The 144179-nt window shown below is 42.0% G+C and overlaps 1 protein-coding gene, 12 non-coding genes and 1 pseudogene across 13 annotated transcripts; 6 read left to right on the top strand and 8 right to left on the bottom strand.

Annotated features, from left to right (window-relative positions):
- Window positions 1-8348: 8348 nt before the first annotated feature.
- On the top strand, window positions 8349-8420 carry TRNAA-CGC (transfer RNA alanine (anticodon CGC)). Its single transcript has one exon. It is a non-coding gene; the product is annotated as a tRNA-Ala (tRNA).
- Window positions 8421-11474: 3054 nt separating this feature from the next.
- Window positions 11475-11547, bottom strand: TRNAK-UUU (transfer RNA lysine (anticodon UUU)). Its single transcript has one exon. It is a non-coding gene; the product is annotated as a tRNA-Lys (tRNA).
- A 5107-nt stretch (window positions 11548-16654) lies between these two features.
- On the bottom strand, window positions 16655-16788 carry LOC142437926 (small nucleolar RNA SNORA84). Its single transcript, XR_012782425.1, has one exon. It is a non-coding gene; the product is annotated as a small nucleolar RNA SNORA84 (small nucleolar RNA).
- Window positions 16789-27682: 10894 nt separating this feature from the next.
- TRNAT-AGU (transfer RNA threonine (anticodon AGU)) lies at window positions 27683-27756 on the top strand. The gene has a single exon. It is a non-coding gene; the product is annotated as a tRNA-Thr (tRNA).
- A 2794-nt stretch (window positions 27757-30550) lies between these two features.
- On the bottom strand, window positions 30551-30624 carry TRNAT-AGU (transfer RNA threonine (anticodon AGU)). Its single transcript has one exon. It is a non-coding gene; the product is annotated as a tRNA-Thr (tRNA).
- Window positions 30625-47015: 16391 nt separating this feature from the next.
- TRNAK-UUU (transfer RNA lysine (anticodon UUU)) lies at window positions 47016-47088 on the bottom strand. Its single transcript has one exon. It is a non-coding gene; the product is annotated as a tRNA-Lys (tRNA).
- Window positions 47089-47781: 693 nt separating this feature from the next.
- On the bottom strand, window positions 47782-47886 carry LOC142438284 (U6 spliceosomal RNA). The gene has a single exon (XR_012782689.1). It is a non-coding gene; the product is annotated as a U6 spliceosomal RNA (small nuclear RNA).
- Window positions 47887-50769: 2883 nt separating this feature from the next.
- LOC142437514 (ADP-ribosylation factor-like protein 2-binding protein pseudogene) lies at window positions 50770-51435 on the bottom strand (annotated as a pseudogene).
- A 12730-nt stretch (window positions 51436-64165) lies between these two features.
- Window positions 64166-64309, bottom strand: LOC142437857 (small nucleolar RNA SNORA48). The gene has a single exon (XR_012782365.1). It is a non-coding gene; the product is annotated as a small nucleolar RNA SNORA48 (small nucleolar RNA).
- An 8878-nt stretch (window positions 64310-73187) lies between these two features.
- LOC142441111 (histone H2B type 1-K-like) lies at window positions 73188-100727 on the bottom strand. The gene is made up of 3 exons (XM_075543197.1): window positions 100697-100727; window positions 100469-100595; window positions 73188-73494 (listed from the first exon to the last, which is right to left on the bottom strand). Exons 1-3 carry the CDS (start codon window positions 100725-100727, stop codon window positions 73188-73190), a joined length of 465 nt encoding a protein of 154 aa, XP_075399312.1.
- TRNAA-CGC (transfer RNA alanine (anticodon CGC)) lies at window positions 88586-88657 on the top strand. Its single transcript has one exon. It is a non-coding gene; the product is annotated as a tRNA-Ala (tRNA).
- Window positions 100207-100278, top strand: TRNAA-AGC (transfer RNA alanine (anticodon AGC)). The gene has a single exon. It is a non-coding gene; the product is annotated as a tRNA-Ala (tRNA).
- A 13966-nt stretch (window positions 100728-114693) lies between the features above and the next one.
- On the top strand, window positions 114694-114767 carry TRNAT-CGU (transfer RNA threonine (anticodon CGU)). The gene has a single exon. It is a non-coding gene; the product is annotated as a tRNA-Thr (tRNA).
- A 25719-nt stretch (window positions 114768-140486) lies between these two features.
- TRNAA-UGC (transfer RNA alanine (anticodon UGC)) lies at window positions 140487-140558 on the top strand. The gene has a single exon. It is a non-coding gene; the product is annotated as a tRNA-Ala (tRNA).
- The last annotated feature ends 3621 nt before the right edge of the window (window positions 140559-144179 follow it).

Here is a 144179-nt window from a genome sequence, read left to right as displayed (position 1 = left end):
TCATTGTTTGCCTGCCCTCACCCTCAGGCCTCTGGATGCACCCCAGGCTCTGCATGTGTCCCTGTTCCCCGTTTCACATTTCCAGCTCTAGCCCTCCTTCGAAAACGGTGTCCACAAAGAATTTCAGGAAAAAGCAACTGATGAGAAACAAAGGCTTCAAGGCTCCATCCATTTTCAATAACTGACTTTTCTCCCCAGATGGGTGTGGAGCAAGTTCCAAGGACTCAGCAAAGCTACCAGACTGCCTTTTCTTTGAGAACCCACTCCACAATGGAACAACCATCTAAGATCTAGATATTTCCAAGAATAAAGGCACTGAAACCTGGAATTTGTCAGAAAAGCACCCTCAATGAAATGGAAAATGAGATAGGATTGGAGGGACCAGGAAAGGGCAGAAGTCCTGTCCGTTCTCACCTTAAACTTCTAGAACATCTCCTTGAGAAAGGAGTTGCAGGTGTTTGTGTTGAGTGGCTTGCTGAGAAAGGAAAATTCCTTAGGGCATAAATTTCAGACCTGATGGGCTGAGGCATGTCTTTGGCCCAGAGGGTCTAGACCATTGAGAACTCTCCCAAATGCCCACCATATCTTTACTTTCAGTGGCACTTTGGAGTTTGGAAAGCATCTTTCTCTTGGTGTCTTACTTCGGCTTTCTATTTTCACACGCCCTCCCGTCCCCCACACTGCCTCCCTTAGGAAGTGTGGGTCTTCTTAGTGGTGATATGCGTGTTCCTCTTGTTTCTGGAGAGCCCCAATACACCAAATGACTCCCCCTTTCTCGTCCCTCTTTACTCCAGGCTGATGCACTCAGGCTATAGTTCCCAGGCGTTGAAATAGATCAGTTCTCAGGCAACCAGTTCTCTGATGAAATTAGTTGTGATACGAGCAGGGAGAACGTGATTAAAGCCTTCTGTAAATGAAGGGAAAGGAGATACTGCATTGGAATAATAATGAAGAGCCCGGAGTGCTCTACCACTAAGCTATTTTGTCATTAGGTGCCATCGAGTCTGTTCCGACCCATTCAGATAAGAACAGAATGAAACAGTGCCCAGTCCGGTGCCAGCCTCATAATTGCTATGTTTGAGTTCCAGCTGGAGGTACTGTGTGATCCATTTTATCGAGGGTCTTCTGCTTTTTCGCTGTCCCTCTACCAAGAATGACGTCCTTCACCAGGGGTTGGTCTCTCCTGACAACATGTCAGAAGAGGAAGTCATGCCATCCTTACTTCTAAGGAGCATTCTGGTTGGACTTCTTCTAAGACAGATTTATTTCTTCCTCTTCTTTTTATGTTGGCAGTCCGTGGTGCCTTCAATTGCAACCAATAAATCCTATACACACATACTTTAGTAATTTCTTCTCTAACTGATGACCACTCTGGCTTCTGGAAAACTCTAGACTAGATATTTTTTTAATTTAGCAGTTCAGTTAGCAGCCCCATAGGGCAGGGTAGAGCTACACCTGTGGATTTCTTACCCTGTAAATCTTCACCTGAGCAGAAGGTCTTCTCTGTCTCTACTGTAGCCATAGTGGATTCAAACCATGGATCACATACTTGGAAATTTAACGCATACTCTACTTGCCTGTGGGCCGGTTAGCTCAGTTGGTTAGAACACAGTGCTAATATACATTCCCAGCTCATATATTTCATATGCGTGTATATATATATACATTCCCAGCATATATATGCCAGAGACCTCTTTGAAGATGTCTGCTTAGAGCTAATTATAACTAGAGGTTGAAATTCTGTAACCATCTCTGAACCTAAAGTTTGACATTCCTGTGGGTAGGTGAAGAGGATGCATTAAGACTAGAAGATAAGGAGGTTATGGCTGCTCTTTGTGGGAAACAACGAAAGTAGCTGGCTCAAAGACGACATTTTCTCTTCTGATTCAATTGGTTATTTTTATGGACTGAAAGCTTCTTTATAACCCACCATTTTCCAGTTTCTTACAATGTCAGCAATACCTACCTTTATGACATAGTAAATTTTTTTCAAGAGAAATAAAAACACATGTTCGCAAGAGAGCTTGTGAATGCATGTTTATAAAACTTTTTACTGAAAATAATGAAAAGTGACTCATATGTCCACCAACAGAATTGATTAGCAAACATTGAAATTCGGATATAGATGCAATGTTGGCAAACCTCTAAAACATCAAAAAAAGATTTTTAGTAAAAGAAGCTATTTTCCATTATTAAACTGTAATAAATAAAGTTACATTGTTTGTCTTCTAAGAGCTGCACAGTTTTTCCCTTAAATATGTACCTATTAACGGCAGCAGTTGACCTATTTCAAAAATTGGGAATTCTGTTCACTTGGGATTCTTACTACCACCTGAGATTTAAAGGTTGACTTGTTGTATGTTTAAAGGGTATTATAGCAGTGAGGTAGTTAATACAACATTTTTTCTTTTGAAAATAAAAGCAGCAAGCATAAAAGCAATATAGTTTCTTTACTCATTCTTCCCCTTCCACATGCTTGTTTCTACATCTCTGCTTTAAATATATGTGTATTCATTTATAAATATATGTGAATATATATACATGTATAAAACCTAAGCCCGATGAGGGCAGAGCTCATGAATATCGTGTTTGCCATCACATTGTCAGTTACATGCTTAATCGATAGTAGTCAATCCATATCTCCACTGAATAAATACACAGACAAAACAAATATTCATTGGACACATAAGAGGCCTCAGCTTCAGTGACCATCAAATTATGAAGATAAAAAGTAAGAACAATGATGTTTCAAACTTGATATTGGAGAGATTGGTGCAGTGTTGATCTGAGAAAGGATTGTAGAGAAGAAAAAGCTAAAGAGAGGAGAAAGTTCCATGCTGGGACTTCTCACAGAAGTGGTTTATTTATTTTTATTCTTTGAAATGGCTAAGAGAAGAAGAAAGAGCCATCTAACTCAGGAGCAACAAAGCCCACATGGAAGAAGCACACCAGCCTGTGTTACCACCAGGTGTCGAAGGGATCAGGTATCAGGCATCAAAGAATAAAAAATCATATCATTGTGAATGAGGGGGATTGCAGAGTGGAGACTCAAAGCCCATCTGTAGGCAATTGGACACCCCCTTGCTGAAGGGTTGTGTGGAGAAGATGAGCCAGCCAGGGTGTAGGGTAGCAATGATGAAACTTATAACTTTCCTCCAGTTCTTAAATGCTTCTTCCCCCTACTATCATGATCCCAATTCTACCTTACAAACCTGGCTAGACCAGAGGATGTACATAGGCACAGATAGGAACTGGAAACACAGGGAATCCAGGACAGATGACCCCTTCAGGACCAGTGGTGAGAGTGGTTATACCTGGAGGGTAGAGGGAAAGTGGAATAGAAAGGGGAACCGATTACAAGAATCTACATATAACCTCCTTCCTGCAGGATGGACAACAGAAATGTGGGTGAAGGGAGACATCAACAGTATAAGACATAACAAAATTATAATAATTTATGAATTATGAAGGGTTCATGAGGGAGGGGGAGAGGGGATGGAGGGGGAAAATGAGGAGCTGATATTAAGGGCTCAAGTAGAAAGCAAATGTTTTGAGAATCATGATGACAACAAATGTGCTTGACACAATGGATGGATGTATGGATTGTGATAAGAATTGTACGAGCCCCTAATAAAATGATTTAAAAAGAAGAAGAAGAAGAAGAAGAAGATAGAAAAACAGGCATTTGGATTGCGGGAAGATCTCAGAGAGGGTTGACAGGACTCACGGGACCCTTGGAGAAGAAACAGTCATTTGGTTTAGGATTCAGTTAATGTCCTACAGCATAGTCACAAGAAAGGATCCCATTTAAAGATGATAGTAATGATGAAAGGAACAGAAGAGACTGTCTACTGACAGAAGAGGGGATGAGGGCTGGTTTCCAAAGAACTACAACAACATATTTCCTATTGTATTACAAAAAGAAACAAACATGAACTAGAAGACAGGGGTGGGTCTCAGTGGGCCTCAGTGGCAGGGTACATGCTTTGCATGTATAAAGCTGTGGGTTCTACCCCTGGCAGCTCCAGGGGTGATTTTACCTTTTCGTCTCAAACAATGTCTGATGAAACCCAACTCACTGTCACTGAGTGGATTCTGATTCATAGCGACCCCAGAGAATGAAGTAAAATAGCCCCTGTGAGTTTCTGATATTGCAACTCTTTATGGGAGTAGAAAGCCTCCTCTTTCTCCCATGCAAATAACTTAAGTAGCACGGATCGGGTCTCCTAATTTTCCACCTTTGTTATTTCTCTTCCCTTTCATCTCTTTGCTCATGGAACGTCAGCATGATTGCTGAGTTACCAGAAGGAAGAAATTAAAGAAGAAAAGAACAATTCTAACATCTCCAAATGCCATCAAACTAACCAACTTTGTAACAGAGACAACCAGTTTTCAATATCACTAATAAAAAGAAGAAGAAGACCAACAAACAAATGACATTGCTGTGTTTTTGTATGTTTTTCTTTATAAAAATTCGGGGCTGGTAAATATACAGAGGGAGGGTGTAATTGGATTAATAGTTTCTTCCAATTTTGACAGGAGAAGTTGGGAAGAAATGGGGAACTAATAATAATGAGCACAGGAAAGAAGAAAATGTCCAAAATTATTTTTGGTGATGATTGCTCAACTCTTTGCTATGTATGTATGTGACATGTATGATATGTGAATAATACATATATGTGTCAATAATACCGTTTAAAAATTTTTAAACTTAAAGCAAAAGAAAAGGAAACAACATGGAAGATCCCGATGTACATCTTTCTTTAGCCATAGTGATATATCCAGAAGACAGTCTTCACTAAAATGTAGAGTGGTGTGAGGTTGTAAAACAGAAGTGCTATGTGCTGACGGACTGGTGCATGGCTGCGCTTTCTGCAGTAGATAGCCTTGAGGCGTCTACAAGCGTTGCTTTTTCTTCTCTTGGGATAAATACTCCCTCTTAGAAACTGCCTTGTGAGAAACACAACTGACTATACTACTACCGTGCTATGTTGTTGTTGTTTTCAGGTTCCTTAAGTCTGTTTGGTCCCACAGTGACCCTAAGGGAGAGAAAACAAAAGGTGGCCAACTCACTCAGTTATGAGGAAGCGCTGACAATTGTGATGGAAAGAGAAAGCCTAAGAAATACATAGAGAGGCAGTGGTCCCATAAACGGAGCCTTCTTAAACCTCTGAGCCCAACCAGGTAACTAGCTGAATGAGGAGCAATAAACAATCTAGCTTCCATCTAAGGAGCAGATGAAATGCCCAATCAGCCCCTGCCCAAATTTCTGAACCAGAGAGTTATGGGAAAATGAAAAGGGTAGGCTTTAGAAGCCATTAGATTTTGAAATTGTTTGATATAGAGCATTAGATAACTAAAACAACCCAGATAAGCCAAGGAGAAAGAAAGGCAAAACAAAGCAATCATCTTACCTGAAAATGACAACTGCAGTCTTTTCTCATTTTATCATGATGACACGTTTTAGTCCAGTTGTGGGAACGTTGGTCTTCCTTGCATTCACTTGTAACCATACTGAAGCTATAATCCTTGCTCATCAGCAAGTGCTTCACGTCCTCCTCCTTTCAGCAAGCAAGGTTGGGTCATCTGCATTCTGCAGGTTGTTAATAAGCCTTCCTCCAACTCCAATGCCACACTCTCCTTCTTGTAATCCAGATTCTCTGAAGATTTGCTCAGCATAGAGATTGAACAAGTATGGTGAGAGGATACAGCCATGAGCCACACCTTTCCTGATTTTAAAGCACACAGTATTCCTTTGCACAACCGCCTCTTGATCCATGTACTGGTTCCACATGAGCACCCTGAAGGGTTTTGGGAATGCCATTCTCCTCGAGGCTTTGCACAGTTTATTATGGTCCACACAGTCGCATGTCTTTGCACCATTATACTTACACAGTCATGCTTTCTTCTTACTTGGATCTACAATCAATGCTCATGGAAGCAGCAGTCTAAAGATCCAAAGACATATTGCACTAGGGAAATCTGCTGCACAAAATCTCTTGAGAGTATCAAAGAGCAAGGATGTTACTTTGAGTACTAAGGTGATCGTGACCCAAGCCATGGTACTCCCTTCGCATCCTGTGCATGTGAAAGTTCAACGTTGAATAAGGAAGATCCTAAAAGAATCGATGCATTTGGATTGTGGAGCTGAAGAAAAATATGGAGAGTGCCATGGACTGCTGAAGGAACAAACAGATCTGTACTGGAAGAAGTACGACCAGAGTGCGCCTTAGAGGCAAGGACGGCAACACTTCACCATACATACTTTGGACGTGTTGTCAGGAGAGACCAGTCCCTGGAGAAGGACATCATGCTTGGTAAAATAGAGGAGCGGTGAAAAAGAGGAAGGCCCTGAAGCAGATGGATTGACACAGTGGCTGCAACAATGGGCTCAGACATAGGAACAATTATGAAGATGACGCAGGGTCATGCGATGTTGCCTTCGGTGTGCATTGGGTGGCACAGGGTCGAAACCAACCCAGTGACACCCAACAACACCTGAAAATGGGGAGAGCAGGAAATGGGACTGGTGTTGCTATGAGTCAGAATCAACCTGATGGTAATGAGTTGTGAAGACGCTTTTGGTCCATAATAATAACCAATTGAATCAGAAGAGAAAATGTCGTCTTTGAGCCAGCTAATTTCTTTGTTTCCCACAAAGAGCAGCCATAACCTCCTTATCTTCCAGTCTTAATGCATCCTCTTCTCCTACCCACAGGAAAGTCAAACTTTAGGTTCAGAGATGGTTACAGAATTTCAACCTCTAGTTATAATTAGCTCTAAGCAGACATCTTCAAAGAGGTCTCTGGTATATATATGCTGGGAATGTGTGTGTGAGCGTGTGTATGAGTACCGTGTTCTAACCAACTGAGCTAACCGGCCCACAGGCAAGTAGAGTATGCGTTAAATTTCCAAGTATAAGATCAATGGTTTGAACCCACTATGGCTACAGTAGAGACAGGGAATACCTTCTGCTCAGGTGAATATTTACAGCGTAAGAAATCCACAGGGGTAGCTCTACCCTGCCCTATGGGGCTGCTAACTGAACTGCTAAATTAAAAAAATATCTAGTCTAGAGTTTTCCAGAAGCCAGAGTGGTCATCAGTTAGAGAAGAAATTACTAAAGTATGGGTGTGTAGGATTTATTGGTTGTAATTGAAGGCACCACGGACTGCCAACATAAAAAGAAGAGGAAGAAATAAATCTGTCTTAGAAGAAGTACAACCAGAATGCTACTTAGAAGTAAGGATGGCACGACTTCATCTTCTGACATGTTGTCAGGAGAGACCAACCCCTGGTGAAGGACGTCATTCTTGGTAGAGGGACAGCGAAAAAGCAGAAGACCCTGGACAAAGTGGATTGACACAGTACCTCCAATCCTATCTCATTTTCCATTTCACTGAGGGTGCTTTTCTGACAAATTCCAGGTTTCAGTGCCTTTATTCTTGGAAATATCTAGATCTTAGATGGTTGTTCCATTGTGGAGTGGGTTCTCAAAGAAAAGGCAGTCTGGTAGTTTTGCTGAGTCCTTGGACCTTGCTCCACACCCATCTGGGGAGAAAAGTCAGTTATTGAAAATGGATGGAGCCTTGAAGCCTTTGTTTCTCATCAGTTGCTTTTTCCTGAAATTCTTTGTGGACACCGTTTTCGAAGGAGGGCTAGAGCTGGAAATGTGAAACGGGGAACAGGGACACATGCAGAGCCTGGGGTACATCCAGAGGCCTGAGGGTCAGGGCAGGCAAACAATGAATGAAGTTGAGAGGTATCCTTTGCAATAAAAGCAGCGGGTGCCTGTGGCCTGAGGAGCACTTCTTTTAGGAGCGTAGGGCTGTAGAGTCGTGCTATCAGAATCTGTGGTTTTCCTGGGGTTTGTCCAGGTGGCGTCAAATAACTTTGGGTAGTTAGCTGGTGAGTGGGCATTTGCGCAGAGCAAGGGGAATGGGAAAGTTTCAGGAAGGCAAATGATGTAATTGGGAATGCAATCTGCTTACCCTTGTCCTCCAAAAAGAATGTCCCTTTGGAAGGGGGAGTGGGGAGGGAGGGAGAGGGCAAAAACAGAAAACTAGCTGATTCCCGGAACCCAAGTGGAAGGCGAATTTTGAGAATGATGAGGGCAACGAATGTATAAGGGTGCTTTACTCAATGGATGTATGTATGGATTGTGATAAGAGTTGTATGAGCCCCAATAAAAAGACTTATTACATTAAAAAAAGAAGAATGTGACTTAGAAACGCTCTTAAAAATGGGATTTCATTTAGGGGACTTTGTCTCCAAGCAGCAGAACTTGATGCTAAAGAGCAGAATCTGTATTTTATAAATGAGTCCCTAAGGACATGCGTTTTCCACATGGGGGTGTAGCTCAGTGGTAGAGCGCGTGCTTCGCATGTACGAAGTCCTGGGTTCAATCCCCAGCACCTCCAACTTTTTCGCAAGCATTGTCTCCGGGTGACTATGAATATCTATATTTACATGTATAGAATCGCCAATTTCACACTCTCCCCTAAACCCAACTTCAAAGTGGAGCAGAATCGCAGCATCTCTCAACCTCAGTTCCTCCTCTGAGATCTTTAAGTGAATTCATGAGGTAACGTTCTTTTGTCGTTTGTCAGTTTGTCTGGCTGTGTCTTGTGCGCTTTTCGGATATTGAAAAGTATCCCAACGGTATTTCGGATATCATCAGAGGTTCAGCGGGCCTTCCGGACTATGAAGGAAAGCCTGGCGCCCAACTGCCCCAAATTAGCACAGGCAAACCTTATGGATCAGGACAGAACGTTGTCCTGCTCACTTGCTGTGGACACACCGGAAGTCAATCGCCAGAGGCAGCCTCAAGGAGATGCATGGACAATGTTCACCCAGCAGTGAACTCACCGCCCTTGCGACCGTGAAGGTGAGGCCGATCAGGACAGGTTTCTTCGATTGGCCAGAGGCCATGGTGGATCAGAGCCACTCAACCGCAGCCAAATCAAGCCAACATTTGACCTTGCTCTGGGAAGGGACATGAAGCCAAAGGGGTGGGGGACTAGGAATAGTTGTATACATGGCTCGTATTTCCAAAAGGAAGCACTTGTTAATGAGCCAGGACAAGCTATAGTCTACCGTTGTTCTTCACTTTGTTTTGCAAGCAAGTGCTGGGTTGGGGAATATAACAGCATCAATTCCAGTCTCCCCCAATCCCCACCCCACAAAGACTTTGCATGCTACTTCGTGTATGAGAAAAGGTTTCAGATATGAAGTTTAAATTTAAAAGGCAATTTCCATCCTTAGGAGAACCGGAAGTATCATCATTTAATTCCCAGAAACGCAATAGAACAGAGATGGATCACAGACTAGCTTCCCCTTGAACACAGAGACCTCCAGTGTACTAGAGATTCTCAGTAGTTGCTCACTCGTTGTTTTCAGAATGGCATTTCATTTACAGAGATTTTTTTTACCCTTTGGGGATCTCTTTGTGTTTTAACATGTAGGTACATCCTTATTGATCACAGTGTACTGGTGTCAGAATTTTACCAGTTCTAGTCAAGTATAACAAGCTCATTCTTGTTCTCACGTTTGCTCTCGGACCCTCCCTAGTTTATAATGTAATTGTTTTAACTACCTTGCACACCTTTAGAACCACATGAGGGAGCGTTGCACGTTTCACTTCCAACCTCGAGTGTAATTTCGGAAAGTCAAGAGGAGAAGGAAAGCTCATTGTAATCATTCACTTGCTTTATTTCGGGTAGTTCTGCTGATGGCGAATTCTCCTCTGAGAACATATTGATCCACCCCGCCTTTTGTCGTAGATTGACAATACTTTTCAATTCCTATAAAATGTACACTTGTAAAGTAAAAGAGTTTCAATAATTGTACAGTTATCTGAACCTCTTTCTGTACTCAAGGAAAAGAGATCGCATCCCTTCTAGTTCTGCACAGACTCACTCTCCCTAAATCTTGACCTTATCTTTCTTTCTACATTTAGCCTCCTACTTTTTAAAAAATAATTTTATTGGGGGCTTGTACAATTCTTATCACAATCCATACATGCATCCATTGTGCCAAGCACATATGTACATTTGTTGCCATCACCATTCTCAAAACATTTGCTTTCTACTTGAGCACTTAATATTGGCTGCTCATTTTCCTCCTCCCTCCCCACTGCCCCTTACCTCATGAACCCTTCATCATTCATAAATTATGATTGTTTTGTCATATGTTACACTGTCTGATGTCTCCCCCCGCCCTCTTCTCTGCTGTCCCTCCCCCAAGGAGGAGGCTATACATAGATTCTTGTAATTAGTTCCTCCTTTCTACCCCACCTTCCCACCACCCTCCAGGCATCACCACTCTCACCAATGGTCCTGAAGGAGTCATCTGTCCTGGATTCCCTGTGTTTCCAGTTGCTATCTGTACCAATGTACATCCTCTGGTCTAGCCAGATTTGTAAGGTAGAATTGTGATCATGATAGTGGGTAGGAAGCATTTAAGAACTAGAAGAAAGTTATGTTTCATCGTTGCTACCCTACACCCTGACTGGCTCATCTCCTCCCCACAACCCTTCAGTAAGGGGGTGTCCAGATGGCCACCGATGTGCTTTGAGTCTCCACTCTGTACTCACCCACATTTACAATGATACGGTTTTTTGTTCCTTGATGTCTGATAACTGGTCCCTTCTACAGCTCGTGGTCACACAGGCTGGTGTACTTCTTCCATGTGGGCTTTTATGCTTCTCAGCAAGATGGCCACTTGTTTATCTTCAAGCCTTTAAGACACCAGATGCAATATCTTTTGATAGCTGGGCACCGTCAGCTTTCTTCACCACATTTGCTTATGCACACATTTTTCTTCAGCAATCGTGTCAGGAAGATGTGCATCCTGGAATGCCAATTTAATAGAACAACGTGTTCTTGCATTGAGGAAGTGCTTAAGTGGAGCTGGCCTCCTACTTTCGATCCTTCAGGTTGTCCCGGGGCTCTGCGCACCGAGGCTCAGTGGGTGCGAGCTGGGCTGCGAACTGCAAGGTCAGCAGTCCTCGGGAGAAAGACTGGGCTTGTTACTCCAGCAAAAAGGCACAGTCTCTGAAACTCGCTCTGAGTCTGCATCATGAGCGTTATGTGTGTGAAATACCAGGTGGGTTATTTCCTGTTTCTCTAAATGCCCACTCATAGTGACCCAAAGGACAGGGTAGACCTGCCTAGGGTGTGACAAAATAAACAAGACAAAGTGTTGTCGACTTAGCTCCAATCCTTTACAACTCAGGCTGACCGCACGGGTGCGCAGTGCAAGTGCGTCAAAGGGTCTCCAAAGCGCTCAACATTTGGGAGCAGATTAATTCCCAGCATTGTCTCCCCAGGGACCTCTGAGTGGGCTCAAACTGCCAATGGCTGGGCCTTTAATGGAATGATTAAATGCAAGGAAACCAAACTCACTGCTTCTGAGTCAAAACTAACCCTCAAGAGTATGCTCTGAGTCAAAGAACTAGAATAAAACCATGAGGTCGCCTGCACAGGGACTTGAACCCTGGACCCTCAGATTAAAAGTCTGATGCTCTACCGACTGAGCTACCCAGGCTCCATGTGATGGGTGTTCTGAATAAGTAATATAGGTTTCATATAGTTCAAGTGGCTTTATGTTTCGTGTGTTCATTCCCAGGTAGTTTCCTTTGCATTCTTTTTCTTGTCTAGAACACTGTTTGACAGAAATATTATAGTCGCTAGGGTAATCTGCTGTCCTCCTTTGTCTTCTCTCTTTAAAGCAGTGGTTCTCAACTTTCCTAATGCGGAGACCCTTTCATACAGTTCCTCATGTTGTATTGAAGCATTTGAGAACTAAAGGAAAGTTCTATGTTTCATCATTGCTACCCTGCACCCTGACTGGTTCGTCTCTTTCCCACGACCCTTTTGTAAGGGGGTGTCTAGTTGCCTACAAATGGGCTTTGGGTCTCCAAGTCTTCAGTAACCCTCATTTACAATTATATGATGTTTTGTTCTTTGATGCCTGACACCTGGTCCCTTCTATACCTCATGGTCACTCAGGCTGAGGCTGGTGTACTTCTTCCATGTGGGCTTTGTTGCTTCTGAGCTAGATGGTTGCTTTTTTACCTGCAAGCCTTTAAGACCCCAGATGCTGTATCTTTTGAGAGCCGGGCACCATCAGCCTTCTTCACCACATTTGCTTATGCACACATTTGTCTTCAGAAATCATGTCAGGAAGGTGTGCAGCATGGAATGCCAGTTTTAATAGAACGAAGTATTCTTGCATTGAATAAGTACTTGAGTGGAGTTCCAACATCCATCTGCTGCCTTAATACTAAACCTATAAATATATGCACATAGATCTATTTCCCCACCATTCTATACAAATATATTTACATATGTGCATGCCTGTATTTAGACCTCTATAAATACTCATTGCCTCCTAGTTCTTTCCTCTATTTCCTTTTACTTTCTTCTTGCCCCAATAAGATGCTCAGCCTTCATTCGGGTTTCAGTAACTTCTCTCAGTTACATTGCCCTGGCTGAATCCCTACCAGGCCTTTCACACCCTCCTTGCCACTAATTTTGGATCACTTGTTGCTCCCTTGTACCTGGGTTGGTCAACACCACCTCCTTTCCTGGGTCTCCCCCTCTCCCATGTCCCCCCGGAACCACAGGTCCCGTTGTTTTCTCCTCCAGACTGTTCATCCAGCCTATCTTATCTCGATAGATCTGCAGAGATAATAGTATGCACCAAAACACAAGACATAGCAGGGGAAAGCGACAAAAGAGAACACAACGATGACAGCAAAAAAAGAAAACCAATGACCCAGAAAAAATTAATTAATTAAAAAAGGGAAATAATTTTTAAAATTTTTAAAGAAAGAAAAACCTTGAAAGAGATCAAGATTTGATTTTGGACCTCTCGGTGTGTGTCCTCTAGCCGAGTCTGAGTGGGTGCCATCGCACACCTTAGTGTTGTCCCCGTAGGGCCATGAGTTAGCGAGTCTCATAGTGGGATCAGCCATCTGGTCCACTCTGTGCATTGGCTGTTCAGAGCGGGCATGTCGTCCTCCAAGCCTGGTGGTCCTGCATGTGCTCCACTCTCTTTCCTCCCCCTTCATTTTCTCCCGTGTGTTCTGATCAGACTCATCTCTCTCCCCAAGCTGCAGCTTCAGTGCCACCCTCTGAAGTAAATTCTTCTGGGAGGAGGCAAAGTAGCTGATATCTGGCCAAGCCCTCAGGCCCCTCTACTGGCTCCCCTCTCCAAGCAGCTTGATCTGGGTTTAACTAGACCTTGATATAAAGTACTACTAGGGTGGTAGCCAGTGTCTCTAGTGAATTATTAGTCTATATGGTGACTGGTGCAGACTGGATTTCAAGTGGACTTATGAATCACTGACATGGATGGATTATTTTCTTAATTTCTGTTTGCCTTCAGCTATGTCTCAAAACATATTTCATGGATTTTTGTCAGAAGAGCCGGTCTTTCTTTACATGGTATTAATTCACAGCTGAGGGATAAACTTACATTATCTGAAGGATTTGCCATTTTATTCAGAAGACAGAACACGCCCATGACTAATATATTTTATTCACAAAATCCCTTAACATATCATGTATAAATCTGAACCAGCTATATGCTGAAGAAAAGTAAAAGCAAACTGAGCAGTGCTTTGTAAGGAGTTTTGTAGGAGAAAACGTGTTGGAATATCATTTGGTATATAGGAATGTAATCGCACACTCTGTATCCTGGAACGTATGCACGGCTAGAACCTCCATACATATTGTCATGCCAAACCCTGCCAGACACTTCCTGTAACTTGTGGCTGTTTTTAGCAGATTATGTTACATCAGACACATGACATGAACGCCAAAGTATATCATGAGTGCCAAACTGCTGAAAACACGACAAGCTGTCACTCAACCTTACCTATCACAGCAGGAAAGGAGGTCACAGGAAGGAAGGGTGTAAAGCTAAGAGTTTTTAGCTGTGTTTAAACGAATAGTGTAACTGGTAGAATGTAATATTTGTGAAGGATCACCATTCTCATCAGATATTTTATACCATATACCAATTTAATCAAACTTGCTAATTGTACAATTCAAATGTTCTACACCCTACTTGCTTCTATGTTCAGATCTAGAATTATGAGAATGTGACTGAAAATCATTTGCGATGGGGTTTAAACCCACCAGCTGGTCCTCAAAAGGAAAATGAGACGTCTGCCTCTGTGAGATTTATTGGAAACCCTGTATAGGGTTACTACAAGTAGGAACAAACTTGACAACAGTGAGTTTTTATGGGCAAATGTGGATTATACAATAGTAGGTGTTACAAAATTTGGGTAATAATTTGTAAAAAAAAAAAAAAAAGGAGAGTGAATTCTAAATGTTACTGGAGAGTTATAAAACCAGAGCTTAAGAGTTCTTTAAAAATACAAAATAATTAAACAGCTTTGGAGTAGGGAATGCCATTTTAATTGTGATCCAAAATACAAAATTCTATAGACAAAAATAGTAATAAATTTTACCTCAAGAAAACTTTTGAAATAGGGATGAAAGCATAGTTAATATTTCTTCAGTATATTTACCTTCCCCCCACTTTCTAAGTGTACTACAGTAAACACTTATTATTGAATAATCCAAGAAATAAAGGAAAATAAAAACTCCAACATGACAAAATACCAAAAGGAAAGCCCAAACAAATTTCAGAATGGGAAAATGATGATGCACTGACCTCCACCATTTGCCTGTCAGTTATTCACACTGTGGTCGCTTGCATGTGGCTGTGACACTGGACGCTACTTTTCCTGTATTTCAAATACCAGCAAGGTCACCCAACGTAAATAGTCTTCAGCGGAGCTTCCAGACTAAGGCAGACTATGAATAGAGACTATGCTGTCAACATCGAAGGAACTGGCCACTGAAAAACTTAGGAACAGCAGCAGCACCCTGTGCGGGTTCTGGACATTGCCAGACGGAGTGCTGGAACATGAACTCCTCAGGCTGGAAGCTACTTCAACTCTGACGGAGGAAGGGCCGCCTTGTCAAAGCCGAGCTGACCATCAGGACTTGATGGAGGAAAGCTTTCAGGAGCGACATTTGCCAATGGGCATGACTCAAAATGAGAGACACTAAGCTTCAAGTCTCTATCAATTGGAATTTGGAATGTTAGATGTATGGATCTAGAAAAGTAGGAACTCATTAAAAATTAAATGAACATATGAATATCCTAGGCATTAGTGACTGAAACGGACTTGTCATCTTGTATTTGTCATCTTGAGGCAGACAAGCATGTGGTGCACTGTGCTGGGAATGGCACATTAAACAGAAGTGGTTTCACCTTTATAGTCAAAGAGGACATTTCAAGGTCTATCTTGAAGTACAATGCTGTCTGTGAAAGGGTTTGATCTATACACATACATGAAAGTCCAGTTAACAAAACTATTGTTCAAAATTGTGCACCAACCACAAAAGCTAGCAATGAAGAAGTGGAAAAATTCTACTAACTTCTTCTAACTGAAATTAGCCAAACATGCAACCAAGATGCATGCATAATTATTGGTGATTAGGATGCAAAAGTTGGAAACAAAGAAGAACAGTAGTTGAAAAATATGACCTTGGTGAATGAAAAGATTGAATTCTTCAAGAGCAACAACTTGTTCCTTTCAAATACCATTTCAACAACATAAACAACTATTCCACACATGGACTTCTCCAGATGGGAAAGTCAGAAATCAAACTGAATACAACTGTGGGAAGAAACTCTGGGAAAGTTCAGTATCCACGGCCAAAATGAAACCAGGGACTGACTGTGGAATATGCCATCAATTGCTCATATGTAAATTCAAGATGAAGCTGAAGAAAATTAAAACAAGTTCATGAGAGCCAAAATAGGACCTTGTATATTTTGAGAACATCTCAAGAATAGATTTGACACATTGAACACTGGCAGAAGACTTGAGCTGTGGCAGGACATCAGGAACATCAAACATGAAGAAAGCATTCAAAAGACCAGAAAGAAAAACCAATCTGGATATCAGAAGAGCCTCTGAAATTTGCTCTTGATCACAGAATAGCTAAAGCAAATGAAAGAAATGATGAAGTGCAAACGCTGAATAGAAAATTTCAATAGGCAGCTGGGAAGACAAAGTAAAATATTATAATGAAACGTGCAAAGACATAGAGTTAGAAACCCAGAAAGAAATTAGGCACTCAGCATATCTTTAAAATAAAGTAGCTCTGACTAGTTTTGTTAAAGAAAATATTGCAGGTTTTATTTTTCACCAGTCTTTTCTGGTATGCTTCTAACAGGATCAGAACCACGTGGATCAATAATGGTCAGTGCATCTAGCTGAGAAGCAGCAAAGCCCACATGGAAGAAGCACACATGGGATCAGGCATCAGGCCTCAAAGACCCAGAAAAAAATCATACCAATGTGAATGGGGGTGGGAGGCACGGAGTGGACAACCAGAGCTGACCTGTAGACAATTGGACATCCCCTTATAGAAAGGTCACACGGAAGAGATGAGCCAGTCAACATGCAGTATAGCACCAATGAAACACACAACTTTCTTTCAGTTTTTTAATGCCCCCAACCCATTCCCCTATTTTGCCAAAAATAAGACAGTGTCTTATATTTATTCTTGCTCCCAAAGATGCGCTAGGTCTTATTTTCAGGGAATGTCTTTTTTCCCCCCCATGTACCAGTGACCAGGCTATGGAGGCTGCTGAAAAGGAACAGCCCCCATGCATACATCACAGTATTGCTCTGGCCCATTGCCATCGACTGGAAAGCTGTAGTAGAACAACAGCACCCAGCAACCACAGGGCATTGGGATGTCTTATTTTTACATGAAGAAGAATATGGTACACATTTATTGTTTATTTTTTATTAAAAGAGGCCTCACACTTCCTGTCTGCTCTCGCTGCACTGGGGACAACAATGAGCTGCGCGGCACTGCCCACTACTACAGTCCAGAGTACAGAGTTATAGTAGCTTCGGGGGGGCTTATTTTCAGGGAGGTCTTATTTTGGGGGTGCTTATATTTCAGGGAGAGGCAAAATTGTAAGTAGGTCTTATTTTTGGGGGATGTCTTACTTTAGGGGAAATAGCGTATCATGACCTCAATTTTACCTTACAAATCTGGCTAGACGAGAACCTGTACACTGCTACAGATAAGAGCCCACAACACAGGGAATCCAGGACAAATAAATGCCTCTTGAGCAATAATGAGAATAGAGATACCAGGAGGATAAGGGGAAAGTGGGGGGATAAAGAAGGAATCGCTCACAAGAATCGACATATAACCCACTTCCAGGGGGATGAACAACAGAAAAAGTGGGTGAAAGGAGACATTGTTAAGATATGAAAATAAAAATATATAATTTATTGAGGGTTCATGAGGGATGGAGGGGAAAAATGAAGAGCTGATATCAAGGGCTAAAGTAGAAAGAAAATGCTTTGAAAATGATGATGGCAACATATGTACAAATGTGCTTGACACAATGGATGAATGTATGGATTGTGATAAGAGGTGTAAGAGCCCCTAATAAAGGTATTTAATAGAAAAGTAAAAAAATGATGGCCAGTGTGCATATTCAGTAGTAAGTTCCACAAGTGGTGTCCAAATTGATCTTATGGCTACTGTAGTAAGGGACACCAGTTTTGGCCAACACGGGGTAGTACTCTATTGCAGATTTCATCAAGACCAGGCAGTGGTTGGCAAGGATGGCCACTTTCCCTTTGCCTTGTTGGATCATCTTCTTAGTCTGCTCTAACCCACCAGTATTGTCCACTTGATGTAATGCGTTGGGACCTAGAGTTGATAGACTTGAGCAAAGTTTTAATCTTTTTAGCAGCCACCATCATGCGGTCTTATGGGTGTGACAGTCCCCAGCCAAAAGCAACTGCCAAGATAGTCAACATACCTTAAAGCGGAGGAACCAAGAACAAATTCAAGCCTCAAGTTGCCATACTGAATGATTCTATGGGCAGGAAACAGCAAAAGAAGATGGAAAAATGCTCAACGCTACTGTCTCAAATGAACTAGTTGACATTGAACCATGTCAAGGGGTACAGATGAAGAACACCAATTGAAATGCTTCAACTAGTTGATGCTGCTCTGCAAGTACTCCTTCACCCAGCCCAGGACATTTGGAAGACATTTCCCTGGCCAACTGACTGGAAAAGATCCATACTTGTACCCATTCCAAAAAAAGGTGGCCCAACAAAGCATGGAAAGTATTGAAAAATATTATAAGTATCACATGCACACACTTTTGCTGAAGATCATCAGCGATGGTTGCAGTAGTACATGGTCAGGGAGCTGCCAGTGATTTAAGCCAGATTCCGAAGAGAAAGTGAAACAAGAGATACCATTGTTGGCATCAGCTCGACCTTGGCTGAAAGCAGAGAAGGCCAGAAAGGATCACAGGTTCCACTGTGAGGAGAAGGTGGAGCAGACCGAAGCATTGGTATTTTCAATTCCCTCCTATGCTGTGGAAGTTGGATATGGAATAAGGAAAAGCAGAGAAGAACTGATGCACTTGAATTTTGGTGTTGGAAAAGAATAGTGGACATTGAAATTACTGCTTCAAATGTATCAGGAATTGTTATTGATTTTTGTTGATTATTTTTTAAATAATTAAATCATGTCATTGGGGGCTTATACAACTCTTATCACAATCCACACATACATCCATTGTGTCAAGCACTTTTGTACATTTGTTTCCCTCATCATTCTCAAAAGATTTGCTTGAGCCCTTGGTATCAGCTCCTTATATTTTCTCCTCCCTCCATGCTACCCCCATGAACCCTTGATAATTTATATTATTATTATTTTATGCAGATAGAAAAGTCACATGTCATTTACTTGAATAGTTGGACCATCTCATAAACAGCTGCACAATCATCACCACAATCAGTTCCACAACATTTTCTTCCTTCCTGCACCCGCTTCTACCAGCTCCCCATCCCCCTCCAACTTCTCGCACCCAGCACACTGCCAATAAGACATTAATCCAGTTACTATCTCTACAGATCCACCCAGCCTGGATTTCATATAGCAGAAACCACACATATGCACCAAAAAAAGAGACAATACAATAAACAAAGAAAACAAACAAACAAACCAGAGGAAAACCTCGACCAAAAAGAAAGCAGGAAACATCAAAAACCAGAAAAATTTAAAATGGGTCAAAATGGAAATCAAATGGCAAGGTGTTCTATTTTAACCTACTGACTTTACCATAATGGAATTTACAGTGTTATCTCTCTCTGGTAACAGGGCCATTCACATCCTTAACTAGGATCACAGGGCCTTAATCCATGTGAAGATCCAGCAAATGGATTTGGGGCACCCACTGTCACTCAGAGCCTTCTGCAAACCAGGTGTCCACAATTTAAGCCAGATATCATTTCCTCCTTTAGACTTGGAGTATATTATTTACAATCATTGGATCCAATAGGCCAGTGTGCTTCTCCCATGTAGATTTACTTGATGCCTCACGTAGGTGTTCGGTTGCTTGTTTTCAGATAAGCTGTTAAAACCCCAGACACTATTTTTTTTTAACAATTGGGCACTATCTACTTTCTTCACCACACTTTGCTTTAGCACCCATATCATCAGTTCTGTCTTTGTGAGGGTGAACTTTGAACAGGGCCATGTCACAAGGACTAATTGTTCTTAGATGGGGCGTGGGGTTAATAATTAACTGTGAGCCTATTTTGAACTTGTGGGATACAATTTGATCTCTTCAAGGCTTGTCAGTATTTTCAGTTTATTTATTTATTTTAAGGAAGAACCAGAACAAACCAGCAATATTGGTTCCATTACTGGCACAGCACCAGTCTAAGCATTAAAAGCTTTCTCCAATCTGTTTATAGAAAGTATGACCTATTCCAAATCGTGTGTGAGCTACAGAAATTGTTCTCCATCTCCCTTTCTTGTTCTGTGATATTGCATCCATTTTTGCACAAACACTGAGCTGCTTAGTTCAAACTCCAGCCCTAGTCATCTGTGAAAAACTTCTCAATGGAGGGAACTCCCACCACTCCTTTGCTTTGTAAAATAGGATTGATGAAGAAGTATCTCTTCAACATGTTGCATGTCTCTGATTTGATCATGAGTTTGGCATCAGATTTACTGTAGTTCACCTTGAGGGAGTGGATGCCAACCCACGATTACCTGGATGCCTCCTGCCGACACTCATTGCTCATCACTCCATCTGGGATTGTTCTCGGCTCCTTATGCTTCACTGTTGTCTGCCACATTTGCTATTAGGTTAGTCAAACAGTTTTATAATAAAGCACAAAACTATTATCCATTTAAATAAAGTGATATTCCCCCAAGAGCAGGAAGGGTGGTGAATTAAAGAAAGATATCCAGGTCCTAAATCTTGGAGCCTGTTGATGTTAGTTTATTTATCAAACAGGATTTGTAGGTGTAATTAAGTTAAAGATCTTAAAATGGGACTCGAATATAAGCGCAGATGTGAGGATGGCCCAGGAGGAGATGGTGTCTTGTTCTGTTGCACACAGGGTAGCTGTGAGTGGGAACCAGCCCACCAGCACCTAACAGCAACAACAAGAGGAGATTTTCCTGGTTCATCAGAATGAGTCCCAAATGCAATTACAGGAGTCCTTAAGAGAGAGGAGGCAGGAAATCCATGACACAGAAAAAGGCAATAGGACCAGTGCAACAAAATATTACACCTCTGACTTTGAAGGTGCAGAAAGGGCCAAAGAAGCAAAACAAACAAACAAACAAAAAAAACCCGCCAGAAGTACAGCACTATCTGAGGGTCATTGAGTCAATTCCACCCTATAGCAACCCTATAGGACAGACTGTAAACCTTTACTGCAGACACCTGACTTTCCTCCTAGGGAATGGGCTGGCTTTTCCTCCTTGAAAAATATTACATGAATTCGTTACTCTCAGGTTCCAGTTGGCAGCAAAGAATCAAGAAGAAATGCACAATAGGGTGAATGCTACCCTTTGACAAACCCCCAAGACCCAGAGAGCCTCTCTAAAGTCCACACTGAGAGTCCTCAAAACAATCAGAGCTCCCCATTGGGGCTGGACTGATAAGGGGAGATATGTGGGCAGGAATTGGCCATCTAAACCCCCTCTCACTCAAGAGTGCCTAAGGTAAGGATCGGTGGCATAGGCTGCTTAGTGTCTATCCAATATCCATCGTCCCTTTCTTTTTAAAAGAATCCCAATATTTTTCTTAGAGGAGAATGCGCCCATTTAAATGACTACATTTCTCATGTTCCTTTGACCCTTTCAAGACATAATTACTTTCTGCTTTAAATATCTTGTTGATATTGTGTGTTTTCAGGAATGTAAGCTGTTTGAAAAGAAATAGACAAAATGTTTTTGGGTGAGCATAGAATGTTGTACAACTAGTGGGATACATATGTCTCGAAGAGGGACCAACAGAAACCATTAGAAGGGAGGATTTGAACCACAACATTGTGGTTAACAGTTCAACACTTAACTTACTACACCACCAGGGCTCCTTTTAGAAACTTTTATTTTATGTTTTTTAAAAAAGGAAAATGTTACCTCAGAGCCTCCAGAGGGAGCTTGGACCTGAAAGCACTTTATACCCATTCAGTGGAATTAATTTCTGACTTCTGATCTTCAGAATGGTAGGAGATTAATGGAGTGTTATTTCAAGCCACCAAGTTTGTGGCACAGCAGTCACAGGAAACTAAAACAGAAGTGCAGAGGGCATGGACAGGCACTGATGGAATAAGGATGGTAGACTAAATAAAAGCTCCAAACTCATCTTCATCTCCAAAATGCATGACACAAAGAAGAGATAAAGTGCAGGAATCCCCAACTTTTTGAAAGTTCACTTTATGTCTCTTTGCTATTACAAAACACCTTCGTTAAGACCTGTTTTGTTAACCAAAGAACACTTGAGGGGATTTCACAGAGGCAAAATAAGCCTTCAGCATTTGCTTTGCAGCAGGCTGACAATACTTATGTGACCTGAGGGACAAATACTGGCCACATACATGCTTTTTTTAACCTCTGAGAGTTAGTGGGACACTACCCCACTTTTGATGTATGCTACCTTCTGATGGGGTCCTGTGTGATTGCATGAATCTGAAGAAATGGATCTCATCCCAAACTAATTCCAGCACCAAAGATCTCCTCCCTCTGAAGCCACCCCTCCCCCTTTTGGGGATATATGTGTCTCACTAATTGCACACAAATCAAGGTTACCTAAAGAGTTTTTTTCACTTCATTCAAAATAGCTAGCATTCCTGAAAATACACGGCTTCAACAGAACATTTAAAACAATACCACTTAATTTTGCCCCCTATGTCAAACCTGTAATCTATATATTTAATTCAATGTATATATTTAATTCAATATACATATATGTATTTAATTAAAAGATCATTTTGTTGGGGACTCCTTTGTTTGTTTTTTGGGAACTCATACAATTCTTGTTACAATCCACGCATCAATTTCATCAGACATGTTTGTACGTATGATGCCTTCATTCTTTTCTAGGCATTTCGTTTCCATTGGGCCCTTGGTATCAGCTCCTCTTTTTCCTTCCCTCCCTCGCCACCCTCATACATCCTTCAAAGATTATAAATTGTTATTTTCATATCTTACACCAAATGCTGCCTCCCTTCCCCCATTTTGTCTGTTGTTCCTCCCCCTGGAGAGGGGTGTATGTCATTGTGATCCCTTCTCCATTCCCCTTTTCTGCACCCGACCCCCCCACCCTCTACCCTTCTGATATCGCTATTCCCACTCCTCTTCCTGGATTCCATGTGTCGTGATCCCCCACCTCTTATCTAAACCTGTGTACATGTTCCAGTCTAGTCTGTACTGGGAAGCAGACCTGGGGTCATGATAGTGAGGAGTGAGGAAGCCACAGGAACCAGAGGAAAATAGTGTGTTTCATTGATGCTTTACTGCACCCTGGTTGACTCATTCCTTTCCTCTGGTCCTTCTCTGGGGGGATTGTTTCATTGTCTACAGATGGGCTTTGGGTATCTGCTCCAGCCCCACCTCGTTCTCAACGATATGTTTGTTTGTTTGTTTTTGTGTCTTCTGATGCTTATTACCCGGTCCGATGGCTTCTCTATGATCACACCAGCAGCGTGCTCTTCCATGTGCGCCAGATGCTGTATCTTTTTATAGCCAGGCACCATCCACCTTTTCCCCCACATTTGCTTATGCACCCGTTTTTGTCTTCAGCGATTGTGTCCAGAGGGTGAGCATCTCAGAATGCAAATTTGTTAGAACAAAGTAGTCTTGTATTGAGTGAGGATACAACTGAGTCTTGAAAAGAGCTAAGGAGACAGCACATATCCCTAGCAACAAGAGTAGCATCAGCAATTATCTTCTCTCAGGATGACACTGCACATACAGAGTTCTACTTCACCTCAGCTGTGAGTTTATCATATTCTTGCTTTTACTATGTGTTCAGTGTTGTTATAGTATATGGATATGTATAATTGGGGTTTCTAGGAATGGTGTTAAAATCTAATAGAATTAATGGTCATTGCTTCTTCAATTGACTTGCAGAGGGTTCCATAATAATGCTCTGCTATCAGGTAGTGGGGTAAACTTGTATTTGAAATAATGATGTTAAAGAGGCTGGAAATGCTTTAAAGTGTCATTTGAGGCCTCAGTTCTGAGGAATTTCTGGAGGGTAAAAGATAGATTAAATCCACGGACCTAGAAATAGCAAAGGCAACACTATTCTTTCACTCAGGTGAAAGAGTTCCTACTCCTGTGAGCAGCTCACCCAGAACTATGTTTTCTTCTTATATTTAAAAAATGTACCCTGAGGTGTTTCAAGCTCGAGTTGATTTAGAGTTGTTGTTGTTTTTTGAATGCCCAAAAGTACTTTGTGTGGAAGCCAAGGAATGACCGAGTGCATCGAATTCTTTTCACCTCTGTGGTATTTCTTGAAGTCATGACTTTGTACATTGCAATAGGCTGTCTGTAAACAGGTGCCTTGTACAAATGATCTTCTCATTAATAACTCATTTTTACAAGACAAGCAATCTTTGAATTGGGAGAGTGGGAACTGACTGCGAATATGTAGACCATCAAAAGCTCTCCCAGTTTACCTGTTTTAGGATGCCAGGACACCTCTAAAAGAAATTTTCCTCATTGGAGGCCTTGAGAGTCATTAGAAGCCATTGCCCATGCAGGGCTCACTCAGTCTGTCACTGAGAGGGAGCAGGGGTCACAGCTCTCTATGAATCCACCTGTTTCAGATCAGTAATCTGTGGATTTGTTTCTCTTTTCATTGATCTCCTTCTTTGACAACTGAATATTTAATATTAATTCATAACGTCTGTAAGAGCTTGACTCCTCCCCACCTGACTGCTTCACTACAAGTTGTAGAAATACCATCAAAAGAGAAGAGACTGCTGACACCAAAGAAGCATGTCTCAGTGTGATCCAAGGATTGCAAATTTTAAAAATCCTAGAACAGAGGAGGGAAATGTAGATTATGTAGGAAAGCGAAGGTCCAAAATCCACTTGCAAAGAGCTCCTTGGAATATCCTCAGACCATTGACTAGGGATGTGGAAAACCCTGCCCACAGGCAGAGTACATCAGAAAAAGAATTGTTGCAGATACAGTTATAATAAAATTTAATATCTAGTTATTTGTTCCCCCTTCAAACCCCTTCTTAGTTTGTTCTTTTCAATTTTTCTGCTTTATTTTGGATTGGGAAAAAAACAAACAAAACAGGGAACCAATGTAAATGAACAAGTTGTATAGAAATAGTTAAATGAAAACTTAAATGTCTGTATATACTTCTGCTGAGAATACAATAAAACGTTTTTATATAAAAAGCAGAGAGAATAGGCTATCCGTGTATTAGTGGCGTGTTTTCAGCAATCAGAAGATGCTGAGAGTTTCTTTAAATTGGGTTGGCTCTGGCTGAGGCATGTAGGGAGGAGTCAACATCACTGGGGGGAAAAATAAGCTACTAATCAGGGATACAAAGGGCAGTATTGTGAGAGAAGCTCAGGAAATTTAGTCCCGGTGTAATTAATCCACATTCACTTCCAGGAAAGGAAGACAGTCCTGGAATCCCTACAAAAGGAAGCTAGTAGCTGGATTCAACTAAATGGCAGTGGATTAGTGTCCGGGGAAGAGTTGAATCTTCGAAGTTTGTGCTTTGCATTCAAAGCAAAGAATGAGAACACTTAAAGAATGGAAAGACTATTACTTACCTATTTCTGAACAACACACCGGAGCAAACCTTCATAGTTTAAAACAATCACCATGCCCTATCTTTAAATTTCTGGGTATAATTCTTTTATGAAGAGCCCAGGAAGGTTATTGCCCTCTTGCAGATAGTGTCAAACATAACCAATCTTGACAGGGATGTCTGGGTAGAAACCTTTTGAGCAAACGTAGGAATAGTTTAGTGTATTGTTGGAAGTAACTGAGGACATTTTCTTTATTTATCTATTTATTTTACAGTTTTATTGGCACAAAATTCATATAACATATTGATCTATCATTCAATCCTATCAAGAACAATTGTACAATATTTACCACAATCAATTTTAGACCATTTTCTCCCCCACCCCGAAAAAAAAACCAAACCTAGTGATTAATCACGTTTAAAATGGATTGTGCAATCACATTCTGTTCTAGAGCTCCCTCCCCCTCCTGCCTTCAGTGTTTACTCCTGAGATCTCCTCCCTCTCCCCACTTTCCCTTACGTAACCCTAGGTCCTTTATAGGTCCTGGCATCAGTTATCATCTGTGTGCATCCACTCCTTCTGGGATTCACACACAGGTAAACCAAAAGAAGCAGTAAAGAACAAAAATGAAATAATGTGGTAAGGATAAAAGGACAGTCATCTAATGACAAAAAAACAAACACCGAGTAAGAATGAAACTACCACCATCAATATTTTAAAAGCCAGCGAAGAAACAGTTGCATTGGAACAAGCAACAGATCTGTGCACCTAGAACAACATCAGGTCTGATCTAGACTAGAGGCAAGTCCACTGACCAAGTGTCATGTTTGACCAGCAGCATCAGGATTACAACGATCTGTGCTTGACAGTAAGGCGGTTCCAAACCTTTGCCTCTGACCAGAGGGACCCACAGTGGCTTAACCTGAGTAGAGAGCCTAAAGATGAGTTTTTGGTTCCCACTGTCCTCCAAAGCCTTCCACAATTGGGTGTTCAAAATTTTAGCTCTGATACTTTCCACTGATAATTTTGCTATAGTCATCTTTGCATCACAAAAACTGGTGTGCTTCATCCATGTGGACTTCGTTGACTCCTCGCTTAGATCGCTGCTTGTTGAACTAAATACAAGTTTGTAAGACCCCAGACAGTATACCTTTTGATAGCCAGGCACCGTTTGCTCTCTTCACCACAATTTGCTGTTGCACCCTTATATTCAGTGATCTTTCATGAAGGTGTGTGTTGAGCAGGGCCATGTTATCAGAATTAACTCTTCTTGGATTAGAGTTAAAGTTATGTAAGAGCCCAGAATCCATCTGTTTGTCCATGGAATATGCAGGTTTACGTTGGTGGTCATCTTATGACAAACTAAACCCCCATCTGACCAGCTACACCAGCACCAGCAACAAACCAACCAGGAAATAAACAACCAAAGAGGGGAAAAGAAAAAAAAAGATGAAGCCAGAAAGACAAAAACCCATATAAACAAAAAAGAACAACATTGTCCATCAACCCTCGAAGGTATAAGACAATTGTACTGATGCCATCAATGGTCCCATAGACACTGACAGCGTGAGGAGTCTACGCCAGTCCAGATCCACCTTGAGCGGCTGCCCATGAGCTGTTGTCCTACACAGTTCCATGTCCTGTCCTATTGAGCTCTGTTTACTCTAAGTATGGGTCTTGCTGCCACAAGAAACTTCCTGCATCAGTTCTTCAAGTGCAAATCCCTACCCAATAGATCAAAACCTGTCATGCCATTGGAGGTGGGCATCAATTCTGGGTCACTTACTATTGGACACCACCCACGTCAAGGGTTCTCTCAACATTCATTGATGTCCAGGGCAGCCACTTTCTGCTCCCTCTCCCATCAGAGTACCCCAGTCCTCAGTCCAAGGGTGCAGGCTGCTTCATTCTGCCTGGCCTCTATGTTAAGTCCTTCTGGTGTAGCACCTGCATTGTGCCATAGGGCCTGTATGGTCAGAGTAAGACACTTTAGAAAACATAGCAAGCATTTACATCTTTTGTGTGAATGACTAGAGGCACTGGGTCAAACAGGTAGACAACACTTCACGTCCGTACAGACTCAACAACACTCTTCATCAGAGGGGCAGAGGAGTTTAAAACCACCAGTCTAGCAGCCTACGGCCAAACCTATGTCACCAAGACTCCTCCCTAACAATAGCAGAGGCACTCAAGCCTAGACCTGGGAGGGGGATTTGGTTTGTTCTTCAGGCATTGTGTCTGCCTCATGACATCTTACTGGAATCAGAACAATCAGGTTTTCTGCAGCCTGGAGACTTTAAGCCCAAAGCAAGTTATGCAGAGCAAAAAGGAAAAAGATGACAGGTGAATGAATGTTTGTCCGAAATGCTTGATAATTGTCTGGGTGACTCAGAGCCTGGTGAAAGTGTAACAGAAGAGCAAGTACAATTCTTGTCTTGAAACAGATTCTGAAATACTGTAGACAGACACAAGGATGCTCGAATAGAGATAAACCAAAGCAACTTCTAGTTCAGGGCTTTGTGGCTTAGTTGGTGAAAGCACCTGTCTAGTAAACAGGAGATCCTGGGTTCAAGTCCCAGCAAAGCCTTCCTTTACTTACCTCATTGAGCAAGCAAATGCTTGCTTAAAATCAAACCTGTACAGATTTAGCTTTTACTTCTTTCCACCAAAGCCCTTTGCCCTTGGAGCAGCAGTCACGAAATCAGATTAAATATCACCTTCTCAAATCTTCATGAAGAAGTCACCGGAAGACTTAAGTTGCGCCTAAGTCACGCTTTTTCCAATGTCCTCATATGTATGCGAAAGTTAGACCATGAATCAAGAACACTGAAGCAGCATTCATTCATTTGAATCATGGTGCTGCGGAAGACAATTGACTATATTCTGCGTAAGGAACGCACTCGCCCTCTGGAGCTGTTGGGTAGTGTCGGGCCGCGAACCGCAAGGTTGACGCTGGCGGTTCATGCTCACCAGCTGCTCCTGGAGATCAAGAAGAGGCTGTCTGCCCAGTCAACATCGACAGCTTTGAAAACCACGCACGCTGTGGGTCAGAATCGACTCGGTGGCAGTGGGATGTGCACAGAACACAAGCAAATCGGTCTTGGAAGGACAGCCAGATTCCTGAGAAGCAAGGGTGACAAGGTGCATCTCATGAGCTTTGGACATGTTATCAGGAAGCACCGGGTCAGAAGGATCCCAGCGTAAGCATTGCCTATTGAACCACACTTCCTTATGGATTGGAGCCCCTGACTTAATCCAATTCCTGGCAATGTGGGATGAATAGGCTGAGGAGAGACAGGAGAAAGCATGGCAGAGGGCCATTCCTGGAGGCGAACAGAGATCAGCAAAATTGCTAAAAGGAGCGTGGAATGAGGAGCTACCTCAGTCTCACTGGGTGGGGCCAAGACAGTTCAGGTTTCAAAGAGTTACAGCTTCTCCAGCTCAGTTCTGGTGTGTGGACTGCCATTCAATGGGACTAGGAGGGTGCTGTCCAAGAGAAACAAACCTAAGTGTGTTTGTTAAGTCCATCCATTGGTGGTATGTCTGCTACAGCTACACTAAGTCACTAAGACAGTTGTCATGATGCAAATACTACAAGCAGGCTGCTTTAAAAACCAATTCTTTTTTTAAAAAATCATTTTATTGGGCGCTCGTAAAACTCTTATTACAATTCATACATACATCCATTGTGCCAAACACATTTGTACATTTGTTGCCATCATCATTCTGAAAATATTTGCTTTCTGCTTGAGCCCTTGGTATCAGCTCCTCATTTCCCCTCCCTCCCCGCTCCCCCTCCCTCATGAACCCTTGATGATTTGTAAATTATTATTATTATTTTGTCATACATTACCCACTCCTTTCACCCAATTTTCTGCTGTCCATCCCCCAGGGAGGAGGTTATATGTAGATCCTTGTAATTGATTCCCCCTTTCCACACTACCCTCTCTCCACCCTCCCAGTATCACCACTGAAAACCAATTCTTAAAAAAATAAAATAAAAACAAAAGGTATTTTCTCACAGGTTTGGAAGTTAAACAACTGGATTCACGTCATGGCTTTAGGTTCCAGAAGTTTTTAGTTGCTGCTTGCATTCTCTGGCATCTGCCTTCCTCCACATGAGTGTCCGTATCTATTTTTCTCATTTTTATAACTTGAGAGTTATGTGTTTTAGGACCCACTCTTTTATTGAATAAGTATAACAAAACCTTATTTCTTTTTTAAAAAATCCTTATTTCTAAAGAAGATGCTATAAGGGGCCAGGACTTGAAACGTATTTTGAAGGGTAGCAATTCTATCCATAACAGAGACTCAAATTGAATTACCAGGTGAAAGGTGTCTAGATATCTAATATGATATCCTACACTGTGTATGTTTACCAGCAAATAAGATGTTATAGGAAAAAATTGTGTAATTGAAGATATAAACTAAAAATTAAAAACAAAATGGTATTTTCTCACAATTTTTTTAGTCCTGTTCTTTCTCTTCTCTACTTTAAGGACTTTAATTATGCTTCCTTTAAGGTCCAGGATTCACTGATACTTTATTCTTATTACCAAAAATAACAAAACACCCGAACCAAAACCAACACGTTTTCTGTTTCACTTTGGAAAACTTTTTTGGTTATGTCTGGGCGGCTTCAGGAATGGCCCTCTGCCATGCTTTCTCCTGTCTCTCCTCAGTCTATCCATCCCACATTGCCAGGAATTGGATTAAGTCAGGGGCTCCAATCCATAAGGAAGGGTGGTTCAATAGGCAATGCTTACGCTGGGATCCTTCTGACCCGGTGCTTCCTGATAACATGTCCAAAGCTCATGACATGCACCTTGTCACCCTTGCTTCTCAGGAATCTGGCTGTCCTTCCAAGACCGATTTGCTTGTGTTCTGGCCCACATCCCACTGCTACCGAGTCGATTCAGACCCAGAGCGTGCGTGGTTTTCAAAGCTGTCGATGTTGACTGGGCAGACAGCCTCTTCTTGATCTCCAGTAGCCACAGGTGAGCATGAACCACCAGCGTCAACCTTGGGGTTCGCGGCCCAACACTACCCAACAGCTCCAGCAGGGGGAGTGCGTTCCTTACGCAGAATATAGTCAATAGCCTTCCGCAGCACCATGATTCAAATACATGAATGCTGCTTCAGTGTTCTTGATTCATGGTCTAACTTTCGCATACATATGAGGACATTGGAAAAAGCGTGACTTAGGCGCAACTTAAGTCTTCCGGTGACTTCTTCATGAAGATTTGAGAAGGTGATATTTAATCTGATTTCGTGACTGCTGCTCCAAGGGCAAAGGGCTTTGGTGGAAAGAAGTAAAAGCTAAATCTGTACAGGTTTGATTTTAAGCAAGCATTTGCTTGCTCAATGAGGTAAGTAAAGGAAGGCTTTGCTGGGACTTGAACCCAGGATCTCCTGTTTACTAGACAGGTGCTTTCACCAACTAAGCCACAAAGCCCTGAACTAGAAGTTGCTTTGGTTTATCTCTATTCGAGCATCCTTGTGTCTGTCTACAGTATTTCAGAATCTGTTTCAAGACAAGAATTGTACTTGCTCTTCTGTTACACTTTCACCAGGCTCTGAGTCACCCAGACAATTATCAAGCATTTCGGACAAACATTCATTCACCTGTCATCTTTTTCCTTTTTGCTCTGCATAACTTGCTTTGGGCTTAAAGTCTCCAGGCTGCAGAAAACCTGATTGTTCTGATTCCAGTAAGATGTCATGAGGCAGACACAATGCCTGAAGAACAAACCAAATCCCCCTCCCAGGTCTAGGCTTGAGTGCCTCTGCTATTGTTAGGGAGGAGTCTTGGTGACATAGGTTTGGCCGTAGGCTGCTAGACTGGTGGTTTTAAACTCCTCTGCCCCTCTGATGAAGAGTGTTGTTGAGTCTGTACGGACGTGAAGTGTTGTCTACCTGATTGACCCAGTGCCTCTAGTCATTCACACAAAAGATGTAAATGTTTGCTATGTTTTCTAAAGTGTCTTACTCTGACCATACAGGCCCATGGCACAATGCAGATGCTACACCAGAAGGACTTAACATAGAGGCCAGGCAGAATGAAGCAGCCTGCACCCTTGGACTGAGGACTGGGGTACTCTGATGGGAGAGGGAGCAGAAAGTGGCTGCCCTGGACATCAATGAATGTTGAGAGAACCCTTGACGTGGGTGGTGTCCAATAGTAAGTGACCCAGAATTGATGCCCACCTCGCAATGGCATGACAGTTTTTGATCTATTGGGTAGGGATTTGCACTTGAAGAACTGATGCAGGAAGTTTCTTGTGGCAGCAAGACCCATACTTAGAGTAAACAGAGCTCAATAGGACAGGACATGGAACTGTGTAGGACAACAGCTCATGGGCAGCCGCTCAAGGTGGATCTGGACTGGCGTAGACTCCTCACGCTGTCAGTGTCTATGGGACCATTGATGGCATCAGTGCAATTGTCTTATACCTTCGAGGGTTGATGGACAATGTTGTTCTTTTTTGTTTATATGGGTTTTTGTCTTTCTGGCTTCATCTTTTTTTTTCTTTTCCCCTCTTTGTTTGTTTATTTCCTGGTTGGTTTGTTGCTGGTGCTGGTGTAGCTGGTCAGATGGGGGTTGAGTTTGTCATAAGATGACCACCAACGTAAACCTGCATATTCCATGGACAAACAGATGGATTCTGGGCTCTTACATAACTTTAACTCTAATCCAAGAAGAGTTAATTCTGATAACATGGCCCTGCTCAACACACACCTTCATGAAAGATCACTGAATACAAGGGTGCAACAGCAGAGTGTGGTGAAGAGAGCAAACGGTGCCTGGCTATCAAAAGGTATACTGTCTGGGGTCTTACAAACTTGTATTTAGTTCAACAAGCAGCGATCTAAGCGAGGAGTCAACGAAGTCCACATGGATGAAGCACACCAGTTTTTGTGATGCAAAGATGACTATAGCAAAATTATCAGAGGAAAGTATCAGAGCTAAAATTGTGAACACCCAATTTGTAGAAGGCTGTAGAGGACAGTGGGAACCCAAAACCCATCTGTAGGCCCTCTACTCAGGTTAAGCCACTGTGGGTCCCTCTGGTCAGAGACAAAGGTTTGGAACAGCCTTACTGTCAAGCACAGATTATTGTAATCCTGATGCTGCTGGATCAAACAAGACACTTGGTCAGTGGACTTGCCTCTAGTCTAGATCAGACCTGATGTTGTTCTAGGTGCACAGATCTGTTGCTTGTTCCAATGCATTTGTTTCTTCCCTGGCTTTTAAAATATTGATGCTGGTAGTTTCATTCTTACTCGGTGTTTGCATTTTTATCATTAGATAACTGTTCTTTTGTCCTTACCACATTATTTAATTTTTGTTCTTTACTGCTTCTTCTGGGTTTACCAGTGTGTGAATCCCAGAAGGAGTGGATGCACACAGATGATAACTGATGCCAGGACCTATAAAGGACCTAGGGTTACGTAAGGGAAAGTGGGGAGAGGGAGGAGATCTCAGGAGTAAACACTGAAGGCAGGAGGGGGAGGGAGCTCTAGAACAGAATGTGATTGCACAATCCATTTTAAACATGATTAATCACTAGGTTTGTTTTTTTGGGTGGTGGGGAGAAAATGGTCTAAAATTGATTGTGGTAAATATTGTACAATTGTTCTCGATATGATTGAATGTTAGATCAATATGTTATATTAATTTTATGCCAATAAAACTGTAAAATAAATAGATAAATAAAGAAAACGTCCCCAGTTACTTCCAACAATACACTAAACTATTCCTATGTTTGCCCAAAAGGTTTCTACCCAGATAACCCTGTCAAGATTGGTCATGTTTGACACTACCTGCTAGAGGGCAATAACCTTACTGGGCTCTTCATAAAAGAATTATACCCAGAAATTTAAAGATAGGTCATGGTGGTTGTTTTAAACTATGAAGGTTTGCTCCAGTGTGTTGTTCAGAAATAGGTAAGTAATAGTCTTTTCATTCTTTAAGTGTTCTCACTCTTTGCTTTGAATGCAAAGCACAAACTTCGAAGATTCAATCCTTCCACCTGGACACTGATCCACTGCCATTTAGTTGAATCCAGCTACTAGCTTCCTTTTGTAGGGATTCCAGGACTGTCTTCCTTTCCTGGAAGTGAATGTGGATTAATAACACCGGGACTAAATTTCCTGAGCATCTCTCACAATACTGCCCTTTGTATCCCTGATTAGTAGCTTATTTTTCCCCCCAGTGATGTTGACTCCTCCCTACATGCCTCAGCCAGAGCCAACCTGATTTAAAGAAACTCTCAGCATCTTCAGAATGCTGAAAACATGCCACTAATACAGGGATAGCCTACTCGCTCTGCTTTTTAAATATAAATGTTTTATTGTATTTTCAGCAGAATATATACATTTCATTTATATGGGTTTTCATTTAACTATTTCTATGTAACTTGTTGTATTACATTGGTTAACTGGTTTGTTTGGGTGTTTTTCCCAATCCAAAATAAAGCAGAAAAATTGAAAAGAACAAACTAAGAAGGGGTTAAAAGGGGAAACAAATAAGTAGATGTTAAATTTTATTATAACTGTATCTGCAACAATTCTTTTTCTGATGTACTCTGCCTGTGGGCAGGGTTTTCCACATCCCTAGTCAATGGTCTAAGGATATTCCAAGGTGCTCTCTGCAAGTGGATTTTGGACCTTTGCTTTCCTACATAACCTACATTTCCCTACTCTGCTCTAGGAGTTTTAAAATTTGCAATCCTTGGATCACACAGAGACATGCTTCTTTGTTGTTAGCAGTCTCTTCTCTTTCAATGGTATTTCTAAGGCTTGTAGTGAAACAGTCAGGTTGGGAGGAGCCAAGATCTTACAGTCTTTGTGAATTGGTATTAAATATTCAGTTATGAAAGAAAGAGACCGATGAAAAGCTAAAGAATAATAATAATGACTTGGACATTTTCCTTTAGACTTGTTTCCCTCTGCTGTGTCTGTGTCAGTAGACTGCTCTTGCATACTCTTCCACCGTGATCCACAGATTCCTGATCTGAAACAGGTGGATTCATAGAGAGCTATGACCCCTGCTCCCTCTCAGTGACAGACTGAGTGAGCCCTGCATGGGCTATGACTTCTAATGACTCACAAGGCCTCCAATGAGGAAAATTGCTTTTAGAAGTATTGTGGTATGCTGAAACAGCTAAATCAGGAGAACTTTTGGTCACCTAAATATTCCCAGTCAGTTCCCAGCCTTCCCTTTCAAAGATCGACTGTCTTGTAAAAATAAGTTATTAAGGAGAAGATCATTTGTACAAGTCACCTGATCACAGATAGCCTGTTGCAATCTCTGAAGTCATGACTTCAAGCAATGCCACAGAGGTGAAAATAATGCAATGCTCTTGGTCAAACCTCGGCTTCCATACAAAATACTTTGGGGCATTCAAAAAACAACAACTTTAAATCAACTCATGCTTGAAATACATCAGGGTACGTTTTTTAACTATAAGAAGAAAACATAGTTCTGGATGAGCTGCTCACAGGGGTAGGAACTCTTTCACCTGAGTGAAAGAATAGTGTTGCCTTTGCTATTTCTTGGTCAGTGAATTTAATCTACCTTTTACTCTCCAGAAATTCCTCATAACTGAGGCCCCAAATGACACTTTAAAGCATTTCCCAGCTCTTTTACTTCATTATTTCAAATACAAGTTTACCCCACTACGTGATAGCAGAGCATTCTTATGGAACCCTCTCTAAGTCAATTGAAGAAGCAATGACCACTAATTCATATTAGATTTTAAAAGCAAGCCTAGAAACCGCAATTATACATACCAATATACTATAATAACCCTGAACACATAGTAAAAGCAAGAATATGATAAACTCACAGCTGAGGTGAAGTAGAACTGTGTATGTGGAATGTCATCCCTAGAGAAGGTAATTGCTGATGCTACTCTTGTTGCTAGGGGTGTGTGCTGTCTCCTTAGCTCTTTCAAGACTCAGTTGTATCCTCCCGGGATACAAGAGTACTTTGTTCTAACAAATTTGCATTCTGAGATGCTCACCCTCTGGACACAATCGCTGAAGACACAACGGGTGCATAAGCAACTGTGGTGAAAAAGGTGGGTGGTGCCTGGCTTTAAAAAGATACAGTATCTGGCGCACATGGAAGAGCACGCTGCTGGTGTGATCATAGAGAAGCCATCGGACCGGGTAATAAGCATCAGAAGACACAAAAACAAACAAAGAAAAACATACTGTTGAGAAAGAGGCAAGGCTGGAGCAGATACCCAAAGCCCGTCTGTAGACAATGGAACAATCCCCCCACAGAGGGGCCACAGGGAATGGATGAGTCTACCAGGGTTCAGTAAAGCATCAAGGAACACACTATATTCCTCTAGTTTCTTGAGGCTTCCTCACCCCTCACTGTCATGACCCCGGTGCTGCTTTCCAGCACGGACAAGACTGGAACATACACACAAGTATAGATAAGAGATGGGGCTTACAACAAATGGAATCCAAGAACAGGAGTGGGAATAGCAATATCAGAAAGGTAGAGGGTGGGTCTTGGGGAGGAAAAGAGAAAGGGGGAACTGGTCACAATGATAGACACAGAACCGCACACCCCTCTCCAGGCGGAAGAACAAAAGACAACATGGCGGAAGGGAGACAGCATTTGGTATAATATATGAAAATAATCATTTATAATCTTTCAAGGGTGTATGAGGGTGGCGAGGGAGGGAGGGAAGAAAGAGGAGCTGATACCAAGGGCACAATAGAAATAAATGTCTAGATAAGAATGAAGGCAGTATATGTACAAACATGCCTGATGCAATTGAAGTATGGATTGTAACAAGAGTTGTAAGAGCCCCCACAAAACAATCAAACAAAAGAGTCCCCAATAAAATGATCTTTTATTTTATATATATATTACAGGTTTGACATAGGGGGAAAAACTAAGTGATATTGTGTTTTAAATTTTCTGTTGAAGCAGTGTGTTTTCAGGAATGGTAGCTATTTTGAATTAAGTGAAAGAAAACTTTTTAGGTAACCTAGATTTGTGTGCAATTAGTGAGACACATATGTCCCCAAAGGGGGGAGGGGTGGGTTCAAAGGGAGATCTTTGGTGCTGGAATTAGTTCGGGATGAGGTCCATTTCTTCAGATTCATGCAATCACAGCCCCCCATCAGATGGTAGCATATATTAAAAGTGGGATAGTGTCCCACTAACTCTCAGAGGTAAAAAACAAAACAAAAACATGCATGTGGGCACTATATGTCCCTCAGGTCACATAAGTATTGTCAGCCTGTTGCAAAGCAAATGCTGAAGACTAATTTTGCTTTGGGGAAATCCCCTCAAGTGTCTTTTAGTTAGCAAAAACAGGTCTTAATGAAGCTGCTTTGTAATAGCAAAGAGACATAAAGTGAACTTACAACAAGTTTGCGATTCCTGTGCTGATATTGTGGGGGGAGGCCAGACGCTCACAGGCATCCTCCCTGAGGGTGATCAGTTGCCAAACTGCAGTGGTCCCCACTCCCTGCTGTTAAAGACAATGGACGCCTGCAGACATCTATTCGGTTCCAGTAGGTGGGGTTTACACCCTCATGGTTCCTATGGAGATCTAGGGAATGGGTCAAAGTTAAGCCGCCATCCTAAACCTAGGATCTGCCCATCTTGTCACATGTATAACGCCAACCCCTCCCCTTCCTATTGCGTGTATGTCCCTAGACCACTCCCCTCTCATTACTGTATTAACTATAGGACAGGCCCTTCCAGTGATATATGGCCTCACCTGTAATTAAGGGGCTTGCATGTCCCCAGAGAATATAAAAGGCCTGGTTAGCATTAAATTTATCTCTTTCTCTCCCTCCACGTGGACCACCAAGTGGGACTGAGGTGAGCATGCTACTATGAAATGTGTCTGACTCCATTTATTTCAATACTTCTCTTCTATCTCTCATGCTCTCTATAACTTTACTATGATCTTTACTTATTATCGCTGTGCAATTGCACCTACTGGACCCGTAATGATGTGTCAGGGGCTGGCTTCCCCTGACATGATATCCTGTACCTTTATCTCTTCTTTGTGTCATGCATTTTGGAGATGAAGATGAGTTTGGAGCTTTAGTCTACCATCCTTACTCCGTCAGTGCCTGTCCATGCCCTCTGCACTTCTGTTTCAGTTTCCTGTGACTGCTGTACCACAAACTTGGTGACTTGAAATAACACTCCATTAATCTCCTACAATTCTGAAGATCAGAAGTCAGAAATTAATTCCACTGGATGGATATAAAGTGCTTGCAGGTCCAAGCTCCCTCTGGAGGCTACAAGATGAAATTTTCCTTTAAAAAAAAAGTTTCTACAAGGAGCCCTGGTGGTGTGGTAAGTTAAGGGTTGAAATGTTAACCACAATGTTGTGGTTCAAATCCACCCTTCAAGAGACTTCTGTTGGTCTCACTTAGAGACATATTATCCCACTAGTTGTACAACATTCTATGTTACCTCAAAAATATTTTTCCATTTCTTTTGGAACAGTTTCTGTTCCTGAAAACACAACATCAACAAGAAATTTAAAGCAGAAAGTAATTCTGTCTTGAAAGGGTCAAAGGAACATGAGGAATGTGGTCATTTAAATGGGCACATTCTTCTCTAAGAAAATATTGGGATTCTTTTAAAAAGAAAGGGACGATGGATATTGGATAGACACTAAGCAGCCTATGCCACCGATCCTTACCTTAGGCACTCTTGAGTGAGAGGGGGTTTAGATGGCCAATTCCTGCCCACGTATCTCCCCTTATCAGTCCAACCCCAATGGGGAGCTCTGACTGTTTTGAGGACTCTCAGTGTGGGCTTTAGAGAGGCCCTCTGGGTCTTGGGGGCTTGTCAAAGAGTAGCATTCACCCTATTGTGTATTTCTTCTTGGTTCTTTGCTGCCTGCTGGAACCTGAGAGTAACGAATTCATGTAATATTTATCAAGGAGGAAAAGCCAGCCCATTCCCCAGGAGGAAGGTCAGGTGTCTGCAGTAAAGGTTTACAGTCTGTCCTGTAGGGTTGCTACAGGGTGGAATTGACTCAATGACCCTCAGCTAGAGCTGTATTTCTAGCATTTTTGCTTGTTTGCCCTTTTCTGCATCTTCAAAGTCAGAGGTGTAATATTGTGTTGCACTGGTCCTATTGTCTTTTTCCGTGTCATGGATTCCCTGCCTCCTCTCTCTTAAGGACCCCTGTAATTGCATTTGGGACTCATTCTGATGAACCAGGAAAATCTCCTCTTGTTGTTGCTGTTAGGTGCCGGTGGGCCGGTTCCCGGTTCCCACTCACAAGACACCATCTCCTCTTGGGCCATCCTCACATCTGCGCTTATATTCGAGTCCCATTTTAAGATCTTTAATTGAATTACACCTACAAATCCCGTTTGATAAATAAACTAACATTGACAGGCTCCAAGATTTAGGACCTGGATATCTTTATTTAATTCACCACCCTTACTGCTCTTGGGGGAATATCACTTTATTTAAATGTATAATAGTTTTGGTGCTTTATTATAAAACTGTTTAGCTAACCTAATAGAAAAGTTTGGAGACAACGATGAAGTATAAGGAACAGAGAACAATGCCAGACGGAGTGATGAGCAATGAGTGCCGGCAGGATCACGGATGGTGGTGAGGCATCCAGGCAATCGTGGATTGGCATCCACTCCATCAAGGTGAACTAGCTCATCCTCACAAAGACAGAACTGATGATATGGGTGCGAAAGCAAAGTGTGGTGAAGAAAGGAGAAGGTGCCCAACTGTCAAAAAGAATAGTGTCTGAGGTTTTAACAGCTTGTCTGAAAACAAGCAACCAACCACCTACGTGAGGCATCAAGTCAATCTACATGGGAGAAGCACACTGGCCTATGTGATCCAACGATTGTAAATAATATTATCCAAGTCTAAGGGAGGAAATGATATCAGAACTTAAATTGTGGACACCTGGTTTGCAGAAGGCTCTGAATGGCAGTGGGTGCCCCAAATCCATTTGCTGGATCCTCACATGGATTAAGGCCCTGTGATCCTAGTTGAGGGTGTGAATGGCCCTGTTATCAGACAGAGATAACAGTGTAAAGTGCATTATGGTAGAACTAGGTAAGATAAAATGGAACACCTTACCATTTGATCTCCCTTTTGACCCATTTTAAAGTTGTCTTATCCAAAAAAAAAAAAAAAGTGAAAGGCAAATACACATAGATTGAGCTTCCAGTGAATCTCCTCTGGCCAGGGACTGGTGTTGTGCATAACCTTGCTATCCTGCAGAGTGCAATGAAAAGTGGATTGTTGCAGATCCAATTAAGTAAAAAATATAACACCTTATCCTTTTCTCTCCCTTTTGGCCAATTTAAAATTTATTCTGGTTTTTTTTTTTTTGGCATTTCCTGCTTTCTTTTTGATTGTTTATTGTATTTTCTCCATTGTGTGTGTATATGTGTGTTTTCCGCTATATGAAATCCAGGCTGGGTGGATCTGTAGAGATAGTAACTGGATTAATGTCTTATTGGCAGTGTGCTGGGTGCGAGAAGTTGGAGGGGGATGGGGAGCTGGTAGAAGCGGGTGCAGGAAGGAAGAAAATGTTGTGGAACTGATTGTGGTGATGATTGTGCAGCTGTTTATGAGATGGTCCAACTATTCAAGTAAATGACATGTGACTTTTCTATCTGCATAAAATAATAATAATATAAATTATCAAGGGTTCATGGAGGAGGGATAGCAGGGAGGGAGGAGAAAATATAAGGAGCTGATACCAAGGGCTCAAGCAAATCTTTTGAGAATGATGAGGGAAACAAATGTACAAAAGTGCTTGACACAATGGATGTATGTGTGGATTGTGATAAGAGTTGTATAAGCCCCCAATGACATGATTTAATTATTTAAAAAATAATCAACAAAAATCAATAACAATTCCTGATACATTTGAAGCAGTAATTTCAATGTCCACTATTCTTTTCCAACACCAAAATTCAAGTGCATCAGTTCTCTGCTTTTCCTTATTCCATATCCAACTTCCACAGCATAGGAGGGAATTGAAAATACCAATGCTTCGGTCTGCTCCACCTTCTCCTCACAGTGGAACATGTGATCCTTTCTGGCATTCTCTGCTTTCAGCCAAGGTCGAGCTGATGCCAACAATGGTATCTTTTATTTCACTTTCTCTTCGGAATCTGGCTTAAATCACTGGCAGCTCCCTGACCATGTACTACTGCAACCATCGCTGATGATCTTCAGCAAAAGTGTGTGCATGTGATACATATACTATTGTTCAATACTTTCCATGCTTTGTTGGGCCACCTTTTTTTGGAATGGGTACAAGTATGGATATTTTCCAGTCAGTTGGCCAGGGAAATGTCTTCCAAATGTCCTGGCTTGGGTGAAGGAGTGCTTGCAGAGCAGCATCAACTAGTTGAAGCATTTCAATTGGTGTTCTTCATCTGTACCCCTTGACGTGGTTCAATGTCAACTAGTTCATTTGAGACAGTAGCGTTGAGCATTTTTCCATCTTCTTTTGCTGTTTCTTGCCTCATTCACTATCTTGCCCATAGAATCATTCAGTATGGCAACTTGAGGCTTGAATTTGTTCTTGGTTCCTCCACGTTAAGATATGTTGACTATCTTGACAGTTGCCTTTGGCTGGGACTGTCACACCCATAAGACCGCATGATGGTGGCTGCTAAAAAGAATAAAACTGCTCAAGTCTATCAACTCTAGGTCCCAACGCATTACATCAAGTGGACAATACAGGTGGGTTAGAGCAGACTCAGAAGATGATCCAACAAGGCGAAGGGAAAGTGGCCATCCTTGCCAACCACTGCCTGGTCTTGAGGAAATCTGCAATAGAGTACTACCCCGTGTTGGCCAAACCGGTGTCCCTTACTACAGTAGCCATAAGATCAATTTGGATACCACTTGTGGAACTTACTACTGAATATGCACACTGGTTATCATTTTTTGACTTTTCTATTAAATACCTTTATTGGGGGCTCTTACACCTCTTATCACAATCCATACATTCATCCATTGTGTCAAGCACATTTGCACATATGTTGCCATCATCATTTTCAAAGCATTTTCTTTCTACTTGAGCCCTTGATATCAGCTCCTCATTTTTTCCCTCCATCCCTCATGAACCCTCAATAAATTATATATTGTTATTTTCATATCTTATCAATGTCTCCTTTCACCTACTTTTCTGTTGTTCATCCCCCTGGAAGTGGGTTATATGTCGATCCTTGTGAGCAATTTCACCTTTATCACCCCACTTTCCTCTTGCCCTTGATAACTCTATTCTCATTTTTGCTCCTGAGACATTTATTTGTCCTGCATTCCCTTTGTTGTGAACGCTTATCTGTAGCAGTGTACATATTCTGGTCTAGCCAGATTTGTAAGGTAGAATTGAGGTCATGATATGCTGTTTCCCCAAAGCTAAGACATCCCCCGAAAATAAGACCTACTTACAGTTTTGCCTCTCGCTGGTATATAAGGCATCACCCCAAAATAAGACCTCCACGAAAATAAGGCTCCTCAAAGCAACCATGACTCTGGACTCTGGACTGTAGCAGAGGGCACCGCCCCGCAGCTCACTGTTGACCCACGGCGCAGCTGGAGCAGACAGGAAGTGTGAGGCCTCTTTTAATAAAACAATAAACAATAAATGTGTACCATATTCTTCTTCATGTAAAAATAAGACATCCCTTGAAAATAAGACCTAGCACGTCTTTGGGAGCAACAATTAATATAGAACACTGTCTTATTTTTGGGGAAACAAGGTAATGGGTCGGGTGGGTGACGAAGGAGGCATTATAGAACTGAAAGACAGGTGTGTGTTTCCTTGGTGCTATACTGCATGTTGACTGGTTCGTCTCTTCCGTGTGACCCTTCTATAAGGCGATGTCCAACTGTCTACAGGTCAGCTCTGGTTCTCCACTCTGTGCCTCCCACCCCATTCACATTGGTATGATTTTGTTCTGGGTCTTTGAGGCCTGATGCCTGATCCCATGTGTGCTTCTTCCATGTGGGCTTTGCTGCTTCTCAGCTAGATGCACTGACCATTATTGATCCAGGTGGTTCTGAACAGAGTGGTGAAAAATAAAACCTGCGATATTTTCTTTAACAAAACTAGTCAGAGCTACTTTATTTTAAAGATATGCTGAGTGCCTAATTTCTTTCTGGGTTTCTAACTCTAGGTCTTTGCACATTTCATTATAATATTTTACTTTGTCTTCCCAGCTGCCTATTGAAATTTTCTATTCAGCGTTTGGACTTCATCATTTCTTTCATTTGCTTTAGCTATTCTGTGATCAAGAGCAAATTTCAGAGGCTCTTCTGATATCTAGATTGGTTTTCCGTTCTGGTCTTTTGAATGCCTTTTTGCTTTCTTCATGTTTGATGTTCTTGATGTCCTGCCACAGCTCAAGTCTTCTGCCAGTGTTCAATGTGCCAAATCTATTCTTGAGATGTTCTCAAAATATGCAAGGTCCTACTTTGACTGTCATGAACTTGTTTTAATTTTCTTCAACTTCATCTTGAATTTATATATGAGCAATTTATGGTCTGTTCCACAGTCAGTCCCTGGTTTCATTTTGTGGATATTGAACTTTCCCACAGTTTCTTCCCACAGTTGTATTCAATTTGATTTCTGACTTTCCCATCTGGAGAAGTCCATGTGTGGAATAATTGTTTATGTTGTTGAAATGGTACTTGAGAGGAACAAGTTGTTGATCTTGAAGAATTCAATCTTTTCATTCACCAAGGTCATATTTTTCAACTACTGTTCTTCTTTGTTTCCAACTTTTGCATCCTAATCATCAATAATTACGCATGCATCTTGGTTGCATGTTTGGTTAATTTCAGCTAGAAGAAGTTAGTAGAATTTTTCCACTTCTTCATTGCTAGCTTTTGTGGTTGGTGCACAATTTTGAACAATAGTTTTGTTAACTGGACTTTCATGTATGTGTATAGATCATACCCTTTCACAGACAGCATTGTACTTCAAGATAGACCTTGAAATGTCCTCTTTGACTATAAAGGTGAAACCACTTCTGTTTAATGTGCCATTCCCAGCACAGTGCACCACATGCTTGTCTGCCTCAAGATGACAAATACAAGATGACAAGTCCGTTTCAGTCACTAATGCCTAGGATATTCACATGTTCATTTAATTTTTAATGAGTTCCTGTTTTCCTAGATCCATACATCTAACATTCCAAATTCCAATTGATAGAGACTTGAAGCTTAGTGTCTCTCATTTTGAGTCATGCCCATTGGCAAATGTCGCTCCTGAAAGTTTCCTCCATCAAGTCCTGATGGTCAGCTCAGCTTTGAGAAGGCGGCCCTTCCTCCGTCAGAGTTGAAGTAGCTTCCAGCCTGAGGAGTTCATGTTCCAGCACTCTGTCTGGCAATGTCCAGAACCTGCACAGGGTGCTGCTGCTGTTCCTAAGTTTTTCAGTGGCCAGTTCGTTCGATGTTGACACCATAGTCCCTATTCATAGTCTGCCTTAGTCTGGAAGCTCCGCTGAAGCCTGTTTACCTTGGGTGACCTTGCTGGTATTTGAAATACAGGAAAAGTAGCGTCCAGTGTCACAGCCACATGCAAGCGACCACAGTGTGAATAACTGACAGGCAAATGGTGGAGGTCAGTGCATCATCATTTTCCATTCTGAAATTTGTTTGGGCTTTCCTTTTGGTATTTTGTCATGTTGGAGTTCTTATTTTCCTTTATTTCTTGGATTATTCAATAATAAGTGCTTACTGCAGCACACTTAGAAGGGGGGGGAAGGTAAATATACTGAAGAAATATTAACTATGCTTACACCCCTATTTCAAAAGTTTTCTTGAGGTCAAATTTATTACTATTTTTGTCTATAGAATTTTGTATTTTGGATCATAATTAAAGTGGCATTCCCTACCCCAAAGTCGTTTAAAATTATTTAATTTATTTTTTTTACATTTTATTAGGGGCTCATACAACTCTTATCACAATCCATACATATACATACATCAATTGTATAAAGCACATCTGTACATTCTTTGGCCTAATCACTCTCAAAGCGTTTGCTCTCCACTTAAGCCCTTTGCATCAGGTCCTCTTTTTGTCCCCCCATCCCTCCCCACTACCCCCCTCCCTCATGAGCCGTTGATAATTTATAGATTGTTATTTTGTCATATCTTGCCTTATCTGGTCTCTCCCTTCCCCCCCTTCTCTGCCGTCCCTCTCCCAGGGAGGAGGTTACATGTGGATCCTTGTAATGTGTTCCCCCTTTCCAACCCACTCACCCTCCACTCTCCCAGCATCGCCCCTCACACCCTTGGTCCTGTAGGTATCATCCTCCCTGAATTCCCTGTGCCTCCAGCTCCTATATGCACCAGTGTACAACCTCTGCCCTATCCAGTCCTGCAAGGTAGAATTCAGATCATGGTAGTTGGGGGGAGGAAGCATCCAGGATCTGGGGGAAAGCTGTGTTCTTCATCAGTACTACCTCGCACCCTGACTGACCCATCTCCTCTCCTATACCCCTCTGTGAGGGGGTGTCCAGTGGCCGACAAATGGGCCTTGGGTCTCCACTCTGCACTTCCCCCTTCATTCACTATGGTATACACACACACACATACACACACACATATATATTTTTTTGCATGATGTCTTTTACCTGGTCCCTTTAGCACCTCATGATCGCACAGGCTGGTGTGCTTCTTCCATGTGGGCTTTGTTGCTTCTGAGCTAGATGGTTGCTTGTTAAGACCCCAGACACTATCTCTTTTGATAGCCGGGCACCATCAGCTTTCTTTGCCACATTTGCTTATGCACCCGTTTGTCTTCAGCGATCATATCATGGAGGTGTGCAGCCAATGATATGATTTTTGTTCTTTGATGCCTGATAACTGATCCCTTCAGGAAGAACTCTTAAGCTCTGGTTTTATAACTCTCCAGTATCATTTAGAATTCAGTCTACAGTGTTTTTTACAAATGATTACCCAAATTTTGTAACACCTATTATGGTATAGTCCATATTTGCCCATAAAAACTCACTATCAAGTTCATTGCAACTCGTAGTAACCCTATACAGGGTTTCCAATAAATCTCACAGAGGCAGATGCCTCATTTTTCTTTTGAGGACCAGATGGTGGGTTTAAACCCCATAGCAAATGATTTTCAGTCACATTCTCATAATTCTAGATCTGAATATAGAAGCAAATAGGGTGTAGAACATTTGAATTGCACAATTAGCAAGTTTGATTAAATGGATATATGGTATAAAATATCTGATGAGAATGGTGATCCTTCACAAATATTACATTCTACCAGTTACACTATTCGTTTAAACACAGCTAAAAACTCTTAGCTTTACACCCTTCCTTCCTGTGACCTCCTTTCCTGCTGTGATAGGTAAGGTTGAGTGACAGCTTGTTGTGTTTTCAGCAGTTTGGCACTCATGATATACTTTGGCGTTCATGTCATGTGTCTGATGTAACATAATCTGCTAAAAGCAGCCACAAGTTGCAAGGGAGTATCCCCCAGGGTTTGGCATGACAATTTGTATGGAGGTTCTAGCCGTGCATACGTTCCAGGATACAGAGTGTGCGATTACGTTCCTATATACCCAAATGATATTCTAACACGTTTTCCTATCCAAAACTCCTTACAAAGCACTGCTCAGTTTGTTTTTACTTTTCTTCAGCGTATAGCTGGTGCAGATATATACATGATATGTTAAGGGATTTTGTGAATAAAATGTATTAGGCATGGGCATGTTCTGTCTTCTGAATAAAATGGCAAATCCTTCAGATAATGTAAGAGTTTATCCCTCAGCTGTGAATTAATACCATGTAAAGAAAGACCGGCTCTTCTGACAAAAATCCATGAAATATGTTTTGAGGCATAGCTGAAGGCAAACAGAAATAAAAAATTTTTAAAATCCATCCATGTCAGTGATTCATAAGTCCACTTGAAATCGAGTCTGCACCAGTCACCATATAGACTAATAATTCACTAGAAACACTGGCTACCACCCTAGTAGTACTTTACCTCAAGGTCTAGTTAAACCCAGATCATGCTAATGCGTTTTCCGCACTTTCTACACATTCCATTAATGAGTTCTTAACTTCCAATCACAAAGGACCTCGTCCAACTCGCACTGTTTACTCTTCCTCTTCAACTGAACTAACAACAACAACAACATTAGCAACCAGGGGATCTCTGCAAAATTCCGGTCTCAGAAATCACTGTGCTTGCCAGCTTCTTTCATGAGACATCACCTTGAATTAGTAGGGTACGCTATGGCCCTCGGGTTCAAATCCCAATTCCTTTCCCAATCAAGGCTGTCCAACTCACACACAGCAAAAATAAGTGTGTCCACAAGCAGAAGAGCGCTCTTTTCCTGTACCTTGGTGAAAGATATCTCCAAGGATCTCATGGACAGGAGAAAGGACACTGGCTTTATTATTATTATTACGGTGTATTTTAAAACATCTTTATTTAAATACCCTATACCAAAAAGCTTACTGCCATGGGGTTGAATCTCACAGTGACCTTATAAGAAAAGTTGGTATGGGTTTCTGAGAACTTAATCCTGTTCCCCCCCCCACATGCCCTCCTCCCCATCAAGTCTTATTGGCCCATAATTTACCTATTATACAACTCAAAATAGTTCAAGCATATCAAGAAGAATGGTACAATCATTACAACATCAATTTTAGAACTGGCTTTATTTTTTAAAAACTCCATCCCTTTTGTGCGTTTCAAGCAAAACCGGGAACTCATCATACCAAATCTATGCCTTCGTGTTCTACCACAAATGCCAAGTGTGGTTTTTGGATGAAGGAGTACAAAGCAAAGAAAAGGCAGGCATTTCCGCCCGAACAGGGACTTGAACCCTGGACCCTCAGATTAAAAGTCTGATGCTCTACCGACTGAGCTATCCGGGCTCATGCATTTCTTGTCCAATGTGTTTCAGGCTGTCAAACAAAGATACATTGTTAATTTTACTTTTGTATTTCAAGGTAGCATAAAAGTATTAAAAACAAACAAATAGTCGCGTGCACATAGAATTTACATGGTCAAACTAATAACAGCCGATAAGTGTTTTTTCTTCCCCAATAAAATGACCGCCCACTGAACTCTTTTGCTGGGATTGGGACAAATGCCTTCCCCAATGTGGCTCTTTTCCTAAGTCCTCAGTACCATCCTCTATCCAGTCCCATTACCATAGACTCACAAACCCATAGCGCCAGCAGGGCTCCTTGGGAGGAGGTGGGGGCAGGGGAGTCAACTGGAGGCTTTTCTCCGGCCTGGGCTAAGGGGAGCTTCCAAGGGCCCTCTCGCTTTCTCTTCTCTCTGCGTTTATCTTGTGTCCTGCTCTTCAGTGAGATGCTAACGACAAGCAATGCGAAGGTGTGGGCGCAGGCTTCTTGCTTTCCGCTGGCTGCCCATTTCTTTTCTTTCTCTTCCTTATTGTCTTCCTTTTGGCAAGCCCCAGCGAGTAGAAATGGAAGAACACTAAAAGGGATCGGCTTTATTTTTCATACAACAAGAATTTAGCTAAGTCGGCCGGTGTAAAGAAAGGGGAAGTGCCAGGGATTGAACCAGTAACCTCGTACATGCAAAGCATGCACTATACCACTAATCTACACCACTTTGCAAACAACTATGGTATCCTTGTTGAGGGGTCATGCTAATTTTACCTGTGTCGTTTCAATGTTATTATCTGTCTTCCTGAAGCAAGCTCAGCCTTTTCTCTTATTTTTAATTATTTTATCTGCTATTATCTGTTTACCTGTGTATCTATGTTAGTATCTATGTTTCTAATTATGTGTATTACTCTCTGTATATCTTTTTATTCAATCAAATTTATTGATTTATTTTCTTCCCCCTCTTTTCCCTCCTCCCTCCTCATCCTAGCGGATCTGCTTCTTTGGGAATGAAAGGCATTTTCCTTCTTTGGGAATGAATAGTGGTCTCATACAATATTGGTCTTTATGAAACTGATAGGTTTTGCTCAGCATAATATTTTGCAAATCTGTCCAAGTCATAAGGTGCTGGACAGTCTCGTTAGCATTCTTTAAGCGTGCATAGTATTCTATTGTATGTACGTGTTTATCCAGGCCTCCCCGGCAGGCATTTTGGCTGTTTCCATTTCTAAATATTGTGAATAGTGTAAAGATAAAAATGGGTGACCATGTATCTATTTGTCTTTTGTTTGTTTGTTTCTTTTTTTTAAGGTTATATTTGAGTAGAGATTGCTGGGTCATATGCTATTTCTATTCCTATTTCCTTGAGAAAGCACCAAACCACTTTCCACACAGTTGCTTAAGTTCCAATCTCTCCACACCCTCTCTAGCTTATTTTCTCTGTGTGTGTGTGTCTGTCTGACCTTTGCGATCACTGCCAGAATGAAGTAGAATCTCATCATTGTTTCCATTTCTTCTAAGGCTTGTGATTGGAGGACTTTTTCCATATATTTGTTTACTGTCCATTCATGTCTCCTGCTCATTTAAAAGCTAGACTTTCCATCTTTTTCTTAATTGGGGTGGTTCAGCTTTTTATAAATTTTAGCCCTTTATCATATGTATACCATTGCCATTTTTTTTTGCCCAGTCTGTGGTCTCTCCTTACATTAAAAAATAAATAAAGCCTTTGATGCACATGAATGTTTTAATTTTAGAAGGTCTCAGTCCACTATCCTGTCTTCTGCTGTTGCTTGATGTTTTTAACACCGGAGAAGGCAAGCAAAATTGGCACCCAGGTGTGACTTTTCTTGCCTTAGACATTTAGAAATGTCACTTAAGAAAATGAGCAAAGGAGGGTGTTTGTTGTCAGATGGCTTGCTCCAGGAAGGAAACACCATTTGGGCCTAAGTTGGAGTCCTTTCAAGGGAGGACCTAGGACTTTAATTTTAAAAAATTATTTTACTTTCTTTTTATTTTTTTACATTTTATTAGGGGCTCATACAACTGTTATCACAATCCATACATATACATACATCAATTGTATAAAGCACATCCATACATTCTTTGCCCTAATCATTCTCAAAGCATTTGCTCTCCACTTAAGCCCTTTGCATCAGGTCCCCCTTTTTTTCCCCCTCCCTCCCCGCTCCCCTCTCCCTCATGAGCCCTTGATAATTTATAGATTGTTATTTTGTCATATTTTGCCCTATCCGGAGTCTCCCTTCCCCCCCTTCTCTGCTGTCCCTCTCCCAGGGAGAAGGTCACATGTGGATCCTTGTAATCAGTTCCCCCTTTCCAACCCACTCACCCTCCACTCTCCCAGTATCGCTCCTCACACCCCTGGTCCTGAAGGTATTGGAGGACCCAGGACTTTTAGACAGTCCAGGGACCTCCCAACTGCCACACATTTACTTTCACTGAAATGAATGATTTTCTTAGCTTTTGTGGGGAAAGTAATTTTTTAAGAATAATTTTATTAAGATGCTTTTTACATAAGTAAACCAGGCATTGCAAAGAAAAGCTTATAAAGAAAATTTAATGCAACCAAATGTATATTTCATTCAAAGGTCAGGTGATAAATCATGACTATCTATGACAGATGTTGTTTTTTTCAGTGTCTTAAGTTTTATACCTGATGGGGAGATGCAGGGATTGACAAATGGCTAAAGGGTGTGGAGCTTCTTTTTTCTTTTCTTTTGAGAAATCTGAACAGATTCTTTTTATTTAAAAAAGAAAACCACAACCCCCTCCACCCCCACCCCCCCAAGTACACATTAGCTATGGAATTATGTTAGCTTAGAGGTGTGACGTACACGTTTTCTGGTCAGGAAAGTTACGGCAAGCAGGTGACTAACCCAGGCACCCGTCCCCGTGAGAGCTGCGCCAGCCCGTGCTCCGGAGGGCGAATCCGCGAACACCATTCGGGTAAGAGATCTTGACAGAAAGCAGGTTTCAGATTATAATTCTTTCCCAAAGCCCCCCCCACCCACCCACCCACAGACAGCCTTACACAGACAGCCTTACACGGACCTGCACAAACACACTGACATGCACACAAGACAGCCCTACACAAACACCCGACTGACGGGCTACAGGAGGACGCCTTTAGTCCTTGGGGCCTGGGAGACCAGGTGCCCCACGGAGAAAGGAGGCCTGCATTCAGTGCACGAAGGACTAACAAGCAGATAGCGTATAATACTTTGATCTTTACGTGGGTAATCAGGGATTCCCCAAGATTAGAGCCACGGGTTGAGCCTGAGTATTCATCTATAAAAATAGTTTTTCAAAAATAATGCTTAGGAGGTGTGGAAGCCATGGGAGCACAGCAGGCCGAGCCGAACGCGCTGATGCAAGGAGCAGGAACAAACAGCAGCCCGGGCTGGGGGCCATCTTCACCAGTGGCTGCTGGACCTGCGCCGAGGCCAGGTCCGTGCCCAGGACCTTCAGAAGCTCTGAGTAGGCGCCTACGGGGACACTCCCCGTCACAATCCCAGGCAGCGAGGCTGCAGGGCAGGGGACCCAAGGGTGAGCTGTGAGGGTGGGGTCCTGCAAAGCTGGCTGGGGCAGAGTGGGCTCTGATGGCGGCTAGTGGCCCGGCTGACACCCCCCTACATGCCCTGTCCCCTTCCCTGTGGGGATGCTGGGCGTCGCTTGCTCTGGAGACAGCCTGCTCAGTCAGGGTGGGGTATTAGGACCACAGAAGACAAGGTATTTCACCAGAGGGGTCCTGCCACGTTCTTTTGGACCCACTAATACACAACATCACTGGTGATCAGCAGGAGAGGCGAGGTCTTCCCAGGGCGTCCTGTCACCGGCCACCTCTCCCGGTCTGGTGGGCCTTAGTGCCGCACGTTGTTCTGGAAGCTGGCAGGGAGCAGGACTTGCACAACGACGTCACCACCAAACCACTGCTCAGGTCCAGTCCCCGGCCTTCTTTCTCCGCTCTGTAGTCCAGAAACACTCCTTTAAAAGCCAGGAAGTCCGTGAAGGTGAGCAGCATGCGGACTATGTCACCAGCCACTTCATCCTTACGGCGCTGTAAGGTGGTGGTCAAGGCCGCCACGCTGAACCCAGGAATCCGCTCCAGCAGCTACTCCTCGATGTACTTTTCTACCAAGGAAATATATTCATTAAAGACAGGCGTGTTCTCCTCCGTGTCATCAAACTCCTGGCAGTACTTGTCCATGAAGCTTCTCTGCAGCAACTGAAACCCCTTGTCCATGATAATGTCCTCCAAATATCCGACCACAGCATCGAACTCTGCATCGGACGCTGAGGAGATGGACAGCGCGAAGCTCTCTTCTTCTACGGCGTCCATCGCCGCCGCCGCATCCACCACCAGCCCGTGGGCCTCCCACTCCGCCCGCGGCCCAGGCCCAGCCTCCCATCCGCTCCTCTCTGCTCCACGGGCATCGAGGGCACGACGGCCTTCCCCGAGGAGGCTTCGCCCCCACGGCCTCAAGCTCCTCTGGCTGCAGCCCAGCAGCTAAGCGGGCAGCGCCTTCAGGGTGTGGAGTTTCTTTCTGAGTCTTGATCTTTGACTAGCTCCTTTCCCATCAAAGACCGTCCTTTACCCTGATTGTTCTTCTGGTCTTCGGACTTATGCATATTGAGACTGGTTACATAACTCCATGATAAAGCACCACCTAAGCATATATGATAAAAGATTCTGACTCACAGACACCCTATAGGGCAGAGTAGAACTGCCCCTCTGGTTGTTTTTTTTAATTTTATGTTTAAATCATTTTATTGGGGGCTCTTATAGTCCTCATAATATTCCATACATCAATTGTATCAAGCATATTTGTACATATGTTGCCATCATCATTTTCTAAACATTTACTTTCTCTTTGAGTCCTTGGGACTATAATTCTTTTTTTTTAATTTAATAAATCTTTGTATTGGGGCTCATATAACTCTTATCACAATCCATACATACATCCATTGAGTAAAGCACCCTTATACATTCGTTGCACTCATCATTCTCAAAATTCGCCTTCCACTTGGGTTCCTGGAATCAGCTCGTTTTCCTCCCCCGCCTCCCTCGCGGCTCCCTCCTTCCCCCTGCACCCTTAATAGTTTATAAATAGTTATTTTATCTTATCTTACACTCCCCTGCGTCTCCCCTCACCCACCTCCCCATTGCCCATCTCCCAGAGAGGAGGTTACACATAGATCTCCAAGATCGGTTCTCCCTTTCTACACCCCCTTCCCTCCTGGTGTCGCCACTCCCACCGCTGGTCCTGAGGGGTTCATCCGTCCTAGATTCCCCGTGTCTCCAGATCCCTACTGCACCGCTGGGCATCCTCTGGTTTAACGGGGTCCGCAAGGTGGAATTGGGATCATGATACTTGGGAGGGGAGGAAGGTTCAAGAACTAGAGGAAGGGATTGAGTTTCATTGTTGCTACACTGAACCCTGAGTGACTCATCTCCTCCCCACTACCCCTCTGCAAGGGATGTCCAGCTGTCTACAGATGGGCATTGGGTCCCCATCACGCACTCCCCCTCATTCACAGTGATGTGATTCCCTCCACCTTTGTTGTTTGAGACCTGGTCCCCTCTGCCCTTCACAATCACACATGTTGGTGGGCTGCTTCCATGTGAGCTTTGTTGCTTCTGGGCTAGATGACCGCTTGTTTACTTTCAAGTCTTTAAGTCCCTGGACGCTATATCTCTCAGTAGCCGGGCACCATCACCCTTCTTCACCACACTTGTTTATGCACACATTCATCTTCAGCGTTTATGTATGGAAAGTGATCACATAATGATGGTTTTTGTTCCTTGGTGTCTGCTACCTGATCCCTTCAACACCTTGTATTCGCTTAGGCTTGTGCGCTTTGCTTCTTCTCTGTGGGGCCCCTCTGGGTTTCTGAGGCTGTAACTCTTTAGAGGAGCAGAAAACCTGGTGGTTTTGAATTGCAACTGCAGCTCAATTCTTAATCCTGGACACCACCAGAGCTCCTCATGGGTAGGTTAGCTTAGTTGGACCTCCATACAGCTTGGTGGATAAACTATAAAATGTTATTTTCTATTTCTACCAAGCATGTCTCCTGTGGACACTGTCTCACATCCAATTACATACTTTCAATCACTATCGCTGGATCAAAAAACAGTCTAATAGCTTATTTGGTCCTTAAACTCGATATAGCAAGTAGGACACTAAGACACTCAAACTCATTGCCATCAAGTCAATGTCCAATTTCAACTCATGTGACCCTATAGGACAGGGTTGAACAGCCCTGTGAATTTCCAAGACTAATTCCTTCTGAGAGGAGAAAGCCTTGTTTCCCCTTACCCCCAAACCTCAGAACAGCTAGTGCGTTCAAACTACTGAAATTGAGGTTTACTATTGTTTCCTGTTTCTTCAAGGACTCATCCAAGCCTCTCACTACCCACCCATTTAGAAAGTTTTTTGATAACTTCCCGCCTCCCCTCACCTGTGCATATAAAAAATAAGTACTTTATCCAAGAGATGGCCTTTAAAAGGGATCCATTTCTCTCTACAGCCTTGAAACCAGAAGAACTAGATGATGCCTCATTTAAACTACAGGAGAATGCATGTGTGATAGTTACATAATCTGTTGTCAATTTGAGACTATTAAGAGTGAAGAGGTGGAGTTTAGCCTGTCAATCAGGTCACAACTTGACCTCATTTGGAGGTGCCACAGAGATAAGCAGCTCACCAGAGGTGAGACACACACTCACTCCCTGTGAGACATTACTGAGGAAATGCCTGATGGAGCTACGCTGACCCATGCCAGTGCTGAGATGCTTCTATCGCCACTGGATCCACAAGACTTCCCACCCACTGGCCTGTGACCTTTCTGCATTCGGCATCATTTCCTGTGTTTTGTGAGTCTGAAGAAGAATTTAGAAATTGCTATCAGGCATAAGGGCTGATATCGGACTTATAGACTTGATTTGGACTGGGCCAGGTGTTTTCTCAATATTCAATTGCTCTTGTATATAAAGCTCTTTCATATACATATGAGTGTCTATGAATTTGTTTCTCTACTCTATCCAGACTAATACTGTGGGGGTAACCAGCCCCTCACAAGTATATCACAGGTCCGGTAGGTAGGTGCAATCGTACGGTTATGACATATAAAGATTATAGTAAAGTCATAGAGAATAAGAGAGGTAAATGAGAAGGTAAAATAAAGAAGTCAGACACATTTCATAGTAGCATGCTCACCTCCTCGATGACCATGATCTCAACAGCCAGGTCTGCGCACAGTGCAGGCAGAGAGGGCAGGCGAGTCTCTTTCTTTATTTCTGGCCAAGGTCCATATATACTTAGGGGTGTGATTGCAGGTAACCACATATGTCACAGGAAGGGATGTACAATAGGCATAAGCCTAACTGTAAGGGAATGGGCTAGGGGTATTCACATAATAGGAAGGGGAGGGACTACGGGTACACATGTGACAAGATGGGCAGATCCTAGACTCAGTATGGCAGCCTAAGCTTGGTCAACCCTGAGTGAGCTTGACTTCCCTCAGCTCTCCTTCAGGTAAACAATCTACTATCCTTGTCAGAAGGGAGTGGGTCCTACTTAGGGTGGGACAGACTATACAGTCTGATTGCTCTAGATGACTGACAACCCCCAGGGAGAGTAACCTCTGACCTGCTTGCAATGACCTCCAAATGTACAGTCCTTTGCCATGTGTAGCAAACAGCATCTTGGGTTTGGCATATATTTGGAGGAGACAACTTGAGAGAAATTATTAGCTAACTAGCATATGGACTAGGGCATCCATTGCACATGCTCAGAGGTTTGAGTTTCCAGCCAGAAAGGGATGGCACACGTAGGTGGGTGCTACACCTGGACTGGCCCATCTAAGCCAGGTGAATTCAATGCAGCCAATGGGGTCAACCAAGATCGTTGATCATGCCTCCCAGTGGAGGACCTGAAAAGCCAGAATCCAGAGCCTTGCAGCCCTTCTGTTTCTCAAGCTGCTCCTCGGGGGTCATGCAGTGATCTCCTCTGGTCTCAGGACTCCATGTGTGGGGCTGAAGTGCCCCGAGGTGCCTGTGTAAACCTGAAGCTTCTTTTACCTTTCATAAAACTCACTTGGATCACGATCAGGCTTCGGACTGAATTCTCTCTCAGGAGAAGCCAATGGCCAAGGTATATCTCTCTCACGGGAGAGATCTAACGAAATCCCACATAATACAGCATGATAGAACTTTGCAAGTCAGAAATGACTCAATGACAGTGAGCTGAATTACTTCTTTATTGCAAATACCTTTCGTGATAGGTTTATTGTGCCAACTAGGTCAATAGGAACATGTTGGTGGAGTTTAATCAGGTCGCAGATTGATTGGAGAATGGCCAAAATAAATAAAGACAGCCGGCTTCCCATCTCCCTCTTCCTCCCTCGTGATCAGACCAGAGTGGTGCTGCTTGAGCTAGTGTGCACTACCTGCGGGCAAAGCCACATGGATCATGTCACTAGAGTTTGAGGCTCCTTCAAGACCTGCTTCACCACTTGAGGCTGGAGGATCCTGCTGCCTTGTATTACTTGAGTTCAAGATCCCATCTAGACCTGCTTCCCTGCGCTCCTGAGCTAATGACTGTTGCTGACCTACCCTTCTGTCTGCTGACTGCTGGGCCATCTCTGCCTGTCTTGCCTAAAGGAAGACTCTGCTGTCTGATTTCTTGACCTTTAACTAGCAGCTCACATGAATTGAAGTGAAAATGAGTTGAATGGAGCCCTGTGTACTGCTGTGTGGACTAATTAGCTATTACATTAGTCTCGCTGTATAAACATATATATTATATGTATACATATATTATATCTATGTAATCCTAAGTGTCCTGGTTTTGTTTCTCCACAAAACCCTGTCTCACACATATTTTTGCAACAACAGTGACTACACAAGTGGATCCTTCCAGATGAAACACATGGGAATAAAATTGGCTACATCTGAGAAATGTAGTTAGAAATTGTAGAAAGACACCATGAGGAAACTCAATATCATCAGCCGAAACAAGGTCAGGCACCAACTATGGAACAGATCATTCATTGATTGCTCACATGAAAACTCAAGAAGAAGAATATAAAACAAGTACATGCCACCTAAATTTAGAGACCATTTCAACAACTGATTTGAGGCATTGAACACTAATAACCAAAGACCAGACACACTGTCCGGTGACATCAAGAACATATTACATGAAGAAAGCAAAAGGTCATTAAAAAAGTCAGAAAAGACCAAAATGGATGTCAGGAGAGAATCTTCAACTTGCCCTTAACTGTAGCGTAGCTAACATGACTGGAAGAAATCTTCAAAGGACAGGCCAAGAAAAGAATGTGATTGCAATGAATGAAATGTTGTAAAGATCTGGAGTTAACAAAAAGGGACAAATGCATTTATGTCAAGCTGAAGGAACTGGAGAAAAGTTTCACGACTTGAGTTATAATTATAAAAGATTCTATGGGCAAAATATTGAACAATTCAGGAAGTATCAAAAGAAGATGGAAGGAATACAGTCAATATTCACAATGAAGGGGGTTTACTAGTTAACAGGTTACCACAAAGTCAGGTTTATGAAGCAGTAAGGATGTAGTCCCTAGTTCACAGCAATACCTCTCCTCAGACAGCAGCCTCTCTACAACCTTCAGCCTCTCAGCCATGTGGACCTTTGGTTTTAGTTCCTTGGGCCGGGAAGCCAGCCCACTACTCTGCCTTTCAGTGTCATATTTTTGGACATTGCTCCTCTGTTCTGTCTAATGGCCCCCTTATTTCAGCCTCCTGTGCCGCCACCACTTCACATCTTGAACACCCTCTATTTCAAATGGTCCCAGGCTTTCTCTGTGTGTCTGAGATGATTCTTATACACAGAAGAATGGTTTTAAGATTTGACTTTTTAAAAAGTTTTATTTATTTTTAATTTTTTATTAATAATTTTATTGGGGGCTCTTACAAATCTTATAACAATTCATCATATATATATATTGCCATCAACATTTCCAAAACATTTTCTTTCTCCTTCAGCCTTTGGTATCAGCGTCTCCTTTTTTCCCCTCCCTCCCCCAACTTTTGTCCTTTTGCAGACCTTACCACCAATGAAATACAATCTATGACTTGGTTCATACCTTCTGCTAGGGACTTCATCCCACTGAATCCTGTTCCCATAAGGGCAACAAAAAAATATCCTTCCAAAATGAAATTATGGCCACAGGCGTAGAGTCCAGATTTATAACACATCACGTAAGGAATTTCAGCTAGAAGAACCATATCGATGGACTACATCTCAATCATGTGTGGGGGAAAGGCCAGTCCCCAACAACTAATTGCAGGTTCAATAGGCGCAATTGAACAGTTGAGATATATAAAGATTATAATAAAGTCATAGAGAGCATGAGAGATAGAAGAGAGACTGAAATAATGGAGTTAGATACATTTCATGGTAGCGTGCTCACCTCAGCCCCACTTGGTGGTCCACGTGGAGATGGGAGACCTGAGCAAAGATAATAGAGGAAGCAGCTTGATCCAAGCCCTGCCCAGCAGAGCTCAGAAGGCAAAGACTGCCTAACCCAGCAAAAGAATCTTTGATTGGCAGCAATCACAGGTATCCCCCAATGTCACAGCAGACCAGACCTAACCAAACTTGCAAAAGCCCAGGCTCTGTCCTCACTGCAGTAAGTTTAATTAACCAAGTAAAGGCTCAGAAGCCCTCACAACAGTTTGCTGATTCTTAAGAGTGGTAATTGGGGTCTGCTCCCTAAAAGAACAATAGGACGTTTATTAGGAAAGTCCAACCTAAATTTTCAAAGTGTTCAGGTTGTTGCTGGAATTATTGATCAGGATTATGAAGGAGAAGTTGAGGCAGTGATAAAATCTGATATACCATGGTATATAAAGAAGATCATTTAAGCAAATTTTTGCTTTCTTGCATTTCCAAAGTAAAATTTTATACCTATCAGGAAAGAGTACTTAAGAAGTCTGACCACCCTATATTAAATCAAGGGGTCTTTTGGAATGCTGTTATGGAAAACCACAGCACCTTCACATGGAATTAGAAATTGAAGGAAAAAAATCTCTAGATATGGGATTATTTACTTCGGGCATTCACAAGGGCCTAAGACCTGCCCATTAACTTCCTCTAAATCCAGTTTGCAGGGTATGAGAGAAATTAACCAGATCAGAGTATCACAAGATTGCAAAATTCTACAGTGCAAGAAGCCGGATGGGGTAACACAGCTTAATTGAGCCTGTAACCTTATTGGTAGACTTAGATAAAAAATGTCTGGTAAGTTACTTCAAAACAGTCGAACAAATTTGTTAAGAATTTTTTCAGTCTTTCAAATCATCCTGAGTGTGGTAAGAAGTTCTCATAATTGGTAAACTCTCTCAATTCTCTGAGAGCTGGGAGCCAATATTTGCATAACAATTAACTCTGTCTAGTTATGCTAGTTTAAAACCTAACAAGTTAATTGAGCTTGCCAGTGGTGCTTTAACATTTGCATTGTTAAAACAGATGGGGGAGAAGAGTAATCTTTGGTTTTTTTTTTTTGAGAAGAGGAATCTTATGTGTGACAAATTTCATTTTGTCATTTTAACCAAAAAAATTGTCTCATTACTAAAAACTTGTAATAAAGTGAGGGCAGAAAAACATATTTTCACTTCTACAGAGAAAGCTGATCCTAAGGAGTCCCAAGAAGATGGGAATTGCGTTTGGGATCCAGGTCCATTTGTCACCTGGAGAAAGGGCTATGCAGTTATGTTTTTGAAGAATAAAGCTGATGGACTCCCCTCAGAAGGACACAATCACGTTTGGAGAAAGATGAGCGACAAGAAAGAAATGAAGAAGCCATTCAAGCTTCCATGATTCTTTTTCCAGGTTGCTGATGTCCCAAAGGGAGGGACTATTCGTTTATGTTTTCACAGGCAAAGGAGATAGGTGGAGTTCTCTTCAGCCAGCAAGGCCCAGAAGAAAGGAGGGAAGCTCATGCTGTGCTCCCAGAGTTGAGGGAACATCCAGACATCCTGAGAGTGAAGACAAAAATTTTAATTTCACTCTGGGTTTTGAAACTCTGCTTTTATGTGTGGGCACCGGCCCTAGCTGTTTAGCCATTCACTCTCAGGCAGGGAATAACTGACTGGTCTTTAACAAAACCAGCTGTGGCTTCTATGTGATAATGGGTGAAGCATTTGCAGAATATGACAACTCCTCTACTGTGGAGGGGAGAGGAGATATGGAAACCTGTAAAATTATGAGTTACCGGCATGTCATAGCTGACAGATTCAAATGGCTCAAATGTCAGGGACCACATGGCAGGTGTTAAGAAATGACCACTGTAACGATTATTGTTTGGGGCCCCCACAGCAAATTTCTAACTAATTGCTCAGAGGAATCCATTATCAACTCATGTGATTATATCAGTACTTGTGAGTGGAAAAAGACCCCTGATGGCATTGCCACTACCAGGTCAAGGTTAATGGCCTGGCATGAAGGAGGGCTTGCACCTGCCTGCCCCAGGTTAATGAAGTCTGCGATGGGACCTGAACAGTGGGACCTGTGGAAGTTATCACTTGCCACTAAACCTTTAACAGGCTCCACAAGAAGCTTTACTGGCACCAATAATTCCGGCTATGCTTTTCACAAGAATGAGACTCGCTACATAGTCTCGTGTGTAAAGCTGCCTTATGTGCTGTAGGAAACATCATCTTAAATGAGACTGCTCGCAGTGCCACTTGCCATTATTGTAAATTGTTCACTTGCATTAACCACGCTCTGCTTATAAATCTTTCAAAACAGAGCATCCTCATCCTAAAGAGCAGGATGGGGCTGTGGATCCTGGTGGAGATGAAACGCAGATGGGAGAGCAGTCCAGAAGCTTCCTTCATGATGCAAGTGATGTCGGAGATGCTGAGGAGACCTCGCCGATTCGTGGGAATGCTGGTCGCAGCTATAATTGGACTCACAGCCATTGCCACCACTGCTGCCATCGCTGGGGGAGCTCTACAAGAGTCCATCAAAACTGAACATTTAGTGCAGAAGTGGCAAGTGGACTCACATCAGCTCTGGGCCACTCAGGCAAAGGTGGACGATGAACTGCGGGGGAGGGAAGTAGCGGAGCTGCAGCAGACTGTCCAGTGGTTGAGAGATCAGATCATGGAATTGCAACATCAATTAATGTTAAAATGTGATTGGAATGTTACTGATTTTTGTATAACCCCTTACCCTATAATAAGACATTGCATGATTGGGACTTGATTAGGAAACATTTGCAAGGGCTTAAGGGAAACATTTCATTAGATGCTGATCAGCTTAAGACGGATATTTTCTACACATTCATGGACAAGCTTGAGACGTCTCCTGGCTCTGATAAGACATGGCATGGAAGGGTTGGATCCTCAAGCTTGGGCTCAAAGCATTTCACATTTCACAAGTTCCAGTCTGACTGTGTTGTTCATCATCATAATTTTGATACTTGCAGTCTCGTGTCGCTTCTATAGGAAGCTAAGAGATATGAAGAGAGACCATGTTGTCTCCGTGACACTATTAAATCTTAAACGTAATGCAGAAGGGGGAAGTGTGGGAAACTAACACTGAGGGAAATAGAACTGGGACTTACTCCCTGACTGATACAGAGGGAATCTGGAAGACTAGTATTCCATGGCAGGAAGACCCCCACTCTGGGGTTGGAGATATAGTTCAAGTACATTTTCCTGTGGTAATCTATTATTTCCACAGTTTCTCTCCTTAAAGTTGTGCTGCTGTAAAGTAAGCAAATGGTTGATTCTATCTCCGTATAGAAGCAGACATTCCTATTGGTTCTATTTCTTCCCGCCGCGGCAACCAGTCCCTCTCTAACCTTCCTCCAGTAGCAGATGGGCATAGGGGGAGTTTATCCTCCATGCATGAATTCAAAATGTTTGCTACAAGTCCGAATTTTTGACAATATTGGTTTGATCATGAAGTTTTGCCTTGACAGCTTTCAATGTGTAGAAAATAACCAGGTCGCCTATGTGGCTCTTTTGAATACTCGTTCACTATTTCCATTACATGTCTGCCAATCCCCACACCGGAACCTCACTTCACACAATTTTCCAATTCACTGTACATTCCGGTGGGGCCGTACAATTGTCACACGGGATTTAACTCAAAAGAGTTCTTTCCTATTGCCACACGATGGGCGCCATATGTGAGGTCAGACCAGCCCCTAACACATCATCACAGGGCCAGTAGGTGCAATTTGTACAGTGATAATAAGTAAAGATTATAGTAAAGTCATAGAGATCATGAGAGATAGAAGAGAGATTGAAATAATGGAGTCAGACACATTTCATGGTAGCATGCTCACCTCAGCCTCACTTGGTGGTCCATGTGGGGGGAGAGAGAGAGACAGAGAGATACTTTTATTGCTAACCAAGGCTTTTATATTCTCTGGGGACATGCAAACCCCCTAATTATAGGTGAAGGTATACGTCACAGGAAAGGTTTGTGCTATAGCTAATACAGTAATAGAAGGAGGTGATCTAAGGGTATCCACGCAATAGGAAGGGGAGGTATTGGGGATACATGTGACAAGATGGGCAGACCCTAGATTCATATGGCAGCCTAAGTTCGGATGTCATTGAGCAGGTTTGACCTGTTCTCTGGCTCACTATAGAAACCATTATCAGTAGGGTGTAAACCCCACCTCCAGGGACCAGACTAATGAATGGTCACAAGCCTTTAGGGAGAAGTAGCCCATTGTCCTTAACAGCAGGGAGTGGGCTCCACCTGTGGTGGGCCCAGACAGTAGTCTGGCAACTGACTGCCTTCAAGGAGGTAACTTGACAATCATTTACCAGTAGTTTCAAGCAATTTCCTAACTAACATATATTTAGGGGAGACAGCTTGGGAGAAATCTCTCTGTTTCCCACAATCACGGACTGCCAAAAGAACAAATAAATCTGTCTTGGAAGAAGTGCAGCCAGAATACACAGAATACTCCAGGATGACAAGTCGGCCTTTCAGGTACTTTGGACATGTTATCAGGAAAAGGAGGACATCATCTGTGAAGGTCTGAAAAAAAGGGAAAGACCTTTAATGAGATGGCTTGACCCAGTGACTGCCACAATGGGTTCAACTGTAACAATTGTGAGGATGGTGTGGTGTTGGTTCTGCTGAACATAGTCATGATGAGTTGTAATTGGCTTGATGGCACCTAACAACAGCATTCATTTAACTGGTACACAACATTACTTTTACCATTAAACAACAGATTTTGAAGTCAAGTAATAAACATTCTACCAAGTATTTGGGGATGGGGTATTAAACTAATTTACTGTAGCAAGGAAGCCTGGCCCTCAAGAGGAGATAGTTGGAGGACTTCAATTTGCAAAAGAAAGCTATGTTAAAAATTGGAAACATTGAGGAAAAAAATTTTTTAAGTCCTACATTCTAGAAAGCGGGTCTTTTTGAAAGGGGAGCAAAATTGCGGTTGGTCCATGTGACCTTTCTTTCCTATGTAAAAGGCATAAGATTTCTTGGCATTACTATGATGATGTTTTAAGAAAATGTAGGTTTGGAAAATACCAGTTACGGAAGGAGTATAACTGAAAACACCTGAATCTAGTTATGACCATTTCTGGTCGACATCACTGTGTTCGTCCGGGATGACTAGAGAAACAAATCCAGAGACATTCATATGTGTATAAGAAAGAATTTTATATAAAGAGTAATTGTACATTAAGAAAACATCCCAGCCCAGTCAAGATCAAGTCCATAAGTCTGATATTTGCCCATATATCTGATACCAATCTATAAAGTCCTCATTAGACTCATGAAACACATGCAATGATGCTGAATGCAGGAAGATCACAGGCCAGTGGGTGGGAAGTCTTGTGGATCCAGTGGCAGTGAAAGTATTTCTGTGCTGGCTGGGGGAGGTGGGGGGGCCCACATGTCTCCTCCAGCTCAAGGGTACTAGCTTAGCTCCATTTGTCTTGTTAGCTGCAATGTCTCCCAGGGAGTGAGGTTTTGTTTCACCTCAAGAGATCTATTTATCTCCTTAGCACCTCCAAATGAGGTCATCAAGCTGCCATCTGATTGACAGGTTAAACTCCACCCATTTGCTCTTAATACTCTCAAACTGAACAGATTATATAACTACCACAAATCAGTATATGCTTAATTTTCATATAAGAGATACTAAATTTAGTAGCTTAAAGAACACACTCACTCCACACCCCCACCCCTATGGGTTGGTTGGCAGCTTTGGACTTCAAATATTCTCCATCTGTGGTTTAGGCTGATAAAGCACCTTTTACTGAAATATTGTACATTGTTATTTCAGAGGGACAAATAGCTATATAGAACCATGAACATGACTTTCAAGTTTCCAGTGGAACAGCATCAATCAAGGCACTCACATTTGGGAGGCCAAAAACTATTATATGATCAGACTTAACTTCAAGGGGGCAGAGTATGAAGAAAATAGGAGACGTACTTGCTAGCATTTATTTATGAACTCAGAAATACTTAGCACTTTTGTGATCACTTACTAACATGTAAAGGATGGTGAGAAACCTGAGTCATTTGACACACCATGTTTCCAGTTGAGGTTAAAAAATATCAACAGTGTTTGAGAATGATGGTGGCAACAAATGTACAAATGTGCTTGACACAATGGATGTATATATGGATTGTGATAAGAGTTGCATGAGTCCCCAATAAAATGATTTTTTAAATCAACAATGTTCTGCTTTATTGTTTCAGGACTCATTATAAATAAATATCCTCTTTTTTTAAAGTTTCCATCAACATTATTATCTCTATTTTGAAAAGTCATTTTAACAATTTAATTGGCATATAATTTACAGATCATACAGTTCAATAGTTTAATCATATTAAGAAAAAGTGGGCAATGATTAGCACAATCAACTTCAGAGCATTTTATTCTTTCTTGTATTCATTTTTAAAAGTCATTTTATTGGACACTTGTATAACTCCTATCACAATCCATCCATCCATCCACGTGTCAAGCACATTTGTACACTTGTTGCCATCATCATTTTCAAAATATTTTCTTTTCTTTTCTTTTCTTTTCTTTTAAATGTGCCCTAGACATGAAACAGCTCTGGCCACGATCTAGGCATCAAGCTAGGATGAACAAAGGGCTGCCAGTCTGCTCTGCCCCTGACTGATATAAGAGCACCACCTCTAATCAGGTGTCTCTTTGCCCATAGCCAGGGGATCAAAATATTTTCTTTCTACTTGAATCCTTGGTATCAGCTCCTCTTCATTTTCCCCCTCCCTCCCTTATGAACCTTTGATAATTTATAGATTATTATTATTTTTTCATGTCCTACACTTTCTGTTGTCCACCCCACTGGGAGGGGGTTATATGTACATCATTGGGATAGAATCTCCCTTTCTCCCCCACATTACCCTTACCCTCCTAGTATTGCTACTTTTAATATCAGTCCTGAGGGGGTTATCTGACTTGGCTTCCCTGTGTTTCCAGCTCTTATCTGTACCCATGTACATGCTCTGGTCTAGTCTGATAGATAAGGTAGAATTGGGGCCATGATAGTGGGGGGGGGCCTTGTATTCATTGTTTTTAGCTCCCCATTTTGCCCTAACCTCCTGTGTTAAGACAAGATTCTCTAAAGAAACAAAATTAGGACACTTATGATTTTGTGTATATATATATAGCTAGATATAGATGATATTGATATAGTTATAGCTATATATACAGTACAAAGGGATATAGCAGCTAACTAGTCTACACAGCAGTACAGAGGGCTCAGTTCAACTCACTTCCATGGAACAGCTAATATACTGGAAGTCCTTCAATTCATGAGGGCTGTTGGGTCCAAGGCCAAGGAAACAGAGAGCTTTGTCTTCCTTAGGGCAATGCAGGCAGTCCAGCCACAGGCAGCAAGGCAGGTCACCAACAATCAGAAACTCAGGAACTTAGTGAAGCAGGCTGGATGGGATATTGAACCATCCCATCTTGCAATGCCAGATGACAGGCTCCGACCGCCTCAAGCTCAAGCAACGTATACATCAGCAGCGTGGCAAAGCTCTAGCAACATGATCCATGGGTTGTCAAAGCTGCACTACTACAGGTAGTGTAGCTCACCCAGTTGAGGCAGAAAACAAGCTAAAGCAGCATCATGCTGGTCTGATCACCAGAGAGCAAGAGAATGTGTCTCTTGGAGGGAGGGAATACTGGAGTTCCAAGAATCCTCAGGAAAAGGCCATGCCCACACAAGGGGGCCACACTGAAAATCTAAAGGTATAACTGGGGTGGTGGGGTGGGAGCAAGAAGAGCAACATGGTCTCGTAGAAGGCGCCCCCTCAGTCACAAATTCTGAGGACTAAAAGGGTATAAGTGGTGTTAGGTAAGCGGGTCCCAGGATATGGAACCCAGAAAGAAAAGGTGATTGGACTTATGCATTATAACAGGGCCTGCTCACTATTTAACTGAGGAGCTTATCTCTCCAGACCAAGGTTGTGCAGCTCCTTCCCCAGTGCCCCAGGAAGCAATTTATCTTCCCAGGCCCCTTTGTATAATCCCAGTTCCAGCACTCCAGGGAAAAGGTTGGCAAACAACAAAGGCACTCCCTACGGATCACATCCTGACTCAAGGTCCTGCAGCTGCAAGCAAAAAGCAATCTCCCTTCCTGTTGTCAATGTATACCTCCCTGGCTCAAGCCCTATATATCTCCCCCCCCCCCACCTCATCAACAAGCTGCAATTTCCCTGACCTAACTCATTGGGTCTCAGAGTCTGCCCAGGAGCTCAAGATGCTCCTGTCCCTTTCTCTGCTCTCCCTTCCCTCCCAGGAGCTCTTTCCCTGCCCTAATAAAGCTGCTCTTAACTTCACATTCTTTGTCTCAATTCTATCTCCATTCTGTGTCTCAGTGTTGTCCTCTCAGCCCAAGGAGGACCTCCAAAGAACAGTTATCTATGGGGATGCTCCAGAGGCTCTTCCGCTTGACTGGGGAGCACATGTGGCAGGCTCGGAGTATCTGCTCCTGTTCTCCCACCAGCACGCTCACCTTAGGTAGGGCACATCCTCACATTTCCCATGTTTCGGAGTTTTAATCTCCCTATATTGGTTGAGATGAAACAAAATTCTTAGAAAAGAGCAGGTTTAATCATATGGTCTTTAGTCTCTATTGACAATGACCCTGTCACATGTATATCAGGAATCCCAGGTGGCACATATGGTTAAGTCCTTGACAAAAGGTTGATAGTTTGGACCCACCCAAAGTCACCTTAGCACTAGTTGTATAGTGGTGGTTATGTATTCAGCTGTGTGCAGTTCAAAATCACCAGCAACTCCTTAGGAGAAAGACTGGGCTTGGTTTGTCGGAATTAAAAAAGAAGTAAACTGAAGAAGTTAACAACCTAGCTTAACTGGTTAGACCAGTGTCCCAATTCAAAGATGAGCTGTTTTAACTTTAATTCAGACAATTAAACTTATTGCCACCAAGTCAATTCTGATTCATGTAGACTGTACAAGACAGGAGAGAATTGCCCTTTTGGGTTCATGAGGCTTTCAATCTTTGTAGGAATAGAGTGCCTCAGATTTCTTCTGCACAGCAACTGGTGGGTTCAAACCACTGAACTCATTTACAGTGAGCAGCTCAGTGCATATCCCACTATGCATCTTGTTTCCAGATGTTTAGTCAAAGTACAGAGATACTTCTTAAAAACGTACAAAAGATATTAATATATATTATAACTTAAAGTCCCCTCTAATATGTGGGGATGACAGATTTAAGACTCCATCATTGTAAAAACTGACAGTAAAGAAAAGAGTAAAACAGCAATGGTGCATTAAGGGGACTGCAATGAGTGTGCATGAAAAGTTTAAAAAAAGAGAAAAATATTCAACATTGAGGGGGAAAAAGCAAGAGAGTAAGATTACAAGAAGGGAACGGGGACAGATCTTACATCGATCTGTTCAAACAGTAAGAAAACTTACGATTTCAGGCATCTGGAGATCTTTTAATAAGCCTCAGAATGGAATTCCAATGATAGTGCATATTAAGTAGTAGAATTTGTTTGGGCCTGGTCTGGACCGGGCAGCCCCTACCTCCTCTCTGGCTCCTCAAGAAAATGAAACCTCAGAGCCTCTAGGGAGGATGGATGACCTATTGAACTATGCGACTCCTGCCCCAACACCTCAAAGAGCTTATCTCTCCAGGCCTGGTTAGTGTAGCCTCTTCCCCAGCACCCCAGGAAGTAATTTATCTTCCCTGGCTGGTTTGTATAGCCCCTTTCCCAGCACTCAGGGAGAGCAGGTTTGCAAACCATGAGATGACTTCCCATGGGTGGGGCCCCATCCTGACTCAAGGCCCTGCAGCTGCAAGCAATAAAAATTCTCTCTTCCTTCTGTCAACTTATACTGCCTTACCTTGAGCCCTATAGATCTCCCACCACCTCACCAACAAGCTGCGATTTCCCTGATCTAACTTCTTGGGTCTTGGAACGGCTCCCTTCCCTCCTAGGAGTTCTTTCCCTGCCTCAATAAAATCTTTCTCAACTTCACATTCCTGGCTGAATTCTATCTCTGTTACACGTCTCTGCCTCCAACCTCTCAGAATTATATATGTATAATTATACATTATATATAATATATAAATTATATAATTATATATATGCTCAGAATTATATATATACTTCCTAGGATCTATCTGTCTATCTATCTATCTATCTATTTATATTTACACATACTCCTCAGAAGTACAGACCCATCTGTCCTGAAGCTTAAAAGCACCATGTGTAAATAAGAGTAATAGAAACCGCCTTTTCCTTAAAAAAGGAAAGAAACAGCCTTTTCCATAATAGTTGTAACATTGACTTTTGCTGGTCTCATCTAACATACTTAGTCCATGTATGATTTATGTACTGTGTTTGGCAATACCTTTTTGGAAATATAGCCTGTATTTGTTGGCTCCGTGACAATGTAGGGAGTTGAAGTTACTGGTATGATCTGACAATATCAGAATGCCCCAGGGCATGGCTCCTGACTGGGACTCCCAGCACAGTGATCTCCATTAAGGACACATTCAGGCAAGCCCCTGAGGGAGGGAGACTGCTCCTCCCTAACCTCACTGGAGGTGGGTGGAGGTAATCTACTTTCTAATACACTCTGCCTGAGGGCAAGACTATTACCTTCCCTGGTCAAAGGTCACAAGGAATTCAATGAAAGTTTAATCCACATGGGGAATGCTGCAAGTGGATTTGGGGCTTTCACGTTCACCCATATCCTTCTACAAATGAGGTGTTCAGTACGTAAGCTCCAATACAGAAGGAACAAACTTGTCTTGGAAGAACTGGTTAGACATTATCTCATGGACTTTGGAAGAGTTAGCAGGAGGGACTAGCCCCTGGAGAAGGACATCATGCTAAGTTAAGTAGAGGGTCAGCAGAAAGAGGAACACCTGTAAGAGAGTCACTGACCCAATGGCTCCAACAATGGGCTCCGACATAGGGGTAGTTGTGAGGATGACCCAGGCCCTGGGCCCAGGCCCAGGCCCGGGCAGTTGTTCTGCTATACAGAGGGTTGTTATGAGTTGGAACCACCTTGATGTCCCGTGATGTTAACAACATGCCTTACAACAGAAATCCTTCAGGGACACACCAACTTTTACACTCAAGCCCTAGCCACTGATTAATGGGGTTTGCATCCACCCAGCAGTGCTGTGGAAAAAGGGCCAGGAGAGCTAGCTGCTTCAGTAAAGACTACAGCCCAGAAAACCCTAATGAGCAGTTCTGTTCGGTGATACTTTGGGTGGCCATGAGTTGAAACTGGTAATGACAGCAATGTTACAAAATGTTAAGATTTAGGAAAATGAACCCTTGGTTTTCTGTGGATTATTGGAAGCCTTCCTTTCATTTCCTACTCAAAAGGAAGCTCTCTAATGACTTAAAATCACCTCTCTAATTTTATTTAAAGAGCACAAAGGGATAATAACTTGGAACGTTTGAATCACAAACTTGAGAATTCCAGATAGCAATTAAAGAGGCACATGCTGAGGATTCTGTTTTCTTGGCTACTGTTAGGGAGTAGATTTAGGGATAGGGAGGTGTCCTTCCCATGCCTGCAAAGGCCTCCATAGGGGAGGTGGTAAATAAACCAGTTGACCATTAGACACCTATGAAGACCTCAAATTGAGCATGCTCCTACTCAAGCCCCTGAGCCAGGTGACACCAGCGTGGTCCAAACTAGGCCCAGGGGCAATGATCTCACCCAGGTGGGCTCAACCCAGCCAATGGGGTCAACCAATACCATCAACCACCAAACCCAGCCACAGGCTTAAAATATCCTAATTGTGGAAAAGCCGCTCTCTCTTACCAGGCTCCTACCGGCAGGGAAGGGTGAGGGTCTCCCTCCCGGAAGTAGGTGCACATGTGCCTGCTCTAGGCCTACTTGAGGCCCATAGCCTCTTGGCCCACACACTCTTGGTGTCTAGGCTTCTGGGACTTCTGGCCTTCCAGGATCTCCCACCCCCACGTCTACCCCCAGTGCTGCCCCCGTGGGTGTTCTCATCCATATGGTTGCTTGTGTCCAGTTGTGAATTCCAGCACAGCTTCTGTACAGCTTAGCACACTTCCTGTGCTAACCTGAAATTTCTCTGGTCCTTCATAAAAACCCACTTGGATCACAAAATGGGCTTCGGCGTGAATTCTTTCATTGCGTGAAGCCAAGAACTGAGGTATGACCCACCCAAGAAACCTTATGGTTACTTTCTTGTCTTGGGCCTCCCATTATGGCTAATGCTTGACTGAAGTCAAAAGTTACTCTATCTTGGGTGTCCGTATCATCTTTGATATAGGAATGCTATGTTGCCAAGCCAACAACTATTTGGACTCCTACTGAGTAGACAAAAAAAAAAAAAAAGACTAGAGAGAAAGAAGGAGGCTCTGATCTTTAGAACCACAAACCTCACAGTATTCACACACACAACACCCACCCCCGTGAATGCCCCCAAAGCCCTCAGAAAGAAGAAAACACCCCGCTGTTTCCTGACTCTGGCACTATGGGTTAGTCAGTCAGTGGGCTGCCAACCACCAGCCTGGTGCTTAAACCCACAAGCTGTTTCACGGGAATAAGATGAGGTGGTTTGCTCCCATAAAAAATTCATAATCTCAAAATCCCTATAGGGTCAATATGAGTCAGAACTGACTCGATGGCATTGGATATGGTATTCTCAAAGGCCAGAGACTATCAGAATCTTCAAACAAACGCAAAAAGTCCAAAACACCATTAAGGAACCAATTTCCTAACTCATAACTCAATGATTTGCTCATAAAGCCGTAACTCAAAATTCCATTATCACTACTACCACTGGGTACACAATCACAAGTCTAAACAGAATCTAAATCAGAACCAGAACAAGAAACGAACTTGGGCAAGGCTGAGATAGAGGTAGCATTGTTTTAGGGTCGACAGGAGACCCCTGTCTCAAATATCATTTAAGGAGAACATGTATTCAGTCTTAAACAAGAAACGACAAGAAGACAGAGAATCATCATCCAGAGGAGGAAGACCATTTGCACAATGTGATGGCATCCAAGGACTTTCAGAAAACAAAGCAAGCTGTCACAAAAGCATGGTTGGCAGCAGATCGACACATCACAGATGTGACTACAGAAGGGACCATGAGTGGGACGTGCACTTTGTGTTAGAAGAGCTTACAGGATTGATTCGGGGGCCTACAACCAAGGCAGTCAGGATGTGACCCATAATCCCGCAGGCCTAGCACACGCAGTCTGCAGGACTCTAGCTCTTCTGGACAGCCTAGCTCAGTGACAGTGTGGTCAGAAAGAATTCAATGAAGGCTGAATGTATGGAGATACTGTGGCTTCCAAGATAGTCTCTGGAGGCAAAGTGATTACGTATTGGGATGATAACCTCAACGTCAGCAGTTTGAAACCACCAGTCCCTTTGAGGGGGAAAGACTGAAGCTTCCAGCATCTGTGAAGCGTCTCAGAACCTCACCCAGCTGCAGTGTTTGGTTTTCTAAATGTAGACTTTGGCAGAAATATAAGCTCTAATACAGCATGCAAGAGCCAAATAATACAATCACCACAGAAAAGGAACCGCGGGCTGATGAGCAGAAAATGCAAATGAACCAAGGCTGAACCAGGTTCTCCTTCAAGCTTCATGCTTTTTCATATGGTCGACAATGCCTTATCTTAAGTCAGTTACAAGTGGTTGAAAGTTCCTCATTAACTGGCTGTTTACTAGTACTGACGGGGACGAGAACCAGCTACAGAATGATTCCATCCAAAGGGCAAAAACAGAATATATTTGAAAAAGAGGGGACAGTGGGACGAGGGAAAATACACACGCAACCTGGGACCAATGTGTCTCATTTGCACATCTTGGAGTAAACTTTGCTTAGTGGTCAGTCCACATAGGACTACCAGTCTTGTACCAGATCCAACTAGTAGCATAGAAAGAAAAAAATTTAGGTGAAGAATTTGGGTAACTTTAAGAACGTGGCTAAAAAACATGCCTGTAAGCTTTCTCTTATGGCAACACCATCTCAGTTAGGTCAAAGCCACACCATCTCTCATCAGAACTTCTCAGGTTACTTCTAGGTAGATAGCCAATGCTTACAATGGAAACTTTAACAACCAACCCCCTGCCATCAAGTAAGTTCAGACTCAAAGTAACTGGATGAGACAGAGTAGGGTCCTTTTGGCTTTCTGAAGTAGTAAAGTTTTATGGGGCAGAGAAAAACTTCCTCTTTTCCCCCGCTGAATGCTGAATAGCTGGTAGTTTCAAAGTGCTTAAAGTTAGTAACCCAGCTGGTAATCCATGCCTTCAAAACCACCACTTTAAGATCCATCCTGTGGACTTTAAAAAGTCATTTCCTAGGCTAATTTTATCTTGATTCATGACAATCTCTTCCCCATTTAGTAGAAATTTTATTTCCTGCACCTTGCAATGTCTAAACAGAGAAAGTCAAAGTAAACTTCACTTGTAACTGTTGGCATTTGGTTCCAAATTTGGTTAAAAAACTGACAGACAAGCCACATGGAGCTACACTGATAGCAGCCAGAGCCCTGGAGTTGGAGATGCCACGTGGAGACCTGCATGAAATGCTTCCACAAGACTTTTCATCCACTGGCATGTGATCTTCCTGCTTTCAGCATCATTGCACATGCTGCGTGAGTCTGTAGAAGAATTTATAGACTAATATCAGAAATATGGGCTAATATCAGACTTATAGGCTAATATCAAACTTATAGACTTAGTCTGGACTGGGCTGGGATGTTTTCTTAATATCCAATTACTCTTGGATATTCAACTCTCTCTTACACACACACACACACACACACACACACACACACACACACACACACACAACCTTGACAAGGAAAAGAACTTCTACTCTTTCATCTCAAAATGCCTTCCCAGAGCCAAGAACGTGAGGAAAGTGCTTAGTAGAAGGTGGAATTTTCCAGGACACAAGTCAGCCTGCAGTTCTTTGGAAATGGAAGATTCTCTCGTGGGTTGTCTGATTTTGCTCAAGTTTATAGTTGTTTCTCTACTCAACCCATGGCTTTGATTCCTTTGCCATCTAGTCTCCTGTGGAGGTTTGTCAGGTTGCTGGAACATGTTCTTTAAAAGGATACGATTTCTCAATTGTGTCTAGCAATCTTTTCCACACGCTTGGGGAACAGCTATTGTCTCAACGTGTGTTAAGCTTCTGACTAGAGACCATGCTTCGATAAGGCTTTTAAAGTAACACAATGTACAACACCAAAAGTAGGGTAATACATAAGTTGGTGCGAACAAATGAAGTCTAAAATGTAGCAGCGCTTCACAAGAAACGGTAAAACAACCAGGATGTTGAAACCTGTAGTACTCAATCGCCAAAGGACTAGGATACTTACTAATGCTTTGTATCCAGAAGCACGGCGTTTTCCAGTTAAGTGTGAAGCGTAACAGAACTTTGCAGTTTAGCATTTTCTCATTAAAGATGCCCAACAAAACCCAGCAAAGAAAAAGGAAAACTGATCCCAGCTCTTTTTGTGGATAAGTATGTGGCTCTTAAAAGAGCCTTTGGGGTGAGGTGGTAAGACGCTTACTTGGCACATTTACTTGGCGCTGGTGTACTTGGTGATGGACTTGGTACTCGGAGCTTGCTCCCCGGGCAGCAGCAGGCGCACGGCAGTCTGGATCTCTGGAGACGTGATGGTCGAGCACCTGTTGTAATGTCCCAGGCAGGACGCCTCGCGGGTGATGCGCTTGAAGATGTTGTTGAACGAGTTCATGATGCCCATGACCTTGGACGAGATGCCGGTGTCGGGGTGGACCTGCTTCAGCACCTTGTACACGTACACCGAGTAGCTCTCCTTGCGGCTGCGCTCCCGCTTCTTGCTGTCCTCTTGGAGCCCTTCTTGGCTGGCTCAGGCATGGTGAAAACTGGAAACACCAGGAAAGCAGGGCGAGTAGGACACACTTCTGTTATTTATAGGTCCCTGATGCTAATGAGGGAGCTTTTTATAACAGAGCTTAGTTCATTGGAAGACCAACAGTGGAGCTGTCAACTAGGAGCAGTTATGCAAATGAAGTACTGAAATGCACTTTTGGATTGGCTGGCTGCTACTAGCTAATCAGATTTTATTTCTCAGTAAATGCCTATAAGAGCGGGCATCCATCTGGGGACTTAAAGGCTTGAAAGCAAACAAGCGGCCATCTAGCCCAGAAGCAACAAAGCCCACACGGAAGCAACACGCCAACATAGGTGATCATGAAGGGCAGAGGAGACCAGGTCTCAAACAACAAAGGCGGGGTGGTGGTGAGAATCACATCACCGTGAATGAGGGGGAGTGCGTGATGGGGACCCAATGCCCATCTGTAGACAGCTGGACATCCCTTCCAGAAGGGTAGTGGGGAGGAGATGAGTCACTAAGGGTTCAGTGTAGCAACAATGAAACTCAAAACCTTCCTCTAGTTCCTGAACGCTTCCTCCCCTCCCAATTATCATGACCCCATTTCTACCTTGTGGACCTGGTTATACCACAGGTTGTACAGCGGTGCAGTAGGGATCTGGAAACACAGGGAATCTAGGACAGACGAACCCCTCAACACCCGCGGTAGGAGTGGCGACATCAGAATGGAAGGGGGTGTAGAAAGGGAGAACCGATCTTGGGGATCTATGTGTAACCTCCTCTCTGGGAGATGGGCAATGGGAAGGTGGGTGAGGGGAGACGCCGGAGAGTGTAAGATAAGATATAATAATTATTTATAAACTATCAAGGGACCAGGGGGAAGGGGGGAGCAGAGAGGGACAGGGAGAGGGGAAAAAAGGGAAACCGAGCTGATTCCAGGAACCCAAGTGGAAGGTGAATTTTGAGAATGATGAGTGCAACGAATGTATAAGGGTGCTTTGCTCAATTGATGTATGTACGGATTGTGATAAGAGTTGTATGAGCCCCAATAAAAAGATTTTTTAATTTAATAAAAAGAGGGGAAGCAAAAAAAAAAAAGAAACAAAATCACTAAATTGTATTTGTAGAAACTAAAAAAAAAAAGCGGGCATCCTTTTCTTTTCTTTTAATTTAATCATTTTATCTGGGGCACAATCCACACATCCATCCATTGTGTCAAGCATATTTGTTCATTTGTTGCCATCATCATTCTCAAAACATTTGCTTTCTACTTGAACCCTTGATATCAGCTCCTCCTTTTTCCCCTTCCTCCTTGCTCCCCCAACCCTCATGAACCGTTGATAATTTATAAATTATTATTATTTTGTCATATCTTACACTGTCTGATGTCTCCCTTCACCCACTTTTCTGTTGCCCACCCCCAGGGAGGAGGTTATATGTAGATCCTTGTCATTGGTTCCCCCTTTCCACCCCACACTCCCTCCACCTTGCTGCTATCACCACTCTCACCACTGATCCTGAAGGGTTCATCTGTCTTGTATTCCCTGTGTTTCCAGTTCCTATCTGTACCAGTGTACATCTGTACATCTGTACCAGTGTACATCCTCTGGTCTAGCCAAATTTGTAAGGTAGAATTGGGATCATGATAGTGGTGGGTGGAAGGAAGCATTTAGGAACTAGAGGAAAGTTGTATGTTTCATCGTTGCTACACTGCACCCTGACTGGCTCATCTCCTCCCTGAGACCCTTCTGTGAGGGTGTGTCCAGTTGCCTACAGATGGGCTTTGGGTCCCCACTCCACACTCCCCTTTATTCACAATGATAAAAGCTGCAATCTTTAAAGAGGCAGCTTTTTACTCTCTCTCCCTTGAAGCAGCTGGTAAGTTGGAACCACTGCACTTAACTTACTGCCCTATTCTACAAGTTTGGAAATTGGAAAACTACTGACTATAAACCAACTGGCTCATCTCCTCCACGAGACACTTCTCTAAGGGGATGTCCAGTTACCTACAGATGGGTCTTGGGTCCCCAATTGGTAATCCTCTTCATTTACAATGATTTGATTTTTTGTTCTTTGAAGCCTGATGCCTGATCCCTTCTACATCTTGTGATCACCCAGGCTGGTGAGCTTCTTACATGTAGGCTTTGTTGCTTCTGAGCTAGATGGCCACTTGTTTACCTTCACACCTTTAAGAGTGCAGATGCTACATCTTTTGATAGCCGGGCACCATCAGCTTTCTTCACCACATTTGCTTTGCCTTCAACTATCGTGTAGGGAAGGTGAGCAACATGGAATGCCAGTTTAATAGAACAAAGTGTTCTTGCATTGAGGGAGTACTTGAGTGGAGGCCCAATGTCCATCTGCTACCTTAATACTAAACCTATAAATATATGCACATAGATCTATTTCCTCATCCTCATATATAAATATATTTACATATGTACATGCCTTTTATTCAGACCTCTATAAATCCCCTTTGCCTCCTAGTTCTCTCTATTTCCTTTGACTTTCTTCTTGTCCCACTATCATTCTCAGCCTTCATTTAGATTTCAGTAATTTCTCTCGGTTACATTACCCTTGATCACACCTACACCCTCCTCATCACCGATTTTGATCACTTGTTCCCTTGTCCCTGGGTTTGTTAACATCATTTCCTTTCCCCCCACCTCCCCCTCTCCCATGTCTCTCCGGAACCTTTGGTCCCATTGTTGTTTTCTCATCCAGATAGTTTATCCAGCCTATCTTATCTAGATAGACCTGCGGAAATGATAACACGCACAAAAACAAAACAGAGCAAAACAAAGCACTGAAAGAAAACAAAACAACAACAAACCAATGGCATGAAAACAAAAACAGAAAGGACTGCAGATTGTTCAAGGGCTGATTTTTGACCTTTAGGAGTGTTTTCTGGTCAAGTTTGATGGAGTGTCACGCCCTGGTCCCAAAGTCTATTTTTGGTACTTCCTCTAGACTTCCTTGCTCTGCTCCCCTTGCTTTTCTGTTGCACACTCTTAGTGTTTTGCATTCATGTGTTGAGGTCAGATCAGGTGTAATTCCCACACTGTGTCTTCAGTGTTGTTCCCTGTATGGCTATGGGTCAGTGAGGGATGTCATGTCTCCTAGCAGGGCCGGCCATATGGTCTTCTCTGTGGACTGGCTGTTCATCCTCAAGGCTTGGTGGCCCAAGATGTGCTCCACTCTCTGTTCCTGCCCCTTCATTTGCTCTCGTGTGCTCTTATCAGACATGTCCCTCTCCCTGAACTGCAGCTTCAGTGCTGTCCTCTGAAATAAATTCTTCTGGGGGCAAGAGCAGCTGTTCACATTGTTTGGATTGGGGCTGACCCCTCAGACCTCTCTACTGGTTTCTTCATGCCAGCATGTTGCGTTCACATCTTGGATCACTGGGTTGATGTCTGGTCCCTCTTTCCCTATGGAGATATAAACAATACCCTCCCCTTGGGTAGGTTAGTGCCCTGTGCCCCCAATACCCATTTCTTTCTTTTTTCCTTCCCCTCCCCCTCCTTTTTAGTTGGCTGCCATATGTATCCCTGGATTTGGTCTGGCCCCTGCCATACTACCTGGAGTTCACCCAAGGAATGTTTGTATACAGTAGCTTTTTCCCTATGCCCCATTTGCTTTTTTTTTTTTTTAGCTTACCTCAGTGAACTCATGTTGTACTTGTCTTTTTGTGCTTGGCTTACTCCTCCAGTTCTTACCATGCGACAATGTGTTTCCTACATTTATCACTGGTTTTTAACGATGCATAATATTCCACTGTATGTATGTGTGACGGTGTTTTAAATCCATTCGTCTGTTGATAGAAATTTGGGTTGTTTCTTGAAATTGTGAACTTTGCCATGATGAACATTGGAGCACAGATGTGCTCCAGCTGTGGTTTGGATCTTGCCTCTTCTGGGTAGATTTCCAGTAGGGGGATTGCTGAGTCATATAGTATTTCGATTTCATCTGTTTTAGATATCACCAGCTCGATTTCCATAGTGACTGTACATACCTACAGGTCCACCAGCAGTGGATGAGACTTCCTGTCCCTTCACAGCCCCTCCAACACTATCTTTGAGGGTGTTAGGTGCTATCTCATTGTTGTTTTAATTTGCATTTCTCTTATGGCTAAAGATTGGAAACATTTTCTCATATGTATATTGACCATTCAAATTTCTGCCCCTGTGAAACTTCTGTTCATGTCTTTTGCCCACCTCCTCAATGGGCAATTAGAATTTTTTCTTTTTGGAAGCTAGCAGAGTATGGTAGATTTTAGTAATAAGACCTTTGTCTGATGTGTCATTGCTAAAGATGTTTTCCCAATCCGTGGGCTCTCTTATTACTCTCTTAGTGAATTCTTTTGATGTACACAGATGTCTTATCTTCAGTATATCCCACTTGTCAATATGTGCCTCCTCTGTGTTTGTGTCCTTCTCTATTTCTGATTGCCTATGTATTCCCTGTGCCAAAGTTCTCAGGTTGGTCTCAATTCCCTCATCGATGGCCCTAAGAGTTTGGGGTTTTACCTCGAGGTCTGTGATCCACCTTGAGTTTATTCTTGTGCATGGAGTGAGATAAGGTTCTTGCTTCAATTTTCTGCAGGTAGATATCCATATTTTCCAGCACCACTTGTTGAAGAGGGCATCTGCTTCCCATTGGATATATTTTGGGCCCTTATCAAAGATAAGTTGTGTGTGCGCAAATAATTTTATTTCTGGATTTTCAGGTTTTTTCATTGGTCTGAGTATCTGTCATTATACAAATATCATGTGGTTTTGACAACTGTGGCTGTATAATATGTGCTAAAGTCAGGTAAAAAGCAAGCCCTCCCACTGTGTCCTTCTTCTTGAAGAGTTCTCTGCTGATACTGGTTTTTTTCCCTCTCCATATGAAGTTGGTAATAAATATTTCCATTTCTTTGAAGAAAGATGAGGGTAATTGTATTGGGATTGCATTAAACTTATATAGTGCCTTAGTTAGAACTGACACCTTTAGTATATTGAGTCTTCTAATACACGAACATGGGATATTCTTCCATTTGTTGAAGTCACTATTGGTTTCTTGTAACAGTGTTCTGTAGTTTCCCTCATGTAGATCTTTTGTTCTTTTAGTCAGGTATATTCCTATATATTTTAATTTGTGCTTGGCTATTGTGAAGGCTACCACCTTTCTGACCTCCTCTTCTGTGGTCTTATCTGATGTGTATAGCAGTCCGATGGACTTCTGTTTGTTGATCTTATATCCTGCCACTCTGCCAAACTCCTCTGTGGCTTCCAGTACTCACCTTTTGGAGCTTTTGGGATTTTCCATATATGAAATCATATAATCTGTAAATAATGATAGTTTCACCTCTTCCTTCCCCAGGTAAATACCTTTGATGTCTTTTCTTTGCCTTATGATGTTAGCTAATACCTCCAGCATGATGTTAAGTATGAGTGGGGACAAGGGGCATCCTTGTCTGATGCTCCTTTTCAGTGGGATTGTGTTAGTCTTTTCTCCATTGATTACCACGTTAGCTGTTGGTTTTCATATATAGCTTGTATTGGCTTGAGGAAATTTTCTTCCATTCCTATCTTCTTGAGTGTCTTAACAGGAGTCGGTGTTGGATGTTGTCGAATGCTTTTTCCCTATCTATCGATATTATCCTGTTGTTCCTATAGTTTTTCATGTCAATGTGGTGAATGATACTAATGGTCTTTTGTATGTTGAACCATCCCTGCATCCCTGGTATGAATCCCACTTGGTCATGGTGAATTATTTGTTTTATATATTTTTGTATTCTATTGGCCAGTATTTTGTTAAGAATTTTTGCATTGATGTTCATTAGGGATATTGGTCTGTAGTTCTCGATAATTGTGGGATCCTTGCCCTTTAAAAAAACCCAACATTTTATTAGGGCCTCATACAACTCTTATCACAATCCATACACATACATACATCAATTGTATAAAGCACATCTGTACATTCTTTGCCCAAATCATTTTCAAAGCAGTTGCTCTCCACTTAAGCCCTTTGCATCAGGTCCCCTTTTTTTCCCCTCCCTCCCCGCATGAGCCCTTGATAATTTAAAGATTAGTATTTTGTCATATCTTTCCCTATCCGGCATCTCCCTTCACCCCCTTTTCTGTTGTCCACCCCCCAGGGAGGAGGTCACATGTAGATCCTTGTAATCGGTTCCCCCTTTCCAACCCACTCACCCTTTACTCTCCCAGCATCGCCCCTCACACCCCTGGTCCTGAAGGTATCATCCACCCTGGATTCCCTATTCCTCCAGCTCCTATATGCACCAGTGTACAACCTCTACTCTATCCAGACTTCCTTTCCCGGTTTTTGGTATCAGACTTATATTAGCTTCAAAGAGGGGGTTCGGGAGTTTTCTGCCTTTTTCTATGTTCTGGAAGATTTTGTGTAGGATTGATGTCAGTACTTCCCCGAATGCTTGGTAGAATTATCCCGTGAAGCCGTCTGGTCCAGGGGATATTTTTGCTGGTAATCCCTTGATAACCTTGTCTATTTCTTCTATTGCTATGGGTCTGTTGAGATTCTTGATGTCCATTAGGGATAGTCTATGTAGGGATTGTTTTTCCAAGAATTTGTCCATGTCTCCCAAGTTGTTGAATTCATTGCAGTACAATCTTTGTAGTACTATGTAATTATCCTTTTGATTTCCTTAGGGTCTGTTGTAATGTCCCCTCTTTCATCCCTTATTCTTGCTATTGAAATTCGTTACTCCCTTTCTGTGGTTAGCTTTGCCAGTGGTCCATCAATTATGTTTATCCTTTCAAAGAACCAACTTTTAGCAGCATTATTTTTTCTCACAGTTTTCTTATTTTCCCTCTCCCGAATCTCAACCCTGATTTTTATTATTTCTTTTCTTTTGATTTTAGTAGGATTGTTGTAAATTTTGTGTCAGCATTTCAATCATGAGTCTCTCGCCCTTTTTCAGGTGTGCATGTATTGCAATGAAACCTCCTCTGGTAAATGCCTTTGCTATGTCCCATAAGTTTTATGTTATGTTCTCCTTCTCACTGCTTTCTAGAAATTTCCTAATTTCATCTCTGATCTGAGCCAGTATGCACTCCTTTTACAATAGAGCGTTATTCATCCTCCAATTGTACACTCTTGTTATCTTCATCTTCCTTTTGTTGATTCCCAGCCTTATGGCACAGTGGTCAAAGAGAGAAGTCTGTATGATATCAATGTGCTTAAGTTTATGCAGATTGACCTTATGCCCCAGCATGTGGTCTATCTTTGAATATGTGCTATGTGGGCTTGAAAATAATGTGAATTTCTTTTTATTTGGATGAAAAGTTCTGTAAATATATATCAGGTCAAATTGTCTAATTGTGGTGTTTAGTTCTTTAACCTCCTTGTTGAGTTTCCTCCCCTGTGATCTATCTTTCTCAGAGAGTGGTGTATTGAAGTCACCCACTATAATTGTTGAGGCTGTGACTTCTTTTTTCATCTTTTGGAGTGTTTGGTTGATGTATTCAGTGGGTCTCTCATTCATATAAAATGCTTAGTCATTCTTTGTCTACTATTCCCTTGAGCATTATATAGTGTCCCTCCTTATCTCTTTATGTTTTGCATTTTGAGGTCAATTTTATTCAAGATTAGGATTGCAGCCCCTGCTTTTTTTGACTTGCTGTTTCCTTGGTATGCCTTTATTCCGTCTTTGATTCTCAGCCTATTTTTTTCTGTAGTCTTGAGATTTGTTTCCTGTAGGCAGCAGATTGATGGCATGTGTTTTCTAAGCCAGTCTGCTAGCCTCAGTCTTTTAATGCCTAAGTTCAGTCTATTGATATTCAGGGTTATTATCTCCATCTTCAGACTTTATGATGTCTTCTTATACCTTTTGTGTTGGGTGTTTGTCTACCTCCCTTTCTTATCAGTGTGTTATGCATGTGTCTGTGGATCATTCTTGGCTTCTTTCCCCCATTAAGCCAATGTAATTTGGGGTCTGTTTTCTCTTTGTTGCCCTCTGGATGGGGTTGTTCTATGTGGCAATCTCTTACTTATGCTTGTTGAGTGCTGTTCTTCTGCCCTTAGTGGGTTGGCAAGGATTTTTGTAGGGCTTGGTTTCATCTAACATCGTCTTTGAGTTTTTTCTTGTTTGGGAAGACTTACTTCTCCATATATCTTGATCAATAATTTAGCTGGATAGAGTATTCTTGAGTTTGTGTTATTTTCCTTCAATATTGGAACATGTTATTCCACTCTCTCCTCTTCTTCATAGTGTCTGCTGATAGGTGTGAGCATATTCTTATTTGGAAACCCTTCTATGTGATTGCTTATTTTTCCCTAGTTGGTCTCATGATTTTCTCCTTTTCTTTAAAGTTGGATATTTTAACTATTATGTGCTTTTGTGACTTAGTCTTGGGATTCATTCTGGCTGGTGTTATTGTAGCCTCCTGAATGGTTGCCTGGTTTTCATTCACTAAGCTGAGGAAGTTTTTCTCCAAGAATTCTCTCACTATTGTTGCAGATGACGTCTTTGCTGTGTCTTCTTCCGGTAATCCAATTATTCTGATGTTCCCTTTTATAGCATCAGACATTGCTCTTAAGTTTTCTTCAGCTTCTCTGATGATCTTATTACATTTTTGTTCATGTTTGTTAACGTCTGTTTGGCTGTCCTCCAAACCATTGGTGTGATTCTCTGCTCCCTTCTGTCAATTCTCAAGGGTCTATGAGTCTGCTACTGATTTTTGTTATCTCCTCCCTACACTCTTGTATTTCCCTTTGGAGTTTGGACTTTATCTTCTCGATCATTCCATCCTTTTCTGTATTATTTCCTTCATATCCTGTATGACTCCAAACAGCATTCTGAAAATTTCTTTCTGTGGCAGCTCAATGACTGCTTCTTCTATGCACATCGCTAGATCAGGATATCTTCTGTCATTGTCTTTTGTTTCTCCTGTTTCTCGTTGAGGTTGCTGGTGTTGATTGCTGTTTGTGTTGTGTTGTTTTAGAGGACCCATGTGCCATTTTCCAGGGAGTCGAAGAGCACTGACTCTCTCTGGGAGACTCTTAGGAATGCTTCTTCTAACTGCCTGAAGCTAATTTCACTATGGAATTAGCCTACCCCTTACCCTCTTGTGGTTTCACTCTCAAGGGGAGTGCCCCAGAAGGCTGGTGGGTTGCCCGCTTTAGTGTAGAACACCACGAATGCTTGGTGGAATTGCCCTGGTCAGGTACATCACTGCAGAGGTTCAGCAGAGGTTTCTGCAGCAGCTAGGAACGTTGGCAAGTGTTGGTCGAGTTGCCTTAGGCTGTGTGAGGCACTATGGTAGCCAGGAGGAAGGTCCCTCCATCGTGTGGGCCCACAGAGGACAAACAGGAGGTCCCCTAGCTACACAGATAGGAATTCCCAGGGGGAAGAAGTTGTGCAGAATATCCCCTGGTAGGGAGGGCTTTACTCCACCTCGGGCTATGCTGCACAGGGTGGTGCTCACCTAACTGGGTGTGGTGCAGGTGTAAATGTCCTAGACTAAGGGAAGTGGTCTGAAGGTCAGCAGTGGCATGTGAGAGAACAAAGAAGAGACAAAGAGGGGGAAAAATTAAGCCTGCTGAGACCGTGGGGGGATAGAGAGAAGAGAGGGTAACAGAAGTAACAACATAGCTTGAGCCCCGATCCCTGCCCCAAGGCATGGCAAGCGGTGGCTGTGTTGAGATAAAGCCCCTGGGCCTGCTCCAAATGTCAAACCCTGTGAGAGCTTAAGTTCAGTAACCATTTTCATCAATGGTAACTGTGGTCTTCTCCCAACCATTTCTGAACTTCAACAAGTTTGTTGAAGGTTGATGTTCTTCATTTGTCAAGGATGATGTTCTTCCCACTCTGGGCTCATTTTTGATGTCTTATTAATCTTCTTTAAAATACTTGATTCACTTAAAACCTCGTTTTATGTAGCCCAACATTCCTATAAACTTGCTGCAAAGCTTCAACGATTTGGGAAGATGTTCATGTGATTTTGTTTGGCTTTTTCATTTGTTTGAAATGAACTTGTATGTCAGTAAAGACTCCAAGTCCACTTCAGTTTTACTTCTCCACCTATCTCAGACATACAGACCACTATTTAGAACCCAGGGTAAAGAACCTGGTGCTATAATGATTTCCATAGCGGTGTATAATTCTGTTCCACCAGGAATGTATAATTATTTCAATCTCTCCACAACCTCTCCAGAACTTATTGTTTTCTTAAAAAAAAAAAATGAAAACTGCTGAAAGTGCTGGGTTGAGTTGGTATCTCATTATTGTTTTAAGTTATATTTCTCTTAGTGCTAATTACCTCTAACATTTCTTCATATAATTGTCACATACCTGGATGTTATCTTTAGTAAATTATTTATTCGTGTCTTGTGTCCACTTTTTCATTGATTTATTTGTAAGTTTCTTGTTAAGATGTTGTGTTGCAAGTGCAAGGAGTTGGAAGCAACTCAAATTTCCATCAACAGACGAGTTGATCAAAAAACTGTGGTACATACATACAATGGAGTGCTACGCATCCCTAAAAAGCAGCAATGAACACTGCGTGTGAAGAACTGGAGGAAATTATACTAAGTGAAGTAAGCCAAACACAAATGAGCAAGTACAATATGAGTCCACTGAGGTAAGTTTAAAAAAAAAAACAGGATATAGGGGGAAATCTACTATAGACATACATCCCTAGGGTGAGGTCCAGCAACTATGGCAGGGGCCAACCCAATCCAGGGATACACATGGCAGTCAACTAAATAAGAGGGGGAAAGAAAGAGGGGGAAAGACATGGGGAGGGGGTGAGCAGGGCACTAACCCACCCTAGGGGAGGGTATTGTTTATTATCTCCATAGGAGAAGGAGAGAGAGACCAGGCTTCAACCTGATGCACCAAGACATGAATATAACATACCAGCATGGACAGGGAACCAATCGTACTCCCTCAACACAAGAACAGTTTGTTCTAATAATCCAGTATTCTGTGATGCTTATCTTCCCGACAGGATTGCTGAAAACAAAATGGGTGCATAAGTAAATGTAAAGAAAGCTGATGGTACCCAGGTATCAAAAGATAGAGCATCTGGGGTCTTAAAGGCTTAAAGATAAACAAGCGGCCATCTAGCTGAGAAGCAACAAAGCCCACGTGGAAGAAGCACAACAGCCTGTGTGATCACAAGGTGTCAATGGGATCAGGTATTAGGCATCTAAGATCCAGAACAAAATCATACCTAATGTGAATGGGGAAGGTGGGCATGGACTGGAGACCCAATGCCCATCTGTAGACAATTGGACATCCCCTCACAGAGAAGTCACAGGGAAGAGCTCAGCCAGTCAAGGTACAGTATAACACTGATGAGACACATAATTTTCCTCTAGTTCTTGGGTGTTTCTTTTACCCCACTTTCATGATCTCAAGTCTACCTCACAAATCAGATTAGACCAGAACACACACACTGCTACACATAAGAGCCGAAACACAGGGAATCCAGGATAGATAAACTCCTCAGGGCCAACAATGAGAATAGAGAGAGCAGGAGGGTTAGGAGAGGGTGCAGGGAGAAGGGGAATCGATCACAAGGATCAACCTATCCCTCCCCTCTCAGGTGGATGAACAATGGAAAAGTGAGTGAGGGGTGACAGAGGACGATGTAAGATATGAAAATAATAATCTATAACTTATCAAGGGTTTGTGAAGAAGGGTGGCAGGGAAGGGAGGGGGAAGAAATGGGGAGCTGTTATCAGGGGCTCAAGTGGGAAGAGAATGCTTTGAAAATGATGATGGTGGCATATGTGCAAATGTGCTTGACACACTGGATGAGTGTATGGATTGTGATAAGAGATGTAAGAGTCCCCAATAAAAGTATTTAAAAAAAAAGAAAAAGAAAAGGATGTTGTGTTGTTGTTACGTCACTTTGAGCCTGTTCGGATCCATAGTGACCCTATGCACAACAGAACAAAACACTGCCTGGCTCTACACCATCCTCACAATTATTCCTATGCTTGAGCTCATTGTTGGAGCCATTGTGTCCATCCATTTCCCTGAGGCCCTTCCTCTCTTTTCACTGCTGTCCCTGCACTGCTGTTGTACTTTCCTATAGATTTTTGGAAATTAGCCCTTTATCTGATGTATCATCACTAAATACCCCCCAATCTTTTAACTCTTTTGATGAAGTTGTTTGATGTGCTTAAGTATCATATTTTTAAAAAGTCCTATCCTTCATTTTGTGTTTAATCATGCGGGTGGTTTCATTATGTTTGATAGTGTGTTTATGCCTTCTAACAGGGTCCCTTATGTTCATCCCTATTTTTTTCATTGATGGACTTTATGGTTGTGTGGTTTATATTCAGGTCATTGATCCATCTCCACTTGAGTTTTGTTAAAATTTCTGTACTTAGCCCTCACCTCAAAATCACCCCCCTCAAGTATACATTTCTTCATTTTAAAAAAAGAAGAAGTAAGATCTCAAACTAATCAACTATCGCCGAAGAAGTTGCTTCTAAACGGTAAAACAAAGCAAAAAAGAAAGAAATTCTGCAGAGGTGGGGACCATGTACTAGCCCAGGCTCCTTGGGGCATCTTTAGGAGATTGTAATGCTCTTTTGTTCCTGCCATCTATAGCTGCTTTCCTCAAAGAAACCTGCGTCAGCACCGTCTTTAAGAAGGGAGAATGCAGATGTAGGATGAACGAGGGATGATCCAAATCTATAAGCCCGGCAACACCAAGACCGCACTATTGCAATAGCAACAAAGCTAAAAACAACCCCAATGGTCATCTACAGAAGACCAACTGAACAACCTGTGGTTGGCACATGATGGAAAACTACACGTTGCCAAAAAAATAGGGATGGATCCTCCGAAACACCCCATAGCCCAGATGGACCAGGTGGGCATTAAACAGAGTGGAATGTCAGTCACAAAACAAAACAAAAAAAACCAAACAGGAATTATATGAGATCACTGTTATAAAAAGTTAGGGAAATGTTTTCACACACCAAAGAAAACATTTTCTGGTGATTACCATGATAGGATGTGAATTATTGACTGAAGGGTACACATATATTAGCTTGGGTAAGGGGCAGGTGATATACAATAAGAAGGACATAAGACAAAAATGATGACTATAAAGGAAGTCGCTGGGGGTGATCAAAGAGTTAAGGCAACAGAGGGCAGAGTGGTTAGGCACACAGCCCTGCTATAACTACTCTAAGACAGGATGCATAGACAGCCATGCCAATGGACAGGTATGGCCAGAAGGGTGGAGCTCTCCCCACAGGCATAGTTCTGAAAGAGGATTCACTGGGAAATTGCCATCAACAAGGTTACCCAAAATGTGTGCAAATTGTTGAATAGAAAATGTTCCCTCTATAAACATTCACCCAATTTCCACTACAAGGGTGGGTGTTTGTTTTTTAGTGACCTCTGTTGCAAGGTGGTCCTGTGAATGAAGCATTTTCTTTTCCTTGAACAATTTTAGAAGAAAGTCTGCCTTTTCCAGTAGATGACCAAATCAAATATGCCACCTGTGTTAGGTACCATCAAGTCAGCTCTGACTCAGCGAGCCGATGCACAACAGAAGGGAGCCCTGAGCAGTACTGAGGCACCCACAGCTGCTAGGTTTGAGCCCATTGGTGCAGTCACTGCCAGTTCATCTCCTCGAGACTCTTCTCCCCCGCCCCCCGCCCTTTGACTTTAGCAAGCATGCTGTCCTTTCCCAGGTCCAAGGAACTGGTAAGAGATGAGGTTTCGCTCTGAAGGAGCGTTCTGGCTGGACTTGTCCCAAGGCAGATCGGGTTTTTGCTCCGGAAGCCCACGGTTCTGTTTCATATTCTTCGCCAACACCATCATTCAAACACATCAATTATTTTGCGCCTTTCCGTATTCATTTTTCAATTTTGACAGCGCCCGAGGCTATGGGAAAGACCACGTCTTCGGTCGGGCGCACCGTAGTCTTCATCCTTCATCACTTTGAACAGCTCTGTTGCAGCGCATCTCTGGGCGGCTGCTTGTGTGAACGCCGCCTGTGGATCCAAGCGACACGGAACGCGGGACAACTCCGGGCCTTTCGCCACCAGATGCCAGGGTTTTTGTTTCTGTGCATCCGCGCTGAAGGCTGTGGTCTTGGATCTTCATCACGAAGCAGTGCAGGTCCTCCTCGCTCTCAGCGGGCAGCAGCCCCCAGAGTCGCCCCAAATCAAAATACCACAAAGCGCTGTTTCCTTCGCTCCCAGGTGCTCCTAGCACAGGCCGCGGTCGGAGGCTGCAGCGCCCCGCAGAGCGGAGCACCCCGCCGGGGCTCCTGGCCTGCGCATCCCGGGCCCGGCGCTCCCCGTCACGCTCGGGAGTGCGGGGCGGGGGGGAAGCCAGGGCTCAGGAAAGCTGTGGGGCGCAAGGAAACGCGCCTTGCAAAAGCGAGGGTTTTCCATGCAGCCACGTTCACAGACACTGGGAGGTCTGCGGGGGAGAACCGGGGCGTGAGGGGACAGAGCCCAACGAGAGCAGGATTTGTTCATTGACGTGCGTCTGGATAGCTGTTTGGAGTGAGGTCGAGAGGGATCCATAGCCCCAAAGATGCAACCTATGGATCGAAAAGGAATTTGGAAATTATCAAGGGCTCATGAGGGAGCGGGGAGGGAGGGAAAAAAAAAAAAAAGAGGACCTGATGCAAAGTGCTTACGTGGAGAGCAAATGCTTTGAAAATGATTAGGGCAAAGAATGTACGGATGTGCTTTATACAATTGATGTATGTATATATATGGATTGTGATAAGCGTTGTATGGGCCCCTAATAAAATGTTTTTTAAAAAAAGGAATTTGGGTCGTGATTTAGAAGTTCTTTGACTAGAAGAACATTTCTGCCCGGGATTCGACTTTTGGCTACTAGGATGCAGATGTGCTGGCCTCGGAGAGGGAAATAGCGTTGAAGTTATTCAAACTGGGCACGGTGAGATTTGGGTGACCTGTGATTCTGTACAGAAGACGCGTCAGGGCTACTTGGGTGCCATTTGGTAGAAGTTGTGGACGGAATTCATCCTGAGATGAATTATTTTATGCACTAGATAAAATAATTACAGCAAACATTTCTGGCTATTAAAAGGACAGGGATTCTATCTAACCGTTCTTCAACATCAGGGGATGTAGCTCAGTGGTAGAGCGCATGCTTCGCATGTATGAGGCCCCGGGTTCGATCCCCGGCATCTCCACAGTTTTTTCTTTAAAAAAAATCCTGTCCCTTTTCGTTTAATTCTGTTAATCTGGATTCATTAAGAAATTAATTTTTATCTAGTTCGTTAATAATCGCCATATGTCCGACTTCCTGAGCTGTACAAAGCTATAAGGATGATTCAGAAATCAATACCCTTGTCACAATGGATGGATGATGTATGGATTGTGATAAGAATTGTACGAGCACCCAATAAAATGATTTAAAAAAAAAGAAATGAATACCACGAATACATCCAGGAAGAACTACAGCTGCCTACTAGAGAAGATTTATAGTTAGCCCTACCTTTTCTCACCTTCCACAGGTGGGTGGGACAGAGAGAGATCAGAAAAAACCAAATGTCTCTTTTAGTACATTTGAGCTGGGAGGTTGTATAGCATTTTAATAATTAGCTAGGTCTTTCATATCCTTCCTCAAGGGTTCACCACAGGCCCATAAAGGGGCTATCTTAATGTGCTATCCTCGCTAATCTCGATTCCGGTTCCCACTGCATTTTTGGCCCGACTGTCAAAACTCTGTGAAGGCGAGGTGGTCACTGTCTACCACAGGAGGTTTGGGGAAGCAGCCCAGGAGAGAAACAGCTTGTGGAAATGGAAGGTGACATTATGTAGAAGCCCGTAAATGGGGGGAAAGAAACAAAAAAGACTCACTGCCATAGATCTCATTCCCATTCATGAAACAGACTAAAATGGAAACAAGTATTTCTTTGTTGTTGTTACAAGAACATCCAATCATTTGTTCCATCAACATCAATTAAATGCCTTGTCGGTGCTACTATGTAACTATGCTAAGTAAATGGATACAATAGGAATTCCTGTGAGGAAAGTCAATAGACCAACGAATATTTGCAAGCCTGTATCATACTTGTATTTGGGAGGTTTGTAGAAAGAAACACTGGGATACAGAAAAGGGTAGGATGGACTTTTCTTGAGGAACAAAGCCATAGAATGCTACACACATACAAACATAAATAAATAAACACTGGTGACTTGTATTTTGGTGGCCTTGTTGAGAGAGACCAGTCCTTGGAGGACTTCATACTTGGTAAAGTAGAGGAGCCTTTAAAGCCTTTAAGAAGACCTTTAAGGAGATGGCTTGATACAGTGACTGCAACAATGGGCTCAAACAGAAGAACAATTGTGAGAATGGCTCAGGACCAAGCAGTGTTTTGGCCTATTATAAATAGGCTCATTACTGACTCAATGGCCCCCAGCAACAACAGAGTAATGACAGAAACCTGGGAAAATCTGACTCTAAAAATGTCAGATTACCTAAACCGAATAAAACAGTTGAGTCCAAGAGAGAGTAGCAGCAAACCTCCCAATGACAATTTCTCAATGCATGCTTTCCTAGGGAATGCAATAGGCAATGAATGAAGAGATAATCTGCATATTAAAACAAGAAACATATTAAGCCAATAATGGAAGTCCATTGTATTTTATTTAACACATGATTTGCAAGTCAGGATAACCTTTCAACTAAGGGGTCAAAAATGTTGCCCTCTGCGCCCCCCCCCCAAAAAAAAGAACTTCCAAAGAGGCGGTTGACATTGACCCATGGCCCTGCGGGGGACAGCACCGGACACACAGTGTGGAAATTGTGCCCATCCTGATCCTGCCACACCAAGGTAAAGCACTGGGGGAGTGCAGCGGAACAGCAAGGGAATGGAGCGACAAGGTCCCCAGGGAATGCTGAAGGTGGACTTTGGGGCCAGGGCATGGTGCCCCAACAAACTGGACTAGAAAACACCCCTAAAGGCCAACAAATGATCTTTGAACTAACTACAAGCCTTTCTTTCTTGTGTTTTGTTTTGTTCTTTGTCAGTGGTTTGTTGTTGTTTTGTTGTATATTGTTGCTTGGTTTTGCTGTGTCTTGTTTTTGCACATGTTTTTATCTCCGCAGGTCTGTCTAAATAAGATAGGCTGGATGAACAAGCTGGAGGAAAAACAACGGAACCGACAGTTCCGGGGGCACATGGGAGAGTGGGAGGTGGGGGAAAGGAAGTAGTGTTAACAAACCCAGGGACAAGGGAACAACAAGTGATCCAAACTGATGGTGAGGTGGGTGTGAGAGGCCTGGTAGGGCATAATCAAGGGGAATTAATGAAGAGGTATTGCTGAAACCCAGGTGGGGACTGAGCATGATAGTGGGACAAGAGCAAAGTCAAGGGAAATAGAGGAAAGAGCTGGGAGGAAAAAGGAATTTATAGAGGTCTAGATAAAGACATGTGCATATACAAATATATTTATATATGAGGATGGGGAAATAGATCCATGTGCCTATATTTATAGGTATAGTATTAAGGTAGCAGAAGGACATTGGGCCTCCACTCAAGTACTCCCTCAATGCAAGAATACGTTCTTATATTAAATTGGCATTCTATGATGCTCACCCTCCCGACACAATCGCTGAAGACAACGTGGGTGAATAAGCAAATGTGGTGAAGAAAGCTGATGGTGCCCAGCTATCAAAAGATATAGTGTCTGGGGTCTTAAAAGCTTGAGGGTAAACAAGTGGCCATCTAGCTGAGAAGCAGCAAAGCCCACATGGAAGAACACACCAGCCTGTGTGATCACGAGGTGCAGAAGGGATCAGTTATCAGGCATCAAGGAACCAAAAAATCATCATTGGGTGCACACCTCCATGATATGATCACTGAGGACAAATGAGTGCATAAGCAAATGTGGTGAAGAAAGCTGATGATGCCCAGCTATCAAAAGGTATAACATCTAGAGTCTTAAAGGCCTGAAGGTAAACAAGTGGCCATTTAGTTCAGAAGCACCAAAGCCCACCAGCCTGTGCGATCACGAGGTGTCGAAGGGATCAGGTATAAGGCATCATCAGACCCCCCAAAAAATCTTACCATAGTGAATGGGGGGGGGAGTGCAGAGTGGAGACTCAAAGCCCATTTGTTGGCCACTGGAGGTCCCCTTGCAGAGGGATCTAGGGGAGGAGATGAGCCAGTCAAGGTGCGATGTAGCACCAATGAAAATTACAACTTTCCTCTAGTTCCTAAATGCTTCCCTCCCCCATGCCCCATCATGATCCAAATTCTACCTTGCAAGTCTGGCTAGCCCAGAGGATGTACACTGGTACAGATAGGAACTGGAAACACAGGGAATCCAGGGCAGATGATACTTTCAGGACCAGTGGTGTGAGTGGCCATACTGGGAGGGTAGAGGGAGAGTGGGTTGGAAAGAGGGAAGTGATTACAAGGATCTACATGTGACCTCCTCCCTGGGGGATGGACAACAGAAAAGTGGGTGAAGGGAGACGTCGGAAAGGGCAAGATATGACAAAATACTTTATAAGTTATCAAGGGTTCATGAGGGAGGGGGAGCAGGGAGGGAGCAGAATAAATGAGGAGCTGATGCCAGGGGCTTAAGTGGAGAGCAAATGTTTTGAGAATGATGAGGGCAATGAATGTACAGATGTGCTTTACACAGTTGATGTCTGTATGGATTGTGATAAGAGTTGTATAAGCCCCTAATAAAACGATGAAAGAATAAAAAGGTGATTGGAATAGAACTAATAAAACAATTTGTGGTCATGAAGTGTTCTTCCAACAGTACTGTCTTGAAGAGCAATGAAAATATTTACTGATTTACCCTAAAGCATAGTTCTCATCTGACCTTTGAGGTTTCTTTTAAAACTGCAAATAGATACTTCTTCCCAAAGAGCACAACACCCAAGACACAATGTTCTTTATTAGATTGTCTAGGTCATTTGTTTATGGAAATGTGACTTAGTAGACCAATATTTCCAAGGGTCAAGGCTGCAAGATCATTGCAGGGTCACTCCAGCCTTTCTGGATTACCTGAAAACCTCCAGATTTCTGGATTCCATGAGCAGTAAACTGTTCTTTGAGCACAGCAAACAAGAGATAATCATAAGCAAATTTTAATCTTATAAAGAAAATTCTAAAAATAATGTGAAAGTAGATTTAGAATGATAAGTGACATTACAAGAAGGCAAAGAGATTAGTTAAAATATTATTGAAACAGCAAAATTGTGACTCAGGAATGACAGAGAACTTGAAAGAGGAAACATTTATTAGACGGTGACCCAGAGGAACTAGTGTTCTGGAATAACTCACCAGGGGCGGTGGGCATCAGCTTTTATGCTTTACCTGTACAGCAAGGTCAGAGAAGCAAACAAGGTCAAAGAAGTGAAATAGGCAGGGATTTGCGGTGCAGACTTGGTCTTAGCAAAGCAGGAAGGGGTTTGGGGGATGGATGCATTTCAGAAACGATGAAGTACATGGGGTGAGACAGTACCTTGGGTTTCTTTTCCAATGGTTAAAATTCCCTATTACGATTTTCCTTATGAATGAGATGGCATTTTCTGGTGTTGGTCATTTTGAATCCAACAATCATGCAGTCTACTATGCCTGGAGTGACAGGTGAAGAGGGATGGCAAAGCATTCATCTCAAAAAGAACATTTCAATATCTGTACTGACAGTGATAGGATAATATCTGTATATGTACTAGGAAGACCAGTTAATACAACTATTATGCACATGTGTGCACCAACCATAAATGCCAAAGTTGGGGAGAGGGAAGTTTTTTTTGTGTGTGTTAATTTCTACATTCTAAAATTAATCACCATGTAATCCAGATGTATTGATAAATACTGGTGATTAGAATATGAGAGTTGGGACCAAGAGGAATGATTAGTAGTTTAAAATAAGACCTTGATGCTAGTAATTACTTATTCATTGAAAATATGTTATTCAACAACATAAACAGAGACTAGATACATGAATCTTGTCTGGTGGATTACATAGACATTGAATTGACTACATCTATCGGAAGAGGTGATGGAGAAGCTCAATACCATTAGCTCAAACAAAGCCAGGGGCCAATTCTGGGACAGATAATCAATTGCTGATATGCAAACTCAAATGGAATGTGGAGAAAATTAAAACAAGTCCACAAGAGCTGAAATGCGGCCTTGAATACACCCATCTTAATTTAGAGACCAGATCAACAACAGCTCTGAAACAAATCTAAGCCCAGATGACTTGTGGGATGACCCATCTAGGACACCATATACCAATAAAGCAAAAGGTCATTACAGAGAGAAGAGAGAAAGAAACGCTTCAAATGGATATCAGATGAGATTCTGAAACTTGCTTCAGGATGTAGAGAAACTAAAACAAAAATAAGAAATGAAGTGAAATCGCTGAAAAGGAGATTTCAATGGGTGGCTAAAGAAGACAAAAATATTATAATGAAATGTGTTAAGACTTGGCGTTAGAAAACCAAAAGAGAAGAAAACATTCAGCATATGTCAAGCTGAAAGCATTGGGGGTTGCGGATGGGGAGTTAAGCCTTGAGTTGTAATATTGAAGGATTCTGTAGTACTGAACTATGCATAATGTATGAAAAGAAGATGGAAAAAATATACAGAGTCACTGTCCCCATAATATTTGGTTCATGTTCAACCAATTCTGGAGTTAGCATATGATCAGGAACTGATAGTACTGAAAGAAATCCAAGATGCAAATCCAAAACAAAAACAAGACAAAACGAAACAAAACTGTGAGATCCAGGCTCACATCTGGATGGGTCCTAAGGGACGATTGTATACTTGAGGTTGAAGAAAGAGACAGAAGACTTCCTCTGATTGAGAAGGTTCAGCATGAGCGTCCCCATGAGGCTTGGCCTATCTCCATGAAGGTAGAACATACACAACTGTTCAACTGTCGAGTTACAAACATTGTGACTGTTGAAGAGGTGGCTGTGAACTGCTCCTAGGACAAATGGGCATTGCTGGTTCTTTTGTAGAGGAAACTTAGAGACATTTGATGATGGAGACTTAGAAACCTGGCCTCAGTTGAACAAATATTTGCCACAGAGAAATACGGTCCAGTCTAGGGAGCTAGAAATCTGTTACTACTCTCTTGCACATTGAAGTATCACAAGGAAGGATTTCAACTTCAGACTGGGTTGGGAACCAAATTCATTAACCTGACTCCAAACAGGCCTGCAGATTGTGCATCGTCAGCAGCTTAGAAGAAGTGCCTGGTTTGGGTATTATTATTTGGGGGAGATCCTCATGAGAGATTGCAATTTGTGAACATAATTGGAGCTCATCCAGATGGGACAAACATAGAGCATCCCAGTTGCCCACAGTGTCCTAAGGACCAAAGAAAATGAGCAAGTCTTTGGTCCTAATGAACATTGTGCAGGAGCAGCAGTAGGCTAGTCCTTAGGAGGCAGAGGTTCAAGATGTTCCATGATTTGCTCTGCAGCATGTCACAGAACTAAATAGCCATCAAGTAAATACGTAAGTCTTCAGAATGTGGAAACTGGAATCACTGACATTTAACGACTACGTGGTGGTAAAGTTCACCTGGGAGGAATGGCAGCTCCTGAACCCTGCTCAGAAGACTTTAAATCAGGAGGTGATGTTGGAGAGTTGTCACAAGCTGGTTTCCATTGAGATCCAGAAAGCTGATGATCATTTGCTCAATTAGTCGCAACATAAAAGAAGCATGGAGAGAACCAAACAAGTCTATAAATTTAATACATTGGAAAATATTCTTCATCAGCATGAAAAAATTTTCCTCTTAAGGAAAATTATGAGATCTATGGCTTACATGAAAAAGTAGTAAAACTCACCTAGGTACGCAGACTGGAGAGAAACATGTATGTGTTGAGTATGGTAAAGCTTTTAGCGAGCAACGACGTTTCACAGCACATCAGACATTTCACACACGAAAGACACTCCTTGCATGACTTAAATGTGGAAAATCATATATCTGGACATCAAGTATCGTTCAACATGAGAAAATTCTTAATGAGAAAACTTTTCAATGGGGTGAGTGTAACAAAGCTTTCAAAACAAAGGAAGAGGCGCTAGGGTTTGGCCCGGGCTGTGTGCAGGACCAGATGATTGTGACTTATCATGTGGCTACCCATGCTCTGAATAGCCAGCTGTCCCTCTACTGACATGGTCCACCGTTGTGGGGAGAGGGACATGCAGACCTCCCCATGGCACATGGGCCCCTCATTGCTCTTCCAGTTTTCAGTGCCAGAAAGAGGGCTGGACCTGGTGTTTCTGGATCACAGCTATACCAAGCAGTAGAGTGCCCACCCAGATGCCAGGAGTGCCTGCTCCACCCACATGCTCTTTGTTACCCCCCAGAGGTAGCACAAAAGCAACATAAAATAAGAGTGAAGGAAATAGAAGACGTTTAGGAACAATTAGTCCAGATGATGAGTGGACCACAGCGAACCTCAGCCTCCAAGACCCTGAGACCAAAAGAACTAGATGGTGCCTAGCTACCACTGCTAATTACTTGAAAAGGACCACAAGAGAGGAACCTGAGTAGAGTCGGGGCACAAAGTGGAACAAAACCCAAAATCATAAAACAGACTAGGCTTACTGGTCTGATGGATACTTGCATTCCCAATGATGGCCCTTAGCAACGTTTCACTCCCAGAACTGTACTCCCTCCTCTGACTCTGCTTTCAGCCAAAACATATACAGGCTTGGAGGGGAAGAATAACAGCAGAGAGGTACACACTCCTCAGAATTACCAAGTGTACAAAATCAAAAGGACAGCATTTGCTAATAGATAAAACTCTTGAAAGCACGAAGGGACTGGAAAGAAGGATGAATAATAGTGGAAATAAACAGGGAGGGTGAAAGTGGGGACTGCAATCAGTGTATGAATTGTTGAATGGAAAACCAATTTACTCTGTAAAATTTTAAATCAGAATAAAATTTTTTTGAAAATAAAAAAGAAAGATGCAGACAAAAGTTTTGGGATGCTCACTTCCACCATGGCTTCAGGAAATAGGTCTGAGCAGAGAGAGAGAGATTGTATTCTCACATCACCTTATATACTCTCAGGGCATGTAAGTCCCTCTAATACAGGTAACCACATATGTAACAAAGTAGGCTGTACCCTAACCCTAGAGGTCCCTGAATTCATTGGAGGAGTGACCTACCACCAGTACTGGAGGCAGGTGTGTTAGATCGGGTTGACTAGAAAAACAAATCCAGAGACACTCATATATGTATGAGAGAGCTTTATATCAGGAGTAATTGTATATTAAGAAAACATCCCAACCCAGTCCAGGTCAAGTCCACAAGTCCATAAATCCAATACTAGTTCATACATCCCTCTTCAGACTCACGGAGCCACTCGCAATGATGCCAAAGGCAGGAAGATCAAAGACAAGTGAGTTCAGAGTCTTGTGGATCCGATGGTGGTGGAAGCATCTCCAGGGCTCTGGCGAAGAATATTGCGTATACTAGAAGAACCGCTCTATTTTGAAAGCACAGTCAGGAAATTCCTTTGAAGAAAGGCTCACATGATTTGGTTTCATGTGTTTCAGACATTACTAGGAGGGATTCGTCCCTGCAGAGGGACATCATACTGGGTAAAGTAGCGAGGCACAGAACAGGAGGAAGATCCTTAACAAGATGGATTCGTTTGGCTGCAAGAATGAGCTCAAACATAGCAAAGATTGTGAGAATTGACTCAGCACGAGGCAGTGTTTCAGTTTTGTCACACACAGGGCCTCTATGAACTGACCGTGACTGGACAGCGCCTAACAGCAACAACATTGCATTTTATAGAGATGCCTGGTGGCTCAATGGTTACCCGGAATGGAAGCCATCTGAACCCCACCCCCACCCCCCCACCCCCACCCGTGGACTCACAGTGAGAGATGTGGCTGTGTCTGCTTTGGTCAGGATTTCTAGCCTTGGGGACCCTATGAGACAGTTCTACCTTGTCCTATGTGGGTTGCTTTGAGTGAGAAGCAACTTGACAGGAGTTATACAATGAGTCTGCTTTGAAAAATAACTTCAAGGTAATTTTTAATAATTTATATACTCCTGAAAAATTTCCATTTGTAAGTGATTTTATTAGGACATAATCCAGACACCATACCATTGGAAAGTTCAGTCATCTCAAGTAGTGTTGTACAATCATTTCCAAAACATTTTCCTTCTTCTTGTACACCTGGATGTCAGCTCCCCATCACCTCCCTTTCCATCTCCCCTGCCGTACCTCCTAGGAACCTTCAATCTAGCTGTTATCTCTACAAATTCACCAGCCTGGGTTTCATACACCAACAAACATCGAAAACTACAGAGAGCCAAGAATGTTGCCAACAATAACAAAATGCAGCGGAGTCAACCTCCAATTTGAAAACAAACAAAATATTAAAATTCAGATTAAGTTCAAAGTGTGTCAACCTCCAATTTGAAGACTAACAGAAAATATTAAAAATCAGATCAAGCTCAAAGTGTATCAAAAGGGAGCTCAAATGAAAAGGCTTAACCATTCAAGTCAGATGTATCCCTTTAATCTCCTCTAATAATCTCTACACTACTCTCTGTCTCATAACCAGGTTATTCTCATCTCTAAATTATGATTACAGAGAAATCACTAGACTAGAGGCTTATCCCCTGAGTAGATCCTGAAAAATGTATTTTGGACTTTCACTGTCACCCACAGCATTCTGCACACCAGAATCTCGCAACTTAAGATGTGGATGATATAATTTATGACCCTTGGATCCTAGATGTTGGTGTGCTTCTTCCATGTGGACTTAGTTGACGTCTCACTTAAAATGACTGCTTGTTTGAAAATAATCCGTTAAGACATCAGAAGTTATTCTTTCCGATAGCCAGGCACCATCTAATTTCTTCACCCCACTTCACTGTAGCACCCATGTCTTCCATGCTTCCTTCATGAGGGTGCATATGGAGCAGGGAATTTGAGACATTTTTTGATGATTCCTCACATTTTAAACTATTTCCTTAAGTATTGATGTGTACAAGCATCAATACATCCCTCCATTCATTCATTTATTTATTCTTATTGAAGTATTTCAAATACTCTGTAGGTATTGCAGTAAGAAGTAATACTACAAATAAGGATAACACAGTTTATTAGCTAACTTCCATGATGGGCCCCAGTGGTCCCTGTCTCCTGGTAATCACCCCCCTCTTATACAGGCCCCTCCCACTTGATCAGAACAGGCATGCATTACTCAGAAGTGAAAATGTGTAATGTCCCAGGGTACCTTTATAAAAGGCATTGCCGCTCTCCCATGCTTTCAAACTCCTTATCCCAAGCAGGGAGAAACTAAAGCATCCTATGAGCCGGAGTGACCCCCTTGGAAGCCAGTCTTCACTTCGGAGTGAAGCGCGCCCCTTCTGATCTAATTCAGCCTCAGAAGACCCTAACCTCCAGACAAAATTACTTCCACTTCTTAAGAGACTCTGAGTCTAAACCACCCAACTACCCCACTCCAAATTCCTGACTTCCAGAAACTTACGGAGATAACAATGGTTGATTTGGAATATTAGCCAATGTTACTATGATAAGTAATATTCATAGCAAGTCTTTGTAAAAGTTCACTCTTTTGAAAGGAAAAATAAGGTCAGAAAGTGAGGTGACCTTTTGCTTATGCCTACCGATTGTTTTATGACTTTGAACTGTTACTTTATTTTTGTATTTTTACTTTTTTATTTACACTTTTTCTAGATAAGTAATCATTAGTTACAAAAAAAAAGAGGAAGGAGAAGGGAGAGAACATTTATGTGGGTCTCTGAGGTTTCCCCGACTATTACCACAGCCCACAGATTGGGAAACCTAATAGTAATACTATTACTTACTGAATAAGATATTCAGTTCCCCAGCGATTTGCAAGTTCATGGTTGGCTGTGCTGGAGCCCGCCCTTGATTCAACATGGCTTTCCACTCTGGCCTGGGACCAAACCTTTGCTCTCACTTCTTGGTGAGAAAGGAGGTTCAGACATCCAAGGAACCAGTCTCTCTGGCAAAAACACAGGCCCAGAAAGCAGAGTTTAGCCTCAACCCCAGAAGTACTAACACATTTCTAACTTCATTTCTGGCTCTTTGTTCCAGAAGTTCGAGGACTGTGGCTCTGATTTGTAGTTCTCTGGTGAAATGCCGGTTTGGGTACAAGGCCCCGAGGCAGGCCCCCATTTTAAACCTTTAACTCCCCAGTTACTAAGAGAATGAAACGGGTTCATTTTGGTCATAGAAATCCCTCCGTTGGCGCCTTTATTTTTAGGGAAAGACGCGTAGAGGCTCCTGGAGTCGGTGAATAAGGTGTGGCGATAAGGAGGGGTCTTGGGGTAAGTAAGCAGTTTCCATAATTAAAGATGCGCATTTGGCAAAGTGATTTCTAAAATCTTTCCTGAGGAGATCAAAAGGGAGCGGGAGTGGGGTGTAGGGGTAGAATGGGATGGTTGAGGTGGTATTGGGGATGGGATGGGATGGGATGGGGGAGGCTGGGATCTTTCATACAGATTTTCGACTCTGATGACAATCTTTATTGTCCTTATTCTGTTTTCATCAGTAACCAGATGCCTGCAGAACACACGTTAGTTAGAGTCTCTCAGTGGATTCCCAGGAAACACAAGGATGAAAATTGTACCCCGTGACGGCTAAAGCACAAATATGAATTTTCAGAAATCACTGCCTGTTTTATTTCAAGATATTGATTTGGAAATGAGTGAAGGGCTGTGGTGGGGATGTAGCTCAGTGGTAGAGCGCATGCTTAGCATGCATGAGGTCCTGGGTTCGATCCCCAGCATCTCCATTGTTTTGCACCGGCTACTCATATGCATTTGCTCCGGTTACAAGGTTAATCCTTCGTAGCTGTTCTTGGTCCTTGGCCAGGTGCACACAACGTCCAACCGATACGGGTCCCTGGTCCCGTTAAACACACACACCGAAAGAAAGGAAAACAGGGGCACGTATCAACACAAACCCTACATTAGAAAAATTACCCGTAAATTAGTCTTTTCCTCCAGCTTTGATCTTGAAAGCTGGGGTTGGGCACGGTCAGAAGGCTGAACTCCTGTTTTGGGTTTCGTATTCGGGGCTCAGAGAAAGACAGGTTTTCCTTAAAGCTCCCTAGGAAGAAGGAGAACGCGCTCTTTTCGGATCTGGGGTTATAACAGAATTAATTGGGTAAAATGAGCTCCTTCAACACGGTCTTCCCCACTCCCCCTTACAGGAAATGAACACAGGGCGGTGAAACAGCATTTCGACCTAAGTATGCATTTCCATCGGCGGCTGCGTTTTGCCAGTAAATACGCAGCGCTCCCCTTGCTGTGCGGATTTGATCCCCTTCACGTTGATCTTTTCATTTGGGAATCGACTTGATGAAAGATGGTCACGCTCTCCTTTGCGATCTCTGAACTGGCGTGGACGATTCTAAAAGGGTTCACTTCAATCGCCACCATCACCATCATCATCATCATCAACACCATCGTCGTCGTCGTCATCCTCCTCCTCATCATCACCGTCATCAAGAAAGGAACCAAACGTCTTCTCTCCTTAAAGCTGGCCAGGCCTTTTTACACCATGCTTGTAGGCAAGGACATTCTTTTGTCACAACTTTCAACTTGTGACGTTAGGAAATGAGGTTTCATTATTCTCCTCACCCAGGCCACCAGCAGCCCCCAAATCATGGCCAGTCCTGCCCTGACTGTGATTGAGCCAGGGACTCATTGATAAGACTTGGGACTATACCAAATTCTTACAAGGACACAAACCTTTCTTAAAAGACAGTAATGGCTACCGTCATTTATGTCTCTTTTAGTCTCTGAACTATGGATAGACCCAGTCCCTGTGTCACCTGACCCTTTAGGGAAAAATGTAAAACTTAGATCTGAATCATACACTAGAATTGTGAAAGCTTGGTATCTTGAAACTTAGTTTCTGTTAGCATGAGGTTAGATTGTTACACTGCCCTGATGTTTCATGAGCAAGGTGGCCAATATTTATTGCAGGTCTACAATAACATGCATAGTTCTGTGTAGCTTCAAAGATACCAGACCACTTTGAACCTTTCAGTTTCAAATGACAGAAGGCAAAAGGTGACCCACAACATAAAAATGGGAGAAATAATTTGCAAATCATATGTCTGGTAAGAACCTTATATCCAGAATATACAACAAACACAATTCAATAGTAAAAACAGAAGTAACACCATTTTAAAATAAGCAAGGTATAGACATTTCTCCAAAGAAGATGTGCAAATGGTCAATAGATAAACTCCACAATTATGACACTTCAGTAAATAATTAATATTTACCAAAGACAGACAATAAGAAATGTTACAAAAAAGATGAGGGGTAGTTAAAGGTTACATAACTTGGGGGAATTTAAAATAGTAAAGCAATTCTGGAAAATAGACAATTTCTTCAAAAGTTAACCTTTGAGAGTTTCTTTAGAATCCGCTCCAGTATGCTGTAGCACTTTCCTATGATTTTTCTCTGTGTGGTACTTGCTGGTGCTCAGACTCATAGTGACCCATGCCCAGCAGAGCCACAGACAACCCGGCCCAGAGAATTCTCAAAATCCTTGCTATCTGATCTCTCTCCAGTAAGCCCTCTCCTCTGAGTCTGATTTGGATTTCTGGCAGTTGCCTATCTAGGTACTACTGCAACTTTTTTTGAATCATCTATAGCAAAATGTAATTTGTGTGTGATACTAACAATATTATTCGTTATTTTTTGCATCCTATTTGGAACGAGCATAAATATAGATTACTTCCAAGCAATTTTTCAGGCAGCTGACTTAGAAATTTCTTGACATATACCAGTGATACCTCCAGTGTCTACTTATGGACACATTTCAGTGGGTATCCCGTCAATTCCTAGAGCCTGAGTTTTCACTCAGGCCTTCAGAGCAGCATGGATGTCTTCCTTCAACACCAGTGCTTCTCGATCATATGTTAACTCTTGAAATGGGTGAATATCAATCAGTACTGTCTTGTACAGATTCTGTGTATTCCTTCCATCTGCTTTTGATGTTTCCTCTATCACTCCTTTTTTTTTTTAACCCATGGAATCCTTCAATCTTTCAACTCAAGACTGGTTTCATCAGTTATTCCAGCTTGACATATGCCAACGTGCTTCTCCCCTCTTGGTTGTCTTTTTTTTAAATTGAAGAGTGTTAAACAATTAATAAAATTATTATGCTATTTCTATAGACTTTAGTGACATTTGTGGTACCGTATATACTTGGGCATAAGCCAAGTTTTTTCAGCACATTTTTAATGCAGTTTTTGTGGTAAAAGTTGGTGCCTCAGCTGATATTCAGGTTGGCTTATACTTGAGTATATATTACTTAAAAATTGTAATTTTTTGTGATGTATTTTAAACAACTGTTGGTCGATATGTTTGCTTAATTTTGCTTCCACTTTTTAAGAGGTCCAGCTCCCAAATGGACATTATCCTTGGTAAAGCAGGGCCCGCGAAAAAGAGAAGGCCTTCAACATGGTGGCTTGATGTGGGAAACAGAAAGATTTCTCCCAAATTGTATCCCCCAAATATATGCCAAACCCAAGACGCTGCTTGCTACACATAGTAAACGACGGACTGTCCACTAGGAGATCAATGAAAGCAGATCAGAGGTTATTCTCCTGAAGGGTACCTAGAGCAACCAGACTGTATAATCTGACTCACCCTTAGTAGGGCCCACTCGCTTCTGATATTGTACCCTTGAGGGAGAGCCCAAAGGCAGGCTTGGGACCATACAAGGATGACTTAGGTTAGGCTACTATATTGAGTCTAAGGTCCATCCATCCTGCCACATATGTACCCCTATTCCCTCCCTTTACTATTGCGGGTACACCCCTAGGTCATCCCCTTCCAATTGCTTGTATTGCCTATGTTACAACCCCTTCTCAGGCCATACATTGTAATCTGTAATCAGAGGGCTTGCATGCCCCCAAAGATATATAAGCCTTGGTTAGAAATAAAACCCCACAAGAGCTCTCTCCTGCCCTCTCGTCTCCCACCTCCCTGTGTACCACTGAGAGGAGCTGAGGTCAGACCATGAAATGTGTCTGACTTCTTTATTTTACTCTCTCCCATCTCTCCCTTTTCTCCATGACTTTACTATGATCTTTCTATATCTTAACCGTACAATTGCCTCTACCGAACCAGTGATTAGTTGTGGGGGGCTGGCTACCCCCACAGATCGACACAATGGCTTCAACAACAGGTCCAAACGAACAACGGTGAGGATGATGGTGCAGGACTGGGCAGAGGTTTGTTCAGTTGTATACGGACGGGGTCAGTGGGAATGAGAACCGACTCCCTGGCACCTAACAACAACCAGCAATAGCTTCCGAATGGAATGAGTTATGGGCCTCACAAAGCATGGATCTTTCCTTACATATTTTATTCATTTAACGCGGGATATCGCTGATGTCAGATAGATCTTGCCTCAAAGCAGAGAATACCAGAGAGATGTTAACTTGCATTTTATTGACTATACCAAGGCATTTGACTCTGTGGATAATAACAAATTATGGATCACCTTGAGAAAAGTGGGAATTCCACAACATTTCATTGTGCTAAACTTGTACATTGATCCATGTTGTAGAAACAGAACAAGGGAATACTACATAGTTTGAAATTGGGAAAGGTATGTGATGGGGATTTTTTTTACTCCCATCATACCTATTCAATCTTTAAAAATTATTATTAAATACTTTTATTGGGGCCTCTTACATCTCTTATCACAATCCATACATTCATCCAGTGTGTCAAGCACAACATTCATCCAGTGTGTCAAGCACATTTGCACATATGCTGCCATCATCATTTTCAAAGCATTCTCTTCCCACTTGAGCTGCTGATATCAGCTCCCAATTACCTATTCAATCTTTCTGCTGAGCAAATAATCAGACAAGCTGGGGTATATGAAGAAGAATGTGGCATCAGGATTGGAGGAGGGTTTATGAGCCTGCGATATGCAGATGACACAGCTTTGCTTGCTGAATGCGAGGAGGACTTGAAACACTACTGACAAAGATCAAGGATTGTAGCCTTCACTGTGGGTTACAACTAAGTATAAAGAAGACCAAAATCCTCCCAACCGGACCAATAGGTAACATCCTGCTAAATGGAGAAAGGGATGCAGTGTTCAAGGATTTCTTCTTACTGAGATCCACACTCATTTTTAATGGAAGCAGCAGTCAAAAGATGAAAAGATGTGTTGCATTGGGTATATCTGCTGCACAAGAGCGCCGATGAGCAAGGATGTTACTTCGAGCACTAAAGTGTACCTGACCTAAGCCATGGTATTTCCAATTCTTTCATATGCATGTGAAAGTAGGACATGGAATAAAGAACAACCAATGCTTTTGAATTGTGATGCTGGAGAAGAATAACGGGGGTACAATGGACTGCTTAAAGGACAAACCCATCTGTGTTGGAAGAAGGATGTGCAGAGTGCTCCTTAGAGGCAAGTATGGGAAGATTTCGTCTTTGGACATGAAACCAGTCCCTGGAGAAAGGCATCATGTTTGGTAAAGTGGGAGGGCAGTAAAGGAGATGGAGGCCATTGAGGAGAAGGGTTGACACAGTGGTTTCAACAATGGGTTCACAAAGTGGAACAACCCTGAGGATGGCATAGGGGTGTGCAGTGTTTCGTTTTGTTGTGAACAAAGTCGCTATGGGTCAGAACCGATTTGAGGGCACCTAACAAAAACAACAATGCTCTGTGTTCCTTACTGTGCTTAGTCAGGTAAACATTGGACTGCTAACCACAAGGGCAGGAGTTCAAACTCACTAGTCTCTTCCTGAAAGAGTGCTGGAGCTATTTCCATAAGATTCAGCCTTAGTGGTAGTATTGATTGGCCAATTGGGTTTCTGCTTTGGGGATTTAGACTTTCTTATTTCTTGCTATTTCTCTACTACAGTGGGGTTTTGGAACTCTTGCTCTTGCTGTTGCCATTGTCATAGTGGATTGCAATGTGTGTGTAAGGATAGCAACTTTTTGTCTGCCATCTATGTCATAATGTTTCTAGGCTGCCATTTGTTGTTTAAAATGGTTTATGGGTTTGCTTCATGAAATGGTGATACATATATAAATAGGTATATATAATATATAGTAATAATTTTCCATCTCAGCATTTTTATGTGTATGATTCTGTAACATGAATCATGTTCATCTTGTTTACTCATCACCACCATCTCCAAATTCTAAATCACCCTGTCCTGCTGGATTTCTACTCCAGGTCTTCACACATTTCATTAAAATATGTACTTTGACTTGTGTCAGCCTTTGAAATCTTTTGTTCAACTCTTTTACGTCATCAATTCTTCACTTTGCTTTACTCTACGTCCAAGAGCAAGTTTCAGAGTTTTTCTGATATTTATTTTGATATCTCTTTCTTATCTTTTTAAATGATCTTTGCTTTCTTCATATATTATATTCTAGATGCCATCTCATGATTCATTTGGTCTTTGGTCATTAATGTCCAATATGCCAAATCTATTGTTGAGATCATTTCACATTTAGGTGGGATATACTGAAGGTCACATTTTGGCTCTTGTAGAATTGTTTTAATTTTTTTCAATTTCCATTTGAACTTTCATGAGTGCTTGACCTTTTTCTGCCTGATGATGATATATACATCATATCTTTCCACAGATGTAATTAGTTTGATTCCTGTGTATTCCATTTGGCAAGGTCCTTGTGTATCATCTCTGTTTATATTGTTGAAAAACCTATTTATAGGGGTAATGAAGCCATCATTGGCCTCGCAAAATTCTATTTTGTGATTTCAATCTTCAAGGTCATATTCTCCAACAACCAATCTTTTGTTTCCAGCTTTCACATTCCAGTCACCAGTAATTATAAAGGTATTTTGATAGATTGCATGTTGGATCAGTCTTAAGACTGCAGAAGTTTGTAGAAACATTTAATTTCTTCCTCTTTGGCTTCAGTGCTGAGTGAATGAATTGGGATATTATTGATATCAGCTGCTCTTCCTCATATGCACATGGATATTATATTATCACTGACAGCATTGTACTTCAGGATAGATCTTGAAATGCTCTTTTTAATGATGAACACAACTCCATTCTTCTTTAATTTGTCATCTCTGGGATAGAAAGTGATATAGTTGTTTGATTAAAAATGGCCAAATATCAGGCCATCTGAGCTCATTAATGTCTGGAGTTTTGATCTTTATATGTATAATTTTATTTTTTAGTAACTTTATATTTTCTACGATGAATACTTCTACGATCCACATTCTGATTACTTACGGAAATTTGACGCTTTTTTTGTCGTCCCCCCTCCCTCATTTTAAGTTGTGCCATGTCAGCAAATGAAGATTCCAACAGCTTACTGTGTCCGTATTGTTAAGGTCAGCAGTACTTTGAGGAGGCAGCTCTTCCCTAGTAGTATTTTGAGTGCCTTCCAACCTGAGTGGAAGAGAGGGGAGGCTTTCTACTTCCATAAAGAGTTACAGTCTTGGAAACCCACAGGGACAGTTCTGCCCTGTCCTGTGGGATTGCTGAGTCAGAAGTGACTCAGTGGCAATGAGTTTTGTGGAGAGCTTCATAAGGTTTTCAGTAGTCAATTTCTTGCACTAGCCACACATTCTTCCTAGTCTGCCTTAGTCTGGAAGCTCTACTGATTTCTATCTATGCTGCTATTGTTAGGTGCCAGCAAGTTGGTTCTGACCCATAGCAACCCTATGCACAATAAAACATTGCTGCATCCACTTTGTCAATCCTCCGGGAGGGCCTACCTCTTTTTCTCTACCCCTCTACTTTATCAAGCAGGATGTCTTTCCCTAGGGACTGGTCTCTCCTGACAACATGCCCAACGTATGTGGGATGCAGTCTCGCAATCCTTGCCTCTAAAGAGCACTCTGGCCATCCTTCTTCCAAGACAGAGCTGCTTGTTCTTTTAGCAGTCCATGGGACTTTCCATATCAGTTTCCAGCACCACAATTCAAATAGACTGCTGAATGGACAAACCATGCTTGGTAAAGTGGAGGGACAGTGAAAAAGAGAAAGGTCTTCAACAAGGTGGGTCGACACAGTGGCTGCATTGATGGACTCAAACCTAAGAGTCGTGAGGATGACACAGGACTGGGAAGTGTTTTGCTCTGTTGTACATAGGGTGTGCAGGAGTTGGAATTGACTTCACAGCACCTAACAACAACTACTTCTATTGTAACATGTTCAGTAGAGTTGATTTTTGTAATACTAGGGTCCATATTTTTCTATTTTTCTCTGAAGCCCCCACTCTTTTTTTTGTGACAGTTGCTCTATCAATTTACTTACCTGAGGTTCCACCATGAGGCAACTTTTCACATTAATCTTTACCCTGCTGTTCCTAAGGTAGTAGGTAGTACAGATGTAGGTACAGAAAGGTAGTAGGTAGGTACTACAATAGGTAGTATAGATGTAGTACATCCTGTAGGTAGTGTAGATATAGGCTCGTGTCATGGATTGATACAGTTTGGATTTGGATTTCTTGTTAGACACTGATTTTAGTTATCTTTACTCAAAGCTCCTGGCAGAAGACTGTCTTGCCATTTTACAATAATAGTTGAGTTTTTCTAATCTTATTCCCATGGTAGGAAATGTTTTCAGAGCCTCAATTCCACATCGCTGACTCCCGAAAGGGCCTGGTCCACGTCTTCTGGCTCTGAAGGTTGAACTGCTATCATTCCATAGGACGCATGTTTTCTCGCCTAGATTGAATGGTGCCATTTCACATACTTATTATGTTGGACTTGATTTTCCTTTGTTTTTTAACCTAGAGTTTTCTTTACCTTCCTTCCCTTTCTCTTATTGATATTGCACATATACTTATGCTTATACTTGCATTTAAAATATTTTATATTTTCCTAGACTTTAATTTTTAGAATAGTTAGGCATTTAAAAAGAGATTATACAGAAAGTACAGAGTTGTCATCTACTCCCTCCTCCCCAAGGTGTTCCTCCATCATTAACACAAAGTATCATTTGATGCATTTGTTACATTGGATGAACCAATGCATTATTCCTAACTGAATCCCCAGTTTACATTATGTTCTGTGGGTTTTGACAAATATGTGATGTCCTACATCTGTTATTGCAGTATCATACAGAATAGTCTTACTGCTCTAAAAATACCCCGAGTTCCTCTTGTTTGCCCCTCCCTCCTTCCCCTTGCTCCCTGGCAACAACTGACCTTTTACCGTCTCTCTAGTTTTTCCTTTTCCTGAATGTCACAGAGTTGGAATTCAGTATGCTTTTCCAAACTGGCTTGTTTCACTTAGTAGTGTGCACTTAAGATTTCTCCATGTCTTTTCATGGTTTGCTAGTTGTTGTTTTTTTAATTACTCAATAACACTCCATTGCACAATTGTATCACAGTTCATTTAACCATTCGACTATAGAAGGGACATCTTGCTTCATTCCAATTCAGGGCTATTTTGAATGAGTTGTTTTAAACACTTGTGTGTGAGATACTGTGTGTACCCAGGTTTTTAACTCATCAAGGTATGTACCCAAGAGCTTGATGACTAGATTGTATGGTAAGTTTGTGTTTAACTTGGTTAGAAACTATCCAATTGTCTTCCAAGGTGAATATGTCATTTTGTATTTCTACTCACAATGAATGAGAGTTCCTATTTTTAAAAAAACTCACCATCATTTGGTGCTATTACTGTTTGAAATTTAACCATTCTCATAACTGCGTAGTGGTATATATCTGGGTTGTTTTAATTTGCAATTCCCTAGAAACATGACATAGAGCCTCTCTTTCATATGTATATTTTCCATTTGTATGTCTTCTTTGGTTAAGTGTCTGTTTAGATTTGTACTCTTTTTGGTTTGGGTTTTTTTTTTTAGTTGAGTTGTTTGTTTTCTTATTGTTGGGCTACAGGAGCTCTTTGTCTTGCTTACAAGTCTTTTTATCAGGCATGTGACTTAACAAAAATTTTCTCCTAGTCTGTGGCTGGTGGCTTCATTTTCTTTACTGTCTTTCAGAGTCAACATTTTAACAAAGCACAACTTACCTTTGTTTTCCTTTTTGTGTGTGTATGTCATATTTTAAAAACATATTGCTAAACCTAAAGTGACCTAGATTTTCTTCAGATCATCTGTTAAAAATGTATAGTCTTTTGCATTTAAGTCTATGATTTTTTTTTTCTATACAAGCTAGGCCTTGGTCTGACACCAACACTGCTTCAAAATGATGCTGAAACAGCTTTTGGTGAGAAGAAAGTTATACAACACAGAAGGGGTAGCTGCATAAAGTTAATAACGGATGCGATGGTTTGGGGGACATGTGGTTGGGGGTGGGAGATAGGAAGGCTGAGGGGATTTGGGTAGCAAAAAAAGGAATCCTGGTTGGGGGCGGGGAGGGAACACTGGAATTGATTGTGATGATGTATGCATCTATAACACATTTTATTTTTATTATTTATTTATATTTTTACAACTAATTTTAAAAGCAATTTGATTTGTGAATACTGTATCAGGAGAATCACGAAAAAAATGAGGAAAATGTAGCCAGTGTCACTGAACAATATGTATAAAATTTGTTTAATGGGAACCTAATCTGCTATGGAAACTGTCACCGAAACACAATTATATATATATGAAATGCACACACACCAAAAGACAGTTACAATTGAGAAATTGATAACGCAAGGAAGCAAATGGACTGCTTCCTCTAACTCTCCCCTCGAAGGAAGAAAGGAGGAAATTTTCATACATTTGAAAAAGGGGAGCCCTGGTGTGATAACTTAGGTTGAGGGGAGTGCTACTGGTGACTAAACATCAATATCATAACAAGGCTTGGAGGGGGTATCCTGTCTCTTTCCCATTTTGTTTTCCCCATGAGGGTCAGTAACCCTGAACCTTTAACGTTTTCTTTCTTAAAAAATTTTTTTAACCTTTTCATATAAGCATTAGGATCAGTTTGCTTATAACTATAAAATACCTTGCTGGAATTTTTATTGGCATTGAATTGATCAAGTTGGGAAGAACTGACATCTTGGTAATAGTTAATTTCTCTGTACATTTTTAAAAGTATGTATCTTATACATACTTTGTTAGATTTATAATTTGGTGTTTCTTTCTTTTCTTTTTTTTTGGTGTGGGTAGTGGAGTAATGTGGTTTTGTGGGTTCAACATTGAATTGCTAGCAGCAAGGTTGCTTGTTCAAATGCACCAGCCAGTCCTCCCAAATAAGATGAGGCTGTCTGCTCCTGTAAAGATTTACAGTTCCAGAGACCCTAGAAAGGGTCATCAGGAGTCAGAATCGACTTGGTGGCAATGCGTTCCTTGGTTTGGGGGCTTAATGGAATGGCACTGTGTTTTTAATTTGAAATTTAAATTGCTCATTGATAATATATTGGGAAACAACTGACTTTTGTATAATAACCTTGCGTCTTGCAGTCTTACTATAATCATTAATCGGTTCCAGAAAACTTTTTATCAATTCTTTGAGATTTTCTGTATATACAATCATATAATCTCTCAGTAAAGTGTTATTTCTTAGTTTGGACTTCCAGTCTTGCTCTTGACCTTAAGAACTGAAGGCACCTCGTGTCTCACCATTAAGTATTATAACAGTTGCAGTTTGGGGTAGATGTTCTGAATTAAATGAAGAGGTTCTTCCAATTCCTAGTTTTCTGTGAGCTTTTAAAATCAACAATGGGTGTTGAGTTTTGTACAATTATTATTTTTTCATCCATTAATATAATCATGCGATGTTTCTCCTTTAGTCTGTTGATGTGATGCATTACCTTCACTGGTTTTTAAACGTTGAACCAGCATTGCTCACCTGGAATAAATCTCATTTGGTTATGTAGCATAATTGTCTTTATACACTGTGGGTTTTAGTATCTAATATTTTTGTGAGGATTTTTGCATCTATGTTCTTGAGACAGATTGGTCTGTATTTTCCTTTTTTGTAATGTCTTTGTTTTTGCTATTGGGGAATTCTAGCTTCATAGAGGGCATTATTAAATAGTGTTCCTGCTGCTTGTACTTTCTGAAGTAGATTGTACAGAATCACCATCATTTTTCTTTGAAATGTTTGGTAGAATTCACCAGTGAAACCATCTGGGTTTTGTGCTTTCCTTTTGGCAAGGTTTTTAATAGTTGCTTCAATTTCATTAATTGAGATTGTCAGTTGGGGACTGACAAAATGACACCAATAACATTACTTACTAATATGAATGAACTAAAATATTGACGGTTCTTGCTTGATATTATGTTATCTGCTGCCATCTCACACCAAGCTGTATCCACAGAGCTAATGCCGGCATTGGCACACAGTAGGTCTTCACATTGTATTGACAGAACAATACAAAAGAGACGCTTGCTATTGACTCACTTCACCTTCTGGCAGCCCGGTGTGCCCAGGAGCAGCGCTGTTCCTTAGGACGTGTCTTGGCCACACTTTTCATGGGCGCAGATGTCTCAGTTTTCTTCCACGGTGTCTCTGAGTGGCTTCGAACACGAACCTTTAGGTTAGTGCTTGTGCACAACAAATTGTGCCACCAGGGACCCCGACTTGAACAATATTTCACTGTACACCTCGTCATCCCAATGGCACTTTTGTGTCTAAAACTTCCACGGAAAAGTGGGTGAAGGGAGACGTCGGGCAGTGTAATATAGGGCAAAATAATAATAATGTACAAATTATCCAGGGTTGATGAGAGAAAGGGGAGCAGGGAGGGAGGAGGAAAATGAGCTGATACCCAGGGCTCAAGTAGAAGCAAATGTTTTGAGAATGATAATGGCAACAAATGTGCTGGACACAATGGATGGATGCATGGATTGTGAGAAGCATTGCATGATTCACCAATAAAATGATTACATATATTTTAAAAACTTACACGAGACTGATCATAAACAACTCATCTCATCAGATTTCAAAATGCTACGGTTTCTTGGTCCATTACAATTTTTTAGGTGCGTTTCAAGCTGGGTAAATAAACTGTAACTGGAATAACAGCGGCCGCCCTAAACTTTGCAACAACATATTAATATATACTATGTTAAAAAGTGACCACCCTGGAAAATAGATCTATGTGCATATAGTTATAGGTATAGTATTAAGGTAACAGAAGGACACTGGGCCTTCACTCAAGTACTCCCTCAATGCAAGAACACTTTCTTCTATTAAATCGGCATTCTATGATGCTCACCTTCCCAACGCAACCGCTGAAGACAAAGCAGGTGAATAAGCAACTGTGGTGAAGAAAGCTGATGGTGCCTGGCTATCAAAAGAGATAGCATCTGGGGTCTTAAAGGCTTGAAGGTAAACAAGCGACCATCTAGCTGAGAAGCAACAAAGCCCACATGGAAGAACACACCAGCCTGTGCAATCACGAGGTGCTGATGGGATCAGGTATCAGGCATCAAAGAAGAAAAATAAATAATATCATAGTGAATGATGGGGGAGTGTGGAGTGGAGACTCAAAGTGCATTTGTCGGCCACTGGACATCCCCTTACAGAAGGGTCTCGGGGAGGAGATGAGCCAGTCAGGGTGTAATGTAGCAATGATGAAACATACAACTTTCCTCTAGTTCCTAAATGCTTCCTCCTCCCCCACTATTTCTACCTTACAAATCTGGCTAGACCAGAGAATGTACACTGATACAGATAGGAACTGGAAACACAGGGAATACAGGGTGGATGATCCTTTCAGGAAAAGTGATGTGAGTGGCAATACTGGGAGGGTAGAAGGAGGGTGGGTTTTAAAGGGGGAATCGATTACAAGGATCTACATGTGGCCTCCTACCTGGGGGACGGACAACAGAAAAGTCGTTGAAGGGAGAGTTCTGACAGGGAAAGATATGGCAAAATAATAATTTATAAATTATCAAGGGTTCATGAGGGAAGGGGAGCGGAGAGGGAGGGGAAAAATGAGGAGCTGATGCTAGGGCCTTAGGTGGAGAGCAAGTGTTTTGAGAATGATGAGGGCAATGAATGTACAGATGTGCTTGACACAATTGATGTATGTATGGATTGTGATAAGAGTTGTATGCACCCCTAATAAAACAATTAAAAAAGATAAAGAAAAAAAAGTGACCATCCCGATTAATGAGAAAACAAATATATAGTCACTGGAAAAAAATATTCTGAGTGGCACTGAAAATAATAATGCCAACGGGCCTACGAAATCTGCCAACCAAATGCTTGGCATTGGGAAGCCACTCATGGTCCCTCAGAAGATAGGCCTGGCCATCTGCTTTCAAAAGATCATAGTTTTGGAAACCCCATTGAACGGCTCTGCATTTCAAAGGGGTGGCAACAGACTCTTTACCAATTGCTTTGGTGTGGGTTTGGGCGTCTGCCCAGAGGCCCTTCCCGCCTTTGCTTGGTTAAAGACAGACTTGTAAGCCCTGCCTGTCTTCTCTTTGACAAGCCCGTGGGCACTGGGCAGATGTGCCGAGACACTTGCTTAGTTCTTGCTCTCGTCCTTCCGGTCCAGCAACAGCCCCAATCCTAGACAAGAACGACACCGCCAGGGCTCAAAAGTTAACACTTTTAAGAACGGAATCTTGATTTTGTGGTTTTTCTATCATTCAGTATTTACTGAGCTTCTAAATAAGGTGCAGAAAATACGTTTTAAAAAATCCTGTAGACGTCTCAAAAGTGAGAGCCTGTCTAGATATTTGAATCCTAAGACAGTGAAATGTGCCCTGCATACCCCCCCCCCAAACACACACACCAGCTCCCCACTCCCACTTTCCCTCCACCCTCACCCCTCCTCCCGCTTCTCCCGCTATCTCGAACACAGTCAGATCTGAGAGTCCGGAGCTAAAGGGCAGAAAGAACACCTCTTCGATGAAAAGCTTGCTGTTCACATTTATTTAACTTGAAAAGCTTCTTCACCTCCCGTTCAGAATGTTCGATCCCGTGGCGATTCCACATCTCTGCAATGCGGTGGAACGTGAACACGGTCCGCGCCGCGGGTCGCAGCTCCGCCTGCTCTGTGGGTTCAACCTGTCTCCGGCGACACGCCGACAGTGTTCCAGCCCATGTTTTAAGAGATGCGTGAGGTCAGGTTCGTGCGCGTTAAGCTCGAAAGGAGTCACGTTGCTTTGCCAGGACGGCCTTCACCATGACGTCGGGTCACTGGGGAAAGTATACGCACAGCGATCTCAGTGGACAGCCCGACACTCCGCCGGATCATAAAGGATTTGCTCATCAAAGAAGCAGTGCACATTAGGTCAGCGGCTCTGTGGCTTAGTTGGCTAAAGCGCCTGTCTCGTAAACAGGAGATCCTGGGTTCGAATCCCAGCAGGGCCTTTTCTTCCTGGTTTTAAATAGCCCCTTTGATATAGGGGGGAAAGTGGAAATTTGTTCCAGTTTTTACTCTGAAATAGCCTCGAATCTCAATGCTAACCTCTTCCTACTTGGTGCTGTAGAAGCTCCAAATTCCTCTCATTTAACCAAAGTGTTAAAAATACGGACTCTCCATTGAGGAGCTAAGCACACAGTCATGAAATTTAACTGTATTCCAGGGTTCAAAAATCAATCACGAACCAACAATTTTTAAAGTAAAATGGAAGAATTTTAAATGTAAACTTTAGAAAACGATACTCTGCTGGTTCTCAGACTCTATGGACTCTTAGTTTAAATCATAGATAAAAATGGTTGCCATTTCTTGAACACTTTGTGTGTTGTGTGTCATGCATTAGCTCATGTACTTTAAATCCCAAGAAACATTCCCCAAAGTAAACATTATTAGGTACATTTTGCAGTCGAGGAAAGTGACTTGTCCAATTCCTACAACTAGTAAATAATCGAGCTAGAATTTATCATCAATATTTCTTGGTTAAAAGCTCGAGTTTGAACTACCAATCTGATTCATAAAAGCAAATGGTATCCAGTCTGTTCATAAAAGCAAACAGTACACAGAATGGTTTAGGAATACTAGTTCTTAAAATTGTATGGTACATAAACTTCTTTGATTGCCTGATGAAAATGTTGGCCCACGATACACACGCACATATCATAGGAATAAATTTTGTATATACTTTCTTTTAAAAAAGATCATTAAGCTTTCAAAATTGTGAATTGGGTGGGGGTTTTACATTTCAGATAATCAATTTTGTTTTAATGATTTAGAATACTTACCAACCCTGCTCCCTAGGAGGTTACCCTCCCCCCTTTCCTTTAAGTAACCCCTCTGTGTGAATTACTATCTTTCATTTCATCCTGGTTAATACCCATTACTTCATCTTTCCTTCCTCCACCTCCCCCTGCTTGGTAACCTCCAAAGTCTGTTCTCTTTGCCCTGGAAGTCATCTTTTCCCCCCTTCTCTCCGTGTTACAACAGTGATCTGATAAAATACTCGTCATGTTGTGATTGACTAATTTCACTGAGCATGATGTTCTCCTGATCCATTCGTGCCACACGGTGCTTCATGGTTTCATCATGGGTTGATAGCAGTGCATGGGACTCTTTTTGTACCAATGTTTCTTTAGCAAATCTTCTCCTGATAGATATTTGAGCTGCTTCCATCTCCCTGCTAACGTGAACAGTGCTGAGATAAACATGGGTGTGCGGATGGCTGCTTCCATCTCCCTGCTAACGTGAACAGTGCTGAGATAAACATGGGTGTGCGTATGGCTGCTTCCATCTCCCTGCTAACGTGAACAGTGCTGAGATAAACATGGGTGTGCGTATGGCTGCTTCTGCTGTGATTCTTACTTCTTTGAGGTACATATCCAGCAGAGGTAAGGCTTGATCATAGGGAATTTTTATTCTGAGCTGTTTGAGTTAGCATGATATTACTTTTCTCTGTGGTTGTGCATATTTACAGTCCCACTAGCAGTGGATGAGTGTTTTAATCTCTCCAGCATTTGTTATTTTTCTTAATGGTTTGTTTGTTTGGCTGTTGTTGGCGGTGTAAGGTGAAATGTTAGAGTTGTTTTGATTTGCATGCCTACTTGTGCTAGCTTGGGGAAATATGAGCTACATAGGTCTAGTCTATCACATAGAAGATGTGGCAGTTATATAATCTTTTGTCAACTTGAGGGAAGGGGTGGAGTCTAGCCTGTCAAACAAGCCACAGCCAATGAGGCCAGAGTATGGGCATGGCCTTCTCTTGAGGATTCTGGGAACTCCTGCCTTCCTCCCTGAAGGTGGGATACACACACACTCTCTCTCTGAGAGATATTACTGTTGGTATCGGACATATGGGCTAATATTGGACTTATGTACTTGATCTGGACTGGACTGGGATGTTTTCTTAATATACAATTATTCTTTGATATAAAGCTCTTTCTTATACACACGAGTGTCTATGAATTTGTTTCTCTAGTCAACCAGACTAACGCAGAGGGCAAGTGCTTAGTTGAGGGATGTTAGCTTGTTCTGCTATAACAGAAATATCATATGTGGATGGCATCAGTAAATAGAAATTTATTCTTTCACAGGAAAAGAGGCTTTAAATGTTAGCCCAGGGCACCAGCTGTAGAAATCTTTCTAATTCAATTCTCTATGTAGGAGGGAGGTCCTTTTTTTCTCCTTCAGCACCTTTGGGAGCTTCATTCCTTGGAGATCTCATGTGTCTTGGCATCAATATTTCTGGGTTTAAATGCTTCTTAGTGTAGGAATTCTGGATCCAAAGGATGCACTCTACCCTTACTCAGGACCTTTCTTCTCTATTAGCTTCTCTCTCCTTTTGTCTCTTGTAGGATAAAAGGTGACACAAGCCACACTCCAGGGAAACTCCCCTTATCAAGGCAGTGACTGGAGCAAGTGTGGTGAATTAAGTAAGGGTGATGTAGTCCATGTTAATATTGCATCATTTACATAATGGGCATAACTGGATCCTCCTTAACATAACCTAACTCTGCCTCATTAGCCACAGGCAGAGTTTAGCATTTACAGCACATCAGAAAATGGAGACTAATTACATTGAATCACAAAAAGGAGGACAGTCACACAGTGCTGGGAGTTGTGGCCTAGCGAAGAAAGAAAGAAAGAAAGAAAGAAAAAATAGATATTTGATACACAATTTAATCCATCACAGGATGACAGAAATTAATTATACACCCACAAGTATAAATAACACATGGCTATAGCCCCCCCCCCCCCCAACATTCACTACCATGAAGTCAATTCTGACTCACGGAGACTCTACAGGGCAGGGTCGCACTGCTTCAGTGGGTTTTTGAGACAGTAACTTTATGGGAGTAGAAAGCCTATCTAATAAGCGCCACAAAACTGAATTACTGAGATTTACAATATAAAAGAAAAATTAAGGTATGTCAGGGAGATCCATAAAGGAAGACTTAGGGTGTAAAGCAAGGAAAAATCAAAATACAAGAGTCGGCCCATAGAATATTTCTGGTAGAGGAAGCTAAGCCAGTGCATCAGACTGAAGGAAAGTCAACATAGCCAGAGTGGAAAGGATTTAGGTGAACGGTGAGAGATACAAAGCTGGAGAGAAAAGGGCCGATGCATGTTTTGCTTTCATAAGCCACATTTGGGAGTGTTAATACGATCTTAAATACAATCAGAGTATTCATGTGGAGGTGGATATGAACATATATTCATGTCAAAAGAACTATGCAAGAAATAAAATCTTGAAGTTTGGCATTCCTTCTCTAAAATGGTTTTGTTTCCTTTTTGGCAAACAGCTTTAAAATAAAAAAGAGAAGAGGGGGGTTTGAGTATCTCAAATAGAGGTGCAGAGAGTGTAAATGCAAGATGCAATAAAAGGGAATGCCATCTTTTTTTTAAAGGGAAATCACAGGAAGCTATTGCTCATAAGTGACTACTTTTCAAGATGTTTAATAATAAAATATTGACAAAAGAACTAGTAAATATATCCACTGCCATAGCCTATTATAGACCAATAAGAAAATAATCCTATCTTTCTCCTCTCTTCACTTACTAGTGATGAACTTGCTAAGGTCTCAATCTATATTCTGTTCAATTCAGTGGGAGTTCTTGAAAATGTTAGCTCTATATTCTTTTTATTGGATGTCACTAGCTGTCCATGTCAGAGGATCGAGGTAAAGTCCTCTAAGGCCTTTTGAAGAGAGGTTATCTAAAGAGTATTAAAAGCTCGTAGCTACCTCAAGTTCAGCAAAGAGCCGAGTATATCTCGTCATAGTGCAAACTCATCAAAGAACTCCTGGGATTCTGCTGTGGTGAACATCCAGGGATGCTGTTAACCCTCTGGGAAGAGCAATCCTCATTCAAAAGGGCAAATTCCTTGTGTCCATAATCTCTGCACACCTAAGTGTAGATAAGAGATTGTCGGTAATGGGCTGAAGGTCCACAAGAGGGAAAAGAACAATGAACTTCAAGGTACAAGGCTTATTTGTGGGAGTCCTGGATCTGCCCCTCCCGGATGTGGACTTTTATTGAGTGCCTTGACTACGCTGGTCTCTGCCTCATTCTTTCCTCTTCAACTTTCACTTCTTAAAATAGCTGCATTTTACAGAAAACCCGCAAGAAAACCTGCAAGAGTAGAAATTCCTGAATGTGTAGCTTTTGCCCAAATTTCCCAAAGAGGAACATTTTACTTTATTTTTATGTATGTATTTATTTATTTATTTTACATTTTATTAGGGGTTCATACAACTCTTATCACAATCCATACATATACATACATCAATTGTATAAAGCACATCCATACATTCTTTGCCCTAATCTTTTTGCTTTCTTTTTTTTTTCTGTGTGTTGTCCTTTTTTTTTTAAACAATTTATTAGGGGCTCATACAACTCTTATCACAGTCCATACATATACATACATCAATCGTATAAAGCACATCTGTACATTCTTTTCCCTATTCATTTTCTTTTAATTCTCCTCTTTTCTTTCTTTACATTTTATTAGGGACTCATACAACTCTTATCACAATCCATACATATACATACATCAATTGTATAAAGCACATCCATACATTTCCTGCCCCAATCATTCTCAAAGCATTTGCTCTCCACTTAAGCCCTTTGCATCAGGTCCTCTTTTTTTTCCCCCTCCCTCCCCGCTCTCCCCTCACTCATGTGCCCTTGGTAATTTATACATCGTTATTTTGTCATATCTTGCCCTATCCGGAGTCTCCCTTCCACCCCTTCTCTGCCGTCCATCTCCCAGGGAAGAGGTCACATGTGGATCCTTGTAATCAGTTCCCCCTTTCCAACCCACTCACCCTCTACTCTCCCAGCATCGCCCCTCACACCCTTGGTCCTGAAGGTATCATCCACCCTGGAGTCCCTGTGCCTCCAGCCCTCATATGTACCAGTGTACAACCTCTGCCCTATCCAGCCCTGCAAGGTAGAATTCGGATAATGGTAGTTGGGGGGAGGAAGCATCCAGGATCGGGGGGAAAGCTGTGTTCTTCATCGGTACTACCTCACACCCTAATTAACCCATCTCCTCTCCTAAACCCCTCTATGAGGGGATCTCCATTGGCTGACACTTGGGCCTTGGGTCTCCACTCTGCACTTCCCCTTCATTCAATATGGTATATATATATATAAATATATATATATACACACATATACACACACACACATATATATATATATATATATACACATATATACACACACACACATATATATATACATACACATACACACATATCTTTTTTTTTTTTTGCATGATGCCTTATACCTGGTCCCTTTGGCACCTCGTGATCGCACTGGCCGGTGTGCTTCTTCCATGTGGGCTTTTTTGCTTTTGAGCTAGATGGCCACTTGTTCACCTTCAAGCCATTAAGACCCCAGACACTATCTCTTTTGATAGCTGGGCACCATCAGCTTTCTTCACCACATTTGCTTATACACCCATTTGTCTTCAGCGATCCTATCATGGAGGTGTGCAGCCAATGATATGATTTTTTGTTCTTTGATGCCTGATAACTGATCCCTTCGGGACCACTCAATCACACAGGCTGGTGTGTTCTTCCATGTGGACTTTGTTGCTTCTGAGCTAGATGGCTGCTTGTTTATCTTCAAGCCTTTAAGACCCCAGTCACTATCTCTTTTGATAGCCGGGCACCATCAGCTTTCTTCACCACATTTACTTGTTCACCCACTTTGGCTCCAGCAGTTGTGTCGGGAGAGTGAGCATCATAGGGTTCCAGTTTAATAAAAGAAGTATTCATGCATTGAGGGAGTGTTTGAGTAGAGGCCCAAGGTCCTTCCACCACCTTAATACTTAACCTATAAATATAGACACATAGATCTATTTCCCCATCCTCCTATATATATTTGCATGTACATGTCTTTGTCTAGACCTCCATGAATGCCCTTTGACTCCTAGCTCTTTCCTCCATCTCCCTTGACTTTCCTCCTGCCCTACTACCATGCTTCGTCACCACCTGGGCTAGAGTATACCTCTTCTCTAAGCAACCTTACCCTCGATCATTTCCTACCAGGCCTGCCACCCCCCGCCCCCTGAACATTTTACTTTAAATGAGAGAGTAAATGGAGTGGTTTATTCTATATTATATATGATCATTTGAAAATAGGTTGTAGATATGACGGCCCTTTACCCCCCGAAGACTTCAATATGTGTTTCCTAATAATGAAAAACACATTCCTTTACATAATCCCAGTGCAGTGATCAAAATCACAAAATGAACATTGATATAACTGTCACTCAGAGCTGTTGAGTTGGTTTGGATGCTTAGCAACTACGTATGAAAGGACACTCTGCCGGGTCCTATGGTCTGCTCAGACAGCAGCTACACTGGGACTCCTTGCTGCAGCATCTGTCATCCTATCTCATTGAGGGTCTTCCTCATTTTCCCTGGACTCTCTCCTGGCAGACATGATGGCCTTCTCCAGGGACTGCTCTCTCCTGGTAACATGTCCAGAGTACTGAGCTAGTCTTGTCACCCAAGCTTCTTAGGAGCAGTCTGGCTGCTTTTGTTCTAAAACAGACTTGTTCGCTCTAAAGGGGGTTTGTGGTATATTCCCTATTATTTGCCAGCAGCACAATTGAAAGATATAAATTCTTCTTGTGCCTTCATATGCATTATGCAGCTTTTGCATGCATATGAGGTGACTAAATATATCATGGATTGGGTCAAGCACATCATAGTTATTTTTTTCTATATGTATTTTAGCACTTTAAAAGGTCTTTTGTTGTCCTGAAAGGATCAGTTATCAGGCATCAAAGAACAAAAAATCATATCATTGGCTGCACACCTCCATGATAGGATCACTGAAGACAAATGGGTGCATAAGCAAATGTGGTGAAGAAAGCTGATGGTGCCCGGCTATCAAAAGAGATAGTGTCTGGGGTCTTAAAGGCTTGAAGGTGAACAAGCAGCCATCTAGCTCAGAAGCAAAAAAGCCCACACGGAAGAAGCACACCAGCCAGTGCGATCACGAGGTGCCAAAGGGAGCAGATATGCAACAACTAAAAAGATATATATGTGAAATGTATATATATGTGTGTGTATGTATGTATATATATATCATATTGAATGAAGGGGGAAGAGCAGAGTCGAGACCCAAGGCTCAAGTGTCGGCCACTGGAGATCCTCTCATAGAGGGGTTTAGGAGAGGAGATGGGTCAGTCAGGGTGTGAGGTAGTACCAATGAAGAACACAACTTTCCCCCAGATCCTGGATGCTTCCTCCCCCCAACTACCATACCTTGCAGGGCTGGATAGGGCAGAGATTGTACACTGGTACATATGGGGGCTGGAGGCACAGGAATCCAGGGTGGATGATACCTTCAGGACCAAGGGTGTGAGGGGCGGTGCTGGGAGAGTGGAGGGTGAGTGGGTTGGAAATGGGGAACTGATTACAAGGATCCACATGTGACCTCCTCCCTGGGAGATGGACAGCAGAGAAGGGGGGAAGGGAGACTCCGGATAGGGCAAGATATGACAAAATAACAATGTATAGATTACCAAGGGCATATGAGTGAGGGGGGAGCGGGGAGGGAGGGGAAAAAAAAGAGGACCTGATGCAAAGGGCTTAAGTGGAGAGCAAATGCTTTGAGAATGATTGGGGCAGGGAATGTGCGGATGTGCTTTATACAATTGATGTATGTATATGTATGGATTGTGATAAGAGTTGTATGAGCCCCTTATAAAATGTTTAAAATAAAAAGAAATAGAAAAAAAAGAGTTGTATCAGCCCCTAATAAAACAATTAAAAAAAATAAAAGTAAAAACAATATGAAGCAAAAAAATAAAGACAGCCTATGGATAAAAAAAATTTTTTTTAAAAAGGTCTTTTGTAATACATTTCCCCATTTGATTTCTTGACTGCTTGCAGGTACAGAGCCCTGGTAGCTGAGAGGCCCTGCTATCCATAAAGTCAGCAGTTTGAAAACACCAGCCACTCACTCGGAGAAAGATAAGAGTTCCTTTTCCCATAAAGAAGACAGTCTTGGGAACCCAGAGGGGCAGTCCTACCCTTTCCTAAAGAGTTTCTAAGTTGGATTGACTCTATGGCATTGAGATGGGATATTGGTTTTTATATACTTGAAAAAGTTAGTAGAAAAATTCCATTCTCTTTTTTTATTCCATTTTCCTCCAAAAAACTTTTGAAGTTCCCTCATATGTTTAAGAAACGGAAAACTCAATATTGACATAAAATACTTTCAGAATTTATCTATGCGTTCAATGAAGAATGCAAGGAATCCAGGAAAAAACAAACACAACAACAACAAAGTTTAAGAAGGGTAACGAAGATAAAATAGAAGAAAAGAGAGAGGAAGAGAGTAGAGGACTTTTAAAACCCCACAAAGAAACCCTTTAGCGATTCTTCTTCAAGGTGTACATCAACCAAGATAGATCATATATGGTGGACTGTGCAATGAATTTGGAAATATTTAATTAATAAATTTAATTAGAAGTCAATAAATTTGAAAATATTTCATTAGAAGTCAATAAAGCAAGATATCTAGGGAAAAAGCAAGAATATGGGATTTAAAACACACATAAAAATGATTATGAGAAGCAACAAAGCCCACATGGAAGAAGCACACCAGCCTGTGCGATCATGAGGTGTCGAAGGGATCAGGTATAAGGCATCATCAGAACAAAAAAGTCTTACCATAGTGAATGAGGTGGGGAGTGACCCAAAGCCCATTTGTCGGCCACTGGAGATCGCCTTGCAGAGGAGTCTAGAGGAGGAGATGAGCCAGTCAAGGTGCAATGTAGCACCCATGAAAATTACAACTTTCCTCTAGTTCCTAAATACTTCCTCCCCACCTCTCCCCACTATCATGATCCGAATTCTACCTTGCAAGTCTGGCTAGACCAGAGGATGTACACTGGTACAGATAGGAGCTGGAAACACAGGGAATCCAGGGCGGATGATCCCTTCAGGGCCAGCGCTGTGAGTGGCGATACTGGGAGGGTAGAGGGAGAGTGGATTGGAAAGAGGGAACTGATTACAAGGATCTACATGTGACCTCCTCTCTGGGGGATGGACAACAGAAAAGTGGGTGAAGGGCAAGATATGACAAAATAATAAATTATTAAGGGCTCATAAGGGAGGGGGGAGCCGGTAGGGAGGGGAAAAATGAGAACCTGATGTCAGGGGCTTAAGTGGAGAGCAAATGTTTTGAGAATGATGAGGGCAATGAATGTACAGACATGCTTGACACAATTGATGTATGTATGGATTGTGATAAGAGTTGTATGAGCCCCTAATAAAACGATTAAAAAAAGAAAGAAAGAAAACAAATAAACAAACAAACAAAACACATTCAGATTAGCTCTCTGAAGTCAAGTGGCTCAAACTCCAGCCCTCTTCTGGGTCTGGGTGCTAGATGCCTCTAAACCAAAAAGCTGGTCAAACCCAGGCATTTCCTGAGTTTCTGTAATATGCTTGACTTTAAAAACAAAAACAAAAAAAACCCACCGAAAATATTAAATTATTAAAACTCCTTAGGTTCCATCAGGTAATATGATTAAAGGACCTAGAATCATCAAGGCTTGTGATAACTCAGACAAAGCATGGGACTCTCTGGGGAAGGCGTCCAAGTCTCCACGTGCCCCTGTACCCCCCTGCCCAGGGGGCCTTCACCCCCCCACAGCTCCCGCAGGTCCTGTGTGTTGTATTTTTGTAGGAAAGGAGTCACCTGAACCATGAGAAAGAGCTGTTTGCCCAGGACCATCCTGAAGTGAAGTCCCTGGAGGAGGTAGGTGGTGAGGCTGGTGAAGCCCACGACCATCATAGGTGTTGCTGCCATCGCAGGAACCTTCACGGACGGAACAGATTCTCGGGAACATGGCCTGCTACCACGAGCGTCCCATCATCTTTGCCCTAAGCAACCCCACCAGCAAGGCCGAGTGCACAGCCGAGACGTGCTATCGGGATCTGTGCCAGTGGAAGTCCTTTTCAGAGTGTAATCCTGGAAGACGGCAGGGCCTTCATTCCTGGCAAGGAAACAACGTCTATGTGTTCCCCGGAGCGGCGCCGGGGTCATCGCCGGCAGGATCCTGCACATCCCAGAGGAGCGCTAACTCCTCACTGCAGAGCAAATTGCCCAGGAGTCTCTGAAGGTCATCTGGCCCAGGGGAGACTGTACCCGCCCCTCAGCACCATTCGAGATGTGTCTCTGAGAATCGCCATCCAAGTCCTTGACTCCGCATACAAGCACGAGCTGGCTTCCTCCTACCCAGAGCCGCAGGGCAAGGAGGCTGTTGTGCGCTCCCTGATCTACACTCCAGACTATGACTCGTTTACGTTGGACAGCTACACTTGACCCAGGGACGCCATGAATGTTCAGACAGTTTGATGGGGTCTCAGAGGCTGATGCGGGGCCTGATGAAGCCCAAAGTTGCACCAACAATATAAATGGGTTTCAAAATGGTTTAAAAAAAAAAGATTATGAGTCACAAGAGAGACAAGAACATTTTTAAATGAATGAGAATGAAAATACAATATATCCAAATGTGTGAAAAGTAGGTAAGGTTATATTCAGAGGAAAATGACTTAGTACTACTTAATTACTAATTAATAACTACTTTAAATACTTACGTTTGGAATGAAGAAATATCTAAATTCATTGACCAAAATTTCAATCTTAAGGAAACAGAATAAAATAAATGCAAGAAAAGAAAGCACAAAGACAAGAGCAGAGAGTAACCAAAAAAGATAGGTAACAAAGAAATTTCTCGCTAGTATAACAAGTATAAGAAAGTTCTAGCCAGTTTAACTTAGAAAAGTGAAAGAACACAACTTACATTGCTAAAAAAGTTATTCAAATGAATAAGTCATTGGGTTTGATGAATTTTATCATGCAATCTCTGCTATTGTTTCTATCACCAAGGCTTTATCACCAGTCCTTCTGTGTTTCCAATTTTTTAATTACAATCACCACCAATTATCAATGCATTTTGATTGCATATTTGATCCATTTCAGGCTGCAAAATTTGGTAAATATTTTCAATTTTTTCAACTTTGGCATTAGTGGTTGCTGCATAACACTGAATAATGATAATATTAATTGGTCTTCTTTGAAGGTATATGAGTGATTGGGTTGATACATTATTAATATTTATTAAATGCTGGTATGATTTACAAGAGGAAATATTCTCAGGACATGATTTTAGTGGATGCTGTATAACCCATGTCCTGATGTTAGTGGACAAAACCAGTTTTGCTCATTTTAAAAAAGAACTAAGGAGCAGCTGATTAACAAATCTTTCTCCTCCTTGCAACTATTTAAAAAATTATTAATCATTTCATTGGGGGACTCTTACAAATTTTGTGGCAGTCAGTCATTCAGTTGTATTAAGCACACTTGTACATATGTTGCCATCAACATTTCCAAAACATGTTCTTTCTACTTGAGCCCTTGGTATCAGCTCCTTTTCTCCTCCCACCCTTGTGAATCCTTGATCAATGATATATTATTGTTGTTATTTCGTGTCTTACACTGTCTATTGTCTCTCTTCACCCACATTTCTGTTATTTGTCCTCCTGGGGATGAGCTATACATCCAACCTTGTGATGGGTTCCCCCTTTTTCTCCCTACTCCCCTGTCCCCACAGAATATCACTACTCCCACTATTGTTCTTGAGGGTTTTATCTGTCCTGTATTCCATGTGTTGAGAGCTCTTATCTGTACCAATGTATGTAGTGTAACTGGATTTATAAGATAGAACTGGGTCATGGTAGTGGGGGAAGGAAGCATTCAGGACCTAGAGGAATGGCGGGTGCTTCATCAGTGCTATACTGCATCCTTGTTAAGTTGTCCCTTCCTTGTAACTCTTCTGTGGGGGGATGTCCAGTTGTCTACAGATGGACTTTGGGTCTTCTCTCCAATCCTTCTCATTCACATCGCTATAATAGTTTGTTTTGGATCTTTTAATACCTGATACCTGATCCTGTTGGCACCTCATGATCACAAAGCCTGGTGTGTTTCTTCCATGTGGACTTATTTGCTTCCCTGCTATATGGTTGCTTATTTACCTTCAAGCCTCTAAGACCCAAGACACTATATCTTTTGATAGCCAGGCACCATCCACTTTCTTCACCACATTTGATCATGCACCCAATTTGTGTTCAGTGATCATGCCAGGAAGGTGCGTATCAAAGAGTACCAAGTTTATTAGAACAAAGTGTTCTTGTGTTAGGGAGTAGTTGAGTAGAAGCCCAAAGACTGTCTGCTATCTTAACACTTAACATATAAGTATATGTACATTGGCTTCTATCCCTCTCATTATAAATTAATATAATTACATATATACATGCCTATAGTTAGTACCTCTGTAAATAGCTTTTGCTTCCTAATTTTTTCCTCTATTTCCTTTCACCTTCCTCCTGTCCCACTATCATGCTCACCCTCCACTTGCTCTCAGTAATTCCTCTCAGATACATTGAACTTGATCAAATCCCACCAGGCCTCCTCCTCGCCATCAGTTTTTGGATCTCTTGTTCCCTCATCCCTGAGTTTGTTGACTTCCCACTTGCCCTCCCCACCCCATCCTCTCCCTTGTCCTTCCTGGCACAGACCGCCAGTCCAGTTGTTTTCTCCTCAGGATTGTTTGTCCTGCCTATCTTATACAGATAGACAAAGGGCAAAAGAAAGACAAAACAAAACAAAAAGTGATAGATAGGTCTAGGTCTGTCTGCTGACCCTTATGAGTGTTTTTCAATCAGGTCTGATGAGGGGCCAATCCCTGTCCCTGAGTCAAAAGTCTATTTTCAGGATTCGTCAGGGACTTGGTTACTTTGTACGTGGGGCAGGCTAGGCACACTTTTCTGCACAGTTCCAGTGCTGTCCCTCAGAGCGCTATGGGTCAGTGAGGGAATGTCCTGTCCGGTGGTGGAGCTGACTCTGCGGTCCTCTCTGTGCATTGGCTGCTCTGAGTAGGGATGTCGTCCCCTGGGCTTGGTTGGTGGGACATGGTGAGGTTCTCTCTCTCTCTCTCTCTCTCTCTCTCTCTCTCTCTCTCTCTCTCTCTCTCTCTTTCTCTCTCTCTCTCGCTCGCTCTCTCTTAGTTTGCAACTCTGTGGTCTGGAAAGACCTGCAACTCTCCCTGGGTTATATCATCAGTGCTGTCCTCTGTATTACATTCTTGTAGCTATGTCTTTCTTTTTTTTTAATAATCACTTTATTAGGGACTTGTATAACTCTTTTCAAAATCCGTACATACATCATTTGTGTTCAGCACATTCGTACATATGTTGCCATCATCATTCTCAAAAGCACTTGCTTTCTACTTGAGCCCCTCCTTCCCCGCTCCCCTCTCCCACCTCTCCCTTGATAATTTATGAATAACTATTATTTTATCATACCTTACACCATTGATGTCTCCCTCATCCAGTTCTCCACTGTCCGTCCTCCAGGGAGGAGGTTATATGTAGACCTTGTCATCTGTTCCCCCTTTCTCCCTCAACCTCCCTCTACCCTCCAGATATCGCCACTCTCATCACTGATCCTGAGTGGTTCATCTGTCCTGGATTCCCAGTTCCTATCTGTACCAGTGTATATCCCCCGGTCCAGCTGGATATGTAAGGTCGAATTGGGAACATGAATGGGGGGGGGGGAAGCATTCAATAACTAGAGGAAAATTGTATGTCTCATCATTGATACACTGCACTCTGAATGGCTCCTCACCTCCCCACAGCCCTTCTGCAAGGGGATGTCCAATTCCCTCCACATGGGCCCTGGGTCCCCACTCTGCACTCCCCCTCATTCACAATTCTATGATTTTGGGGGGGGGGGTGTCTTTGATGCCTAATACCTGATCCCTTCGATGCCTTGTCATCTCACAGGCTGGTGTGCATTTTCCATGTGGGCTTTGTTGTTTCTCAGTTAGATGGCCCCTTGTTTATCTTCCAGCCATGAGACCCCAGATTCTATATATTTTGACAACTGAGCACCATCAGCTTTCTTCACATTTGCCTATGTGTTGGAGCCAGCCGACGAGTTGAACAGTCCTGGAAGGGGGAGTGAGGATTAAGGGGAAAAAGAGAGACAGAAAGTATTGGGAGGGCAACAGTTTGATGGACTGAAGCACCCGAGTTTATTCTATTCACTCCTTATATCCATGCAGAAACAATCCAGGGTTAATTATCTCATTGTTAAGCAAGGGCATTTGATACACATAGCAACTCTATCTTCTGCCAAGCCAGACATCCTTGAGAAAATGAAACCACCTGTTTTTCCCAGACCTTGCATACTTTCTTGTCCTTGTTTTTAACAGTCTGTTCAAAATGTAAAGTAATGGAAGAAATCAGCAAACACTGACACATAGGTCATGAGACTTCTTAGCCACTTCTTAGCTGAGTCTTAATGGCCTTCAACTCCTATGGACCTGCTTTGTCTTCAGTGTCGTGTTGGGATAGGCTGGTGTGCTTCTTCCATGAGGGCTTTGTTGTTTCTTAGCTAGATGACTGCCTGAATGTCTTTGAGCCTTTAAGACCCCAGATGCTATATCATTTGATATCCAGGAACCATCAGCTTTCTTCACAACTTTTGCTTATGCACCCACTTTGTCCTCAGTGATCAAGTCGGGACAGGCCGGTGTGCTTCTTTCATGTGAGTTTTGTTGTCTCTCAGCTAGATGGCTGCTTGTTTATCTTCAGGTCTTTAAGACTTCAGGTGCTATATCTTTTGGTAGCTGGGCACTTTCAGCTTTCCTCATCACATTTGCTTGTGCACCCATTGTCTTCAGCAACTTCAGGTGCTATATCTTTGGGTAGTCAGGCACCATCAGCTTTCTTCACCACATTTGCTTGTGCACCCATCGTCATCGGTGATGTGCCAGGCAGGTGAGCATCTCAGACTGCTGAATTGTTAGAACAAAGTGTTCTTGCATTGAGGGAGTACTTGAGCAGGGGCCCACTGTCCATCTGTCTTGTAACTATTTCTAACCAACTCTTTCCTCTAACTTGAGAAACTATTCTTTGCCTACAATTTCTCTTCTTGGCCTTCTTTGCTTCAGGCAGTCAATTAATCATTAGTTAGCCATACTTTTTAAAACTTATATGATTATTGTACTTTCTCAACAGTGATTCACTTAAGATGTGATCTCTTTCAAATTGCACAATTTGTTGTTTGTTGTTAGGCGTCATAAAGTCAATTCCTTGTTGTGAAACCTTGTGCACAGCAAAACAAAACAGTGTTCTGTCCTGTGCCATCCTCACACATGCTCCTATGCTTGAGCTCATTGCTGCAGCCACTGTGTCAATCCATCTCATTGACTTCCTCTTTTGCTGCCCCTCCACTTTACCTAAAACTATGTCCTTCTTCAGGGACTGGTCTCTCCTGACAATATGTCCAAAGTATGTAGGACAAAGTCTTGTCACCCTTGCCTCTAAGGGGCACTCTGGCCATACTTCTTCCAAGACAGATCCGTTTGCCCTTTTAGCAGTCTATGGGGCTTTCAGTATTCTTTACCAGCGTCACAATTCAAATGCATCAATTCTTTTTTGATCTTCCTTACTCATTGTCCAACTTTCACATGCAAAAGAGGCCACTGAAAATACCATGACTTGGATCAGGCAGACTTTAGTCTTCGCAATAACATCCTTGTTTCTCAATGTCCCAAAGAATCTTGTGCAGCAGATTTACCTAATGCCATGTGTCTTCTGGTCTCTTGATTGCTGCTCCTATGAGCATTGATCACAGAGCCAAGCAAGGCAAAATCCTTGACAACTTCTATCTTTTCTCCAGTTAGCGTGACAGATAACCTGTTGGTCCAGTTGTGAGGATTTAGGTTTTCTTGACATTGACTTGTAATCCATACTAAAGGCTACAATTCTTGATCTTCATCAGCAAGTGCTTCAAGTCCTCCTCACTTTCAGCAAGCAAGGGTGTCGCCTGCATATCATAGTTGTTAATAAGCCTGCCTCCTATCCTGATGTCCCATCCTTCATACAGTCCCGCTTCTCTGATTATTTACTCCACATACAGATAGACTAAATAGGGTGAGTGGAAAGAACCCTGCCGCCCACTTTTCCTGATTTTAAACCATGGAAAATTCATATATGAAATTAAATATGACCTTATGATTATTTTTTCTTGCCATTTTTTAATTGTTTCTGTTCGAGTGTGTGAAGCACAAAACTGACTAAATTTGCTAAGCATAATGTTCTCTGGTTTTGTTCATGTCTTGTGGTATTTAAATATAAATTCATATATGACCTGGTAGCATAGAAGTTATTGCAACAAACATCAATGAGTTGAGAGGCAGAGGGAAAAGGTAGAAATGGAAACCACTTTGCTTTCTCAGCTTACTTTCTTCTCTTTACTCCCTGCTCATGCCCTTGCCCCCCTGCCCTGAGGCCCAAAAGTAAGATGATAGACCTGGGAGGGTAAGCTTGGAAAACTCTTTCAGCGACATCCCACTTTTGGGGATGGTGTGGAAAGGGGAAATCTCACTTAGAAAGCTGGAATTTCATTTAGCTTTAGCACATTTGATATGCCTAAGCGTTTTAAACATTCAATAGCTCATATATTTGTTCATCAGGAAGAGTCCTCAGGAACAATAGTCGTTTGAGACGCTGGCCGTCAAACTCAGGACGTCAAGCAGGAAGTGTTTTTCTACTGAGCTATATTCCCACAGAATCCTCAATGTTATAGTCCCTATGGCCTATGCCATTTTCCTTAAGATGTATTTTGTGTAATTTGTTGTACAATAACTATGTGAATTCTATTGGTCTTGAATTTCCAAAAGAAGAAGCTGTAGTTTATGTAAACCAATGTCACTAAAGATTTGAGACTTCTTTTAGTCTGATGAGCCCAGAACAAGTTGCAAAATTGGCTTATATTATCTGAGCAGGGTCATAAAACATAAGCCATTTAAATCAAGAGCCTTTTGGAAAGGCTGACACCAGTAAATATATAAATATAGATGTGAAAGCAAGCCACTAAGACATTTCTTAATGTACAGTACAAGTTCTAGTTCTAGGTGTAAGCAGAGCCATTCTAGTGGGCAAAGGCTTCAGATACAACCTGCACATTCAGGGCCCAATATTATCCTCACGCCATGTATGACTCAGCCTGGCCTAAACAGGAAGACCCGCTCTGTAGACTGCATGAGTAAACTCCTATTCTGAGGAATATAAAGTATGTGACATGCAGAAGAGTCTGATGTAATTCCAGGATAAAATGCTCTTAATCAGGTTTTAGTGTAAGGCAATGGTGATCTTAAAGGGGAGCATTCCAACCGGCAGTATCAGCATAAATCCTTGGCCCCATCCCAGATTCAATGGATCATAGAGTCTGGGGGTTGGTCCCAGCTGGCTGTATTTCAGTAAGCCTTGCAGATGATTTTAAGAAGCACTGGTGCAAGGTGTTGATAACGATACTGCTGATCCATTGTACTGAGGTGCTCCTGGAAGGGCCCTGTTGACATAGAGGTTAGGCAAGTGCTGGTCGGCTAACTGAAAGGCTTTGAATTACGCTCCCCTTGCATTAACATGACTGATTTTAATTTGAGAGGCAAGATAAGAATTCATATAGGAAATGTTCCCCTAGCACCAACCTCCATGCTGAGGGTAAACAGAGCTCAATCAATGAATAAATAAATCTGTATAAAGCAATAACTCACAGACTGAAGCTTGCAGTTGGACTATGCTTGCATCACTTACTCATATCAACAGTACCTTAAATTCTGTGTCATTGGAAAAAATTATTGATGTTATCAATGCAATTGCCTTATAGTCCAGGATGATAATTGACCATGTTTTCTGCCTTTTGTTTGTTGTTCTTGGTCTTGTGGGCTTTTGTTTTTGTCATAATATGACCACTGAAGTAAACCAGCGTCATCCATAACCCATGGACAAGCAGATGGATTCTAGGACCCCACTTAACTCGAGTCCCAATCCAAGAACAGTTAGTTTTTATAACATGACCCTGATCGATAGTTGCCTTCATGAAGATAAGGGCGATACAGCAAAGTGTGGTGACGAAAGCAGATGGTGCCCAGGTATCAATTGGAATAGTGTCTGCGGTCTTAAAGACTTGTATTCAAATAAATAATCCTCTAAGTGAGGAGTCAACTACGTTTACCTGGAAGAAGCACACCAGTCTGTGTGACTCAAAGATGAAAATAACAAAAACCAAACATGATGAAGGGAAAAATATCAGAGCTTAACTTGTGGCCACCCAATTTGTAGAAGGCAATGGAGGGCTTTGGGAGCCCCCAACTCATCTGTAGACTATTTAGATTAAGCCTTTAGCAGATTCCATCTAACTACAGACAAGGGACTGAAATGACCTTATTGTCAGACAGAGATTATGGTACAATTGATCATGTTGGATAGAACCATTGTATAATACTCTACTTGGTCAGTTGACCTCCTTCTTGACCCAACCTGAGTTTACTTTAGACTCAAGTATTTATCACTTGTTCCATAACAGACATTTCGTCTCTGGCTTTTAAAATATTATTGATGGTCATTTCTTTCTTACTCTTTGCTTATGTTTTTCTCTTTACCTTATGATTATTTTTTCTTGCCATTTTTTAATTGTTTCTGTTCGAGTGTGTGAAGCACAAAACTGACTAAATTTGCTAAGCATAATGTTCTCTGGTTTTGTTCATGTCTTGTGGTATTTAAGACAGTTGTCATTGTTTTTTATTGATGCATGGTCCTTTGTATGGATGTATCCGTTTGCTTATCCATTCTTCTATAATCACAGTTTTTAGTTGTTTCAATTATTTTTGCTATTATGGAAATTGCTGCAATAAACGTAGGTGTGCGTATGTCTGTTCCTGTTGTGTTCTTTACTTCTTTAGGGTATATACCCAGTAGAGAGGTTGCTGGATCATAAAGTTCTTGTATTATTTGTTTAAGGAAGTGCCACACTGATTTCCACAGTGGTTGTACAATTCTACAGTCACACCAGAAATGTAAAAGTGTTCCTATCTCTGCATCTTCTCCAGCATTTGTTATTTTATGTTTTCTTGAATTTTGTTAAAAGTTTCAGTGTGTGGTGGTATCACATTGTTGTTTTAATTTATATTTTTTTCATTGCTAATCGACTTCATATGGTTGTTGGCTACCTGGATGTCATCTTTGGTAACTTGTCTATTCATGTCATTTGATTGGGCTATTTCTGTTTTTCTTGTTAGGATGTTGTAATTTTTTATGAAATTTTGAGATTAGCCCTTTATCTGATATGTTCTTACTAAATATTTTTTCCCCAATCTGTAGGTTCTCTTTTAGCATTTTTGATGAAGGGTATAATGGTTGTATATTTAGTAGGCCCCAGTTCTTTGTCTTCTACAGTGTGGAAATTTTTCACTATTTTTGGTAGTGTGTTTATGCATTGTATTTGGGTTTTTAAGTTTGACTTCATGTTTTCATTGATGGGTTTTACAGTTGTGTGTTTTAGATTTAAGTATTTGATCCATCTTGTCTTCATTTTTGTACATACTATGATTTATGGGTCCTGTTTCATTCTTTTGTAGGTGAATATCCAGTTCTTCCAGCACAATGTGTTGAAAAGTCTATCTCTGACACACTTAATATATTTTATATTTCAGTCCTTTATAAAAAATTAGGTGTCTAAAGCTACTTGGTTGTATTTCTAGGTTATTACTTCTAATCCATTAGTCTTCTAATCTATCATTGTACCAGTATCAGGGTGTTTTGGATACTGTGGCTATATAGTAGGTTTAAAAGTCTGGGAGTGAAAGGCTGTTTACTTTGAATTTTTTAATAGTGTTTTATTGATCCTGGGTTTCTTTTATTTCCATATTAAGTTGGTGGTTAGTTTTTCCTTTTAAAAAAAAGAATTGTGGTGGGATTTGAATCAGAATTGCATTGGACTTGCAAAGTAGTTTTGTTAAAATGGACATTTTCATATTGTTTAGTCTGCCTATCCAGAAAAGTGGTAGCTTGTTCCATTTGGGTAAGTTTCCTTTGGTCTCTTGTAGAAGTGCTTTGTGTTTTCCTTATACAAGTCTGATTTCTCTGGTAATGTTTATGCCTATATATTTATCTTTTGTGTAGCACTTTTAAATTATAATTAAAAACATTTTTTCAGTATCATCCTCTTTAATATACGAGAATCCAACTTACTTCTATATGTTGATTTTTTAAAGAAATCATCTTATTGGGAGCTCTTGCAGCTCTTCTAGCAATCCATACATCAATTGTATCAAGTGTATTGGTACATGTTGTCATCATCATTTTATAAACATTTACTTTCTTTTTGAGCCCTTAGTATAAGCTCCTCTTTTTCCCCTCCCTCCCCACTACCCTCGTGACCCCTTGATAAATTATAAATGACTATACTTTCACATCTTACACTGGCTGCTGTCTCCCCTCGCCCTCGTTTCTGTTGTCCATCCCCCTCAGGGTAGTGGGGAATATATGCTGATCTTATAGCCTGTTACACTGCCAAATTTTTCAATTAGTTTGAACACATTTTTAATGGAATCTTTGTGATTTTCTCTATTTAGAATTGTATCATCTGCAAATAAAGAGATTTTTATTTCTTTTGTGCCTATGTGGATATATTTAATATCGTTTTGATGTCTCGTGCCTCTAGCTAAAACTTTCAACACTATTTTAAATAAAAGTAGTGATAAAGGGCAACCTTGTCTAGTTCCGATTCAAAGGGAGAATGCTTTAAATTTATCTCCATTAAGTGAGATGCAGACCATTGGTTTTTGAATATATAGCTTTGATTTTGTTGAGAAATTTCCCTTTTATACCTATTTTCCTGAATGTTTTTATGTCAGGAATATATGTTAAATTTTACCAAATGCCTTTTCTGCATCGATTGATATAATCATATGGTTTACTCCTTAATTTTGTTTGTGTGGTAAATTGTTTTTCTAATATTAAACCATCCTTGCATATTTGACATGAAACCACTTGTTTGTAATGTATTACTATTTATTTATTTTGATGATTTGTTGAATTTTGTTGGCTAGGATTTTACTGAATGTCTTGACATCTGTATTCATTAGAGAAATTGCTCTGTAATTTCCAATTCTGATATGCCTTTGCCTGATTTAGGTATCAGAGTTATAGTTGTTTCATAAAATGAGTTTCGTAGCATATTGTTAAATTGTGTACTATAGAGTAGTTTATGTAAAAAAATTATATTGGTGGTGACCACAGGGCTTCTGCACTAAAAACGGAGAGGGCTAGATGCAGACAAAAACCCACCTGCTGCCTCTTTGGGATTTCAGCAGTGGTAGTGGATAGTTACAATCAGCTGCAATGTAGGGACTTACAATGTGTTGGATTAGGTTCCCCACTGTTACTGAAAAAATGGTTTTAAGTATTGTGCTGAGAGACTTCAGGGAAGATGTTGCCCATGTAGAATCACCTGCTCTGCGCTGCCGTCGTTAGATCAGAAAATCAAGAGAATATGACTGCTAGCTGGGGAGTCCAAGGATACTGGAGACCCGTGAGGAGGCCAGAGATCTTGAGCAGAGCTCTTGTCTTCTCTTGGATGCGGATACAGAGCGAAGTCAGTGTTGGACATCCTCAGCTGTTGGCAGCAAGGTGGTCAAATTGCCCACCGTCACATCCCCTCAAACATTAGAAATAAAGCCCTGAGGGTAAGGGAAGAGAAGGGGCAGGAAGGGGTTAGGGTGGGGGAAGAGGGGAATTAATAGCATTGATGACTGTATAACCCCACTCAGGGCAGTGAATGACAGAATTGTATGTGAATGGATGTATTGGATGGTATAAGATATGGTGACAAATACATAGATGGATAGATAGATAGATAGATAAGAGTTCCTGAAAGAATATGTGTTGAAATTGATTATGGTAGCAATGGTATACTACTGCTCAATGTGATTGAATTATGGAATGTCATGATGTCTGTAAGAGTTCCCAATATACCAGGGGTGTGAGGGGCGATGCTGGGAGAGTAGAGGGTGAGTGGGTTGGAAAGGGGGAACTGATTACAAGGATCCACATGTGACCTCCTCCCTGGGGGACGGACAGCAGAGAAGGGGGTGATGGGAGACTCCGGATAGGGCAAGATATGACAAAATAACAATCTATAAATTATCAAGGGCTCATGATGGAGGGGGGGTTGGGGAGGGAGGGTAAAAAAAAGGGACCTGATGCAAAGGGCTTAAGTGGAGAGCAAATGCTTTGAAAATGATTAGGGCAAAGAATGTAGGGATGTGCTTTATACAATTGATGTATGTATATGTATGGATTGTGATAAGAGTTGTATGAGCCCCTAATAAAATGTTTTTAAAAAAAAGAGTTTCCAATAAAATGATTAAATAAATAAAAAGGAAAACAAATTGTATTAAGTCTTCCCTAAATGTTTGAAAAAAAATCTCCCAGTGCAATATCTGAATCTGGACTTTTTGATGTTGGGTTTGTTTTTTTTTAATGACTAGACCAATTTCTTCTTGTGTTGTAGGCTTGTTGAGATTTTCTACATAGTTCTGTGAGAATTTAAGCAAATCATGCATTTCTTGAAATGTATCCATTTCCTTAGATTTTCAAGGCTCTCCATAATTTAGCGATAAAAGAATTTAACATTTCAGGCCCGAGTGTCTTCAATGTCCACTGCTGTTTATGGAAAAAACCCAAAACATTTAAATGTGTGAGAGAAGATCTAAATTTTTGAATTTATGCTTTTATAAAAGTGTGTGAATGTTTAAAAATTATGAATTTGTTTTTAAATAAAAAGGAAGTACAAACAGCAGGGGACATTGGACTTACAAGTCCTTGGACATTAAGGAATCTATCCAGTAGGCAGAGGAAAAAGGAAAGAAGAAAATAGAGATCCCAAAACACTGTGTTTTAAATTCTATATCATTGGCTAAATTATTCCTATCAATAGAATTACCACATGCTCACCCCCCCCCCTCCAAACGATAAAGATATCCTAAAGTGAACCAGGGACCGATATTAACCAGAGCTGAATGAATAGATTTTGAGCTTACACTTAATCGTGACCTTAATCAAAGAGCAATGTGTTCTTATGATGTGGCACTATGTGCTACTCACCCTCATGCAGACATGGCTGAAGATACGGGTGCTCTAGCCAAGTGTGGTAAAGAGAGCAGACGGTGCCCAGCTATCCAAAAGAATAGCCTCTGGAGTCTAAACGGCTTGTTTCGAAACAAGCATTCATCTAAGAGTGGTGTCAGCCAAGTCCACAGGGAAGAAACATACTAGCTTGTGTGATCCAACAATTATAAGTAATAGAATCCAAGAGCAGTGGAGGAAACAGCATGAGAGCTTAAATGCTGACCACCCAGTTTGCATCGGGCTACAGATGATAGGGAAAACCAAAAATCCACTTGAAGACCAGCCTAAGGTGCATTAAGGCTCTGACGAACCCTCCCTGGGCGACGGACAACAGAAAAGTGGGTGAAGGGAGACGTCGGACACTGTAAGACATGAGAAAATAAAAATAATTTATAAATTATCAAGGGTTCATGAGGGAGAGGGCATGGGGAGGGAGGGGAAAATGAGGAGCTGATACCAAGAGCTCAAGTAGAAAGCAAATATTTGGAGAATGATGAGGGCAACAAATGTACAAATATGCTTGACACAATGGATGTAGGTATGGATGGTGATAAGAGTTGTATGAGGCCCCAATAAAATGATTTTTTAAAATAAAAAAAATTTTTAATGCTCTGGTGACTCTTCTCTGACCACTGGTCAGGGATGTAAATGCTCCTATCAGACAAAGGGCATTGGAAGGTAGATTGATGCAGATGTAATTAGGTTAAAATGTCACACCATATAATTTGTTTTCCTCTGACTCATAAAGGTTTTCTTATTTTTAGTATTTTCTGCTTTCTTTCAACTGAGGGTTTTCTCCTTTATTTTTTTATCATTGTTAGGTGTGTGTGTGTGTGTGTTTCCGTAGATGAAATCCAGGAGAAAAGGCAGCAACTGAATTAATAGTGTCTGGGGTTCTGGCAGGGGAGGTTGGGAGAAAATGGGGAGCTAATAATGAGTACAAGAAAGACCCAAACGTTCTAAAATTGATTGTGGTGAAGATTGTACAACTCTTTTTAATATGATTAAACCATTGAATTGTATGTGCATGATTAAGTCAATAAAACGGTTTCTAAAAAGCTGACTGGAAAAAAAATACAGAAGAGCGAGCTAAGTAAACACCACAATAGAGCACAGGAACTCATGATTTTCAAGGTAAACTTCGCTACATCTGAGCCGCAGCAAAGGCCGCCCGGGTTTACCAAAGGGAGGAACGAGAGGAGAACGGAAGATCTACTTTCCATCAACCTTCCTTGGTCTAACCTGCAAGTGTTTGGGAGCCGCGATCGTTTCGGGGCGAGTCTCTCCTGCTACCTCACTCCGCCCTCTTGCTGTGAGGGAGAGCTGCCCAGTTGTGTGGGTGCGTCGGCGTCTTTGCAGGGCTCCCGGGAAGGAAGCATCTGGCGGCAGCGGCAGGCTCCGCTGCAGGTCTAGGGCTTTCGGAGAGGAAACGAATCCAACCAGAGCCTAAACCCGCGGCCTGCCCAGGTAGGCCCGCGCCCCGGGGTCGCTATCTGCCCTTAGTTACTGCTTCAAGACACTGTCCTTGGTCTTCGCTCTCGTCTGACTTCCCGATGGCTCCACTACAGTTGCCCCCCTCGCCGCCTCTCTGTATCGCGTCCTCAATTAGAAGTGCCACCCTCCTGGCCAGCGCAGGAGTCCGCTAGGCGCCGTCGGCTGGGAGTCGGAGAGGGGGACCGAGGGCCCGCGGCGCATGCGGCTGAGCGGCTGGCGGGGAGCCCACCTGGACGGCGCCAAACCTGCGAGCCCCGGGAGCCCACCTGGATGAGCCAAACATGCGCGTCCCCGGAGCCCACCTGGATGCGCCAAATCTGCGCACCCCCGAGCCCACTTGGATGCGCCAAACATGCGCGTCCCGGGAGCCCACCTGGATGCGCCAAACATGCGCGTCCCGGGAGCCCACTTGGATGCGCCAAACATGCGCGTCCCGGGAGCCCACCTGGATGCGCCACACCTGCTTGCTCATGCCGCGGTCGCCGGGTGAATAAACAAATCTGGGAGGCGTCAGTGCGCCATGGTCGCCCCGGACTGTGGCGGAAATAAAAAACCCCAGAACTGGTGTCTTAGAACGCCTGGGGTGTCGACTTTGGGGCAAGAATATTTGCAATACAAATATACCAGCTGTTGTCCACTGTGGTAGTTACATATACCGATCGTTGTCAGAGCCTTTGACAGATTACATTGAAATAAACAGTTTATAGCTTTGTGATCCCCCCAACTCAATCAAACGCGGCACACCGGTCATCTGTTTTCTTATCGCTCGCTATTGCCTAACTACAACGTTCCGGGCTATATTATAGGGGCTGGGGTATAGTGATGACGGGATAGACTAGTCTCAGCCTCTCTGCTTGAAGCTACCTTGCTAAAGAAGGAAACGTCCTTAATCAAACGACATAATGATACAATTATAAACTGTGGAATTATATGACGGAAAATTGAGGTACGCTTTGACTGCACTGCTTTAGAAAACGTTTGTTAAATGGACCTGGTTAAAGATCTATGAAAATGAATCAAGAAATCTCGTGAAACTTTCTGAACCGTGAGATTTAGCGACAACTATTAACCAACAATGAAAAGGAAAAGCCCCTTTGCAGGTCTGGGGATGTAGCTCAGTGGTAGAGCGCATGCTTTGCATGTATGAGGCCCCGGGTTCGATCCCCGGCATCTCCAGTTAGAAGGGTGTCTTTTTTCCCCTACTTACACATGTTCAAGTACTACTTACACTAGTAGATTACAGGGAAATTATTAGATTTAGTATACGTGCTGCTGAAACGTGCACTGTGCCAAATTATTTGGGACACAAATATGAGTATTATCCAGTCTTATCAAACCTTTAGTAAAATTTATAAATCTAATGTATCAACATCACAGATTTTTTCCCCAACATAGAATACTGTCTTTAGAATGATTATTTTTTAAAAAACGCCTGGGGTCTTAAGGACTTGTCTCCAAAGAAACAGCCATCTAAGTGAGATGTCACTAAGTCCACATGGATGAAGCACACTGAAGGACTGTAAATCATGTCATCCAAAATAGAAGGAAGGGTTAGTATCAGAGGCTATATTGTGAGAAACCGGTTTTTGGAAGGCTGTGTATGACAGTGGGAACCCAAGATTTATTTTGGGGAACGACATAGGAAATAAGTCTCTGGTGAAGTCCCTCTATCTACAGTTGAGGGAGGGAGGAAAGTGGTCCCTACATGGAGGGCAGTGGAGACATGAGTACAGAGGGTCAAAAGCATGAATCTGACTTGAACAGTTACAAATTCTTCAGTTGATCCCCCTCTGTTGCATGCTTGGCCTGATCTGGCTTTTAACATTTTCTGCGTGTGTGTGTGTGTGTGTGTGTGTGTGTGCGTGCGCGCGCGTGTGTATCAATCAGATGTTATGTCATCAGAGGTCACCCTCATGAAGTTGTGTTATATGTTCTTATGTGTTTCAGTACATGAAACTCAGGATTGATGAACCTACAGGGACAGCAAATAGAATAAAGGGTGGGGGTGGGGAGAGAGAATGGGGGATTAAGGGAGACAATGTCAAGAAATCCAGAAAGAAAAAGAATGTTTGGAAACAGTGGTAGCAATTGTGAACTTTTGCTTGATGTGATTGAACTATGGAAATAAGTGATATATGTATTAACTCCCAAGTAATAATAAAAATATAAATTAACTTAAAACACACACATACACATCTTTAGGGGGGGGTGAGGGGAAAGCTAGATAGAAGCCCTTCAAGGTAGTTAAGAATCAGCATCAACTTAATGGCAGTGAATTTGGTTTTTGGTTTGGTTTATCAAAAAGCCAAAGTTGACCTGCCAGTAAGAAACTCCAAAAATGTAAACTCCACTGTAATTTTTTTCGGCATCATGTGGATTCATGGTCAACATTTGGACTGATTACATCTATTAACTTATTTCAACAATGTGGCCTGTTCTGTCCAGGTCACACACTTTTATATCCTAATTATTCTTCAAGATCCTGCTGAACTCCATCTCCTTTTAAATCTTCCTTCCCCTCTTTTGAACAATATTTTACCTATATATCTTTATGCGGAAACAATTTGTATCATTTGCATTATCCCATAATAAAATACAATTCAATAATGCAAAACAGACAGAGGGAATGATTATCAAGCCGTCCTTTAAAACAAATTGTGATATTTTGGATTTGTTTCTTGATCATTTCTTCCCCCCCCCTCCCATAGACACTATTTTACTCAGTCAATGTAAGAGCCAGACAGACATTGTTACACTGTGTTACCGAGTTGGGTGATTTGTGGTTACAGGAAGTTCCCTGGTGTACAATTCAAGGTAATTCCTTTCTTTTCTCTTAGCCATTAGCTCATTCCCCCTTAAGACAAACTTTGTCCTTATATCAGAACTGTCTGAGCTATTTACTCTGAGATACTTTCCCTTAACCAAATTGAGGTCTTTATATGAAGAGAATATTCTTTTTGAATCTTGTATATGCAATCCATTATAAGCCAACTTTTCAACCACTTAATAAATGTTGACTGAAGCCTGGTCTGGTTCAGTTGGGTGACCTAAAGCCAATTTTGTCTTCTCACCCACAAGGAAGATTTTATTGACAATTTGGTCACAAGGTATTATGCACATCAGGTTAAAGAATCATTGACCATAGGCTGAAATGAGAACAGAAATAGGTACATGAATATAATATGTAGGAGAGCTTGTAATTTGTATTTTTGAGCTTTCCAGTACTATTCTCAGATTTTTTTGATGTCTTCAAGTGACAACGAGATAAAACTCCTAGCTACTCAATCCGTCTGTTCACTCGTGGTTTATTCCATTTTCTTTACCCTCCTCGTCATTACTTCAGCCTTCCAACTACTTACTACAAGTCTTCTAACAGATTGTACAATACTTTAAAAAAATCATTTTACTGGGGACTCTTACAGCTCTTATAGCATTACAAACATCAATTGTATCAAGCACATCTGTACATACATTGCTATCATTTTTTTTCCATTTGGTTCTTTTTTTAAAAATCATTTTATCAGGGGCTCATACCACTCTTATCACAATCCACACATACATCAATTGTGTCAAGCACATTTGTACATTCTTTGCCCTCATCATTCTCAAAACATTTGCTCTCCACTTAAGCCCCTGGCATCAGCTCCTCATTTCCCCCTCCCTCCCCGCTCCCCACTCCCTCATGAACCCTTGATAATTTATAAATTAGTATTTTGTCATATCTTGCACTGTCCAATTTCTCCCTTCACCCACCTTTCTGTTGTCTGTCCCCCAGGGAGGAGGCTATATGTAGTTCCTTGTAATAGTTTGCCCCCTTCCAACCCACTCTCCCTCCACCTTCCCAGTATCGCCACTCACACCACTGGTCCTGAAGGGATCATCTGTCCTGGATTCCCTGTGTTTCCAGTTCCTATCTGTACCAGTGTACATCCTTTGGTCTAGTCAGATTTGTAAGGTAAAATTGGGATCATGATAGTGGGGTGGGGGTGGGTTAACTATCATTTTGTAAGCATTTTACTTTCTATATCAGCTCCTCTTTTTATCCCCCTTTCCTCCCCCACCATCCTGTGACCCCTTGATAAATTATAAATTATTATTTTTATATCTTACACTGACCTCTGTCTCCCTTCACCTATGTTTCTGTTGTTCATCTCCCTGGGGCGGGGGTGCACAACATTTTTAAAGATTATAGAAAACATTTTTCATGGCCAATGAGGCCTCTTTAATTAAGACTCAGAGCAAATGACATAAAAGAAAAAGCTGATACATTTGGTTGGGACATTAAAAAATTATAGCATTTATGTTTTCAACTTTTTATTTGGGAAATATTCAAACATATGCAAAAAGTAGGTAATTGTGATGAATTCCCATGTGCATATTACACAACTTTTTGATTTATCATCATTTAGTTGTTCTTGTTTCAACTCTCTTCCACTTTGCTTCTTTAAACAAAATTTTTAAACCTTCTTCCCCCTAGAGAATAAGTAAAATTCCAAACAAAATGGCAATTTTACTAACAAATACCTTGGTATAAGGGAACCAGTGGAGAGTCTGAGGGGCCAGCCCCAATCCCAACTATGTGGACACCAGTCTCTACCCAGAGGAATTTATTTCAGAGGACAACACTGAGGCTGCAGCTCAGGGAGAGGGACATGTCTGATCAGAGCACACAAGAGCAAATGAAGGGGGAGGAAGAAAGAGTGGAGCACATCCTGGCCCACCAAGCCTTGAGGATGATACTCTCGCTCAGAGTAGCCAATTCACAGAGAAGACCATATGGCCAGCCCCATTATGAGA

Source organism: Tenrec ecaudatus, chromosome 1 (assembly GCF_050624435.1).
Source record: "Tenrec ecaudatus isolate mTenEca1 chromosome 1, mTenEca1.hap1, whole genome shotgun sequence".
Lineage (NCBI taxonomy): Eukaryota > Metazoa > Chordata > Mammalia > Afrosoricida > Tenrecidae > Tenrec > Tenrec ecaudatus.
Note: the sequence above shows the minus strand (reverse complement) of the source record. Positions and strands in the feature narration are given on the sequence as shown.

Coding starts and splice junctions, on each gene's coding strand:
- LOC142441111 (XM_075543197.1), bottom strand. CDS start 100,727: ATGCTGTTTCACCGCCCTGTGTTCATTTCCT. Junction 100,596..100,696: donor CCGCCCTGTGTTCATTTCCT/GTAAGGGGGAGT, acceptor CCTTCTTCCTAG/GGAGCTTTAAGGAAAACCTG. Junction 73,495..100,468: donor AGGAAAAGACTAATTTACGG/GTAATTTTTCTA, acceptor TGCCTGAGCCAG/CCAAGAAGGGCTCCAAGAGG.